We start from the raw sequence: 144179 nt of genomic DNA, 5'->3' as shown, positions 1-144179 counted from the left end.
CGCGGAGCTCGAACAATCAAATCCCTTCAGTTCACTCCACTAACTGGATTGCTTATGACAAAATCACAGCTTTTTCTCCAACCCTTTTTAATCTCCATTTTGAAAAAAATTGGAAATGACATGGTAAAGTAAGACCAATTAACATTAACAATTGCAGTTTATTTGCTTCCACTGTTTTACAGCGTGCAGTCTGGTAGAGCAACATGCATTGCTATTTTGGAGACATCAAAATAAATAAGTAAATAAGTACATAACCCCGTGGGCTTACAGATTGAGTCAAAGAGCAGGAGATTATTCCTGGCACTGCACTCAGAAAAAATTGTTGCCTTTGAAAACACCAGACATTGACAGTTTTGCATCAGGACAAAATTAGGATGAGGTGGAATCTCTCCATTCACATTGTGCCAATTCAGCAGATGTTTCAGGCAATTCTGGAAGGTGAAAAGAAATGAATAGAGACTAGAAACCAGAAGCAACCCCAGGTCCCTTGAGACAAAGGCTACTATTTCTCCCCTGACCGACTCTCCTCTACATGTAGTGAGATAGTGTTATCTAAGTATTTACATTTGTATTTTGGTGCTGTGTAGCACTTTTATATAGAAGAGATGCCAAAGTTTGGAACAAAGAGGGCATGTGTCATTATCTCAATTTTACAGGTAAGGAAACAGAAGCACACAAAGGTGCTAAGATTTGCTGGCAAAGCACTCAGTAAACCACAGCAGAGCCAAGCACCTGACAGATGATCCTGTGTGTTTGCCTTTGGGCCTTGTCATCTGTCATCTTAATGGTAGAAACATTTTGGACTTGGTCACACTGGAAAAGCAGAGGACCTAGGGAAAAAAAATAATCCAGAAATTTGCCAACTAAAATCAAAACATCCAATTTAAAAACTTCCAAGAAATAAATGTTGTGTTATTGTTCTCTGTGAGGGAAATGCTCTCAATTAGAGCTTTGTAAATGTGAAGCTATGCCCACCCTCGTTCCACAAATTAAAACCAGCTACACTTGAGAGAAGCTCCTAAGAAGAGCTACTCAGTTAAAATACCAGTAATTATTCTAACATCTCATATTCTTTTACCAAAACAAAATAACATAAGCTTGGAGACTGACTGACTTCTATCATAAACATTAACATGCTGTGCTTGGACCTCTGGAGATCTGTCAAAAACCGAAATGTTTTGTCTCCACGTAGGTTTCTGCTAATGGATTTTCCATGCATCCCTTGTTTCAGTCTCTCTTACCACGTGTGGGACTCAGAAACTCATTGCTGCTCTGGGCAGTATCAGTTCCTGCTACTACCTTAAAAGCATCAAGGGCTGATTGCACATTACATTTTTTATTATGCTCTGTGTATTTTTAGAGGAGAAAGGAGCACTGTTTTCCACCAATTTAACTTAGTGTTCTGAGTGAAAAAGATATCAGGCAGGGGAAACAGCAAGTATATCTTTTAATCTGTTACAATGTGTTTTAAGTACGTTCCTAGTGGTGGATTTCATATTCTATTTTAATTGTATTTAACACTTTGATCCCCAATCCTTGAAGAGTACTCCACTGCACAGACTTCTGTGCAGTGAGGGATGGGTAAAAACAAAAGAAAAAGGAAAAAAAAAAGGGAATCACTGCCAGGGGAACTTGGCATGTTATTATGAGCATTAGTCTGGCAGGAGAGCTCATGGGCAGAGCAATTTGAACATAGAATCATAGAATGTCCTGAATTGGAAGGGACCCACAAGAATCATCAAATCCAACTCCTGGCCCTACACAGGACAATCCCAAGGATCCCACCATGCACTTCCTGAACTCTGTCAGGCTTGGTGCCATGACCACTTCCCTGGGGAGCCTGTTCCAGTGCCCAACCACCCTCGGGGTGAAAAACCCAGTATGTTTTCTTGCTGATCCTGTGCATTTCAGCTGAGCAGTTTTCAAATGCTGCCCTTCCCATTCTTCGTGTGTTTGTATTTAAAGTATTGCTTGTGTTTAAGAAGCTGCAAAGATTAAGCAAAACATCTGCTTACTCATATCCCATCTGTACAGCACAAGGAACTGGACAAGAAGGTAACACGGTAATTGTGAAACATGGGATAAAAATTCTCTTAAAAGGAGGAAAAATCCTGTTGCTCCATCCTTGCCTTCTTTCCAGCCTTGCTGATTGTATTGCAATTGCCTCTGATTTTCACTGAGGCAGCACTTTGACGGCTTCAACACTGTGTTTCGTTAAAGTTTCAGAGAGAGAGGTAGGAACTAATTTTTAAAGATTTCTTTATTGTTCCTTCTATTTGAATTTAATGTTTGCCTACCTCCAACACACAAAAAATATAACGGATAATGATTCTGAGATTTTTTAAAACATCGTTTGTTCGTTTTGCATAATAGCACTCACCTACCATTTTCTAGTTTTCCTTTACATCCATATGGACTAGAAATTCAACCTTAAGCAAAAACCAACATGAAAATCACCCAAGCTTGAGTTCTTGTGCGGTCTCTTGATTTAAGCAACACTTTAAAAAACATTAGCTGTTGCAAGGCTCCATAAAAGAGGTTGCAACATAGAGTGGGGGCAGTGGCTCAACCTCTATGAATTTGCCTGCTTTCCTGAAGTCAGTAGAGGTAGGACTCTGCACCAGCTGACATGTCTGTCCCAATACATTTTGACTTGCAATTGGGGTTTTTTTGTTATTTTTAATTTTTTTTTTTTTTTAATTTCAGGGAAATGGTTAAAGTGTGGCCATCTGGCTGCCACTGAAACTGGAGAGGGAGTCTCTTTGGCTCTGTTTCCTGTACAAATAAGTCAGCCTCTGAAGCTTATTAAAAATATTTAAAAAACAACACACAGATGAATACAATGAAATAAGAAACAAATGCAGAATGAGACCCTATAAATGTTGCATGATGAAGTGCTTGTACACAAGCTACAGTCATAATTATGTGTGTTAGAGCAATGTGTCTTCTTCCTAGAAAGATGAGTACTGGTGAAAATCATCCTTGAATCCAGGGTGGGTCTTGAGAATGATCCGGAAGAGATTGAGCTGATGCTCTGGGTGCCCTGGTGCAGGTAAGAAAATATCTCACCTGTAAGTGAGCCAGTTTTCACAGTGACCACATTGTGGAACATAGAGCCCCCACATAAAGGAGGGATTCCTTATGGGATTAAAAGCGTGATCTCCACAGTCAGAGGCTCACAGACCACTCTGTGTGATTAGATCAATCTCTCACTTGCCTATGGCTGCTTCCAAATACACATAAAAAGCCCCAAACTTCACCTAAGCAGTGAAATGCAGTGACACAGAAAGGTGTTTTGGTAGAAGGTTCAGGTGGAAGAAGTGTGAGTTGTCATAGTTACTGTTTGGTAAACGCATAAACTTTACTTCTTTTTTTCTGTTTGGGTTTTGACTCTTTGGTGTAGTTCTTATTACTTGGTATAGTTTCGTGATGACTGTTGCTTGCTCTGAGTTTCTGTTTGTGCCAGCATTCACTGTACTCTGCTTCAGAATGCACAAAGTATTTGCAGTATGCAGAATGCTGTATATTCTTGAAAAATTACATGGCCCTCTGTTTTCCTGTGAAGTCTGAGTTTTTCACCTACCACAAGTGGAGAATAATACCAAGATAAACCCTAGTTAGTTACTGCCACATAATCAAGTATCACAGGTATGTTTGTCCTATAATTAAGGGTAGATTTTGCCAATCATATTTTTATCTGGATTTCCTTACCCTGTGAGAGATCTCATTACAAGAATTAAAGCTTCTACTGGCACGTGTGCTAATCTATGTAAACAGGAATGCAAGAATGTGACCTTTACTACTGATACTTTCATGTATTTTTACTGATGTAGAAAAAGGTCTTAATCTGTGAACATAGCAGCAGTTCCAAGAGAATTGTAGGCAGTACCAGAAAGGTAATTTGAATCTATTCCTAAATATTATTACTTGGATGAAGTTGAAAATACCTCCAGTTTGTCATCATTGTCAGCAGTGATGCACCTGGTTTCTGGTGCTCCAAGAGGAAAGCTGCTCTACTTCTTTTTCTTTTACTATTTTTTTTTGTTTGTTTTGCTATTTTTAATGCCTTTTTGCAGTAACAACCAACGAGCTTCTCCTCAGCAGTCCAAGCACAGTGCTGTGGCACCCCACTCACTGCTGCCTGGTGATGTGGAAAGAACAAAAGCCAATAAGCAGTGATGACAACCATGTAATCCAGTGTTTCACCGCTCTCTATCTCAGGGAAAAAGCTGCATTCCAGTGCCACTCCGACACAGGTGAATGTCTGCTCCTGTCTCAGACCCAGCAGGAGGCAGAGATACTGCCAGGATGACTCTTTTACTCTGCTCTTTACCTATAGTTGTGTTCAGACCCTGCAGCACACTGATATGCTGAAGAGTGTTAGTATCCACATCAGAATATTAGTCCTTTTCCTGATATTCCTCAGTCAGAGGGGGAAAAGAAGCATTGAGATCACTTTCTGGAGAGCACATGCAAAGCAGATGTGCCACATTGCTACTTAGAGTAGTGGGAACCTGTTTTTTTGTGGTTGTTGTGCAATCATTTGCTCTTCAGGGCAGAGCATAAGCCTGCCTAGCACCCATTACCAGTTGTGAAAATTCAGATATAGGAAGAACAGATGTCAAAGGGAGTCAAGGGAATGGACCAGAGTTCAATGCAGAGACTTTCTTGTTTGTTTGGGATGCATGAATTGCTTCTTCATACATTGCTCCCTAAAATACTGAGCTTCTCAGGACAGCTGACAGCTTTGAGTTTATCAAGGGATGCTGTGGAGAGATGAAGCAGATATCAGACATGATCCTATACAGCCCGTGCTACACAATGGGATTTCAAAAGCCAAATTTCAGTGAGATTTCAAATTTAAAAAAAAAAAAAAAAAGGATATCAGCATCCTTTTTGGCCAGCCCAGAAGCACTTGTCCTCGTTTATATGAGAAACCACAAGACCCCTGAGAACAGCATAGCTCAAAACCTCAGTAGCAGCAAGGTTAGCTGCAACTGTGTCTGAAGGGTGATACTAAGAGATCTCTCATTCTTGGTACAAGCAGCACTGAGGTGGTTGTATTCCCATCGATTCATAACAAGGTAACTATCCTGCAAATGGTTTTCTTTAGGGTAGAGGTAGCTCATAATCTGCTGTCACAAAGGTACTGTCCATGATTATTCCCAAATGTGTTTCTTGCCTTTCCCTAGAGCGACAAAGTTGATTCACTTGGAGAAAATAAGGAGAGGGTTTCATAACTAGCGTGTCTCCATTGTTTTTGTTTCCCCCCAGAGACTGAAGTTACAGGTTTCTTCCTGCTGCAGAAAACTGGCAGCAGCAATTCTCCTTTTCTTGGGTGATACTAAAGCCTCATTTCCACTTATTTCAGTGGCTCTGCTGCTGGGGAGGTGTTTCATTGTGTATGTTTCTATGCAGCCATTCTAGAAAGCAATGCCTTCCTCTCTGTTAATCCTTCTTACTGTTTCCAAATTTTTTTTGTTCTCATTATCAGTGCAGACCATTGAAGTGCAGCCCTCAACCAACATCTTAAAATGACCTAAGTAGTGGTGTAGACACCTTAGTCTTTGAAAGAACCATTCTGTTTTCTCCTGTGAGTCTAATTGCAGTTGCTAATGCATTGATCCATAAGAAAAAGGGTACCACATAGTAACTGTATGGTCAAAGCTGCAGAAAGGAGTAGCTGAGAGGAAGATGTTCTCCCTTAGATCAAGACTTGTACTACAAAGAGATCTCAAGCTCCTCTCTGTTCTCCGTGTTGATGAATTGCTGTTGGGTCTAACAGTTCTTCTTTGTATCAGCCCATAAGTACAGCTGTGTCTACTGGATTTTGCCCAAGGGCTTATACATCATAGTTTGCTAAATTTTAATCATGCTTATGTTTGCATTTGAGTGGAGTTCACATGTCCTGTAAAGCCCTTAATCCTCAGTTTGCCATCCCAGGCAAAATGCCCAGTCTCAGCTGAGCCCTTCCTAGCAAACTGCTCTGACTCCATTGACTCCTCGCTGTGTCCTCTAATGCATTTATGGATCTGGTGAGAGCTGTGCTAGAGATCTGCACTCCTCAGACCAGCAATACAAGGTGCTGTTGATACCCTTTGTTTAGAAATAACATACAAGGGTTTTGTCAAGCAACTGAAATTCATCCATCTCTCCTGGTGATTTAAAAAGAAAGAAAAAAAAGTATCTTTGTATCAGTGTGCAGGCACACTGACAGCTGGAAAATATTTTAGCACAACTGCATGGAAACACCGAGTATGTTCTAAAAGGTTTGAAGAGCATGTTGTAATTATTGGTTGACTCCTCTGTATACAGTGTTGCAAGATTACTCCCTTTTTAAAAACCAAATTAACTGTGCAGTTTGCATCCAATTTCTGCATGCAATTGCCATGATTACGTGTGCAGTTCACATAACTGCACATAGAAACTGTCAGAGTTGTCTGTTCGGATATGTGAAGTGGAAAGGCTGTTGTCTTTTGCATGCATTGGTTTGGCAGCTGATTTGCAAATCTGCCCCTGCTCGTGGTCTGCTTTCCAGAGGAAAGTACTTGTTTCAATTTAAATAAGTGGCATCTCTCAGTCATTCCTTAAAAGTGACAATTATAGGCTGAGGTGTGTTGGTCTGACAAGGACAGATCTTCTCCTAGAACAAATTGTTCAGAGGAATTTCATTTGTTGTTTCTTTTTTCCCCCTCTTTGATGTATGGTAGTACAAATGAATCCAGGACGTGGCTCTTCAGAAAAGAAAGACTTCTAAAATATCCTATGGGCAGCACTTTATTCCTGTGTAGTTCTACCCACAGAAAACTTCTTGAAACAGTTGCAGACATGCTTGTTAAGATTTAAGTGCAGTGCATGGAAACTCTCGTGTTTTCAAGTTAAAATACAGGTTCCTTGTGCACAGTGCTCTAAAGAAAATACATGCAAAAATTATGATGTGCACAAGGCCAGGATCTGTCTCTGAAAGCAGAGCAATTATGAGGACTGTCACTGTTGAAGCCGTTAAAGAATCAAACCAAACCAACCAAGAATATTTTATAGTTTCCATTCCATTTTGCCTTTATTTTTATATTATGACTTAACAGCTTCAGGCCACAGCAAAAACTGCAACCTCTCCAAATATGAAACATAAGTAAGAAGAGAGAGCTTTCAGCTTGCTGACATCTGAAACACACCCTTCACAGGTGTGAAGCTTCACCACCATCATGAACCCAGGACATTGTACACCAAGGCAGTGGCAAAGTCAGTGCAGGAAATGAGATCTTCTGGCTCTCTGTCTTTTGCTTTTAATGGGGGGCCAATACAATAATATATTTTTTCCCGTTTGTTATTATTTATTTACTTATTTCTGTATTCCTCTCCTTCTTTTCCAAGTTCTTGTAAAAACTTTGGAAACTATTGGCTTTTTCTTGAGTTTCCTAGGAAGCCTTCTCACATCCATTTAAATACCAGCACCTTTCATACTCACATCCTTTGACCTATGCAAAGCCTCTTTATTGTCATCTTCAGAGGGAAATGCTATTCAACTTTGTTTCCTTAATTTGTCTTCCTCTTAGAAGCTGAACAAATTCTTCAGGTCTCCTTTATTCTAAGCCAGAATTGGATCGTTCTGAAGCTTCAGAGCTCAAGGATTTGGGTAGTGCAGTTAGAGCAAGCAGAATTTGAATTCCTCAGTAGAGGTAGCACTGGATGAGGCTCCATCACTGAATGTGATGAAGAATGTACAGAACTTCAGAATTGCCCTGTGTCTGCTGATGCTGCTGAACAGCACTGGAAAAATGGTGTATCTGTTGACTCTGAGCAAAAATGGAAGGAATTATCTTGGATCCTTTGAGTCATTGATCAATTAGGGGGGACCTCATTACTCTCTACAACTACCTGAAAGGAGGTTGTAGTGAGGTGGGATTGGTGTCTGCTGCCATGTCTCAAGTGAAAGGATGAGGGAAAATGGCCTTAAGTTTCACCAGAGGAGGTTCAGATTAGATACTAGAAAAGAATTTTCAATGGAAGAGTGGTTAGGCATTGGAATAAATTGTCCAAGGAGGTGTCAGAGTAACTGTCTCTGGAAGTGTTGAAGAGGCACCTGGATGTGGTGTTTGGAGATACAGGTTTGGGGTGATTATGGTGGTGCTGGGTTGATGATTGAACTCAATGATCTTGAAGGTCTCTTCCAACCTTGATGATTCTGTGGTATACCAAAATTTTCACACTATCATCTCTAAGTCACATTCCTCAGAATGAGGATGTAAGAGGTTGACATCAGAGATGGGAATTGCTCCTCAGAGGTCCCTCTGCTTTGCTGTGAGGCCATGATGATTTTGAGTCTACTGGACACTCAAATGGACCTGGCAATATTGCTCTTTGAACATCTTTTAACAGTTCTCTCCCAAAGACGGGGTTCAAAGTGCACGGACACCCTTGATATAACACAGCCTTGCTGGGTCACACCATGAAGCCCAGAAGCTGCATTTCAGCTGCTTCACAGAGCAGAGCTACCACAGGTTGTCCACTTGCAAAATGAGCTGTTGAGGAAAGACAAAAAGGAGCTCCTGGTAATGCCATGTCTCAGAAATTACTGTATGACTATTTTCTTGGTTGCTAAAACAAGGCACAAAGCCTCCGAAGAAAATATTTATTAAGCCACAGATGGCAAAGCTGAGCCTCTGATTTCCCTAAATCCTTAAGAGGATTGTGATACAGCTTATAGGAGCATCTTAGTGGCTGGATGCTCAGCTTCTTATTAGATATGTCATACATCTATACACCCATGGTGACTTGAGGAGAGAGACAGTGTTTGCCTTCCAGCTTTGCTAATTGCACACCTTAAATTAGGGTAACAGATAACTATTTTTTCTTTTTTTTATGTTTGTGCAATGCCAGGCTTTTGAGGACAATGCAGCAATCCTATTTTGTATGTCTGATTTTAGATATTCAGTATCTATCTTCTTGATTTTAGTTACAAAATTGAGAGCAAGCTGAAGTAGAAGGGTGAGTGATCAGGGTAGTCATACCTTTGTTTTGAAAAAAGCATAGAAAAGCAGAGGATCGTACCAGATAAGTACAGAAAAATAAAAGAAAAGATGTAATTACTTTTATTGATATGTCTTTTTGTTTCCTGAGATGCTGTTTTACTTGCACTCCTTTGTTGTTCCCTACATTTCCTGAAATGCCTGTCTCTTGTTCTCCTGCTCTTATTCATCTTTATTTCTTCATCTTTTACAGTTGTAGAGGGATGAGGGCTGAAAATGTATTTGGAAGAGATCATAGTAATCCGTGTCCAGTCTTGGCACAGACTGTGTACAAGTCCTGTCTCAGCTGTCTTCATTACACTGTCCTACACACTGCTGAAATTCTCCTGGTTTCTAATGCTGTTGGTAATAGTGGTTTTTCAGCACAGTATACTCAGTCCAGACAGCTGACAATACACCATAATTTTGTTGAAAGTCCCCTCACTCAGACTATGACTTTTCTAGAAAATCCAGAGCAGCTTTTCTGGTGAAGAATGTGGGGAAACAGTGGTAAACGTGATTTTTAAAGGAAAAGCCAGTGGAACAGATTTTCAGTTTTCAATTGCCACGATACTAAACCGAACAGTAACAATGGCTGTGAAATGTTATTATAAATACCTGAAATAAAGTCAGCCAGTATAAAATTAAGGCACACTGTAAAGTGCACAGAGCCATGATTTTTCCACTCCATAACGGAGACACACCTACCAAATTCATAACTATGACAAAGGAAACTTTAGTGCATAGAACAAATAATATTTTCTCCTTACTGAAATACCAGACTTCCTAGTTCATGCAAGACACAGAAATACAAAGGGGAGTTTTTTCCATGTTGACTTTAAGAATACATCCATTTTTTTTTAATCTCTGAAAATCCACTGGAAAGTGGGCCTAACTGTCCTGCCCCAGGTATCAGCTGTAATGCATTGACTGTCTGGAGAAAAAAGGAAGTGCTGCTTATTTTGGAATGGTGAAGGAATGTTGTGGTTTCTGGGTAGCTCTGAGCGAGCCATCGAGGATGAGTCGTTCCTTAATAACACAAGGGATTATGTCATGAGAAAATACTCTATGCAGGGCAGAGATGATCTGTGATATAAAGGAACCCTGCAATTGCCTCACTGACTTGTGCTGCCAATCTGGGCCACTGGTCCAGCTGAAGGGCAGAACTGGTAAAGTTGTCATGGAATTTAAAGGCTGACTTGTGAAAGGCTGGAGCCTGATTGCAGACCTGTTCTGCTGGGTAATTTGCACTGTAAAAAAACCTTTGAATATTTATTGGTGGTTACAAGTGTTCTGGAATTTTGTAGGAGGATTCCTAGTTTAGCTGCTTTTCAGCTTCATTCCATTTTTTTTGTCGGGTAGTTTCGAGCAATTGTGTTCCAGAACAGCTGGGTGAAACTGGAGAGCACACAGGAAAGGTTTTGTGCCTGGCAAGGGAGCCTTGAGATTTGCTCAAGACTTTCCTCCCTAATTAAATGGGTGTCTTCCTTGACTTTGATCTTATGAGTCATTCATCTAGAAACTACTTATGTTCTGCAAGACATCCCTGAATAAGTCTCTCAATTTATTTATATCTGTAAGATGATTTAATACTAAGTTAATGGTTTAGGGACCTATCTGATTCCCAGAAAATCCAGTCAGAGACTCTCACTGTCCCATCTAACCAACTGGGTATAATATCTACTTACATTTAAATACCGTTTACATTTCCACAAAAGAATTTATATTGCTTTCTAATGCCTTGGATGCAGAGCTTTTTATAGATTACTACCCCATAAATCGTTAATCCTTACTTTTTAAGTTATCTTTCCTTAGAAATGGAACCAAAAACAAAGGTGCAAGTACAGACCTAAACTCTTCACATTTTGAGAGGTTCCAGATTCAGGTACCTTGAATATAAACTTCGTTCTGTGGCTTTGAATTCAGACTAAACAGAAAATAAGCCTATTTTCAGGTTCCAATTTGAACATATGGTAAATTCTTAGGAGATTATTTGACCTGATGGGTTTGTGACACTGGAAGAAGGTTGAAATCAGAAAAGGTAATTTCCTTGCTCTTTACTGAAAAGCAGTAAAATCGATTTGTTGCTGATATTTTAGGGAGATTTGTTTCTAGAGACAGCAGAGAAAAGCTAATTCAGCCACAAAGTCTTCCTGTTTTCCAAGACAAATCTGTCTGTTATTCTGCTACGTCGCCATTGCCTTCAGCAGATGGGGAATTAGTAGCCAAGGAGTACAGGAGCTGCTAAGAAATTCTGTCCTTGACTTTAGAAATCTAATCCATGGAAATGGAAACCATTTTTGACTTGGGAACTGCTGGTTTATGCAATCACTGGTGGCACATGCCGGCTTCACGAGGGAATCTGGAGAGAAACTTTGGGAAGTGCAGGAGAGCAGGCTGTGTTGGCTCGCCTTGGCTGTCGGTGTCACTGGGGAATCCAGTTGCAGGGTGCTGAGCACCTGCCTCAGGACCTCCTGGGGTGGGAGCTGAGCTGGGGTGGTGAGAGCACAGCTTCTTGATGAACACATCGGACAACAAGATAATAACTGGTGCAAAGGCGTGCGGAGGAGCGTCTGACTCGCGCTGAGGACAGCGCGGAGCCGCACCACCCACGAGGGATCACTGGGCTGATAGCTTAATTGAAAAGAGTTGCTCAAGCATGTACCACGCCTGGCACAGAGTCAGTAACTTCAGCTTCAGGTAATGTTTTAACAAGCTGTTTTCTTTTTTCTGTTGTCACCTGAACCAGAAGATTCTGCCGCCTGCTTATTGCGTAGATACACCTCCGGTCACGCACCAAACCTGTTCTTTTATTTTTTTTTTTTTTCTTTGTTTTGTTTTTTAAACTGGTTACATTCCTGTGCTCAGGCCTCTTCAGCACTTCAGGTCCCAAGTGAAACAGTAAATGGGAGGATGCAGCAGAAAGCCACCATGAGTACACAGGTGAGAGGTGGAGTGTTTTCCTTCATTCCAAAGAACAGGAATAGTATCTGGTCAGTCAAGCTTTTATTCCAGCTCCAATTTTTATAGAAATTATTTGCAGGAAAAAATAAGCATTCAAAGCTAGACTCCTAAATCTAAATTATGTGGGCTGATTTGTAACAAGAATTGAAAGCTCAACACTTCCTTGATTTGATTGTACTTTAAGGTTAAATGCAAAAAAGTAGCAGTCGTATCAATAATACACACCAAAGTCAAAAGGAAAAATGCCCTACCCTACCTGACAGCTCCTCCTCCTTTGAAGACACCCCTGTCTCTTTTTCTTTCCTCCAGAGAAGCAAATTGCAGCATATCTTGAAGAATAACTAATTTCAGCTATTTTGGATAAAGAGGAGAGAACCAATTTCTATGTCGAGCTTTGTCAAACACCGAAGTTTCTAAGTTTCTAATAATTGAATGGGCTGGAGGTTGAATGTTTTGGATGCTGTGGCTCTCTCTGTGGTGATCTGAGAACTTACAGACAGGCAAAAATTTACTCCACTGCAGCTGCTCCATTGCTGATCTGGTCTGTTCTGGCTCTGCACAGAGACCTGTGACTGAGGAGAGGGTTGGGGCCTTTTGCACCACCTTCAGTGTCTGGGTGACTTCAGGATGGGACTGTTGACAGGTCATTGTGTGGATCTTGCTATGATGGCCAACAGGAGAGAAGAGTATTTTATGTCATTGTTGGTGGAGACAGGTGAATAAAAACTGTGAGAAGTTGGTTGCCCAAAAGATACTGGGAATCTTATCAGGTTCTGTGAGTTGCAAAACTAGTGGCAACCAGCTTCCAACATCTCAGGTTGCTGTTCACAATCTGTACCACATCCAGACTTGATCTTACCCTGCCAGGTCAATAAAAGACACACTCTTGTCATCCTGACGTCATCAGAATTGATGCTGTCTCACTCCTGATAGCCTCGTGTGTGCATTTAATGAAAGCAAGCATAAATTAGGACTACTTTGTAAAAACACCACTTAGAGCAGAGTTAATAATGATGACAGATAGGTACAAGTGACCTGCTAGTGTTTGGATTTTAGAGAGTGAACATCTGGCCTTTTTTTAACACTGCCCTGAGAGACCCTCAACCAGCACAGTCAGCACAGCCTGTACCATGCCCATGCTGGTGCTCAGATTGACAGAGATCAAGCTGATCCAAGACCCTGGAATGTTTCTATGTTTTCCATATGGGGAAAGAGAAGAAAAAGGTTTAAAGCAAACATCCTATCGTCCCTTATCTGCTGCTTGCCCAAAATGAAATCACAGGCTTGTTTCTTTATGAAAGCACCCGCGGTTTCATTTCAGTGACCCGGCAGCCTCCTGACCACCAAGCCTAACCCCCCGAGCCTTAACCACTTTTGGGAAAGCTGAGCACTGCTGAAAGCTTCTGGTGTTGAGTAGGGAGCCTATAGCCATCCAATAAAAACCACTAAGCACAGAGACCTCGGGGGTCTGGTTGCAGCCCCTTGTGTGCTAAAGCTGCAAAGTCCCTGAGGACTGTCCAGTTGGATGTAAACAGCATTCCTCTGCTGGGGTGGCAAACGATACCTTCCTCCCTGCTGGGCCTCAGGATGTAGCCAAAACTTGTTTACTCTGTAATTTAGAGTTCATTGTAATCTAAATAGGGATTTTTGCAATGCAAATAGGGCTGTGCAGAATGTAATACATTTTATTTATCGCTCCTGTTAATTATGACTATATTGCTTATCACTCATCACATAGACTGGATTGCAAAACACAATGTTTCAAACACACTTTAGCTCTCAGATCATGATCAGTAGAGAGAATATATTATACTTTTATATGCACTTTCCCCTACAGTGTTTTACAATAGCCTGCATAAACCCCATTTTGCAGAAAAGGTTTCCAAGAAATTAAAAAAAAAAAATAAAGAAAGAAAGTCTTGATTCGTGTGCAAAGGTAGTTTCTGATTGCATAGAGTGGGCAGATGTCTAAGGGGTCCTTTGATTTCCTGAAGTGCCTGATTGTCCTGGCTGGTACACATATATGAGGAAGCCTGCTATTAACTCCAAAATTCCAAGTGTTAGAAGATCATTCCATAATGATCTAATGCAAACATAAATAATTGCAGTTCAGCATGGCTAGAACAGTCTGATGGACTCAGTGCTCTTTAAAGGAACTGGAAATGCACTGCAGAAATTCAGGAACAGCAATGTTCACGTGAAGGAAAAGTCTCCTCTCTCCTTGGCCTGTAGGAGGTGATCTAGGTTTGCTTCTTCTATCATTTACACCCGTCGTAAACTAATAATCAGGCTCAATAAAAAATGAATTTAAAATACTGCCCAGTGCAGAGGGATGAAGTGGTTAATGTTTGTTACATTCCCTGATGCTGGACCTTGATCTTCTGACAACACCCACCATTCTCCAGGTGACACTGCAGATAAATGATTCTCTTCAGCACGGAAAGCAAGTGATAAAAGTGCTAAATGCTTCACTCCCTGCCAGTGGAATACCATCCTCTAACCCAGAGGTTAGAAAACTTTTTATTAGCTGATTACTCTTCCAAGTAAGTGTATTTACACCAGGTCTAAGAACCCTGACTCTGTGAGTGCTACTAAACCATCCAGCTCTTCCTATACCCTACTGCATTTAAGAGGGTAGTGTAGCTGGGAACAGGTAACCCCGAGAGACCTGGAACTCCATCCATCCAAGGGGGCTTTAGGACCTGACCAGGCAGAACCAAGTTTGATCTACAGCTGGCAGTATCCCTGTGCTGGAAGGAAGGTGGAACTAGATGGCAGGTATAGATTTCATCCAATCTGTCCGTATCCTTTCAAGTTCCCCGCTCCAATAATGCTGTGATAAATGCTGATGTGTTCCAGCTCTTGCACAGCACTCATTGCCCTCACATCTGAGAAGATGGTCTGTCCTGCAAGGACTGCAAAAGCAAGAGCGTGCCAGGAGATCCCGGTGCCTCAGGCATCCATCTGAATTCCCTTCCAGCACATGCACCTGGGCTCCTTCCCATATTAAATGAGCAAAAGAATTAGGTTGTGATGCGCTTCTGGATTTTGGCCTAAAATGGAATTGAGAGCATGGCTGAAGAATTTGAGTAGATTGAGGAGATGCTGCATCTTCTACAGATCAGACACAGCCCCAAGTGCCTAAAAGCACTGCTCATTTTATCTGAATGTTGCCACAGTAAGTTCTTTTTCAGCAATAAAATTAGTGATGAGAGTGGCCACCATAAGTGAGGGTAATGCTGGATGGAGACACTCAGAAATCAATGCAGGTATTTGGCAAAGTGGAATATCTGGCAGTGTTGGAATTAACAAAGCTGGTTTAGCCTGGCAGTTTCCCCTGCCAGTATCCACTTTTGTAAATAAGAATTTCGTTTTTGTTGATATAATTGCAATTAGCAAAATGTTTTGTAGAGAGAGAAGTTCTGTGAATTGGACATTTCTGCAGTATTTTCTGTGATACCTGAAGTTCAGAGTGGACATTCTACTTTGACTGTCATTTAATTTGAGCATTATGATAACACTGAAATCACGGCTAACTGGTAGCAAGTAGTGTGCATTTGAATGTATTGTCTTAGGTCTCACCAGCAGCAGAAGTTGCATTTAGATAGACAGATGGTAGTGTAAGAGCCACCATTACTGACTGTTCCATAACATTAAGGAGTTTTTCAGTCTGTGCAAGTGCTTATTATGTTAGAAGTACTAGCAGCAGCCTGAGTTTTCTTCTTAAATAATCAAAAACCCCAACAACTCCAAAAATAGTAGTCACCATGGAGTAGCTGGTGTAAAGATGGAGGCAGTAAAGTTGTCATTTTTGAAAATGCTGTGTGGGAGCTTCCACAATTTATTTTCTGAATGATTAGGGAGACTGTCACAATGTAAAAGACTTGGAGGTAAACTGTCCAACGTTCAAAGGTACAGGGCTTGTCACAAGAGCAGTTACACTGCAGCTAAATCCTTGGTGATGTAAACAGCTGTCAGCTCTCAATTACAGAGACATCACTCTATGGCAGGGTTTTTCCCCACCTTTGGGATAAGTGAGCCTGCTTGTCTCAGTGACAGAACATCTACCTGTGCGTGGTGCTGCTCAGAGCCATGGCTGGTACCAGTTTTCAATGCACAGAGTAGTGAATATTAAGAGGAAAGAAAAACCCTGATACCTCTTCCTCTGTCTGGGGTGCATTGGTGTACAAGGGTGAGGACAAATCCTCCTGGCTGAAGTGCAGGCAGGGACCAGCCCAGCTCACTGTGGCCACTGACACAGGGTGGGTGTGTCTGGCACTGATGGTTCTGTGACCTCTGTCTCCAGTTTACTGTCAGTCATAGAAGCAGCAAGTAGCACTTTCATGATCTTGGTTGAAAAGAGGCAGATTTACCTTGTCTTGCTGCTCTGTCCTTTGCTCTCTCCCTGTGTAGTGTGTCTGATGTAGTCACGAACATCATTAAATATTTGCAACCACGTCCATGGGCATGGGGCATTCTGGATTAAAGCATAAACTGAATGAGCTTTACAGTATTTTCTCCAAGAACCCAATTAAAAAAATGTGCTTTCCATCACAAAGATGCTATCAGCCCCAAAATCATACTTTATATTCCCAGGACAGATCATTAATAGTATTTCAATCAAAATTTGATTATAATAATCCTAACCTGTTTAGTACAAGCCCTGCAGAGCCTTTTATTTTTTTAACTGGATGAAAATAATAACAATGCCATCATCAAAAAAGTTAAAAAAAAAGATATATTTGATACTGAGGTAATTTAAACTCATTTCAGCAGAGACTGTAGACCAGGGTCAAATGTTTTCTATAAAGCTGCTCTTTCTGAACACCAGCATTTATGAAAGTCACATCCACTAAATCAAAGGGTCTTTCTTGTGAATGTTTTATCTAATTCCAGTGTTACTAGCACGTCAGAGGGTTGTGCTTTTTGGGAGGTTTCCAGTTGTCTGGTAGAAATCCAGTTGCTTATTCATGGAAGAAATCTGATCAAGATGGAAGATACTGCAATGAGTGGAATTACCTTTTGGCTTTGATGAGCTGGTCTGAAACTGGAGAGAGAAGCATAATTCTATTATATATAATTTTCCCTCCCTAGTTTTATTTATTTCCTTTCCCTCCCCTCCATCCTTGCACTTTTCTCTGGGCACTTGGCAAATCCACAAGTGCTGTTAACGTTGCTCTTTGGCTGAAAATTAAATACGTATTTTTGCACACAACTGCTGACTCCTCCCTGTCTTGCACCTCACTGACATGCCTGGATCCCGTTGGCTCAGTGCCTGGGATTGTGCTGGTTCTTGGAATATCCCAAGGGAAATCCCATCAAATTTCTCCTCTTCACATGACCTAATGATTGTTTGAAAGCGCCTGATTTTGCAGCTTCTCTCTTTTAAAATCTGAGTTTTGAAGTTTATGTATTATATTGGACCTTGGAGAACTTAACTTTGAGCCAGGTCACTTCTTTTCACCAGGGCATGAAAAACGTTACTGGAAATTATGTGATATCCATGTAAATACTGAGATATAGTTGGGCACTGGACATTTGCCTTAAAGACACAATACAAACAATGAAAATACACCAACCTTTAGCCCACAGTCATTACCTGTGGTACCTTCATAACAGATGTAATGCCTTGTGCAGAGTTCAAGGCTCTCGTATTTAAAGACTGCGGGATTTTCCTCCCCCAGAGCTAAAAAGAAAATGTTACTGTTGCAGCTGAAGACAATGTTATTTTATCAGTTTAAAATGTGTTGTGAATAACATAAACAAGTACAAAAAAGCTCACATGCATACCAGTCAATATAGGATATTTTTATCTACCATTGTAGTCTGTACCACTTGTGGATTAACCATTTTAAGCAAAAATACACCAGGCCATTTGGGCCTTAGCATAATGATGTTGTGATTTATTGCACTCTGCTTTCCATCCTGCAGCAATTACCAGAAGAGCTGATAATAGTCTGCCATTAGTTTTCCAGAACTGGGAGTAGCTGCCAGCAAGAGCTGCTCTCAGGGAAAGGCAGTGCCTGTTTACCTGCCCTGCTCAGCCAGTCCAGGGAGGACAGGTCAGAGAAATCCTCTGGGAATATATAACAGAGGACCAGCCTGTTGGACTGAGAACAGCTGGTTCTTCCAAGGTGATGCAGTGGGACCCAACAGTATAAAAATGGACTTGTTATTAAATTTCTATTAAAAAATATGGGACCTGACTAAAATAGTGGGTAATGCATCAGTTTTTCTACCCTTCAGTTCACTCACATCAATTTAAGACATGTCCTTTATTCCAAGAAAAAAGTGACACCACCCTGTTTTTTAAGAGCTTGCAGCTCTAGATACTGGTGCAGGTTCCTTATACTGGAATTTACTGTAAGCACTTGTGATAGTTATAAGGAATCTTTATAATCCATGGGGTTAGAGATATTTCCTGTTTTGAACTGGTTTCTTGATGACCTTAGTGTCAGTGTATTGAAGCTCAACACACATTTTTTGGAACTTTATCCTGCCCAGCTGTGACAACTGTTTGTCAGCTGCCAAGAGATGAGACCCTGTGGATCTCCCTGCAAAGGAGATCCGTCTTCAGATATAAGAAAATTTCATATTTATGGAAAGCTTTTGGGTTTCCATAGCTATTAGCAAGGTTAGTTTAGTTCTCTTTTATAGGAAAGAGATTGTAGGCTGCAGAAAAGTAGTTTGACAGAAGGTGTCATAGCCTAGATCTTGCTAAACATGCAGAGTTGGATTTCAGCAGTTAATGAACTGAAAACATCAGGTGATACACAAATATCTTGCAAACTGGGAAAAAGCCTTTTTGTCTTCTCTAAGAAAAGGAAAAAGTTGGTCTATGTGTGTCACTGGAGAATGAAAAAGCTGCCTTTTACTTACTCTGTATCTGTCTCCTCTTCTGCTGGTTTTCTCCTTGTGTGTTTTGACTCTGCTCTGCCTGTGCTCAGTCCCTGGTATTTTTCATGAGCAGTTATATGAGTAACTATCTGTTACTAGAGCATAATAAGTACAGATTCTATGATTCTAACTTCTTTAGGTTCAGTGTCCAAAGTTTTAGAGTGGTAAAATGGACTTATAATGTGCTTTATTTAAAGGAGAGCAGTTAAATGGTTTGCCTTCCTCAAAATATACCATTTTCCTGTAGCATGTCTGGAAAGAGAGAAGGGAATCCTATTGTCATTCCCATTGGTGAAAGTCAAATGTAAGGATCTGGATGACATCCAGTAACAGAACTAAAACCAGTCCTGTGTCAAGACAGTGTAACCACCAGGGGATTGCAGGTGCCAAGCACAGGTAAGTAAGAATTCTGCATTATTGCTGCTTTCTCCTCTCTGCTTTCTTTCACACATACATTCATGTTTGGGAGTGCTCTCTCTCCTGCAATCTCCAGAGTCAGTGGGATTCCCAATGAGTTTTCAGCAAGAACACGAATAGCAATGACTGTAGGCACTTTAATGCACTTTCACTTTGGCAAGGAGACATAAGTATTTTCCCACCATCCTTCTCCCTATTAGCAGCTGCACTTTTTTTTTCTCCTCATTTCATTTTACTCCTAAACACTTCTGAAGGGTTATCCTGAAGTCAGTCATCAGTGAGTAGCAAAATAATCAGGTATTAATTATGGCTAAGAACAAGGTCCAAAGTGTGATTCATAGTTCTTCAGTTCATCTAGAGTAAATAGGACCTTATCTGTGGGGCTGCTTAGGTTTTTTACTTTGGTGATATGTGGAAACTATAGCTCAAGATCTTAGAGGGAACTTTGAACCCACTATACCAGTTTAAACAGGTTTGTGGCCTTTGGCTTTTTAATCTTGGTTCACTGTTAGATTTGAATGATTGCCAAACAGTGTAAAAGCCTGGAAATTGGATATTAATCTTGAAACTCTTCTTCAGCTTCTTTTCCCAGGGAGGATGTTACACATTAAACATTGCCCATCCATCTGGACACGGAAGAGTGTTTTACACTTTGTTTCAACTCTTATTCTCAATGAGAATAGAGGAAACTCAGTATTTTGCAAGAGTAGACACTGGAGCCACAAAGCAATATGAAGATGTTGTTGCTTAAATGTCTGTATGGTTATTCTCATTAATAATATGACTTTGCACTCACATTAAACCTTTCCAGTAAAGGTAGCAAAGTATTTTGCAATTTATAATTCACAAAGAAAGCTCAAACTTGTATCTTATTTTTGTGGCTTCACGGAATAAGCCGTGCCAGGGGTGGGAAGAGTTTATGATATTGAAGTGCCCCAACTAGCCTAACAGAAAATATTAACCATTTGTATACTATATTATTTTAGTCATTATTACATTTCCACCACCCTTTTGAGGAAATAGGGATTTGAATAATGGTTTTGTTTTAATTTGGAATAAATGTTAGTACTTCTGTGGAAGAATATTGGAATTAAGAGTACTTTGTAAAAAAAACCAAAACTTTTTTATATTGAAAGTTCAGCTCATAATTCACATAATGTTTATGAAAACTCTACCTTGCATGGCAGCCTTTCAGTCTTTTGCCCACATAATTCCTGTTGGTTTAAGAACTCCAGCCCGTGCTCAGTTGGTATGAAACCCAGACAAATAGAAAAAATGTATAATACAAGTTGTTCTTCCCACGTATATATGTATATATACATAGTACTTAAGATTTATGCCTGGTAGTGGTTTTGCTACAGTATGTGGAGAAAGTGTGTGGTATAACCATACCCTGGTTCTTTAGCTAAATTTCCTATTTGTACATTTATTTAAGTGACAAAAATTGGTGCTTCCATTCATCTGCAGAAGAATCCAGTATCAAGGGCCTCTCAAGGACTTCATAGGCCTTGAACTTAGTCCTGTTCTTAGGATAGTAACATAATTTTTCTTTCTGAAAGATCTTAAGATCTGAAGTGAGCTGTCCCTGATTCCAATATATTGAGTTTGTGCCCAACTCAGACCATGATCATCTCTGTGAGAAGGTCATGCAGAAAAGCCCAACAGAAATCCTAACTTCAGCAGACCAAAAGGAAAGAATTCAGCAAGGAAACCTGTATATGTCTTAAAGGCAGTGTCTTCATCCAGTGCAAATCAGAGTAGGTCCAGTTAGGGTTTGCCACTTGATTTCTTCAATCTGTGCTTATTTACCCTGGTTTTGGTCTGACTCTTTGCCCCTGACAGGCTTGTAAGGAACAAACTGTATTTGCAAGTCTAATAATGTGGCTGAAACTGGTAATTACTGTACATACTTCCAGAAGATCTATAATATAATTAGCAGCTGCTTTGAGTTGCAAAATGACAATAAGAGAAGATTTATGTGCTTCCCTTTAACTTAAGCATGGTTTACTTCGATAAATACAATTCCGAGATAAGAATAAATGCGTATTGCATTGGGCAATCTTCCCTGTGACACTGAGATATGTATTACCTCTTTGCTCCAATTATCCCAAATGATGTTGCTTTCCCTTTTTCTCTGCTTTGATTACTTTTCTAAGTGTTCTGTACCACCCTTGCCAAAGGGATGCAATTATCCCTACAGGTTAAACCTCTTGACTTTGGGTGGAGAAGTTGTGTAAACGTGTTGCCGGTGTGGCGGCTCTGTGAATCAAACTCTCTGCCCTTACATAACTTCTTTTATTAAGAGTTCCACCTGAGAGCCTGTGGAAGCCTTGGCTGTTTGGGTAAGAAAATGACTGAAGCCAGGGAGCAAGAGAGCTCCTCCTGTCCTGGTCTGCCTGGTCCCTCACCATCCCTGTACTGCCAAAGCTTGTTGCTACTCTGCCTCTTTCCATCGTGGATGTTCCAGTGCAGAGACAGTGTCCACCACTGCAGCCTTTAGACAATCATTTACCACTTCTCTAGACTTCAGTAAGCAGAAACTGGCCTGAACTACTAGTGAATGCACTGTGAGCAGGGCCTTCCTAGACTTTGAAGCTTGAGGAAGGAGCCCAGCTGACAAGAAGTCCAGTTTTTTATATCTCAAGAGCCCAGAGAATTCTCAGTTTTTAAAGGCCAGTTCCACCACAGGTGTTTCCTGACACAACCTTAACAAAAAGACATGTGAGAAGGCCCTCACCAGAATTTCATCCCTTTCAGGCATGGTTTCTCCAGCAGGACCAATGACTTAAGTTCTTCTGCTGAGGGTTAAGATTGCAGAGCTCATTACAGGGGTATAAACCCTATTGAGGGTCTTCCTTGCTTTCCACCCATGTCTAGCATGGTGAAGACAGTTTTATTCTGTGGCCTTTCCAGCCCTCTGTGCTCAGAAGGGATTAAGATTTAAATCTTTTACTGCCCCCTCAAAGAAGGTGGAGTGAACATCAAAACAGCTTGACTGAAGCTCATAAAAACCTGTTTTCCTGAAACATCCTTGTTGCTGAGCTCGCTGCATGAGGAATCCTTCTGTAGCCTGCCAGCCTTCAGCTGCATGGCACTGGTGTTGTGCAGCTCACTGATGAGGAGCAATACTAGATGCATTTATGATAAACTCTTTGTTGGACCTCTAATCTCTGCATGGCTGTGCTCATTTGAAATGGGGAAGCAGACTACGTGCTGTGCAGCACTGTACACCCCGCTTAGGTAAGAGCTAAAATGCCAAAGAAAAGATCATGACAATAATAATAATAATAATAATAATAATCATGATGATGATGGTGATAATGATAAAAATAAAATGACGTAATTGGAAAATCTCTTGTGTTACCTTTGCTTAGTCTGAGCAATTCAGAGGAAAAACTCCCCAGTTCCCAAATCTTGGATGGGGAAAGAAACTCCCAGACAGCAAAATTAGAGGCGTAGTTATAATTTGTTTAATAACGGAGTGGCTTTTTGGAGGAAAAAGAGGAGATGCTTGAGATTTAAAACAGTAAAGTTGCCTAAAGCACAGAGTGAATGAATTGATGGTAACGTGGAACTCTGGGTTTGACTCTTCAGAGATGTAGGGGGAGCAAATGTTTGCTGCTTCAGCTGTTTATAAAATAATCCCTGGTTTCTTCTTGAATGTTTACCCATTGCCACAATTTCAATCCCAATTCAGAAAGATTTTAACTATTTTTCAGAAAGGCATTAGATCTAATGAAAGCTTTTCTGCTGATTTTGACAGGATTTTGAAACAAAACCCAAAAGATAACAAGCTTTAACATCTGTATTTTCTGGTTCACTCTTGTAGTAGTAGTGCTGCTCTCCCTAAAAACTGCAGGATGATCTGGGACCTCATCCAACTCATGCTGAAGTCTTTCCACTCAAATAGAATCCTTGGTGAAAAAAATTAGAGGTGATTCCTAACTAAATGCAACGCATTGTCTGTGATGGGTCTTGCAGTTACTCTTGCATTTGTTCCAAAGCCTGGTACAGGACATGTAGGAGAACTGCACAGTATGTCAGGCCTTTGTTTGAATTCTTTCCTTTTTATTTTGCAGGGTTTTGTTTGGGTTTTTTTTAATATAAAAAAAGGAGCAGGAAATTTATGAAAATACAGGCCGTGTCAACATAGTTCAATTTCTCAACTTGTCATCTTGTCTCAGTTCTAACTGGAAGAGCCTGAAGAAGGCCCTATGGCCAGCTTGTCAGCTCTAATCTCCCCTTCTACTCTTAGCGGATATTTTATTAACACTTTTTAAGACTGTTTTTTATTTATTTTGTGGCCTACGTGCTGAGGCAGCAGCCAGTTTGGTTTTCTTCATCTTACTCTCTCTTGCTCTCTGCTGCCTGAGAGAGAGGTTGGCTCTTCTGCCACGAGAGTCCACAAATCACAGCAAAAGGGGTTGTTGCAGTTTTCATAAATGTGGTGTTGCTTGAAAATTATAGACTGCAACTGCTTATTGCAGTTCTGTGCAATGGCTGTAAATTGGGCCCTGTGTCTTTCTGGTGACAGTCATTCCCGCAACAGGCCTTTTAGGAAATTGGAAGGGAAATTAAACAAGAGCCAGGGGTAGCTTTCCTTTTATCTTTGACATGCCTTCCTGAAATCCTTATCTATCATATTCAGGCAGAGATGTTGCTGAAATGGTGGTGGATTTAGATGTTGTCTGCTCCTGAAGCTGCAGGCTGCCGATCCTGCGCACTCTTTGAGGCACATCTGTGTGCGGGGTCTGGATGCACGTGAAATGTTATGAATGGTGGACCAGGATGACAAGGCACCAATGGAATATATTATTTCTCCATTTTCACTGTTCATTCATTTAAAAAACCAGCTTTCTCAAGGCCATTTATAAAAGGTTTGAGGCGAACACGCTCTGCCCATACGTAGGGAACGGTTTGCAGAGAAGATTGAGTGGTCAGTAAAGGAAGGCTACATGGTGACTTCATTTCTCTTGCCCAGGACATAAAGATGAATGAACTGAATACTCCGACATCTCCTTTGTTGCCTGTCTGGGCTGTGGATTCAGGCATGCAGGAGAAAACAAGTCTACCCGTTTGGTTGCTTGTTCCTTGCAGGATGTCCATGCAGGCAAGGAAAACTATGATTGTCTATTCATCTTATCCACTGGCCTATCTGCTTGAGCCAGTGCTTGAGCCAGTGCAAAGGGTGGTAGGTAGTGCATAGAAAACTAATATAATCTCCTATAATATAAAATATTATTTTTTTATATATATACACATATGAATATGTATGTTATATACAATCTATAATGGAATAACTATATGATCCCACCCTCCCATCCTGAATAAGGAAGAAAGTGCAAATGCAAGGTGCATTTCTGAGACTCAATACCTTCTTGAGTCTCTTGATGCATCTTACTCACCACCCTATGTGCTGGGATGTGCCCAGTCCTAATCCAGCCCTGAAGTCCTGGCCTTCCTTCAAGTTTGGTTTGATGGGAAGGGCTCCTCACCTAACCTTACCTTTCTCCTCACCACAGGGCTTGCCTGAAATGAACTTTGTGTTGACACTTGTGCAGGCAAAAAGCCTCTGTATGGAAAGGAAAGGCCTTTTTGTATCTGTTTAACAGAAGAAGAACACATGTTAATTCTGGCTATGGCAGGTCCTCCAGGCTCACACCTCCGACACACCCAATATAAAGGGAGTTTAAACAAGCACTTACCCTTAAGGGTGGGAGGGATGCTCAGTTTTATCACCTCACCACACCCCAGCCCTGGTTCCTCCAGGCCCTGTTAGAACAACCTGTGTGTGTTAACTGCCTTCCATGCTGAGTTTTGTGTCCCTTAGCAGTCACTTGCTCCATGATACTGCAAGGAAATGGTCAGGTACAAAAGCACCTTTTTTTGCCCAGGTTGGAGAGAATCAGTCTAGGAAATGATGGGTTTAACACCTTCAGCCATCTCAAACCAAACCAGAAACCTGACCTTGAAACACCTGTGCCTCTGCAGCGCTGCTGGTGTTGGTGCCAGTGGAACAATGCCTTGCCTAAATCCTCAGGCACACCTGGTGGGAACTGGCACAGGTCTGTGTTGGACTCCCCACTCTGCCAGGGCAAAGCCTTGCTCGCTCTCTATGCCCTGTGTAAAGGAGCAGGGGCAAATGAACAGGCACAGTTAAATGCAGTGATTGTCTTATCTTTACTCTTAGTATTGCTTCTGATTATTCTGAGTGATAGATCCCGAGAAACCAGATTTGCTTTTGATCTTTTATACCACATATTTGCTTTTCACTAAGCCCAAACAAGGAATAACTATAACTCAATTTCACTTTTCCCTGTCCCCTATTTGTTTTCATGTATGAGCACAGTGCTTCAATGTTCAGGCTGTAGATGATGCCAAGGAAAATTGAAGTCCAGACCAAGAAGCTGCTTTCACTGGAATTTAGAAAAACAAATACAGAAAGCTTTCTGTTGCTCGTTTTATTTCATTTTCAATAAATCTAAATTTTGGGTCAACTCAACCTGACAGTGTTTATCTAAATAAAATGCAATGGTTATGGGAATGAGAGCTGAACCTTAAATCAGAGGAGGAGGAGATTTTTATTAGTATTTGGCTAGGAAGAAGGCAAGTGTCTAAAGAAGAGGATTTGAAGGCCTTGCCATGTTCCACTGAAGTGGGTATAAATTTTATCAGTACCTTTGAAGCAAGTAGAATCAGAATCTAAATTAGTGATTCTGCATTACTTTATAACTCTTACTCAAATATAGTGCTTCTGGCTAACTTCACTTTTTAGCTGGAGAGCTAACTGGAGGGGTTATTTGGAGTTGCCTTAAACCTATATGCTGCTAAATGATTTACTGGATATTTAGATACCTATAATCCTGGAATTAGACCTACTGGGATATAAATCCCTGAAGCTCACAAGCAGTTAAATAAGGACTAAAAGGAAAAAGAAAAACCCATCTAATCCTTTCCATGCTAAGGTACATAATAGCACAAAATTGGAAAAATCCATCTTCCACACCGAATAAAGAGTGATTACAAATGAAGGCAAGAACATTATCCAAAAATATTAGAAGCTGTAGAAGTGCTATGATCAAATAGAACAACAAACAATTCCTGAAAGAAATGGAAACTGCATAAATGTTTGTGTATGTGTTTTAGAAGGTCTGCACTGATGCTAAGTAGAGTTCCTTCTGCACACACTTTTATCAAAATTTTAGTGAACCAAATTCCATACTTTTATTGCAAAGTTTTCCTTTTTCTCTGCCAGGATAGCATATCCAAAGCTCTTATAAGGAGATGAAAACCATGGGCTGGATTTGCTGAGGTCTTCTGCCTTCTTGGGAACACACACAGACTGAATTGGCCAAGATGGAAGTTTAGCTGCCTGCCTTCGAAGTGGGTGTCCTTCTTGCTCTGTGAGTATCCTTCTTGCTCTGTGTTTTCCACTCCTGATGAGTTGGTAATACAGTTTCATTGTAGACAGGCAAGATCCACAGTTTTGTTTGCATCGTGCCAGAAAAACTGGTTTTGAAGGACTTCCATGGGATTCAGTGCTGATCCAAAATACTGCACAGTGCTGAGGTGGCTTACATGTGAGCAATGACAAATACTTCAGGATCTGGCCCTGCACCACTACTGTATAAATGTAATTTTGTACAAATAGTCACATTCATGTGCAACCAGTGGATGTGTTACTTTGATCATTTAACAAAACGAGCAGAGGCAGGTAATTAATTGTGGCTGGTGAGTGTTTGCCCAGTATTCAGAAGCAGGAGCTGACCATGGTTACTCTGGGGCTATCTTTGCATAATTTCCTTTGTTTTGTAACACAATGTGCATTCCAGACATCAGGGAAGAGTCATATAGTCCCTTTTTGGTGGAATCTGTATGTTTACCAGTACCCATGTACAGTTTGTGTGAATGTATTTGTGGCCTGTCTCTGCCCACTGACCTGGGTTGTGGATCCATTCGGGAGGACCAGTGGGCACCTGCTCATTTCAGGAGGCAGCAATAAGCCTTGGCCAAATGTGGTGTGCTACAGTCATGTGTTTCCCAGACTGCTCCAAATCTCAGGGCAATTTTATGTGTTTTGCCCTTCAACATATGATTTATAGTGGTGAGTCGTGGAGTCGGTGTTTCCCTTGATGGATTTTATTCCACAATAGGCATTATTGAAATGAAGAAGTGTCAGAGTTCACAGAGCAGAGTTTCTCATGTGCAGCACTGCAAGGTGCCTGTTCTCCTTCCCTGGCTCCTCAGCATTAGTCATTAGAGACTGGCTGTTTGATGAGCCTGGAGGATACGTAGCAAAGCAAAACTCGCTGCTGGGGCAAAAGAGCTTCCTCAGAGTTGTTTTTTTTTCTTGGATATGCACATTTTAAGAGCTCCTCCAACAAATACCAACAAGGGCAGAAGCAGATAAATGCTAAGCTTCCTTTGCATTCCACAAGAGGTCCCAGCTGGTCTTTCTCTTCCAGCAGTAACCCTGGGGCAGAAGGCAATGCATTTTATTTCCTCTCACAGTATGCAACCCAAAACCTTAGTAAGGCTTGACACAGCCGTTCTTCTCCCTGTGTAATTCAGGGGGGGTTCCCTAAAAATTGTACTGGGTGCAGGGTGGCCTAAGACTTTCTTAACACTTTGGCTGAAATTCTATTCAGTTTTATGACTGGGCTTTGCATGTGGATGAATTTCAACCACAGTTTCTACTTCACCTGTGTTACTGACTTTTAAGGCCAGCAGGAACCATTATAATCATCTTGGCTGAATCCCATAAGCCAGAGGATTTTGCCTGGTGATTCTTGCATGGAGCTTGTGGTAGAGCTTGAGCACATAGTTTAGAAAGGCATTCAATCCTGATTTAAAAACTCAAATGACAGGGACTTTGCCCTGGATAGTTTACTATCCATTCTGGCTTGTTCTTGTGGATCAGAGAGTTCATTGCCTCTGGAAATGTTCTCTGCTGGCAACAGATATCCTCAGGTTCCACAACAGAAGTCCCATTGATATTACTGGGAATGTGGTTCTTCCCAGTGTGAGATACACACTGAGCCCTTCTGCAGGTGTGATTCTCTCTGACCCATTCAGAGGACAATGAGTGAGATCTTTCTCAAGGCTCCAATTATTTCCATCTGGTAAAGGAAGGATGCACTTGACACAGGTGTCTGCTGGCCTTTTCAACTCTAAATGGCCAATCTCCAGCTGGCTCAATGGTGGGACAGTTCACAGAGGAAGGGGAAACATCCCTGTGTGCACACTTCCTTTCAAAGCAAATCTTCAGACCATGAAGAACCTGTTCGAGGTATTTCAACATGCTTTGGATTGAATTATTTATCTAGAGAAAAAGTTTGATGCAGATATTTGCTGCCCATTTTTTCCTCATACAGCCTGGAAGAGCTGTTTGTCGTGTGCTCTAGACTCTGAAATCAGTAGTCCCAGAGCAATGCCCTCTGTTTTTTAATTTTAAACTGAAAAGACCCCAGCATGCTTTAGCTTTGCTTCTCGGGTTTTGCCTTTTCATTTATTTTTTTCCTAACAGGGACAAGCCTTAAGCACAGGTGGCTGCTGTGGTTCTTTATTTCTGCTGATAGCTATTGACCTGCCAACTGGCTATTCTCTTGGTAATTGTAAACAGGTTCCTAATGGTTAAACTTCCTTCCATTTAAATTCTGTAGTCCAAAAATAATCTAGTATTTTATTAACCAGGGAACATATTATTAAACACATACATCATTCTTACCAGACTTTACCTCTGTAAACCTAAGTAGTTTCAGGACCATGTTTTAGGGTTTTTTGGTGGTTTTTTATTGTTTGCTTTTTTTTTTCTCTTTTAAAATTTTTGGGATAGGTCTCCAAGCAATTGAAATTAAAAAGTGAATTGAGTGAGTGGTATGTAAGTAGAAAGCCTGGGAGCCAGAAGCTATACACAATTTTGACAGTGTGTTTGAAACTCCATGAGAAAGAGTATCTGACAAGTAGCAGACTCCTCGCTGGTTATGATAGACTCAGAAGTCAATAGTTGATTTCAAGGAGTATATTTCTCTCAATTGTCTTGGTTTAAATGAGTTATGACACCTAGATTTTTTTATTTTATGCTATTTACATAACTTGTTTGAATTGCAAAAATCCATTATACTTTCTCAGCTATCAAAAGAAAGGCAAGACCTTCTTGGCATCAGCTGGGTGACCCCTTGAGTTAGCTGATTATGAAAATATCAGAGCTTTCATGTGTTAATGTGATCCGGGCGAGAGCCCTTCCGGAGCGGCCAAACCATATGGAGTTTATATCTCAGTCTGTACGTGGGGAAACGAATCCAGAGTTATTTACTGCAGGACATGGTGACTTGCTCCTTGACTCTCTGAATCTTTGTGAATGAGTGTTAGTGCTGGGGGAGCTGACAGGCTGCTATCACAGGCTGGGCTGCGCTACAGCGCAGCAGGCTCTGCTCAGGCTCTTGCACACGCCGCTCTGCCAAAGGACTTCAGCCTTCACCTACAACATCCTTGTTTTTCCATTACTAAGACTTTCCTGGACGTAGGGAGCCAAAGAGACACATTAACACGGGCCTGCACGCCAGAAGGCACAGCGTGTCTCTGGGACCAGGAAACGCGCTCGTGGTTTAACAATGGACGGAGTTACCCGCGTTTGTTTTTCACCTGAGTTCATCTTAACCGCCTCGGGTAACATCATTTAGGTCACCTAATGGGTTATATAAGTGAACTGTGGCCGGCCAGCGTGTCTAAATTTCCTTTTCCCACAATAATTGGAATAGACAGCTTTACTTTTCCTCTCGTTGCCTCAGCTGGATGTCACTTGGGTACGATCCTGTCCTATTGTGCTCTTCTAGGAAGGTCTGTGGGTTCAGCATTGGTGGTGCAACTCATCTGGACATCGCTTTGCATGGCTAAAAATCAGTGTGTTACTACAATCAGCAGCTTTACTGTTGGCATGGCTGCTGCTTCACTTCATTGAAAGTGTAATTTCCTTTTCTTTTTCCAAATATGTCCCTACTCTGCCTTGAAGGATGTGTATTTTTCTACCTTTCTACCTAACCAACCAAAAAAAAAGTAATATGGGATTTTCTGGATTTCTCAGTTCTTGAAACAATCCATGGCCACAAATGAGTAGTCTCAGTGAGAAGAAAGCAGAAGGCTAAAGAGGAGATAGTGAACTAAATGGCATTGAAGGTCCTGGGGTCTGGGCCAAATTGTGATTGTGTCTTCTTTTAATATATTTGGTAATTTTTAATGACAAAAGACTGCTTATTCTAAAATATTTCCTTATTTTTCTGAATAATTTTAATGTGTTTGAACATTTTCTTTTATTCTAAAATGCTTCTTTATTTTTCTGAATAATTTTAATGTGTTTGAACGTTTTCTTTGTTTTTCTTCAGGGGGTGTTTTTGAAAATTCAAAATCTTGAGTAATTTCTGATATATATCCACCTCTCAATCCATATAAAACATTAAAAGTGCATTTCTGGGTTTTTTTAGTATAAATACAAACTTTTCAGGCCGCATAAACTTTCCTTGTGAATCATGAAAACCAAACCCAATGGGAAGAAGTAGAAAAGAGAGAATACCTGGGCATAATTGGTTCAGGGCTGGGAGAGCAGTGCCAGAGAAGGGACTTACTCCAGAAACCTTCCCCTTGCCACGTGCCCCTGTAGCAGGGCTCTTCCTCCCGCAGCCATCCATCACAGAACACTGTTTTTGCACTGCTTCTCTTGCAGGGGTCGTGCTGGGAGGGTCCCTCACAGCTGACTTGAGCAAAGTAAACGCGGTGTTGAGTTGCTTGGCTTCCACCTTAGAACTCAGTGTGGGATCTGGGAGCTCTGTGGGGCCCCCAGTGCTGCTCGTTAGCCCGTCCTCACATCTCAGCAGCAGCCTGGGCAAACCTCTGCTCTTCGTGCCTCTGCTGTGCCCCGGCACCGCAGGCACAAATAATTTTGGATAAGACTGCACTGAAGTTTGATTTAATAAATCCCTCTAATAAGTGCAACAAAGGAACAGAAAAGATCCCTTTGGTGGCTGAGCCAGCTTAAATGAGCAGAATGCTTCCTAATTAACAATCCAGTGGTTCACTTCGCATGCTCGGCTTTATAAAGAGCAAAGTGAAAAATACTTTAAAAGCGTTCAAAGACATCTTTGTTTTAAAGGAGTAAGGAAATGCTGCTCTGTCCACTGACCACCACCATGGACTATAAGGCCATGCAGCTCTAGGTCACTCTCACAAAATGGTTGCCAATATTTCCTCAGCAGACCCTCTATTGATTGCATAAATACAGTACAGTACCCATGAGGTAGTGTTGACCTGTCACATAGTAAAGATGTGGCAAGCCCCATAATTCATTACCAGTTGGAAATAGAACATCATTGGAGAGATAAGGATAACAATGACTTTCCATCCAATGATAAATTACTAGCAGCTGCATTATTTTCCCTCACTTATATATGGCTCTCTTTATTGAATTTAGCTTGAGATAAATAAATGATCTGCCAGGAGCCTGGTTAATATTACTTCTCTGGGACCCATTTCAGGCCCAACTAGGCTTTTGCTGATAATATCTTTAAGCTTTTCAGTAGGGAGAGACATAACATTTGTTTCTGACAAGAACCCTATGTCGCCTTATCTGTTTCATTTGAGAGGCCGTCGACCTCAGCTTCTTTAGTTAAAATGAGAGCTTTACTGTAGAGACTAAGTTCTTGAACTTGACTCTCTTCTTACAATGAGATTATATGTCCTGGTTGTAAATTCGAAGCCACACATGATATACAGTTATTCTTAGCATTTCCTGTTGATCACAGGGTGGTATTGATTGCCCCTGCTTTTGAATCTTTCTCTGATTTGTTTGAAAAGGAATTCCATCTTTTTTTGTGTTATTATTTTTCACGCCACAGTAATCTGTGAGCTTGTTGATGCACACTCATATTTAACTTCATACATTTGTTCCACTTGAAAATGACTGGTTTTTTTACAACCTCTCCCTCCTCCTTAGAAAAGAAGGCTTAACAAACATATCCACTTGATTAAAAATAAAAGTCAGTTGAAGAACAAAAGATTAACTCTTTCTGTGAACTAAGGTGCCAGCGAAGGCACTTGAACTCACAAAATTCTTTTCCTTACCATTAATAATTGATGTACTGCTTCAGTGATCCAGGCTTTGCAGGTACCATTGGAAGAGAGAGAGCAGGGAGGGAGATAGAGTGAAGGTGTGAGGCAACAGGCATGTTCAGCCTGTGCTGCACTCCTACAGTAACTGTTTGGATACCTCCATTGTGGTATTTTTGTTATTTCTGGGAAGCCCTCTCATCAGGTTTTAGATTAAAATCAGACAGTTGCCATTTTTCATACAGCGTGAATTAGAGGAAATTAAACCCAACCACTTCTGATAAATCCTCTCATAAATAAACTGGCTGGTGGTGTTAAATAAAAGTCCAGCCACAGTTTGATTCACATTGCAGAGAACAAAGAAAGAGTTCTGCCTATTTTAACACTCCATCATTATTATTGTTATTTATACTATAGGAATGCCTAAAGGCTCCAGCTGAGTTTGGAGCCCCCATCTGCTAAGTGCATAATCAGGCTTGCCTGGAAGAGTTTGCAATAGGAATAAGATAGAAAAAAAAGGGGAAAGAACTATTATATCTTTCTATACCTTTTTCTTTGCAGTTGGGAAACTGAGGCACAAAGAAGGAAAGGAATCTGCTCAAGGCAGTGAGGAAAATCTTTGGCAAGGTTTACAACTTCCAAAAGATCATCTGAGTTTCTGCCAACTCTCTTGATGTAAGATCCTTTCCTACAGTCTTTTTGGGGGGTCACCTGTCTCCTTTATGCTTTCCTGTCTCCTTTATGCTTTCCCACTAGGCAAAAGTTAGAAGATAAAATGGGAATATGACAATAAATCTCTTTTATCTGATGTTAGAAGAATTTGCGGTTAGGAGAAGAGGCACACCCTGAATGGCATCTTGCATAGATTTGTGTAAAAGGAGATATAATCTGTGTGCATTTTAATTTTAATTTGAACAATGTCTTGTCTTGAAATGAAATAACGAAAATTTGCCTTTTTGTGTAATAGGAGTAGTTTTGGCATGTACTGGCTATTTGCCTTTTCACATCAGAAGATAAAAAAAGTCTTGCACAATGCTACTAAAAGGCAGAAAGGTTAATATTTATTAAATCAGAAAAATAGGATAGTCATGTGACACTCAATCTGTGTCAGCCAGAACCAGTTCTTATTTACCTTGAGAGGCTGACAGAATCTTCTCACCAATAAATATTAGCTAAACTCTTCAGAAATTAATTTCCCTTACAATCACAAACACAGGCAGCAGGGGAAGGGAAGAAAAAAAAAAGGATGGTGGATATGAAGTAAATTATTCGCTGCCAAAGAATGAGAATGCATTTTCCATTTCTGCTGTGCTGCCATTCTAATGTTTCCCTGAGAACCCGGAAAGTATCAGGATGAGATTCACACACACCCACAAAGCCAAATTAAAGTGGCTTCATGCAGAGCTTTCCACAGCAGAATGAATTGACTCCTGTGCCCTCTTGTACACACAAGATGTGTGAGCAGAGGGAGGGGAGGAGGACTGCAGCAGGACACTGATGTTGTAGTAGTCCCCAGAGCAAGCTGGGACAACAGTTCCGGGGGGTTCTGACCACAGATTCCTGTAGCTTTTTCACCAGGTTACTTATCTCACCAGATATTCTGTGTGGTGATCTGTTTGGGCCTGGGGATGTATGGATTGCTTCTTGGAGGGGTGAAGTCATCAGACCCCCCCCACCTTCTATCCAGACCATGTCATTGCAGCAGGAAAGGGCAATATATATCACTGGAAAAGTTACTCTAGTGAATCATTCTTACTAAGATCCCTGTGCAGTGCTGAGTAAATGCAGTGACTCTTTTCTGTGAGCCTCGGAAAGTGACTTGACCGACATGTGGGGAGGCTCAACTGGGAATAAAACCCTTTTGGATTTGATTATTAAAGCACCCTTCCTTGTTAAGAAGTGACTGCTTTTTCCTACAGTATGGGCAGTGCCTCTGTATTACCAGCTATGTGGTGTTCATCTGTTGCATTGCTGTTTCCACAAAATTAGTTTTTCTTCTTTTTTTTTTTTTTCTACACGAGCCATGTCTATAACAGTTTCCTTGTCTACTGTGAAGCTACCGTAGAGTTTAATCTTCAGCGAGGTGCTGAGAGGTTTTACAGCATCACTGTCAGTACATCTTTGACAAGAATCTTTTGCAAACTTTGGCAGAGGAAGTTTAGCTTCTGTATCTACCTCCAAATCTAGTTGGGTTCAGCTGAACCACAGACTCCTTGTCTTTTGATGCTTAGTCAGCCTCCACTCCGACCACCTGTGTGCAGGAACACTGCAGTGACTTCCCTGCTAGTTGTCAGATGCCATCTTTGCAGGCAATCAGACCCACCTTTGGTGATGATTATTATCCCTCCCTCTGGATCACCACCTTTACAGACAATTTACAGTAACAGATCACACCACTGCTCTGTGGTTCACATCAGTGAACCATCAGTGTGCAGATTTAACCTGCCTTCTTCAGTGATGGTTCAGGAGTGGTGTGGTGTTAGTCACTTGGAGTGTTATGCACAGGGAGCTGGGCCAAGGCCAACAACTCAATTCACGTTATTGGCTGAGCAAGAAAAATGCCACTGGTGCTGACCTTGTCATAAATCCCCAGCCCCTGTCCCCATGCCACCAGCTCTCCAGACCAACCTTTTAAAGACTGATTGTATCTGCGTTCTGGTTGCCAAAATTGTTTGGGATTTTTGTTATTTCAACTCTGTGGTCTCAGAGGAGCAAATTCCTCAATAATTTTGCTTTCTCATCAGCCAAAGGCGCCACTCTGTGCAATGTGCCAGCAAGGCTGGAGAACAAGGCTGTCTTTAAATGAAAAAGCCTTGCCTTTTCCTCCTTGCATTTGTACAAGTTAAACATGACTTCTTACTTCTGTCATTCATCCTATTAAGAAAACCCCAGACTGCCAAGTGTAACCTCATTTGCCAGTTTCCAGGGGATGGCAAGCATTTATGCCTGAATCATAAACCCTGAAGGAAGGGCCTTATCTGATGTGGTTCACCAGGCTTAATGGACTGGTCCATGCAGCTGCATCACCTTGGGTAAGAACTTCAACAGAGCCTCTTAAAAATAGCCTGCTTGATGTTACATGCATTGTGCCCAAGGATACAGGTGTTTATATTTACAGACTTTGTACTTGAGTGCTTTAAGTGGTTCTCTGGTGGTAGGATCTAATTGAGCAATATTCTAAACTGGGTTTGATTCAGTTTGAAATTCCAGCTCTGCAGCAAGATTTTGGATCAAATGTGGTTTGACCAGTTATCATCCTCTCTCGGCCTCACTCGTAGGATGGAGATGCATTAATGTTGTGATTATTGCATTAATGCATTAGTGTTGATGATGTAAGACTGAAGGAAGACTTTCTTTCCTTGTAGCCATTACTGCTGAACCAGTTGTTCTGATGATTTACCCAGAAAGCCCTAACTGTCTTTATGAATGTAAAATTTCTTTTTTTTTTTTCTATTCTTGAGCAGATGGAAGACTTAGATGGAAAGGAATAAAAACATAATTTGCCAAAGCCCTCAATTAATCATAATCAAGTTTGTGCATGTTATACTCTACAAGGGTAACAACAATGAAACACAAGGAGAAAAGGATGCTTTCCTCAGGCAATTCTGGAGACATAAGAGCAATAAAGAAGCATACTTCAGAATAATGTGGAGATATATGACTGCACTAAATAAAAATGCTTCTTTAACGTACTGTAAAAATAAAGATGTTTAGTTAGATTTATCATTCATGTTATAAGCACAAATTGATCCCCTGGACTACACCACTGACTCTGAAAGTATCCAAGGGATGGTTGCGACCCACTCTTTTCTGTAATTACTTAAACATTGTCTCATTTGTTAAAGAGACAACTAGATTATTCCTTTTTACTCTGAGGTAATAAATATGGGGCACCTTGATCACACAGATACAGATTTTTGACTTTTATACCATATTTAAGCCATCTTTTAATTGGGTATGGTGAGAGGGATGGCTTGCTTATTAGTTTCCACGAGTCACATCCAAACCTGTGAAAAGGCATTTTTTTTAAACTAGTTTTACAAATAGCAACATGTTAATTGAAAGCAACCCCACTCCCCCAATCCGCTCTTGATTGACTTGAGAACATTCAAACCCAGCGAGATTCATTTCTGCAGCCTCATTCAACCCTTGCAATGAGCAAATGAAACAATTGTTTTATTTGTAAGAGGAGATTATCCCTTGAAGGCAGATAGGAGGATACTGCCTACAGAACCCCATTTGCAGGCACAAAGAGCGCTTAGTCAAGTTTTGGCAGTGATACTGAAGCTATTAGTTTTGGATATGAGTTCACTGATGTTCAGTGCTGTAGATTTCCAGTTAGTTCATGAAGGGCCTTTAAAATTACACACAGAGCTTCATTAATTGCCTCAGAAAAGAAGCAACAAATATCAGGCCCTTAAAGTGCGTGTGCACAGAATGGCCATTGATTGCAATGAATATTCCCCACTGGAGAACTGGTCCTACGTCCTGGGAAGGCAATCACAGTTTTTACAGTGGTTGCATCAGTCACTGCCCCAAAGTACAAGGGCTTTGGAGGATCAGGCCCTAGTAGCTGCTATCTGCTATCTATCTACCTATCTATCTATTTATCTAATTTATCTGCATATGTGGTTTATATACGCATCCACACACATGCATATATATAATCCTGATTCATTGTGTTAAAAGTGTAACAGTGATTGTTTTAACTCAAGTTGGAGACTTGAGACAAGATGCCAAACTCAGGGTCTTTCAAAAGAAAGGAATAGAAATCCAGCTTTGTGGTGTTGAAGGGTTTTTTTGTGTCCGTTATTCCATTTGATAGAGAAGTGCCTGAACATTTGTTCTGCAACCAGCTGTCCATAAAGGAGGATTTCCTATGCCTGCCTTGCAAATGGCACAACCTCATGTGATCCCTGATCACAACAAATTGATTTATTTAAATAAAAATAATGATCTTCTTTGCTTTCTCCAGCCCTAGCAGCAAAATCCCATGTAACCCTGATCAGCAAATTGATAGTTATCTTCTTTTGCCCTCCTTTCTCAAACCCAAACAATACCACCCTGATCCCCAAGTAATAAGAAAATGATTTATGCAAACAAAAATAATTATCTTTCTTTGCTCTCCACCCTCTGACTGTATAATCTCAGCAGCTCCTTGTTTAACAAATTGATTTATTTAAATTAAACAAATGGTGATCTCCTTTTGACCTCTGTGGAGCACTTCTGTGGCAAACTCCTACCACTGCTACCACCTTACCCATATGCTTAGAAGGATGTATTTTAAAATATAGCAGCACTTGAAACTAACCTTGATACTTTGTGATGCCTTTAATCAAAACTCATGGAAGCTCTGCTTCCGTGCAATGGAATTAGGATGTGTGTCGTCTGAAAAATAAGAAAAGTAACTTAAATGTACTTTCCTCCATATTTTTGATGGCAGAGATGATTATTAATTGAATTTCCCAGGTGAAACTGTACAAAGGGTGGCTGTGTGTGGTTTGTCTACACCCACCTCTCCCTCAGGGTTCTTTGCAGACAGACTTTAAAGCACTGACAAACTCAGTGCACAAATATGTGTGGGGCCACCTCCCCTAAAACATTGACAGAGCCATCTAGTGCCAGCCTGTTCTGTGACAGACACCAGCACCAGCTGATGGGTGAAAACAGGAGCTCCAAGGGTTTCATCCATTATGTTTTATGGTTCTGTCCAGCCACAGTTTGTGTTGTAGGACTCAGCCTCTCACTGGCAAAACTTCCACAGGCACGAGGAGAGGCAGAGTCCTGCTTGTCCATGGTTCCAGTGACATGATCTTTTTGTTCCACGTTCAACAGTCCCAAAGGTATATAAATACATATAGATGTATATGTATCTGTGCTTTTTTTACTGTGCTGGTTTAAGTTTGCATTTTCTGTGCTGTCCAGCCAGTATCTCTGTTTTGTGCAGCTGCTGCTTAAACCGTCATTTTGGCATTATACAGAATTACATAATTATATGTGCCATAAGCAAAAGTGCAAATAGTCCCACTTAACACCTAATCATGTGATATCTGTTGTGAAATGCTGGCGAAGTAGCCAATAGATGTGACTGTTACTTTGCTGTTAGCTCTGGTTCTTTGGAGGCGAGTACGGACTGCAGCTGGAATTTGGCACAGATGGAAGAGGGATTAAGTGATAGTGGGAGCCTGAGTGTGTTGTATATAGAAACATTCTTTCCTCGACCAGTTTCTGTGGTGTGTAATACTCTGAGCAGGACATTGGTGTTAACCAGTCTCCCAGATTTGGAAATACTTTGCTTTTTTAGCAGTTTGTTCACACCATGTGTCTGCTTTGGTTTCAGACCCACGGTGCTCTCTGACAGAAGACAGTGACATGACAGGAATGGTGACACAAGGCTCTTACTGTTACATTCAATAATTGATTCTTCTGGATGGATTGTGACTCCCTAAAGGTTGCAAAGAGAGGTAAGAATGATTGGACAGCTTCAAAAACATTGGTTCCTTCCAAAGTCAGGAAGTTTTCACTCCCTTGAATCCTTCCCCTTCACAGTCCAGCACTCTTTGTGACTCTTTGGAAATACACGGGAAAATCATTAGGAGAGATTGTTTTTATCAACCAATCATTTTCTTCTTTCTTATCCCAGTAATTTTAAGTGGGTTTTGTAATGTTGAATGCTGAATTGGGAATCACCATGTGAAAAACGTGTTTGTGTCCATTTTTATGGTTGCCACAAACTCTCCATAGGAAATCCAGATAAAAGGGAAAACATTGCAAAAACTGGTCAAGAAATTACAAAGTGAAAATATGGACACCTCTGAAGTTTTTCAAATCCCACTTTTTTTTTAATTTTAAATGTATTTTTTATTCTTCCAAATGCCGAATAAGTGAGGGTTTTGCATCTGAATACTTTTGGCGATATAGTCTCAAAATATACTTGGGTATTTGTTTCAGAATATTCAATTTCAAAATTCAGTCCTTCCCTTGCATTTGCATTACCTTTACTCCTGACTTGCACAAGTAAAATGAGGTGAGACTCAGACTAGAAGATTATGCAAAAATGTTCCTATAAAAAAAATAATAACCTTGTTCTGAAATTATACCTGGAAGAGCTGCAGCCTTTTAAAAAATTCGGCCACTCTGTATTGACTTGCCAAGAGAGGCAAGTATTTCTGCAGATGGCTTGGAATTAGTAGAACATGAAATAATGTCAATGGTACTGGTAAGAGGATTAACCAGCAGTTCTGATGTTATTGAACGGTTTGCAGAGACCATATTAAACAGCCACATCAGTCCACAGGGCAGCCCTGCAGTTCTTCTGCTAAGCAAACACAGATGTAGAGTTCCCTTTTTCATGGCCATCATTTCATGCCTTTGACATATGTTAGGCTCTTGGGACTCAGTGGCATATTTACAGCCTGGGCATTAAAGATTTCTTTTTTTCAGATGATTAGTGGACACCGACATCTAAATCAGTAGTAAAAAGAAAAGCAGGAACCCAGGACAGTGGGGAAGGACTCCAGCAATGCAAATATGTAAGTGAAAGATTAGGCTGCTAGAAAGTTCCCTGACGAAACACCGGGGGCTTTTTCAGTTGATGACAAAAATTCTCCTTAAGAATCCAGTCAGTTTTAAATCTCTTTTTCTTTTGGGTTGATCTTCTCTTTATTTGACCAATGCTGCCTATGAAGTTGCAGTGGTTGAATTTCACAAGGCAAGAGGAGTTCAGCTCGTGTCAGCGCTGCCAGGCCTCTGTGCTTGTTCAAAGTTTGTGCAGATCTCCTGGGGCTACAAATTGGCCAGAAGAAATTGAGGGAACAGTCTGTCTTACAATATTCCCGTTCCTTTTCTATTCCAACAGAAACTTTGGCAGTTCTTTAACATTTTCCTCAGCTTTTTGTTTTTCTGAAACTGGGAGTCAGAAATTAAGAAAATGAATAACACAACTATGTGATAAACAGGGTTTTTTTAATGCACACAAAATACAGACTTACCTGTGTGTAGCGAGGACATGGTGGGACAGGTTCTTCTTTTATCTGGATGGTGTCTCAATCCTGAAAAGTTGTGCAGTATCCAAATAAAGATATAGGTACAGACAAGCTGTATGTCAAGGCAGAGCTCCTGAATATAAAGGTTGTTGACAAAGAATTCGTTTGGAAAGAAGAAGATAAACCAACTGATAAATTACGGAGCCTTTGGTCAGTAATTGTTTAATATGATGCAAATTTTAAGTGAAATTTCCAGCATACAACTGCTCCACGTGTAGCCACTTCTTCCTGTGAGAGGAAATAAATATGCAACTGGAGAGTGTAACAATGAATTACATTCAACCTCAGAAGTGCTTTAGCATGTCTTCAAGAGCTGCTGCTGTCTTCAGTGATGGATTATAAGTTAGCATGAGATCCCACAGGCATGGCAAGGTATTTATGTAGTGTTCTGATTGCTCAGACACCTCCAACAAATGTACAGTCAGTGCAAACAGAAATCAGAGTATCACTATCTCCCACTTTATTTCATTTGTTTATATTTAGCACGTGCTGGAATATTACAAACCACCGAGCACAACTACAGTTGGAATATAGTTTCCAAAGCTTATTTACAGTAGCTTTCAATCACAGTGAGTGATGGTGTATTAATCCATAAGTAGTTCCATTGATTTCGGGGGGTCCATTCCTTGTACAGCTGAGTATATCTCGATTTGGTCCCATGTTTGAAATGTAGAAAGAGCTCATTTCCTGCCATGTTCTTAAGTGCATGAACAGTTTGAAAAAAGCTCTACCCTGAGCTCTCCCCAAAAAACTCGTAATAGTGCAAAATACTGACAAGGCTGGTGGGATGCAGGTTTTGCAATATTTTATTGTGTTGCAGAAATGGTGATAGAATGTTCCTCAGTTATACACAGATGGATGTGCATTCCATGTGCTGTTTTCAGCTGTGTACTTACACCACTCCAAAATCCCAAGGAGAAAAGGAAAAGCTGAGATTCACATCAGTAGCAAAGAACATCAGGTGATGTTGATTTAAAGAAAACATTAATCAATCCAGATTTGCTTGGAACCGGGCCCAGGTTCACTCAACAGGTTGGTGAACCTTAGCAAATGTTTCTGTGAATCTGTTCTGTGTTTTGACTTTGTAACGTGATCTGAAATCATCTGAGTTTCATGTGGTTTTGTTGTGCATGTTTTGGAACGCTCCTGGGGTGAATCCAGGGAAAGACAGGGGTGCTAAATTTTGCATGACGCGTAAGGTAAGCAGTGTTTCACTCTTCCTGACACCCCCTGATACCAAAGTGAACAACAGTTGATGCTGTCAGCAGAGTTTTGAAAGAGGAGACAATCACTGTCTGTCAGGCTTCTTGTGTCTCCAGCAGTCTTTATTGTGGAGCCAAGAGACAGTCTTCAAATCATATCATGAAAAACGTTATCGTGAGTTTTGGACTGTTATTTTCTTTTTCTCTGTTTCTGGTAAATGTCAAAAGTTTTACTGTGTAGGCAGGTACTGGAGTTGTGAACAGTGTGTTAGGCTTCTTGATGTATATTGGTTTGAAGAAGTTATACAGTGCTAGAAAAAATTAGGTTTTTATACTGAGTCTGCGGATGAACAACTTGTGTTTTAACTTCATTCAGTTTGGATGTGAATTCATAAATAGGTGTACTCAGCCTCTATATAGCTGAATATAAAGTATTTAAGATCCATCTACACCAATCAGGTAAAAAATATGATGAGGTGACAGTTTCTATTAATTTTATTTTTAGTCCAAACTAGAGCCCAGAGCAATAGAGATGTGAGACACTCTGCACAAGAAACAAAATCTAATTCATCAGAGGATGCCAAATTTTTCATTCTGTTTCAGAGTGAGCAACAGAATTTTGCTGGAGTTGGGATTTTGGAGAGAAAGGCGGGTGGGAGGAGCTGTTTATTTTTTTTTACACTGATTTACTACCTCATAATTGAGCCCCATTTGTGGATCAGTGTTATGACAGGGAGCTTAGAGAAAAGGAGGTCAGTGAGTTTAGCTTAGTGGCCTGGCATATATACAAGGTCAGACTAGATAATTTAACTGTCACTTCTGGCCTTAAACTTGAGGAAACTGAAGACGGAAAAATCAAAGTCTGCAGACGTAATAAGTAAGAAAAAAAAAATGTAACAGGCTGGAGTGTCCTTTAATGCCCCTGAGGTTCAGCATTCCCTAACCCACCAGGTGCACTGGGGGACAGCCACAAATGGAGTGGCCCTGTTGGTCCATTTGGAAGCACAGCAGGAAGGAAGAACAGCTTGCCCATAATATTCAGCTTGAAGCTGATATCTTCATTCCCCTCTAGAATAGTTGTGTTTGCACCCCCTTGTACTGTTGCATTTTTCCACTAAGGTTGTCTCACTTATTTAACTCGACATACAGAGCACCCCTCCGAGGTCTTTGAGACCCAAACCAGCACTGGAAGTGACAGCCCAGATAACACAGGTAATCATATCAGACCTTGTGGGACTGCACTGACTACTTTTTAATTGATAATTCCAAGATTCTGCAATAAATTTATTTCTTAATTGAATACATCATGTCATACATGGTAGCTAATGTTTACCACTAGTTAGAGTTTGCAACCTTCAAGACATCCTCCTCCCTTCCATATAACCGTAATTTTCCTTCCAAATTAAGATTTTCTCAGAAAAAAAATGGACAAAACCTGCACGTTAAATCCAATTCCATCCAAATAAAAGAAGGTAAATTTAAGGTACTAAATTAAGTAAGTGATTTTAATTAGCGGATCGTTTCAGGAAGATCATAAAACATTTAAATAACACTGAAGTTATGTATATTTAAGAAGTTTTATGGAGAATTAAAGTCTTAAATGGTAAATTTCAAATGTAAATAAGAAAGTCGATGGAGGAATGTTAATTGCTTTTCCTAAGTTTCTCACATGGCCTAGATGTTAGGAGAGGTATCAAGAATTACATTCACAGTAATAATGTGCCCAATCCAAAGCTTATTAAAGGCCTTGGAATTTTTCCACGGATTTTAGAAGCCATTGTATGAAAACAAGAAATGCTTTTAAATGTCTAACCCCCAGTACTGTGGAAGTCACTTACATGCCAAAAATCATATATGTGATGTCAATTGTCTAAAATATTGGTTAATTTATAGTTTAAGATTCCTGTTCATAGCCAAGAAATTTAAACTGACCTTAAGAACTTATCCAGTTACCCTTTTGAACAAATAAAATTACGTTTGCAGCAACAGACATTTTACACCAACAGATTAGTTTACATAAAAGGAAAACTTACACACCAGGAGAAGCTGCTATGATTGGACAACAAAACGTGCCAACAAATTGGACTACCAAGAATGTGAATTCTCAAATGCCTGTCCATAGCTCAGCGATACTGTTACATTATTTTTGATTCAACTAGATCAAATTAAAACTTAATTTTTACAGTTTGATAATAATGAAATGCATAATGTTTGAAACTAGTGAAATTCAAATCGGGGTAGTAAGGCTGAAAAGTCACGATGTGTACATTTGTCCAAATTCCCTATTGTAAACCACTTGGAAATGAATATCCCATTGGAAGAGGGAACACAGAAAGTGGGCCTCAGCAGAAGGTTTCCTTGATTCCCTTACACCATTTGGTCTTCTGGGAGAGCCTGGAAGAACTATGGCCACATCTCTTCCCATGTTGGTGTCAGGATGCAGATGGAAGTGGTAGCATTCCATGCAATCATTTTATTCCATGTAGACATAGGAATCACATTGCAAGGACAGCTGTTCCACCAAAAAAAGTGGGAGTCCCACCATCAGAGTCTGCTTGTGACTAAATTGTTGCAAGTGTATGTGCAAGGAACAGATTCTTTAAGGGACTGATAGTTCCCAGTGCCCAAAAAATCAAGAAACAATTTTTTTCTCTTCAAGATTCACCCCAAATTGCTGGAATGGCTTATTTCAGAATTATGTAGTACCTTAGGAGAGTGTGATGTTTGTTTTCATTTGGTTTGTAGTGAGACAAGTCCCTTTGCTTTTAACAGTGAATTCTGTGCTGGTACAGAGGGATGTGCTGCTCCAGCGGTGCCTCCTCTCCCGTGTTTCAGTGTCTACAGAACCTCTGTGAGCATTTCTGGGAGAGGGACATGCATGTGTGCTGATAGTTCAGCCTCGTGGAGAAACCACCCCGCCAGTGTGCATGACAGAAGGGCTGAAGGCAGCATAAACCTGCTCTTTTCTTTTTCTTCAAAGCATTTTTAACACCCACCTTACACACAGTCCGAGGCCCGCGATCCAGGACGTGGCTGTGCCTCTGTTTCTTCAGCTGTTGGATGGGGATATTATGCTCTTGTCTCAGATGCTGAGAGAGTTAATTAATTATGTTTATGAAACCCTTTGAGATTCTCAGATGAAAGGTGGCTTTGGAATTGTTAGGTGTTATTATAAGAAAAAAGAATGATTTTATTGCTTCATGTTAATGGTTAACATCTGCACCACAAAACCTGCTTGATCACATAAAGATTCTGCTAAGCATTTAATCCTAATTTGCAGGCTGATGCATATTCATTTTATTTAGAAGATTAATTTAGTCATCAAAGGTTAATCTGCCTCGGGTTTGTAATTAGACAGAGCAGTGACTTGGCGTCTCTGGGCTCACCCAGGTTGCACTGGGTTTTCTGAGTGGGCAGGGCTTTAACTATCACCAGTTTTCACTTCCAGCTAGTGCTTGGAGAAGGCTTAATTTTTGGAGAAATGGTGAGTGGTAAAAGCTTTGGCCAGTTCGAAGATTAAAAGTAAAAGGAGAAGCATGAGCCAATGAACAGTCAGCGTAGTGAATCTCAGAATGCTACTTTAATTCATCCCTGGCAATGTCAGGGCAATAAGCAAGGGATTTTTTTTTTTTTTAATATGTATTTGTAAAAATGATTAAACAGATTTCACAATCTTTGATGTATGAATCCTACCCCTCTTTCAAAATTACTGATTAGCAGTTTACAGAAAGTATCTGAAATGAAGAACTATGAGGCTTTCTGCTGGAAATACCAGATTTTAACTTTTAGCTGCTATTAGGCACTGTTAGAAGGTTGTACAATATGACCTGTAGTTGCTTGTGCCCCTGGAAATTAAGCCTTTAGTGCTCAATGTCGGATCCTTTAATCAGAAGTCACTAAAGAAAGTGTGGTCCTTGTGGAGAACAAAAACCATGTTTCCTATGCAGGTACACCAGAAGGCATCTTTAATTACTGTTTATAAAGCTGGCTGTTAGTAAGTGTGAGGGATTATTAATGCCGTGGTATTGTCTTTTGAAGTGAGGAAGACCAGTGGCTGCTTCTCTGTCATGTCCTCATCTTTTCCCTGTTGCAAAGCAGTCAGGAGGGTGATATCAGAGGGCGTGTGCTGCACAGTGCTGTGCTTCAGCACCCTGGTAGGCAGTGAGGTGGCCTTCAGACACAAATTGGGTGATGGGAGTCCAGGGTGGCATGGGACGTGCTCACCCTCCCTGTCAGTGGGGATGGGATTGTCAAAGGGCAACTGTGTGACTCGGGGATCCAGCTCAAACTGGCTCGGGTGGGGGAAGTTCGCTGCGGGACGTAGGGCTGGGAAATGGCAGATGAAAACCTTGCAAATGGAAAATTTGTCTTAAAAATAGTGGCTTGCCCAATGTGAAATCAATATGGGCTGCAAAATAAGTACTGTAAATGAAAATCATGATACTAGAATTTAGGAATTTGGCCAAAGTTTTACATTTCATTGCAGCTTGGCTTTGGTTTAGTTCAGAATCCAGATTCTGGGGAGGGGGGGGATGTTGCTTTTTTTTCCCCAATACAGTTCTCACATCTCTGTTGTGATTTGCCAGTTTTCCCCTCCTCTTTCTGGTGCAGAACCTCAGAAGCATCCAAGAAGGGATTTTGGAGACCATAAATAGTTCTAATTGAGAACAGCCGCAAATCAAGTTAAGTGCCAGCCTGACTATCAGAATATAAATGAAACTCTTTTATTAAAACATTGTATTTTAATTATTGTGAAGAACAAGTGGCCTAACGTGAAAAAGCTTTTAACATAGCAGTTATTTGCTTGATAGCTGATAACTTAATTTTGGAGGGATGATTACAGGTATGGCTTTTTGTCTTCTTCACTCTCATTTTTACTTGATCTAATGACTGTTCACTGATTTTCATTTGGACTTGAGGTCATCTTCTAATTAAGTTGCTAATAAACCTGTTATTGAAATCAGGTTTTCTATTTCCAGTTTAAAAGGCCAGGGAAGTTTTGTTGGTGTTTTGAAAGAAGTTTAGAGTGTTTTGGACTGATGATTTGCAAACGAAGGAGCTCTTTGCAGAGTGACCCTTCGCTAGTCAACTGTAAGGGCTTGTCAATTTGTTCTCTACCATGAAGATAACCTGGCATGCAATGAGAGCATGGGATGGCAATTCACTACAACTAAGGGGAACCCCCCCCCCAAACAGCAAGAATACTTGTCACTCTAAGCAGATACCATAACTATAAAGCAGTTACTGTTGCATCATTCAAGCCCTTCCTTTCTAGCCAAGAGACTGAGAGTGGAATTTTACACACACATTTGCCACAGATTTTAGGCTATTTATGCTATTTTAGTCGTCTCCTCAACCTGCACATTTAGTGTCTTCACTTGCATCTTAATCCTGAGCTGATTTGTGTGAATGGTGGATAGGTACCACTAAAATGGGGATTGTGAGCTTCATCTGTCATCCCTGCTGCTGTACCATTGACTTCAGTGAGCTTCCAGAGGAATGAGTCTGGCCCACAGGAGGATGTGAACTGTCAAGAAGACAAACCTCTTTCTCATCTATTTGAAATGTTTGTGGGAAAGAATGCCCTAAATATTTAGCAGGTTTTGTAATTTGAGAGGCAATGCAGTTTTTTTTTTTTTTTAATTTTAGTTTTCTCCCTACCTTTCCATTTTCTGTATTAAGTAGAGGAAAACCTTGCCTTAGGCCCAGTGTGCTTATGACAGGGAAAAAATATCTGCCAGAATCTCCATTATTGCTCGGGCCTGTATATATTGTTATTGCTCTTGTATTTGTAATAGCAAAAGGTGACTGTGCCTCTTATGAAAAATTCTGTTTGCAGAAAATACCTTCTTCCCCCCACCTTTTCCAAACCCAGCATGGTGCATAAAGAATCCAGGGGTGTTTATGTTGGTTATGTTAATGCAGCAGAGCTCAAAGCAGCATATATGTAAGGACTGGACATGTGTGCCATAGCTGGGCATTGTGGTGATGTACCTGAGTGATGCAGCTCACGGAATCAGGAGGAAGCAGAGATGCTTAAAGCCAGTTTAACTTCCTCTCCCTTGCATGTTTGGGAGTCAATGAAGCTGCACAGAGAGCATCAGTGAAATCTGCTGCAGCCCACCCTGGTTTCTGGTGGACAGAAGACCCGAAGTGGAACTTAACCTCAGATGTCCCCAGTAAGGTCACCTGTTTCAGCGCTTCCTAAAGGCAGCCAAACTGATTGCTTGTATCAACCACCATCAAAGATCTTGCCCCTTCATATTTCAGCTGCAGGGAGCTGCAGTGAGTCAGGCTTGGGTGGAGGGGGGAGATCCTCCACCCAGATTGCCAGCTCAAGCTTGCCACTGCTTTATCGTGTGGTCTTAGGCAATGTGTTGAGTTTTGCTTCTGGAAGACCTCAGGGTTAAACTCTCAGAGTGAAAGCACAGCCCATCACCATTATGTGCAGTGGCTGACTGCTGCCTCTTCAGCCATGTACGTACTAGGACCCCAGAGACACCCGTGCCTGCATGTTAGCTGAGCTGTTTTACATTTGATACACAAAAAGACATGGCACAACACTCTTGAACAGTGCTGAGTATGGGAATATCCTCCCTGGGAGCGGGGCCATCCGTGTGTGTGCGTAATTACAAGTTCCCAGTCTAAGTGCATATGTAAAAGTTCACGTTTATACACCATTGGATTTGCATAACACTGTCCACAAAATCAACGTTTTAGAGCTTTCAGAGCGTTGTTACAATCCTTCCCTTGTGCAGAATGATTCTGGAGCAGATTCTTGTTGACCAGGATATCTAGGCAGTAGGTCCCTGGCAGTGCTGTCTTTCTCTCAAATAGGTGTGCCAGCTCCAAGACTGGTTGCTGGTACCTTCAAAGGGTGAGAAGTCGGCACCTCCTTTGGCTGCCAAGGCTTCCGTGCAACCGAGTGCTCCTCTTTCCCAGCAGAAGGGACTCTGCTTTCTGCCTTTGCTCTTGCCTAAGGGTGAGTTGTCTTCATCACGCTTACCCTGTAGGCACAGGAAGTGATATTATATAAGAAATAATTTTGCAACCCTATTTCTACTAATCATTGCCACTCCTACCATAATAACAGACAGATGCAACATACACGATTCATGTTTCTATTATTTTTCTGCTACGGTTTGCATGTGTTTTCCATTTAATTACAGTATATGAATTTCATATCTCTCATTTTTTTCCCCCTTCTTGGATTTAAAATTGAATTTGATATCTGTGATATATAGATAGGCCTGTGATGAATCGTTTGATGCACTTTACACTGATAGGTCTGAGTCTCTGCAAATCTCTTAAGTGCTCTGAATATCTTCCAGTTTTGTTGGTGATGCAATAGTATCTGGGATACTACTGTAGTAGTTTCTGCACAAGACAGAAGAGTAGCTCGAGCATTTAAAGAAACTTTGCTTAACAACAGTGACAACACCAAAACCAGTTGTAACCATTTTTAGGCATTAGAGAACTCTTTGCACCCATATGTCTCAAAACAAATTGCAAAGGGCTTTGCAGAGGGAGAAAACTGAGGTGTGTTGTTCAGAGATGAACAGGATACCGTGAACAGAGTAGTGACAGCACTGAAATGGAAACCAGGTTTTTGTGACTGACCTACTCAATGGGAACTATGTCTTAAAATAATTCAGGCTTGTGGTGTGTTACTCGTTGGATTCTTTCTTTCCCACCCTGTGTTACCATGTTTGAATTGAGCATGTTACAATACTTGAGAAAAGAGATTTCAGTTTAAGTTCTACATGAAAGAGGCCAGCTGAAGTAGAGAGGAACATTACTAAATGTTGGTTCCTACTGTATTTTAACATGAATTAGTGGAAATCTTACTAACAGTGGGCTCTGCCTCCTCTGTAACTTTCCATGTGTTTCAGAAGGAGTTGAATTATCCTGCTACTTATCAAGAAGAAAAGAAGAGCAAAAGATCATTGGTTTAATGGACATGCTTTGGATTTACAACTGGCATCCTAGGAACAGAATTGTCCCTGTGGATGTAGAAATATCATGGTAACACTGCCCAGGTAATATTCAAGCCTTATTTTTTTCTGAGTGCAGGTTCTGATTGTAGTAGATGACACGTTTTTAGAACAGTGGTTGAATGCCTACTTAGTTCACACATGGCCCACAAAGATTTTGAAGTCTTGATGTACTCTATTAAGTAAATAACTATAAATAAAACAGACTTAAAAAATCTTTAAATGTGCATTATGCCATCAAACTATGCTGTTTGGAAAGAGCTGTGGTGTTTGGGAAAAATTAGACATGTTTTCAACAACTGTCCAAGTACATATTTACACATAGTTTATGGTGTACACAAAGCTATGACCGTGGAAACTCTTGGGCCCCAGGAAGCTTTATTAATTATTCTTTGAATACAGTGTTTTCAGTCACTTAAACACTACAAATGGACAGGAGACAGCTAATCATGGGGAAACATGCTGATTTCAAGGGAACTTAAAACTTGCTTCTCCCAGAACCATCAGTAGAAAATGGCAAAATATTGATATGGGACGTATGGAATACACTGTGTGGGGAGGAAACAGAGATTTGTAGTTTATATAGGTACATTTTAGTACCTGTTTGTTCAACCAGGTGAATAAAGAGACTTTTCACTTGCTCAGAACTCTCCTGGTCAGGTCCAGCTGAACATGACCAGCACTGAGGCTCTTCACACTGAAGGTGTTTTTCATTACTTATATGCCATCTATGACCTGCAGATATTTTGGTATTCTGGATTCCCCAGACACAGAATATTAGATGCTTTCAGTATCCTAATTCCTGTTCAGTTCATGAGGAACATAGTCTGTGGGCTTCTGGCTTCGTTGTTTAACAGGGGTATAGTGTGATACTTGAAAGACAAAATTTCTTTAGATAAGAAAGTTCAGAGTAGGGACCTTACTTTCCTGCTTGCCTGTGATGTTATCAAACAATAATCCTTGTTAAGTAAGGATTAATGTTCAAACATGATCAGGCTGGTGAAACATCTTTTTGGCTGCAGAGGAGACCTGGCAGAGTCTCCCTTTGCCTGCCTTTGGATCATTTTGTAGACCTCGTTCACACAAGCCACTTTACCTGTGAGTGGGGTGGGTGCATGGGATCATCAGCTTCTCCCACTACATCTTGGACTGAGGTCTCACCTGCATCTAAGAATAATGCTCTACCAAAGCATCTTCTAGCTGTAAAGCTCTGGGACCAAGTTCTCTGACTCTGTATCAGCTGGAAGGTTGTTTTGGATTTTGCCAGGTTGTTTTATCACATGCTGGAGAGCGCCTGTCTTAAGCAGGCTTGTCCTAAGCAATCCTCTTAGTGTTCCTGTGAGAGGTGGTTATATTTTAAATACTGTAAGTCAATCTGTTGTCCACCTCTCATGGACAACTCGATCAGACCCCATGTGACAAAGTTAATAGAGTCTTGTAATACCTAAAAAGCCCCTTTACAAGCAGCACCGTTTACTTTTCAGTTGTACTGCTTATTTGCTAATTCCCATCTCCTCACAAAACTTTCTAGGTACTCTGATTTCTTTATCTGACTTGTTAGCAGTGAGCATGGCCCTTAAGGACTCCTTTATTTTTGGATAGTTGTCAATTTTACCAATTAAAAGAACGCCTTTGGATAGTTATCAGAAGCTGGAGCTGAAAACATGTTTGCGATTACTGATGACATAGCTGTTTCTATTTGCTGCTCTCTCTTTTAATTCCAAAAAGTGATATTTTTTTTGGCAGTAGATATGAGAAAATATGTCACTGTGTATAATTACAAAATGCTGTTCATTTCTATCTTGTAACCATGGGGGGTTAGTTGGTACAATACATTTGGTTCATTCTTGGCTCACTCAACTGCATGACACACGTTTAAGTGTATTATTAATTGTCATGTTAATATTCATTACCATGTTAATTTCCATGGAATCATATAATTCTGCATGCCTCCAAATTGATGTTCAAGGGTATATGCAAGCATGAAAAAAACCACTGAATGATTTCCTAGGACACTCTAATAAACCTTAAATAAAATCACGTTCTGAACATTTTCCTCCAGGAGACCTGGGCTTTTTCAACAGGCTTTACCCCACCATGATAATTGCTACAAAACCAAGATTCATCCCTGGGAATGGGCTTTGTATAAAGCTGCTTTAAATGTTACTTGTGCTTTCAACCAGATTCAAAATACAAATCCACAGTGCTGGCTTTACTTTAATTTCCTAGGTTGCATCTGCCATCTCATCAGAGCAATCTGACTGTACAGTGCACTGAAGAAGCTGCATAATATTTCTAGTGGCTTGGATTTTTCACTTTATATATAGCAAATATATGGATAATGGCTCAATAAGTATCTGTGAATTTTTCAGTAGTGTTTTGCAAGAGAAAGTTCTACTAGAAACAGCAGCTTGGGAACTGCAAATTCGGGGGATAAGAGGTGAACCTCATTCTGAACAAAAATGTCTGTGGCCTGGGGATTTAAAAGAAAAGGATTGATACAAATATTTTGGGCTTAACCTCCTGTTAGCACAGACCATCTTACCTGAAGCCTGGTGAAATCAGTGGGAATATTTGATTGTTTTTGAATATGAATCAGACTTCCAATGCATGTGTTTGTAAAGGAGAGAGGGCACATAGCACCTGAAATGCTCTATTTTTCCAGGAAATAGGCCCATCCAACTCAAACTTACCCATTTCTGAGAACACCTTTGGTCACAAGGCACTGCACCTGCTGCAGTTTGTAGATGGGTGGGTTCTTTTCTCTAATCCTGGTGAAGTTTTAAGAGCTTGCAGATACATTCATTATCCACTTTTACTTGTCTTAGAGAACATATAGGCTTAGGCAAGAGAGAGAAGTTGCCTTTAGCCTCTTGCCTTGGCTGGTGTTACTCTGGAGGAGGTGTAAGGGCAATGACATGAAACCAGGGTGGGGTCACAGCACTGAACATTTTATTGTAGTATGAGAATAGCTCCCTGCCAAAGTCCTTGTAGAGCAATGTATTTCAAGGTCATGTGTTTCACTCCACAGTCATCTCAAAACATGCTTGTAAATAAATTGTATGGGCTTAGCTCTGCTGTCATGACACTTTCCCCTAAGTAAATGCCAAGGCTACTGTGGATAGAATTGCACTAAGAAGGCTCACACCTGAGCAGCCTTACAGCTGCTCTTCTCAGCTGGGATTTAGTAGTCTTGGTTCTAGGTGGCAGCAAAGCCCTTCTCAAGCCCTCTGAGTCGTGTGGGGCACACCTGCCCTCGGAAATGAAGTGCAGAGATATCTGAGCTGCTTGTGGACAGGCCAGCTCTGGAAGCAGAGCTGGAAAAGCAGGGCACTGCTGCACTGACAGGTCCCTGCTGCTGCTGGGACTGAGCTGCTGGCTCTGCAGGGCTGTGGAGACACAGCTGCTTCTCAGAGATAGCCTGTTTATTTGGGCAGGAGTTGCATGTTTTTCTGTGCTGCAGCTTCACTTCCTAGGGTAGGACTCTGCTGCACTGTGGCTTTCTGTCTAGTGAGAGTATGAGCAGTTTCAGGCATAGAGGAACTTTTACCAAGCATTTGTGTATTGCCTGCAACAATTAGAGACACCAGCACACTGTTACATCATCATCATTATTGTAATCAACAGGTTGTATTCAGAAGTCATGTCTTGTTTTAAAATACCAGACCTGTTTGAACACAGACATTTAATCTAAATTAATATATTGATAATATGTTAGGAAAGATGTTATGAACTTCTTTTTAAGCAAAAACTGACATTTTATCTGAAAATAGTAATGGAAAGAAAATTGTATAGTCCAGCATCATTTAGACCTGATGATAGAATAATTGTTTTCCATCAAGCAAACCAAAGAAGAATCCATAATAAAATTTTACAAGTTAGCTGCCATCAAGAATAAACTCAAGAGCACTATATGAAATGAATTGTGTGTTTTAACTGAATCTTCTCTCAGGACAATAACTCTAATGTAGAGCCAAGGTCTGAGGAGGTCACCTGCAGAAAACCCTCCTGGGGCATTTCAGAGGAGAAAGGAAATATTCTTCTCCCTGTCAGGTTCACTTCGTGTCCTAATATGTCTGAGGATGTGCATTGAAAACATAATACACAGCCACCATTTCGAGTTGGGGTTTAGATAACAAGGGTCATTAAGAAATCTCTAAGGATGACAAACTTAACCCTGTATGAACTTAAGGATCATATCCTGCTACTAATACTAAGAGTAAGTCTGGTTGATTGTAATTGTGACTGAACTAAAATGTCATTTACCATTAGGATCAATTTCTCTTTTTTTTTCAATAGCATTTCTCTAAAAATAAAAGTGTAAGATCATAACAGGCATCTATTGAGCATAGTCTGTAGTGATCTTTTCCAGTACGATGTGAGAGAACATCTGGATTTCCATATGTTTCCAAATATTTGCCATATCTCAGATTATGTTTGCAGGACCGGGATGTGGTAATTCAGTGCAGGATCCCAAATTAAAATACCTATTGAGAAACCTCAACATTTGTCATCACAGGGATCTAACTCCACAACTTCTGCTGAGGCCCTTGGGGTAAACCAGGGTGTATCGCGACTCCTCCTGAGTTCAAAGGCTGAGGTGTGCTCTCCAAAGAATGTGCAACACTCCTGCTCTGACTAACCACAGGTACTGCTGGGCTCTCAGCACACTGGCTGTTCCAGGGTGAGGTGCTCCAGAGGTGTTTTCAGGGATTCCCATGTTAGCTGTGTGGGAATGTTTGGATGTTGGCTCGTTTAGGGTGGTTGGGCACTGAACAAGCTCCCCAGGGCAGTGGTCATGGCACCAAGCTTGGCGGAGTTCAAGAAGCGTTTGGACAACACTCTTGGGTGCATGGTGGAATTTTTGGGGTGTCCTGTGCAGGGCCAGAAGTTGTACTTGATGATCCTTATGGATCAGGATATTCTGTGGTCCTGTGTGCCGTAGACAGTGGAGAGAGTTTGAAGTTGCCCTGCCAGTGACAGTGCAAAAAATTCCTCACTGCTGGCACCATAAAAATAATTCCCTGAGCGTTGTCAGACCTTTATCACAGTGGCCCAATTTATACCTGTGTGAAGCATGGAGGCCACTTTAAATCCTCTTGCCCAAATCCCCACGCTCCATCCTTACAGGCATGCCTTTGAGCCTTGAGCCTCATGTAATTTTTTATGGCTCCATTAACTAGGATGTCATCAATTTGAACAATTACAAATTACAGTGATATTAAAGTATCCAAGCAGTACTAGCCACAAGTCAGCAAGGATGGGAATTATCACATTCCTTGCTCTCCAGTCATGCTGGGGCTCCTCACTTGGTTCCTGTGCCCCTTGCATCAGGGAGTCCGGGTGTCAAAGATCTCATTTGCATTTTAGCTTCCTTGAACTCCAAAAAGTGAAGGAACTCGTCTAAGCACAGAGTTTCAGTATATTGTGTTTACTTCAAGGGATTTAGGCACTTACAGAAAACGCTGGGTAGATAGAGGCTAACTACAAGGATTATGGGTGAATTTTTCTTAGCTCTACTCCTAACTCAGTCCCATTCCGTGAGGCTTTCTAAGCTCTGCAAATCTTTTGTTCTTAATAAAAAAAAATAAATAAAGAAAGAAAAAAAAAAGATAGATCCCTTGGGTATCTTTTCTGGGCAAGAAGGACAGAAGGAGCCTCCTTTACTTTACAGGAGACTCAACTTTTTGTGCCCATGTGTCAGTAGTGTCCATCTCTGCATTGCTGAGCTGGTGCTGTGTACAACAGAGCCATCCCCTTTCTCCTGGGATCAGGATGAAGTTTTGTCTAATCAGATTTTTTTTCTCAGAAGCCTTTTTTGATTCTTGGTGATTGGATGTACTGGCTTTATAACCTTTTTTCCTCCACTTCCTTTTATGTTGGTTTGGTCACAGGACACAGTTATATTAATTTTTGGAGTGGTCCAATCTGTAGTATCTAGCTGAAGGCACCATGCAGCATAGTTTCTTTGGGATGTTAATAGACACATAGTCACCAGGGAGGGACAAATTTGAGTCCCTGGGAGACAGGAAGCCCTGCTTTATGGAGGACTTGTGATCTTGCAATGAGACAGACTCAGACTAACCCTCCTCTCAGTACGATAAATCAGGAGTGATTTCCTTCAGCTGAAAAGGGGTCGCAAAGAGATAAAAGTAGTGACAGGAGAATCATTGCTCTTCTCTCTTAAGAGCAGGCAGTTGGTTAAATTCCTTTGCTCCTCAGATAGCGTTGAATGTCATGCAAGTGATCATTCAGCCTGTGGGGAGTGGGATACAATCAGGATGCTAATGTGCTGGGAGTGCAGCTGTTTCTTCCTCAGTGTCCTCTGTGCTTTGACTCACCTTTGCTGCCAAAGTACTTGCTCACTGCTCTTCATTTGTAACTCAAATCTGTACCTACACACATTTGTGACTGAGATTTGTAAGAGACAATTTTATGCTTGAAAAGGGAGAATTACTTTACAGCTATACCTGTTGTCTGTGCAACTGCTTGACAACCTCGCAAGAATTCCTTTCACTCTGTGCCTTTGGTTCTCTTTGTCAGTAAGAAACAGAACATGTATAGTTTTAAGTGCTGAAAATCAAATACTGACGTGATATATTAACTTCTTTCCCCTCCCCCCCCTTGGTGTTCTAAATATGGCTCTACTTTGAAATTAAGTGTACTACAGAATATTCGGTTGCAGCACATTGCTGGCATACAGTTTATAAATTGTTAGTGTTTGGCAGCCCTTGGTTTTTAAATTCCTACTGATCACAAGTAGCTGGCACTAATCAGCTCCAATAGAGTTACGGTACTGTGTACCTTCTTAAATGGCTGGAGTGGAGATATACATCTAAAACCCCATATATAATAGCCACATGTCAGAAACACTTTACTCTGAGCAGGGGTTTTATTTTACTTTTTTACATCTCTCACATTTTACATCTGGTTCAACAGTTCTGAAGGAAACTACATCTGATGTGATAGCAGGAGATCTATATCACACATCTCAAAACCTGCCAGAAATGCAATTTAAATATAGTTTTGGACAGAGTAAAAGAAGTATTATTGGTATCAGATGTTTGGGCAGTGAGAAGTTGAGCTCCAGCTCTCTGCTTGATTTTTTTTTTTGTACAGAAGGAAATCATAATGTGAAATCCTAGTTCTGCTAAAAGTTGTGAGAGCTTTGCCATTGATTTCAGTCACCAGTTTCACCTTGCAGCTGTGAAGTACCTGCCAAGTTCAAGCAAAACTGTATAGCTGGAGCAGCAAAGGCAGACCTGGATGTGGCCTTTTGCAGAGATGAGCACGGTTTGCACTGGTTTCGATGGGGATAACAATCACCTGTACCATGTCACAAACTTGAGAGATCTTCTCCAGTATTTGAATTCACAAAAAGTTTGGGCAGGGAAGGCTGGTTCTAGTGGTACACGGTCACTTTATTCTGGTTTATTTTCACGGTGCAAGTTTAGAAATATCTGAAGTTTCAGATAATCTAATTCAAATCAGTAGGAATTTTATGCCTTTGTCATCTGAGAGTGCACATACCACCTGAACTCCTGAAGTTTGTGGGAGTCATCCATCAGTAATGGAGGGAGAGCACAACCTGCGTCTGTCACAAATTAGCACCTCCCATGGCTTGCGTCTGAAGGGGCTGCCTGCACGTCCTCTGCACATGGCAGTGGGCTTAGTTGCTTGGAAATAAGATAGCCTGTGCCTTAAAGAGATGTAATTTTAAGGCTGTTGATGCTTAGGGTTTGCTGAAAAACAGACCTCAGTGATCCAGGGCACTGAAACCTGTTAATAACAGCTGTCAGTCACAGGCTGGGGAATGCATTCAGCCACTCGTGTGTCAGCAAGAGGCCCAAGCACCTCTGCACGTAGCACAAATGCGTTTTGTTCTTGTGCTGGGTGTGTGGGATATGTCATTGTGCAGAATCTGGGACTGTCTGAGCAGGCAAACCAGGATTCACTTTGTTATTAGGATCCTAATTGTTATTATTTCATCACTCCGGAGCCCAAACGAGGGACGGGGGCCCCGGCGTGATGGACTCGGTGAGAAGATGAGCTTCAGCTCTTGCTTTGAAGCATACTAGTTTTTGTCTCATTACTCCTGATCATAATCCAGCACCGAAAGAAATCAAAAACTGTCTCTGAATTCGGAGAGAGCTGAGGGCACACGAAAGCTCTCAGGAAATGCTCAGTGTGTTGTCAGGATCAGGCCTGTAATGTGTAACTCCAGCCTAGAAAACTCATTTCCTTTGAAGCTCAGTTGAGTGTTACTACTACACATCAGCATGTTGCACCACACAGAGTATATCAAATTTGATGTCATTTTTTTTTTCTTCCTTTTTCCCTGGGAACCTGTAAATATCCTTTGGTAGCAAAACCAGAGAGGAATAAATTCTCCTCGATGTATTTACAAATGTGAGAAGCTTTTCAAGTTGTATTTGCAATTCTCTTTCTTGCAATGACCTCTATTTTCATAATCCTTCATGGAATATCATGGTTTAAAGAGCTTTCTCTCCCTGCTGTTTTTGTTAAAAGGTTTTTGGTGTGATATTTGGAAAGTCAAATTCTGCATTTAAATGTTGTGTTTTCACAGATATAAATGAAAGAGGCCATATTTATCTTTTTTCCCCTCTTTTCCCCTTTTTTGAGAACACCAAGCAATTCCATTTTTCTGCATGTATTGTTAACTAAACCGTGAGAGCATACAGCAGCTTTAATAGTAAAGCAATTGTGATTACATCTTGCTTGTAATTACATTTATTTCCTCACATATGTCCAAAAAAGCAAGCATTAGTTTGGCCTGTATAGGCATGTGCTAATGGTAGAGAAAATCATCTGGCAGCTTGACAGCAAGGAAAATAGCTTACAGTCACTTAAAGTCTCTCATGTCATGGACACTTGCAAAGACTGAGAACTCAGGCTTTCACTCGCATGCTTTTAAAATCGATTGCATTTTGAGAGAGGGGGAATTTGCTGTGTGCCATGGATTTGCATCTAAATAATCAAAATAGGAAGAGATACAGTTGGCAGGGTATAGGGATGTGATCACAGATTTGAAAAACCCAGTCATGGCACTCTACAGGACTGATGTGCAAATACCCGTGGGCCCCGCGCTCTGCTGTGGGTTATCCTGGCAGGAATGCCTGCAGCTGTCCACGGAAAAAAGGTGGGCAAATAAAGAGTCCCTTGTTACAGGAAGGACTCTGGGGCTCACTTGTATCCCACATAGCATCTCAGTGATTTATTTGACTCTGTATGTACAGGACAGTGCAGCTCAGAGTGACCCAGAGGGTCACGACTTGTTCCTGTTCGAGCAGGGCTTTGCCAGCCCTGGGATTCCTGGCACAAGGTGAGCACACTGGTGAGCATTCTTCTCCCTTTTTAACAAAAACCTGGCTAGAAACTTTTTTCAGACGGATTTATGATGAAACTGAAATCACATGCATATTCTCAGTGAAGAAAAGTTTCTTACTGGAAATGATACATGTTGCAAAGTTCTTCGGAAGCTGAGTATGACATTAAACTGAGCAGCGTCCCAAATGCTGTCCAGGAAGAGTGAGAATTTTTGAAGGTTCATATAAGCCACAAACTAAGGCAACTTGCAGCAAGGTTTTCTGAAACTGGAGGTAGATTTGTATCTTCAGTCTGGTCTACTTTTCTACTATGGTGGCTACTAATAATCTTAAAAAATTCACTGTTTTCTCTGTTGGAATAAGTGAATGCCTGCTAGAACAAGAACACTCTCAGAAGGCATTCCTTGATCCCATGTTAGATCTTTCCCAGGTTTGTGGGCACACACAGGACATTTGATTACCAATATTCATGGTCCATGAGTACACAAATTATGGCCACAGCTGTAGAGGTCATTACTGAAAATTGGGTCAAGAGTAGGCAAATACATGAACAAATGTTAATCTGCACACTGAGCTCAGCAACTAACTGCACAGTCTTGCGAATATGTCCAATTTGATATTTTTTTTGCTCAGCTAGAGAGGAACCACTGCATAAATCCTGTAGCCCTGTGCCAGGGGATGAGACAGGAAGACAGACAGACAGACAGAGCTCGACTGGTATAAATGCACCCAGTTTCACTGATGGGGGCCGGCGGTCGCTGAGTTCCAGTTACCAGATGAGGCATCAGCCCACTGGTTTTCGCTGAGTAATTAGGCTGGGCAACCAGGGGAGCCAAGCTAATACTCCTACAAAGCTGGCTCTGCCCTCCAGGCAGCACGGACAAAGAAACAGCAAAATAATAATACAGAGTTGTTTACTGGGTCTGTTGCTGCTGTCTGCAAGGGTCAGGCATGTTCTGGTTTTCTTGGGGCAATAAAGCTCCCAGCGAATGCTGGGCATACTCCTGGCATAGTCCTGGTGGTCTTTGCAGACATCTCTCATCCTTTAGGTGCTCACAGTATGGGCAGTCATTAAAGCTTTTAAAATGGAATTTTTCAGGGTAGGTAAGAGCCGCTGTAGGACTAAAACTTGGGGCTTTTTTTTTGTTTAGTTTAGTTTTTGGCTACTTTGTAGCTTTATTGTGTTTATTGTTCCCTGTCTCTCAAACCTCCCATTGAGCTAAAATCTTTCAACAGCAAGGGTACAGAGCAACTATAGTTAGTAAATATAATTTACCTCCTACAAAAAGAGCATAAGCTTTCTCCTCCAAGCATTGTAAGCAAGGTAGGATTATTATTTGCCATGGAAATGGGAGAACAGAGGAATTAGTATGGATACAATGATAAAATAAAGGTGCACAATCTGTGTTATGCTACAGAAATGAGGCTTGTCTTCTGGCTAGAATTGAGGTCAAATTACAGCATCTGAACACTGGCTGAGGAAAAGCAGAAGGTTGGACTGGAGTTTTGGTCTGTTCCCTGTGCCAGAATTTAGGGAGTGCTGAGAAATCTGCCTTTAGATCTATTTCTGGATTTGTATGCTGTGTCTCTAAGAGTTATATTAGCTTTTTCCATTCTGCCATCTGAAAATGTTAATATTTAGGGGATTTTTTTTCATAAAAACAACAACAACATGGAAAATATTAACAGGAAACATTTTAGATGCTACAGGAAATTACAGCTGTGAAGAGTGTTTCATATTGTATTAGCAGGAGATTGAATGAGACTTCTCCCCATCTAGACTTCTGAATCTGTGAAGAGGAATATCTCTGACTCCATGTACCTGCTCCCAGGTAGTATGAAATCTATGAAGAACAGGTATTATTGTTTGCTGTGCTTTCACTGGCCAGGGAATCTGCAGGGAATACCTCTTAAGACAGCTGAGTTGCATAGTTCTGGGAATTGTGGATGGAGTGAATGACATGTCACAGCTGACAGTCCCCTGTCCCAGTTTGGGCACTGCATGGCAAGGGGTGCTGTGAGCAGGACACACACGTTGGGTCCTGCCTAAGATCCTGCTTTCCAAGGTGGAAGCTGGTCTGTCCTCTGTCCCTCACATCAGGAAGGGCAGTTGGTGTTTCAGAACTGCTCTCATGGGACAAAGGGACTGTGGAGCCACCTGAGACATCAGCTCACCAGCAGCAGAGACCTGGTAAGGTCAGAGTGAGGAGTGAAGCTCCCTGAGCTGCCGGTGAATGAAGCAATGCTGAACTTTGTTTTGTTAGCTAGCATAAGTCTAGTCTGGTTATTTCAATATTAAATTTGCAGTTTCATAGTTTATATCCCTCAAGCATAATGTGACTCACATTGGGTGACTGGTTTACTCTCAGATCCTGCCCGTGTTCCTACATATGTGGTTTATTTTCTGACTTGGTTGACCTAGAGAGAACATTGCTGCTGGATGAGCCTTTCCATGAGAAGACGATGTGCTCGCTTCATCCTATTCAGAAGTCTCCCTAGACTTGATGCACAGAAATAGCAACAACAACAAAAAACAGTTCAGGTTATCTCAAGAGACATCCTCTGCTTTGGAAAGTGCATAAAATCAGAGATAACCTCTGCTGTTGGTGTGTCTGTCCTCAGTCCCGTGTGTCTGTAGGGAATCACCAGATTCCCAGTGAGCTTTGCTCAGTTTTTAGTCTCAGCCCAGCCACTGCCCTGGCAATGTGGGAGTGTGTAGTGTTCTCCCCAGGACTGCCTGCCCTCCCTGTATATCCACTTTGCACACCCACAGGATGGCATCCATTCTACGTGTACTCATATCCACAGAACTGCTGTGCTCTGCAGTCTGCGAGGGGCGGATATGCCTGATCTGCCTCAAACTAACAAATCCCCCTGTGCTTGGAAATAAAACAAACCTCAGAAGGGGGAAAAGTTCCCTCTTCTGAGATGATCAGATGCTATAATATGGTTTCTTTTGAGCCGTATTCTGTTGGGCAGACAGCTATTGATGTGGTCCCCATTGTCACTTAGGTATTTGGTCTATTCATTATTTTCGTTTATATTGTTTATGTAGAGCACCTAGAGGCCTGTGATAAGCAAATTTCACCAAATAAAATAAGCCAACTTTAGTAGGTCAATTAGCATTCTCCAAAGATCATGCATTTTAGCAGGGAGTTTTGCAGTTTACTCTGTTGTCTAAGGAGAAAATGGAAAGTAGACCCCTCCCCTCATATACAGTGTCAAATATCAACTCTAAATTAGAATGTTACTTATTCTTACTGAAACTGGGAATTCATTGTATGAGCTGAGTAATCACAATGCCGTGCTCTGATTTCATTTCTGGAGATCATCCAATGAAAACAGCCTGTTGTTACCTACTGGGAAGAAATAGGCAAATACAGTCATGTCTCTAATATGTGTACACAGTATATCAGTGCTTTCCAGGTTGCTTGCTAAATGCAGCTTAAGAATGTTCTAAGATACAGACAGGGAGATTTGTAATGAGACCTATCCAATGTATTTCTAGAGTCTGCTGTTTGCTTTATAGTTCTAAAATCAATAAAACTTAGGTGTACCAAAGAATATAGCTCAGTAATACAGCAATGCAGGCCGATGGAAGTTGTTCTGATGGGGAATTTATTTTAGATTTGAAGATTATAAGCTTCCTGCTTTCCTTACTTATACAACTTCTGACTGTTTTATTGCCCCCTTCCCTTCACTTGGTTGTCCCCTTTAAGGAGTCCTTTGAGATGCTTTTTCTTCTGCTCAAGTTTTCGTTGTGCTTTCATGATGCCTCTCTGTTTGAAACTCCTTCCTCATTCTGGAGTATATTTGACTGTGTTTTTTTTTCAATACTGAGAGTCCTAACATAAAAACAACTAATTGGTAATACTGCTGCAGCAAGACAATATAACATTTATATTTTGTGTGCCATGCTACATTTGTGTCTTTCACCTCCATTTACTAAGGTCAACCTGCCTAGAGTTGGGTATTTTTACCTTTGCCACTCTTCATCTGAGTAAGTGATGTAATTTTTTTCTCACGGTTTTACTGACTTCTAGTTCTTGACTTGAGACTGTTGAAGTGTTTCTGGTTTGCTAATTTGTGCTTAAACTTCCTGCCAGACTCAGCCAGGCCGGGCCATTTGAGCTGTCTGCCTTCATAGTCTGCCTCGTGTCTGCTCTTCCTGTCAGCTGTGTTTGGGAAGCTGACTTTCCTAGGAATCAGCCTCAGGAACTGAATTTTTTTCTTTTTCTTTTTTTTTGGCTAAGCTTCTTCTAACCAAAGGAGCCACTGAAGAGGTGTATGAGTGGGCAAAACAGTTGAAAGAGAAGTACAGGGAATAGTAGGATTGCTACTGTCTAGACTCCTGGGTTCAGGCTTCATGTTCCTGGGTAAATTCCACAAGCACACAGAAATGGAGTGTGGGAGAGTATCATCAAATTCATGTGCTGGAATTCAGAGATTTAGAGTCTCGAGTTCTGGAGATTTCCCTCAGAGGTCTTGGGGTACGTGGTCAGCAGGTCTGTGATCAAGGAGACCTTGTTCTTCACTCTGGCACTGAAAGGATGGCCGGTGATTCTGGGGCCTTCAGCCCAGGTCTGAAAGGTATTTTGGTTTCTCGCTGCAATTGATTTTGGTGTGTTCAGTGATGATGAAAAATTAATGATTAATGAACCCATGAAAGTAACACAGCTCTTGTTGGTCAGAGTAGGAAAACAAACTGCAGAAAGGAAAGGCGCTCTTTTAAAGATGTCAAGAATGACTATGTTAATGCAAAATGTGAAATATTAGTTTTTCCAAGAAATACAGGGCATAAGTACCTAAAGCAGTTCTCACCTCAGAAAATAATTTAATTTTTTTTTCCCCTTGGTTGCTGGTGTTGTTCATCATCCTAGTCATACAATGACTGTCTCACTAAACCAGAACTTCTTCATTACAGTCATAGATATTTCTGCTTCCTACCTTATTGCTTCACCCGTCATGCAAAAGTCATCATATTCTATATTGCAGTCCAAATATTCCATCTCTAATGAGAATACGTAAATTATTTTGATTTGTGGTTGTGTTAGATTCTGAAAGCTTGTCCTTTACTCCTGCCACAGAAATCATCCTTACAGATACTGCATGCTACATACGGGTTAGAAGGTCAAATTTGGCAGTGCCTTCAGAACTTAATGATTCTCATCAGTGCTGAGAACCAAACCAAGAAAATCAGATACACAACAACCAACTCCAGCCTAAGAAGATCAGCTACATCCAGCTGCTAATACTGTATTGATAGACTTTTAATCCTAGAATATAAAATACCCAACCCAAGTCAAAACAAAACTGAGAACCAACTACCACCCTAAATCTAGTGAACTTTTATATAATTTTTTTTCCTGGGATATAATGAATTAAACATAGTATGAAATGCAAAAAGGTTACATTGAGACATATAATATTTGAAGGTTTAATTCATTTTTCTAGTGTATAAGACACAAGGCTATTAAATTTTTAAAGCAGTGATCTCCTGAAGTCCCTACTTTATGAGGGCTTTCTTCATAAAGATAAATGGTTTCCTTGCCAAATCAAATGCAGATTTGAAACAAATTAAGTTAATGTTCAACGGTACAAGGTAGAATGGATGGGGGAACTGTTTTATTTTGCATTGTAATAACCATATACACCTAAATCAATAGCTGTGGAAAAAAAGGCAATAATATCGCGTAACTGCAGGAAATGAAATATAGTGAGATGAAGGGGGGAGTGGGTTGTGGAATGAAAGGATTTGTATTGGAATAATGACATTTCATTAAAAAGGGAAGGAGTGCTATTGAATATAAGTCCATACCAGTAAATTCTATTTCTTATAATAACACTTGAGATGAGTTAAAGTTGCCCAAGTATTGTGATAAAGTATCTTGCTGGATTCCTTTCTTATATTATGCTGTAATTTTACGTTAAAAGAAAAATTTGAAATGTTAAAGAGGCAGTGCGTGTTTTGTAAAGTGCTTTCTATTTCTCCTAATGTTTCATTTAACTTGTTATATTATCCTGGGCTCCTGCAATCTGAGCAGGAGGAAGTTTATCAGTTTCGTTCTTCGGTAAGCTCGTATTAAAGAAACAAAACAAAATGAGAATCTGGCAGTGGTGAAAGGCACTGGATTGAGAGTCCTGGGGATTAAAGCCTCCTATTTATCTGCAGCACAGGCTCAGGCTGGTGAGTAACAATGAGGACTGAGAGCGGATGAGTCTGTCCTCCCTGCACTACAGGGGATCAGATTCTCTGCTGGTGTAAATCAGCAGCAGCCAGTGCTGATACACTGATACACTGGGTAGCTGAACAAGCTGCAGTCTTCTTCAAAGCATCTTACAAAGAAATCCTGGTTTCTCTGAAGTCAGTGGCAAAGATCCCACAGATTTCAAGGAGGTGGGGATTTTAACTTTGTTTTTTCTGTGTTTCGCCCCTGAAGTCTCACTGAAAGACTCTCCAGGTGGAAAGGAAAATATTCCATGTGCTTCACTTCAGTCATTTCCCTCAGTTTCTTCGTTCTTTTGAGGTTGTCCACAAAGGGACCAGTCCCACTGACTGGGCAACTGAGAGACTTGTGGCTGATAGAAATTAAAGTGGTGCCCTACCATTTGTGTCCCTTGTGTCAGATCAAGAGGAGTTCATTAGAGGGACAAATCCATTTTTGTTCGTTTGCAGAAAGAGCATCTGATGAGATGGGAACTTGGGTGTCGGTGTGTGGGCACCTCTGTGGAACCTCTGCCAGGAGATCATCTGGAAAATCACTTGTATTGTTAAGAGTGTATAGGATTGTAAAGAAACTAAGATTGACAGTGTCATAATACTTTTGTATACAAACATTGTGGAACATGAATGTCATCTGTCTCAGAGCTTCTCTCTACTGTTCTCATACACTGTGTGCAGACTACATGAAACTGTTGTTACCCTTCTCAGCAGTTTTTGAATGGTGTCTTTCACCAAAAACATAAAAATTGTGTGGCAGCAGGGTCTGTGTGAGATAGCAATAGAGTTAGACCTGTGTTTCTGTATTAATAAGGAGAGGTTTGGAACTTAACTGTAGTTTGTAGAGTTACTCACTGTCGGGTACAGATCAAAGAGGAGCCCGTCATCGTGAGAACATGACACCTCCTTGTATCATTCTTATGTCATAATATCAAGGCTCCTGTTTCTTGTGGTGTATTTCTGGCAATTACAGAAAACAAGCAATGCTTTGCTTATATTTCCTGGGTTAATTATGCAAGATTACTGTGGGCAGAAATGCATGATAATTCAGAGGACACTTGGATAAGACTTGGCTTTTCATTTAGGGCCTTAGAAATTGTTGCATCTTATCTCCCCATTTTTGTGCAGAGCTTGTGACTAAAATTCCTTTGAGCAGACATCTGAACGTTCCCCTGTGCACAGTTAAAGGATGAAACTTGTCCATGTGCACACAGCTCAGCATCCTCATGTCCCCAGTACCATTTACATCTGTCCTCGTTCCTCCTCGTACCCTGCACAGCCAATGAGCCATCCCTTTGTGGTGAGCCAGTGGGGGAGCTTACTTTGAATTATTTTTGTAGTCATAATGAGCTATGTGCTTGACTTGTTGGTTCATTTGTTTTAATAAGGATGGGTAAAGCCTTCTCAAGCAAATTTCAAACCTCATTCCTATGAGCATTCTAAAGATGTGCATAACTGTACTTGGGGTTGTCTCAGTTCCTTAGCCTGCTTTAAAAGAAGATCCAAAGAGGAGCTTGCTGTATATTTTAAAATCTGTACCCACCTCTACTAGCAGGAATTGATGCTGTATTGCTGAATGATGCAGGGTTCATAAGGGTTCATCATAAGGTAGGTACCTCACCTGAGCACCTCACAGGCTGCACTTTTTGTGCAAAAAGTGTCTGTTTCAGGAACATTATTTATAGTCTCTCCTTTTGTACATTCATCAGCTAAGGTGTCACTAGACTTTTGCCAAGGGGCCAGGAGTAACTGGTAACATCTGAGGGTTTGGCTGTGTCCCATTCAGGAAATGAGTGAAATGGGTGCTCAGTGGAATGAAATATTTTTTGAAAAATAAAAAAAGGCAATCAAATATATCCAGGCTCCCATAGAAAATGCCAAAGGGAGTTTCATTTTAGAATATGTGCAGCTAACCTACCTCTGATTTGTGCATTGCTATCACATTTTCTGGTCTCTGTTTTTTCTGGATAGGACACTTGGGATGTGATCCTTTCAAATTGCCTTTTAATTTTACTCCCCATGAAATTAATTATTGACAAGTCCTAGAATCTGAGCCTCTCTAACCAACTGTTCATGGATTTGTCATGTACACTTACCAGTAAAATTCACAAGTCACATTGTACTATGAATTGTATAAGTCGGTTGGAGAACAGAAAAAGTGCTGCTTGGTTTATCTAAATAATAAACACAGTTGTAATGGTAAACATTCACTCTGAACTTTCCAAGAACATCTTGTAGCATAAAAAAATTTACTGCAGAAATTCTCAGATAGTGTTTTTAGATAATGGTTAAATGTAAGAATTTCACTGTGTTGCAGGAACAGTAAAAAAAGATGAAATATATTGAATAAAGATTTTATTGTGAGTTATTTGCTCAGCTCTGTAGCACCATCAATTTTTTCTCCCTATATAAAAATAATGAAGTCAATAAATGTGTTTAGGTGACCTCTGAGACTTACAAAAAGGATGTTATGAGATGGGTGAATACTGGATGCAGTATTTCATTCAGATGCCGAACAGCTGTTGTGGTAGACAGTGCTGGCATCCTATTTTTCACCCTTGATGCTGATGCAAATTGTATTTTGATTGTATATATAGTCTATCATATTGTAGGAATGTGAAAAAGACTACTGACCTGTCAACCCTTCTGTCCCACCTGGCTGTGCCATTTTCTGACGTGTGATTGCACACAGGAAATCCAGGAACTTGGTGACCAGTGTGGGAGTCTGCACACAGATTGCCCAGCCATTCCTGACAGCCAACCTGGTGGCTGCATTGGGCTGCAGCCTCTTCCCCAAACCCCCTGGGCCATATTGTTGTCCTGATGATTTCAACAGGCATGTGACAGAGGTAAGAAGGGTTACCTGTTTGTTTTTTTTCCCCTGGAAAAGTAAATTTTATTCCGATTCATTTATGAACATCTGGACTCTGTCCTGACCCTGTCACTGTGGGCTGTTAATTGTTCCATCTCCTTTCCAAATGAGTGGTCCCAGCTTGCTGCACATCACGTCAGAGAGTAGCAGAGATTTGTTGTGGATCTGGATTGCTTGTGTATGTTACAGAATGTCTCCCATGAATAACAAAATGGGAGGGGATGGCACTGCATGCTTCCCTCCCATGTGTGGTGCTCCTGGGAAGTTGTCTGCCTTAGTACCTGTCTTTTCATCAGTCCTAAGTGTTCACAGAAACTGTAGGAATATTTTTCAAGGAAATATACAAATTAGCACTTTAGGACTATTCCTTATGCAGATTTAATATTTATACCTGTTGTACCTTTTTCCTTTGCAGGATGATGAAAAAGAGAGGAGATATGCATTAATGTTAGCAATTAACATCATGAGGATTCTGTGTTAGCTTAACCACATTTTCTATGTATGTTTTCTGAGTTCAGTATTTATTTTCTTTTCAGTCTGACAGCTATTCAAAAGGAGGTGCACACTTTGTCACTTACAGAATGACCTCTGTTGTAAATTGACTGAGTGTGTGTGATTTGCCCTGGAGCATCTTTTTTAAATCATTAGTATAAATCAGTCAATAGATTCGTTTTAGCGACATCTGAAAAATTGCAGTAGTTTGGAAAATGTTGCATGCTGTTATATGTTATTCCCTTTGAGTTCCAATGGTCTAAAACATGAGAAAATTATCCATTTTAAAAAGTAGATTACTAGCACTTTGATTAAGCAGCTTTTGTTTTAGAGGGCTGTATGCATTTATTCAAGAGACAGTTGACAATACCTGAATTTTTCTGCTTATTTAAAAAGTACTTCCAAAGTATTGCTCCATAACTGCTCACGCTGAAAATAAGGCTAGAAAAGGATCCTTTTGACTTGCATATGTGTGACATCTTCCAAAACAAAGTTCCCACACTCTGGGATGTTCCAGCAGCTCTGTATGACATTTTCTCTGTATGCTGATCCTCCGCAGTTGCTGAACTACCCTGGTGGTGACCTAAGACTCTTAATGTGGGAAGCAAAGGAAGGATGCTGGTTGTAGGCAAGGGATGGAGCTGAGGGTGGTGTTGGCTACAGAGGGAGCTTGCTTGGGAGTGAGGGATTTGTTAGTCAAAAGACAAGTTCCAGTGTCCATTTTAGCCTGTTAATGAGTCACTCATTAACAGCCCTGTCGGGCTCCAGGGGCTGTTCAGCTTCTTGGGTGCAGTTAATCCATGGATGCTTCTTTGCACCAACCAGTTCTTTGCCACTTGCTGAATTCTTGCTCGTGGAGTCCAGCATTTTTTTAAGGGAGTAGGATATCATTTCAGCCTCTGCCTTTGTCAGATTTTGTGGTTGTGCAACTCTGTGTTTCTGTTTTCTTTTCAGAGTAAGTCTGCCCTTCATAACCACAGGGAGACTGACTCCAGTGAGGCTGACTGCCATGAGAAATGCTCTCAGAAGGACATCTAAGAGCCTTCATATTCATTTACTAGAGTTCTCTTGTTTGTTACTTGTGTGAATAATTAAAAATAGGGGTTTTTAGTAGTTTAGAAAATTTAATCAAATCTGAAAATACTCTTAGATCCTGAATTGGTACCAGCTTTGAAAATGCTGACCACAATACTTCCATCATCCCAAGATGAACCTTGCCTGCCTTTCTAGCTGCACACAGAAAACAAGCTGTTTAGAGGAAAAAGCCAGGCATTTTATTTTTTTTTTTTTAAAAAGTCCTATAATTAAGCAATCATAATATCCCTTTAGATAAATACGTCTTGCATTTCCATTTTAACGGGCACTTCTGGCATTTGTTTAACTTTATTTCTTTTTCACTCCATTTTAACGTAACAGAAGACCTACAGCAGGCTTTCTGAGTGCCTCCACTGCTCCAGCCTGTCACAGCCTGTGAGCCTTTCATCAGAGCCCTCCAGACTCAGGCTGGCACTTCTCACTTAGAAGTGGGTTTGAACCAAAAAAAGCCAACCATTTAGAAAGATGCGTTGTTTTGCCCATCTCCAGACCAGAATCTATTAAAGCAATTAAAACTTAATTGTGATCAGGAATCATGTATGTTCATCTCAGACCTGGGCTGTATAAAGTTCAGTGTTCCCCTGGGGTCAGAGCTCTGGGCTGGTTTTTTAACAAGAGCTCAGCCTGCACCGCCTCTTGTTGAGAACAACAGGGGTGCTTCTCGAGATTGAAAATGCCTTTGAAAATCCCATCATGTCACTTTATTTATTTATGTAGATTTGTGTGTGCACAAATATATACAACATGCCCAGAAACAAGCACGCACACATACATGACAGCTCTAGGGTCTGGATTTTCAAAGGAGCCTAGGAGAATTCAGTGAGAGATGGGTGCCTAATTAAAATTCATATCCTTCCTACCTTTGGCATAACTTAAGCCTACAGCTAAGTTAATACCAAAACATGACTAAAGGGCAGCGGGATAATTCAGTAAAACCCACAAGAAGGAAGCCAGGCAAATTAGCCTTCCTTTCACCAGCCTTACATTTTCACATTCTGATTTTCAAAGATGGAAGGAAAATTACGAATGAATGCCAAATCTCTTTAAAAGAGATTAGATACCCTTAGGTGGGTTGCTTTAGATTGTCTGGGGTCAGGACCTCTCTCTGGTTGTGCGTTTGTATAGACAGCAAAAGCAGTCTGATTTTTGTTGGGACTCCACTGTATGGTTGCACCAGTGTATGAAAACCAGAGCCAGGCAATTGAGCACTTTTAGGTATCTGTAAAATCAGAGCAGAAACAGTGCATCTTCTCCCTTCAATATACTGAAAAACAAACAATCAAACAAACAGAACCCCTGCTTTAGGATTCTTCAGAATGTTGTTCCTTATCTACACATACAAAAAGAAAGTCCTGCATCTCAGATGATTCACCAAGCCAACAGTTTTTATGATACTGCACAATATAGTTTACATTCCAGCCTTGGTCCCAGGAGGGAGGAGGGCACCGAGTTCAGTGCCAAACATCTCTGCTTTCTCTATGCATATACTCCAGATAGCCCACCAGAGTAGAAAATGGAATGCATTCATGAGAAAGCATTTTACATCACCACAGATCTTGAAATCTTTGCTGCCCAGGACATATCCTCAACAGGTAGTTTGGCAAAACAATATAGAAGGTGATAATTTTTGTTCTCTGGAGACCACTGTGGGGAGGGAGGAATTTGAATGCCCCTCTTTCCCAGCCTGAGTGAGAGACAGGTTTGCAAATCTAGAACAGAACTGTTTCTTCAGCTGCTGAATTTTAAAAGAAAGTGGCTGCGGATACATTTTGCAAGAGATGCAATCTTTCTGTTTTCCTTAGGAAAGGTTTACAGAACTGGGAAAAATGTTTAGTTCACTTGTCCTACCCTGCAACTGTTGTTGCAGTTGTCTCACTTGTGGTCTCAGACGGTACTGACAGTGGAGAACAGATTTTTAATTAAAGGGGAAAACGTATTAACAAATACCTTACATCAAAGAAACTGGTCTCTAACCTGACTAGCCCGGGATGCTTGCCCCTGCTAGGCTCCTGGACAAACACACTTCACCACTGTGATCTTAAGAGGCTGAAGTATCTTTCAGACAAGCTCATTCCTTAGACTTAATTAAAACCTAGTTCGCTCCTTTATTCAATTTATGAGGCCTAGCCAGTAGGATTAAGCGATTACAGGCAAAAAGCCCCATTTGTGAAACACTCATAAGCTCAAGCTGCTAGACTGCTCAGTTGTACTCCATTAAATTAATAAGGAATGAATAGACTGATCCATTATGAATAAAGCTGTGGGGAGCCTCAGCATTGCCTCAGACTCTCTGCACACTCCTTAGAGAACATTTGTGCAAAATGATTATGTTCATATTCATTCAATTGGAATTCTATAAAAGTGGAATGCATAAATTACTCTAAAGATGGGGAGTTTATCTTAAACATTAACTATGTGTGTGAATTAATAAGACTATTATAAAACCATTAGCATTCAGTGTATTTACCTACGTATGCTGCATACCTAAACTAAATTCAACAATTGTTCCTAATTGCTATTCTTGTTGTGTGATCAAGCTGTGGTTCATTTTCCCTTGTAGTCATAATATTTATGAATTGCAGTTTTTTCTGTTAAAACTTCTCGATCCCCCTTTTCTCCCACCCTGCTTTACACTTGCTCCTGTAGTTTTTCAGAATATTGTAAAATACTGGGCCATTAATGCATTGGGAAGTGAGGGATGCTTACAAATGTGTTAAAATAAAACATTGGATATCATCTACAAGTATGCATGTTATCAACCAAACTTTTATCTTTTAGAGAGTATTAGTTGAAGAAGGATAGCAGTGACTCCTGGGTGAGTGTCCCCTGAATCTGCTGCTGTTCTGCAGGACCCAGCAGTATCCCAGTTTCAAAATAGAGAGAGTGCAAAATTCATCCACCAGCCTTTGCCATGTTGTGAACATCCCCAGTCTGTTTCCTCTGGAAGAACTCCAAGTGACTTGAAAGGTAAAAAACAAACCCAAAAAAACAAAAAGAGGGGGTGGGTTGTGAAAAAAAAAATAGATCCCGTTTTTTAGAGGATTTGGCAAACAAGGGGTTAAAATGAATGAACATGGGTTGCTAAGGTTATAAAAGCAAGTGCTCAAGTAGTGAGTGGTAGGGGAATGCTGCAGGATGAGAGAAGGGCTCAGGGCTGAGCTGCTGGGACAGACACTTTGAGCAGGCAACCTTCCCTTTCTGTCCTTTGACACTTTCTGACAGGGCGAGCAGAGCAGCAAACCCTGTGGGGTTATTGGGTTGATTCACCAGGGACTGGGCTGCAGCAAAAAGACTGCATTATTAGGGCTGATTCGGTGTGATCTCAGTGAAGTGGCAAGGAGGGGGATCTCAGCATGGTGTTATTTGCAGAGCTGTTCCTGAGCAGAGCGAGGAAGTTCCGTGTTAACACAGGTTAGCTGGCACGTCTGACCTTCATTGTTCCCAGTGGAAACAGTGACAGTCTATTAGTCCTCCACAAGGGATATCACTGTCTCACAGCAGCTCTGAAAATCCCCCAGGACACTCCTGGAACAACAATAATTCTGCAAAAGTTCACACGACGTTAGAGCTCTGTGAAATGTTTGCAACAAATCTTGCTTGGATTGGAGAGGGGGATGTGGTAGGAAGGGGGAGAGGGATGGCTTTGAACTCAGCTGCATTTGAGAGGAGACACTAACCTTGCAGGCAAGTTAGACCAGGTGGGAGTTTTGCAACAGGAAAATTGTGCTAATTCTCTTGAAATGAAATAGCCAAATAGATAAAAGAAGGTGGAAATTAGTTTTTTAGCTTAATCTTGCTTCTGAAGTAGAATATCAACCTTCAAATCTGAATTTTAAAGAGAAAGACAAAGAATTTAAACTATGAAACTCATAGGGGCTAAAAGCCAAAGAAACCAATTTTCAGCTGAACTCTTAGGAAATGGAGTGACAGAGTTTTAATACAGCTTATAGGAAGCAGTAGCTGAATCAAAGTACTATTGCCTTTGATACAAAAATAATGCTATGTATGGGTAAGTATGTCTGTAGATTTTTACACAGAGTGGTTGCTGAAATCTTTTCATGGCTGTACTTTCAGAATAAAAGGGTAGGAGTAAAGAGAGTCTTAGGTTGACTACTGGATTTCTTACAGCTGATCTTCTCCTCTCTGGTTACACTGTCCTTTCCAACACTTTGTACCCTTCAAATATTCCTGCACCCCTTGGCCTTTGGCACAACTGTGTGGTGTGTCCTGGCCTCAAATGAAACATTTGAACCTGTTTGTGCTTGCAAGGGGACAAATGATGCCTGTACACAGATGATCTGACACAGATGTCCAGGAGGACTCCAGGAAATCAGTAAAGGTGCAGCATGGGCTGTGTTCAGGAGTAACCTCTACTTGCTTGCTGTTATGGAGGTTTTTGACTGCAAGGTGGATCTCAAAGCACAGAGTTACTTGATGTCATTAGGGCCCCTGGATGGCTTAATCCAGGCTTGATCGAAAGGATTAATAAATGAATTCTTGACAGAGCCTGCATGTGAAGTCTGTACTGGAGAAAGGCTTATTCTTTGGCCCAACTCCAAGAGAAACTAATCATCATGAACTTCATGCAGATTTACAATTATTCTTCCCATAGAAAGGGTTAGGCCAGAGCTCTCTGGCAGGGGTGAAGAGCCTGCAGAAAAGGAGAAAGTCAAACATACACAGAACAAACATTGTATGTAGGCTTGTTTCCTTGATATCCTTCCCTTAGATTTTCTACATTTCCACTGAAAACTGATGTAGGAGTACTATCATGTATTAAACCTGATAGAATCGTTACGCTCCTCTCAACTCCAGGAGACAGAAATATCATACAGTCTTATTTTTCCAAGGGAGATGATATCACAAAATAAAGTGATAAGAAAGAAAGCTACTGTGATAGTATGAAATATGTCCACTGGCTGCCTTCAGCACAGTAATCTTTTATGTTCAAACTATTACTCAAAGTAGAGATTATTGAAATGCTGTTCTTCTGTGGCACTCTCTTGGGTGATCTATGGAACCCTGTAGAGTGAAAAGAATCTTATAATTTCTTCTTGTTCCTTAAAAAATGGCAATAAAATAATCTATCTATTACATTCCAGAACATATATATGCATGTGTTGGAAATACAGGATGATAGCAAGGGGTTTAAAAAGTGCTGTTTAATTATCAGATTTCTAATAAACTTTTAGAATATGAAGAAAAAAAGAAAAACTGCAACCTGTTTATTCAGGATTTTGGACTTTCTTTCTTTTTTTTATTAAAAGCTACTTGAAAACATTTTGTGATCTATTTCCAACACTGCATTTGAAGATGTGCTTGAATTTGTTAGGTTATCTCCTACACGTAGGATTTTGTTAAACAAGGTTGTGGAACAGTCATTAAAATGAAGACCAAAGCCCTGTCCCAGAGCTTTTCCTTGGTCTTGAAATTGCTTTTTGCTTTTTCTTTTTAATGCTAAATTTTTCACATTAAACATTACTTTCCTGCCTCTTACTCATGAAAAAAAGGACATAATGAGGGTACAGAGATAATACAGAGGCTGTAGAATTCTTTCATTTTGTAAGGCAACAGACAAATGGTCTGTAAGATCCAGTATCTATCCCAAAAGAAAATTAAAATCACTTGGTCAGCCAGGCAGTGCAAGATGACCACAATTCTTCTGTGATCACTGCACATGATTAGTGTATTCCTAGAACCATGGGGACTGTTAATCCTTGTGACTTAAGCTAAATAGTCTAGCTACAGATGTTACTGCTTTGTAGATTCTGTGTTATTTGGATCTCTTCGTGTGTGACATGGTTTATGAGCTGCATGATGTGTGGTGTGTGAATGGGTGTACAAGGACAGGGGAATGCCTCCCACTTGTGGGGCTGTGTAAAGTCAGAGTTCATTTTTGTGCCTGTGTGCTAAGGGTGAGCGTAAATCTCCTTAAGTCAGGAGAATTAGGAATCTACTTGCTTATGTCCCTGCTTGGAGGCAAAACAACGTGTGTGGTTAAAGCACAGAGGCAGCTGATTTTGTATTACTGCAAGTGGGACTCCAGGTTATTGGAAGATGCCTTGGTTCATGCCTGTGTGCCCATTCTGAGGGCTCTTTCTCCTGCAAAAGCCTTTGCCCCAATGGTGATGTCTGCCACAGCATTCTGTAGCATCCAGAGTATCTGCAGGAGTGTGGAGGAATAACCAGTGAAGGAGTTATTATTCAAGGAGATATTATTCAAGGTAATAACTTGTCTGCTCAGTAATTGCCGGAGGAGGAGAGTGGACACCTCTCAAGGCAAGACTACCAGGACTCTCAGCCTGGTGTTCAGTGGGATACCATAGTGATGTATCTGTGCCTTTACACTGCTTGAGTCTCCTCATCCCTACACTGACAACTGTGGCAGGTCTTCAGGTCTTGGGTGTGTTTAATTGAAAGGGAAAATGGCAATTTAATTCCTGTTCCTATGTCATAGGCAGCAAATACTTCATGCTAGTGTTGGTGATCCCAGCCTGGGTATCATTTCTCTAATGCAATCTAGTCTCAACTTTTTGGAAGACAGATTTGATAGATGATAACAGCAGATATTGTGGACAATACCCTCACTAGTATAAAAGTTCTGGGATTTTCCTGTGTTATACTAATATGTATGGATTTTGTATGCTCAGACCCTTTGTTTCTGCCATGCCATGGAAACAGAGGAGCCACTGTATGTGGAACTGAGGAGTCATTTCCTCCTATACTCAGCACAGGTATTTATTTGACAGTTTGTCATAGAAAATGGAGCAAGGTGATGTTTCTATTGTTGAGATAAAAGATAGAGACCTGTTTATTCTGTCACCTTCTGTAACCTTTTTGGGCAGTATGGATCACTTGCCTTTCTTAAGATGCTTTGATAATACATTGCTTTCCACTTCCTCAAAGAGATTCCTTCCTCGTCTCAGTGTAGCAACAGGTAATGATATGGACACACTTATTAGACTTGTCTTTAGATGTTTTGCATTCCAGTGTTCACATATCATATAGAGATCTTCCCCCTTGAAAACAAGTGAAACTCCAAGGAATAGCACCACCCACACTTAAACATCACAGGAGTCCCGAGGAGGAGACTTCAGTAATAATGTTTGCTTTCTTGGATGTATACATTTAACTGTATTATTAGTCTGGGAAACTATGGGATGCACAGAGACTCAAACCTGGAGGAATGAGCAGCCCTCCTCAATTACAGTCCTCATGAGTGCAGGCTGGAGCTGAGGTAGAAGAAGAGGTATTAAATGTGTGAGGAGCCAGTATGTTCCAGGAGCTGGCACCCTTTTTCTCTGTCATGTTCACTGTGGTGGTTGCTGAGATACAAATCAGTGGGAATCCTTCTAAAGTGGGGCTTGAGTGGGTCTTCTAATAAATTGACTACTCTCTTCCAAAATAATTCCCATTAAAGCATAATGCTGCCAAGAGGGGGATAAAGGTCACCTTGGTAATAAATGATAGCTATGTAACAGTCCAGGAAGAAGTTCTAAGGTTTTCCAAAGTTTGAATAGGGATAAGTGACCTGTTAGGTAATTTTCCATTTCTTGTAATATCTGGCCTTTTTTTGGCCAATTTGCCTGCTCCTTACATGCTCTATTTTGGCCAGTTTCCCTAGAAGTCTGCTAGACACCCAGCATGTAGTAAAGGCCTGCAAACCAGATGACCATATAGCAATGACTTTCCAGTTTCCATTTCATCTGGTTCTGACTTCCCCTGGTACAAGCAGGATTGTACTGGGTACCCAGCATGTCACACCAGTCCCAGTGTGCTGATGTTCTGTTGTCCTGTGGCTGTATCATGAATTAAGGGCTGAAGCCACACTGTCTCTGCTGGTCTGCAAGCATGTAATTCCAATGAGCAGTATCCCCCACAGGGTAATAAACTCTTTAATAACAGTAATGTAGCAACCACAATAATGAAAAAAGTGATTACATTCTACATAAAAATATAAAAGCTCATTTGATCCTGAGGTCCCCAGTGGCACATTACCTGGACTTTTATTTAAAATATAACATTTCTTACATCTCATTCAGGTCCTTTGTTAACACTAATATAAAACACCAGTAAAATTGTCATTGGAGAAATTTAATAAGGAGTGGGTATGGCTCAGTGATGCACACTGCTAATTCTGAGTCCTAACATGAATTTAATGTAGAAAAGCACAAGATGCTCTGCTTGAGTGTTTCAGTGCTGAACCCCACTTTGCATATGCAAGGCAGATCAGAAGATCCCTTCTTTAGAAGCAGGGCTCTTTCCTCTCCTAAAATAGGAATGCTTCTACAAGCACATAAGTTTCATGAAATGTGAGAGTCCCTTCTTGTACTTTTGCTTGCTCTTCATTCATGATGGTTTCCCTGCAAATCCAGGCTAACTCCAGAGATCTAGAATGACACCAGGGGATTTTCTTCCGTGCGTGTGTCAGGGGATCTGAAAGCAGAAGCCAGACAAACCCTAGTCTATAATCCACCTTGCTGTATTTCTATTATATCTAGTACTAGGGGGAAAACAACCCTGCTAAACATTGCTTTCCTCCCAGTATAGATAGTATAGACATTACTGAGCCTGTGGGCAGACTTCAAAAGAATCTGAATTCCAGCAGCAATATTTTTGCGCTGTCCCTTCTTGTAATCTGTACAGTTGAGCAGAAATACATTCAGACTTTTTCCATTTCCTTTATTTTTCTGTCAGTACCACATTATTTCCTACTGAAGACTAGCCTTCCCATCATGTCACTGAGGAATTAATTCCCTGTGCTGTAAGTAAGAACATATGGCAAACCATTAGTCATCAGCCAGTGTCTGGACACAGTTTTGTTCTAGAAAGTGTGCGGGCCGAGATGGTGAGTGGAAGGATGGGGTTTTTAATGGGAGTTTTTATCAGGGTTTTAAATGTTCTCAAATCAGAGACAGGTCTGAAGATTTAGAAAGTTTGTGAGCAGGTAAAGTGCATTAGAAAATCCCCCTGTGAGGTTTAACCAGGGTGTTGTTGTGGACTTTGAGGTTATGATGTAAAGTAAGGTTCTACCTCTCTTTGTATGGAAGCTTCCCATGTTCTCAGAAGCCAAGGGCCTGCCTTCATTTCTAAGTGAGCAAATTGCTTTCTATCAAGTGGAAGCAAACTAATTTAGATAAAGAAAGACATTTCTTCTCATTTTTCAAGTATATGAATGTATTGACTGTCATCCCAGGAGCACTCTCAGAAATTTGTGGCCATTTAACATCATCTCTACCTCCTCCTTGCCTGACATAGTCCCTCCAGCAGCTGGTGAACATACAGGATATGTCATGTGTGTTGTAACCCTCTCTGACCCTGCTCTTCCTCTCATTCTTTGATCATATCCACTGCTTGTCTCAGTAGATGTGTATGGTCAGTCACAGCTCTAGGGCAAGGATTGCCTCTGTTTTAATATGCATGTAATGCAACAGGACTAGTGTTTCTGGGTGTTAATGCAAAACAAATGCATAATGGTAATCAAGGCAATAAACTGCCTGAAATGGAGGTGATAAAGGGTGACACCTTTTCAAAACAGTACCTACCAAATATCCTCTTACCTGAACAGAAAGGTGTGAAGTCCCCACACAAAGAGAGAAGTCCTTTTACAAAGCTTTCTTGTGTTCCTTTCCATGGAGATGACTGCAGCACCAACCAAGATTTTTAAACATCTTTGTTTTTGAAGTGATGAGCCTTTTAAAAATAATATTGCATGGGCAGCCTTAGTGAATAGAAATTGAGGGAGATGTGCTACCATGCTTGTTCTCTTACTAGTCATTGACTGGAAATGCTCACAAAAGGAATAAAAAGTACATTTGCCTTGTTAATACAATTTGTATTACATATTCATAAACCATTTTATAAAGCTCCCAAGGAAAAATTCAATTGTACTGAAAGCACATAATGGTAGAGCGGCCATACAGAAAACAGGCAGCATGTTGCAGAATTAACTGCACAATGAATGAAATGCAATGTCTATAATAAACCCATTCAGATATAAATTATGGGCGAGTAGATGAAATGTTTGTTAAGCAATAAAGCTTGCAACCGTACATATGAAATTGAATGGGATTTATCATAAAATATTGTGGAGGATACAGGCTGAATATGTGTTACAAATTGACTGAATTAAAAGTAATCCAAGGAAAGCAAGCTTTTGGGAGACTGAAAATTTTAGGAAATGAGTTCATAAGCTGTTTAGCTCTGACCCAAAGTCCCCTGGTGCCAAGAAAAAGAGAGGCAAGAAAATAAGAACAGAATAATTTCTTAGAGGACTGCAGTTATGTTGTCTTAATTTTAACCTCCCTAAATTTTGTCAAATAATCAGAGTCCCTGTTGAACTAACAGCATCTCACTGGAGTGGAGGATAGAGAATTTGGCCCAGCAGTGTTTGGTTAGTATGATTTACAGTGGCAGACTTTTTTTTGTCCCCTGAACTATTTATTGCAGTAAGGCTGTTGTACTGAGGGCAGGATAGATGATATTTTGGTTGGACCTTAAAGAGATATGTGGTATGTTTTCCCTAAAGACTTTACCAGATATCTCAACACAAACAACAGAGTTGCTGAAGAACACATTCTGTGGGATTCCATACCAAACTTGACTGAAGTCCACTTCTCAAAATTAACAGAGCCTACGCTTTTGGTCTTGTTACTTCCAAAAACTGAAAATACAGTTTTTACAACATGACGGAAATACTGTGCTTGCAGACAGCAACCAACAGAATCACCAAACCCTTAGAATTATGCTAAAAATTTAAATAGATGTTTATGGGATAGGGGGATAAAAAGAGAGTGGCATAATTTCCAACCACAAATAGCATTTGTATCTATGGAAATGTAGGACAACCTAAGAAAAAGAGAGAAATCAGAGCTGTAGAATCTATGCCTGAGAGGACTATGAGCATTATCCCTTTTCTTGATCTTACCCAAATGCTTTTCAGGTAGTTTCTCTCCTTTTAAAGCAGTGAATAATGACCATTTCTCATAGTAGTTAAATTTATGCAAAGGAGTATGGAAGCCAGAATACAAACTGGTGTTTCTGTAGGGGCTTTAAGATGGTTGTTCTGATTTACAGACGGGGATCCAGCCCCTGGATGAGTGCAGCCAATTGCCACAGACTTGGCTGACATGGTCTTTATATGTCTGCTGACCCTAAGATCCCTGGTTCTGTGGGTGTGTTTCACTGTGGTAACATTCTGATAGAGTCTGTCAGACTGAAGGAGTAAATACATAACTTCCCCCTGACTAACACACCTGACTCACCAATAGACCTCCTTTAATCTCTTTGCCCATGCAGCCCAAGAGAATCCTTTCTGGTTTGCCTCTGCTGCTGTTTAATAAATAGAGGAGTTCCCTGTCTCAGAGCCACATGCAGAAAGCACTTCCAGTGGTTATCCAGCAGCATTTTAATTTCAAGAGATAATGCTGAGCTGTTTCAACGGAATGGGAGCTGCTGGACCATTATTGCAGAGCTAAATATAAATAAATGAGGAGAAATTAACTCAAGTAGACTCCATTTTGCTTCTCTGCCGAATGGATGTGTTTTCCCATGTGTAAGAGATTCCGTGGATTTTTTTGTTCCCTTTTTTCACTGGAAAACCCACACTGACTGCAAACATACATCGGCATCCCGCAGTGTATCAAGAGGCGCTGGTAATCTTACCCTTTTAAGAAACATGGCATGTGCCCAGCACTTTTGGATTGCTTTTTATTTGTAGGAATATAGGCTATGAAAACCCTCTTCCCTACTGAGGAAGAAAAGCCTGTTAACTTGTCAGCCTGCATCTGAAAGGCCAAGGGTTCAAAGCTGCTCATCAGCGTTGGTTGACATTCCCCCTTAGTGCCTTTGGAAGTATCAAGTTTGCCAGTTATTGACTGCATTGCTGAGTTATCTGTTGTATAAGCACAATTTCCATAAAGGACATAAGGCCAGGGACATGTTCACCAGGCGTTTTAAGACATGGTTGATTTGATTTTCTCATTTCTTGTTTTCTCTAAACATATTTCTCTCAAATATTAAATTGTAACAATATTATTGATTGTGTTCTGCTCGTGAAGCAATAGCATCTATTTGGCTTTTTACATTTATTTTTTTTTTCTTAATGATTTGCTCAGAGGGTGGAAAGAAGTAGAGGAGATGAAATACCTTTGTCCCTTGGAGCTGAGGGCATTCCATTGGAGATCAACAACTTGACAGTACAGGATCTGTTAGCACCATGACAGACCAGGCAGAGCTCCTGGACATGAAATCTTTCTCTGCATTTCATTAAGAGATTCAGGGCTCCACATCTAGGCCTTAAGAGTGAAACACCATGTTTTTCTTCAATTAACAACTAAATTCCCACATGATTTGAAGAAATCTGGAGGACAATTCTCTAGGAGCACAAGAATTGTAGAGTCAGCTGAGAGGAAAAACATGCCATGTATAATCTGCCCTGGGCAAAAAAAAAAAACCCATCAGGTTTTGAAAGGCTGAATGCAGGCAATTCAGCAGAGAGTGAGTTCTGGCAGGACCATGGCATTCAGCTGGTAGGACAACAGTGAGGATGGCTCAGTGGATTCTTTTTAGTCTTTCCTATGTTATTGCAAGTGAGGAGGTAATGCCACTCAGCGAGGCAAATTTCATTCTTAGATTCATGCGCATAATTATCAGTGACCTTTTGTATCTGAGAGAGAATTGATTTTGATGGGAGCTCTACCTCCTGCTCTTCGTGCAGGGTCTTGCCCAATTTGTTTTACATGCTCAACAGTCATTATTTGGATGAACCAATCATGGAGATTGGCCATTATTGATAGATCTTCCAGGAAATATTGTCAAAGTTAAGTAAAAATAAATAAAACATTAAATTAACATGAACATGGGTTTTTCCTAATCAGATACATGTTTCGGTAGCTCTTGCTAAAGTGGCCCAGTTTAACCAGGAGGATGCAATTGATATGAAAGGTTTATTAACAAAAGCAATTCAACATATTCGTCATACACAGGGTAATATTGCACAGGATAAACTAATCTGGAAAAATTAAAATTTTCCTCCAACAAACTTTTGGTGAAAGATGCACAGACCCGAGTCAAACTTTCTTCTGAGGTTCGTCAAAATGTTATAGTAAATTTTGCTATTCTGAAACAGATCTCATCCTGAGGAACTGCCAGGTTTTGTGACACACCAGAATAGGAGGTCAAAGGACTCTTATGACTTATATGTAATTCCCATTTAGCAGGTGGGAGAAACAGGGAAGTGCTCAAACTCTTGGATGCCATAATTTTTGGTGTCATAATTAAACGCCACCTCCTGCATCTTCTAGAAGACTCTTTCTTGGGCACAGGAGGAGCTCTCAGCTTTCTGACTCAGATAGAAAAATGTTTTGTGTCTTCCAAGATGAAGGTCCGGATCATGGTCTGGAAGGTTGACAGTGGTGCAGTGAGTGCCAGAATCTCCCTCTGGCTTTATGGGAAGCGGTAGGTGCTCAGCGCCTGCATGTCTCTGCTAAAAAAATTGGGCTCCCAAAATTAACGAATGCTTTTCAAGAATTTTGTGCAAACAGCTTGCCTCAGTGAGTCAGTAGCAGAGGTATGAGTAGAGCCCAGGGCTCCTCACTCCTGGCCCCGTGCACCAACCACCAAGGCCGTTTGCTTTTCTAGCCAGCGCCAGCGTGAAGATGTGAGAATACCACAGGCAAAATCTTTTACTTTTTTTTTTTTTTTTTATAAGTTTTCCACTCAGTTTTGCAGACTCAGAAGGTTTGGTTAGCTCTCCACATTGAGCAAGAGATTAATATTGGCTCGGCTGTGGAGTTTTGCACTTCTGGGTGTATGAAAGATGAGTCTTTCCTCTTGCCTTCCCCGCTGACCTCTGCTTGAAGGTGAGTGGAGATGTGTGTTTAGTTATTTTTGCTTTGAAGAAACAGGTACAGAAGGAGAGGTGAGCAAGGAGAACTCAGCCTGTTGGGGTACCAGCCCCAACCTCTCATTGGCAAAGAGCAAAGAGGATGGGGAGAATGGGAGGCCAGGAATAGCAAATGGTCGATGGTCCTGGTCCGTGCTGTTGATTACATCCTCTGGTGATCCAGCCAGGGGATCAACAGGCCAGTTGTGCCCAGTCATTAAGGAAAGGCATGTCTGTAATTAATGGCAAAGGGCCTGATACAATAAAAGGCATGTCTGCCTTCTGCATTGCAAAGCCCGCATAGGGCTGCAAGAGACGCCAAAGAAAATCAATGTTAAGCAGCTTGTATGGATTTGTGCAGACCTTTACAGTGCCAAAGTCCAGACATATTTCTCATTGAGCTGAGTCCTCATATGTTTTATTTATAATTTAATGCTAAAATTTATGAAGGAGGTGCATGGCAGAGGGAGAACCCGTAACCTTGTCATTTCTTTTCTTAAAGCAGCAGCTACTAGATCTAGGAAAGAATTATGTCCTCCTCCTTCTCCCTGACTCTCCAGCGTAAAATGTAACATGATAGAAATTTTATTCACTCTGAGTTTGTTTGCACTGAATTGGTTGTACAGCTGGGGTGCCCGTTGCATATCACACAAGTTTTTATCAAAATCACTAACTGCCAATCACTTGCTCTAAACTAAATCACCTCAGCTGTTATTCATCAAGCCTGCCATGTTGCATTATAGACTTTCATAACTCAGACACTAAAGGTATGAAAGAAATTAATTACCTGTATTATTTTCCATAAAAGCAAATAAACAGCACTAGATGCCTTTTTTAAACTCAATCAGAGGATTGATTTTAAATCAAATTGTATTTCATGATAGTTCAAGCACTCACCACTAGAAGCTGTAATCTTGGAACTTTAAATATGGATACTGTAATTCCAGATACTGTAATTCCAGCAATGTCACATGCTTCAAACATTTGTATTGAAATTTAAACCGTTGCCGTAAGAAAATGTTGTGGTTTAACCCCAGCTGGCAAATAAGGCTCGCACAACTTTTCTCCCTCTCTCCCGCCAGTGGAATGGGGGAGAGAATTGGAAGAGTAAAAGTGAGAAACTTCATGGATTGAGACAAAGACACTTTAATATGTAAAGCAAAAGCCACACATGCAAGCAAAGCAAAACAAGGAATTTGTTCACCACTTCTCCTGGCAGGCAGGTGTTCAGCCATTCCCAGGAAAGCAGGGCTCCATCATGTGTAACGGTGACTTGGGAAGACAAGCAACATAGTGCCAAACATCCCCCCTTCCTGCTTCTTCCCTCAGTTTTACATGCTGAGCGTGACACCATATGGTCTGGGATATCCCTTGGGTCAGCTTTCTCAGCTCTGTCCCCTCCCAGCTCCTTGTGCCCCCACAGCCTCCTTGCTGGTGGGGTGGGGTGAGGAGCAGAAAAGGCTTTGTGCAAGTGCTGTTCAGCACTAACAAAAACATCCCTGAATTATCAACACTGTTTTCAGCACAAATCCAAAACACAGCCCATACCAGCTACTATGAAGAAAACTAACTCTACCCCAGGCAAAACCAGCGCGGAAAATAAAAGGAGTATACATAAAAATGTATTAAACATGACAGCAACATTAACAGCCTTGTTTGGAGAGAGGAAGGATTTTAACAGAATACATTATTTACTAGTCTCTGTTGTGTTGTTTGCACCATGATGTCAGGATTACATTTTCCCTGAAAACGTGGATCAGGCTTTTCCCCTTCTGACATCAGCCACATTTGTGTTACGACGCTCAGATGAGGCACCAAGGTGCAGGATTTCAGCTGGCAGGCATCCAACCAGATCAGCACTGCAGAGCCAGCTCAGCTTAATTGAATTGTACTGGAAACCTAAAAGAGAAGAGGCTGCCAGGGGAAGAACACGGGTTCCTGCAATGGAGAAGACCTCAGGACAGGAGACCCTCAAAATGTTTTGTTCCGTTTAATTGCCTCTTACAGGTAAGAGTCCAAAACTCACACAGACTCATGGGTAAGGATCCAAAAGTTGCATATATTTTTGTGTTCATTTAAGTTACCCAAATGGCCTGGTTCAGCAGAATCTGAGCTGGAAGTCTCAGGGAAATGGCTGTCACATGAGATGTTCAGTTAAATTTAGTTAAACAGTTAAATATTACCACTTTTATAAGCAAAAGAACAGAAACTCCACCTAATCCAAAACATCTCACATTTTCTGTAACAAAAACATGTTTCTTCTTTTATCCCTCCCCCCTTTTGGGGGGCCTTAAATATGTCAGTTGTTTAAAAGATGTGACTGCCCTTATAAATGTATCGAAGATAAGCTAGGTTGTAAAGGATTCAGGTTCATGAACTGTGTTTATACAGTCTATTGTTTAGTACTCATGAATAATTGATTCTTGTCCTTCCTGCAGAAATATTCAATCAGATACCATTCAAATTGATAGCAGGTGTCTGATCTAGGAAAAAATGGCAATGTTCTTTGACTGGAGATGTGATTGTAATGCAACTCAACTCCAGCCATGGACTACAGAGGAGTGTCACACATTTCAAGGGGGACCTGTTGAGAGAGAGAGTTTCTAATTAAAACAGCATACCGTGTAATTGTCTGGTGTGTTTTGGGTAAGCAACCATCCCGAAGAATGTTTATTGCATTTTATTTTTATGTGTGTTTATGTGAAATGGAGAATGGATCATAATTTTTAAAAATTGCTTGTTCTGGTGAGAGGTTAGGTTATGCAGAGAGAAGAATACAGTTCTGTGTAATTCTGCAGGATCCTTACATACCCAATATTAAAAAACTGACTCTGATTTCCCCAAGACCATGTGATGACCAGGAGACATAGAATAATTGCATTATGTGATACATTATTTAAGATCCAGTAAGAAGGTGCCTGCTCCTTAAAGCACAGAGTTTTTTCAAATGAATTACAACTTTCCACTACTGGAAGGTTCCTGCAAGTCACTTTATATAGTGCAGGAAAACAAAATGTGCATGGAAACAGAGCAGGGAGCAGGACCTGCTTGTGTATCCTCGAACCTTGGAGCACTGCTCATTTCTTGCTCAGGGTGGTTTGTGGACGTGAGCAAAGTTATGCCAGATATGGAAAGAGTAGCTGCAGAGTGAATATAGATATATAACTGGAATTTTGCTCCCAGGCACATGAAAATAAGTCTGAGGAGTCAGAGGTCCAATATGTTCCAACTAAAGTGAATACAAGTTTGATCATTGAATTAACCAAGATGAAAATCAATTCCAAGTTGGTATGAGGAAATACAGGGTATATTCCACCTGTAATTAACTGATATTAGCAGGAACTCTGGAAGAGCCATTGAGTAAATATGTAAATAGTTTTTATTTTTTGGTCACTGTCATGCTAAAAATGTTCCTGTGGGAGGCCTCAGCCTTTGGAAGGGTGTGGAAGAGCAGGGAAGTAATGCTCGTGTGTTTTGCATCAGGGGTCCAAATCACTCTGCATTCTACAAGGGTATTTTTAGGGTTACTGTTTTTATTTGTTGAGTTTCTTCCCCTGTGTCATCCCACCCCTAGATTTTAATGCTTAAAGACATAATTGGAAGCTCTGAAAATTGCTAGGTTGGTAGTGATGACAGTTATTCATATTTCTTTATTTACAGAACTTGATATTTTCATCCTCTTTTCTATCAAAATGACTCTGTAGGTGTAGAAAAAGGGTTCTGTTGTGTAGGATTCATTTCCATTCAGTCTTCCATACACATTTGACTACCAACATGGAAAGATAGTGTTGTTTATGGGTGTGGCATCCTCAGGCCACAAACATTGGTTCAATAAATGGTCAGTCATGAGAGGATAAGAGTTTTGTGTAGTCCTGTAAGATTTACATGTTTGAACGAGGCAGCTCTTGGCACTGAATAGTTCTCCCACATTCTTCAGCTCAGTAGCTCTCATGTATTTCCAAAAAATTAATTCAGCTGTGGAGTGTTAACTCTCATTGTTTATTTGCATCTTAATGATGTCTGGCAATTCTTCAGTGGTACCAAGTACCTTCCCCCATGTCTCTCTCAAACCTTCAGACCCCTCTTACAACCCTCTGTGCACTTGATCCATCCTTTAGATCTGTCTTAGAGCTCTGCACTTGTTCCATGCAGTCCCACAACACAGAAACATTTTCTGTTATGAAGTGGGGAGAGGGAGTTGGGTCCTGCATCTGCCACACAAGCTGCCAACACCAAGGTGTGTTTCAGAGGGCTTTGCTCTTGTTGATTCAAAAGCCCTTTTTGGGTTGCTTATTTGGGTAAAATGTTTCTGCTCTAGAGCAGCATAAAATGTAAAAGTTCCTTTTCTTTTTCTTTTTTTTTTTTTTGAATACTGTCTGTTTGTGAAGGTTCAAACAAATGCTTTACTTATACTCTGTCTGCTCAGCACTCCAGTGCACAAAACCCAGTATTTTTAGGGAGCACAGACCCTGAAGCCAGTAGCACACTAAAAATGCTCAATCTTCCATAAATATTACCCTTCCCCTGACCTTCCTTCATTTTCCATGCTGGATTCCACTTCTGAATCTATTCATTTTGAATAGGCAGCAAAATCCTTCCCTGGAATAGACAACACAGATACACCTTGCCAGCTGTAGCAGTTCGTAATGTATATATTATTGAAATATTGGCAGTGGTCTCTGAAACCACAAACAGAATTAGTTGTACCCAGAGAAACATACTTTCTTTCAGTGGCTTGAGTAGCCAACAATTACTAAAAATATCCTCCTCCTTTCCATAATTTCAGAAGATAACATAGTATTTAGTGTATAAATGACATAACACATGAATCAGCTCTTCATAAAGACTTCTTTTTCCCGTGGTACATTACAAGTATTCCGATGGGGCAGCTCACAAAGACACCAATTTCTTTCTGTTCTTTATTAAGGGCGTTTAGTGCTTGCTAAGTTTCGAGTTGCCTGCCTTCCACCACTAAAGTTTCTCTTCAACTAAGCACAAATGTGGAACCCATCCTGCAGCCACTCCACTTTCGTGTGGAACCTCGAGCGTGGCAGCAACTGCAGCGATGTTTGCAGCCCAGAAACACAGCAGGGGAGTGGTGGCAAGGCTGGGACCAGGTCCCTGCCTCTGGTTCTCACTTCCCTCTCCTATTCCTTGGGACACAGAAGGAGTGACAGCTGTGTTGACTGAGGTGTGTCCTTGCTGTGGTGCCCATGAGGGGCTGCCAGCCGGGTGACACCGTGGGAGGAGAACAGAGAAGGGTAATTCCCTTGCAACTCAGAAAATGGCATTGGCATTATTTGCTCTGGCAGTCTCTGCTCTCCACCTTGGGAGTGATCTATGGCTTGTAAACTGATGCTTGTATCAATGTGCTTACGAGTTTGAGGGCTCTGAAGAGCTGTCACACATACCAGTTTTTGAGTGTTTATGAGGTTGTTTAGAAGTGATGTGTATTTGCAATAATCCAGTGACAGAGTGATATGCTGTGTACTCTAGGAGCAACTGGGCTGGGAAACTGGTGGAAGAGACATTTTAGATATAAGAAAACATCTTGAATTGATGCAGTAATGAGCCTAAAACCCACCACTCAAAAGTTTTGGAGATCTGGACTCTGCTGGTATGCCTTGGCTTTGAATTCTTCCTTTTTTTCTTGCTAATAAGCCAGGATTATGGTTGTGTGTTCCTTGCACTGAGAATTCTGAGAATTTTAGAGGGTGAGGGAAGCCCCAAAGCATGAGGAAAGTATAAGTATTGTACATACCTTTTTAAAAGGAGGAAAACAAGGGTTTATGAATTCATAAACCAGTCAGCCCAATCAATATGTCTGGAAATATGCTGGAACAAATCTAAAAAAAACCCAACTTTCTAACTATTCAGATGATAAGAAGGTTGTAAAAGATAGCATAACATTGAAGTGATTTGTTCTTAGCCAATCCATCTGATTTCTTTCTCTGAAAGAATAACTGGCCTGGGGAAAGGGGTAAGATGTTGATGAATTATCCTGATTTCAGCTTTTGGGTTTGTCACATGTAATGTCCTTGTGGAAAAAAAAAATCCAGCGGAGTGTGCACAGCTAAGGAACTTCACTGGGCACCATATTTTACATATCAAGAAGACATATTAAATTGAGTGGAGTGTGACAGGAAAATCTGAAATTTATAGAACATGATCTATGAGGAAAAGTTGTGGGAACTGATAAACCTACAGAGAAATCATCGTGATAGTCTTTCCAATATGAGAAAGTTACGCAAAGGCTGGTGCTTATTGTTCTCTCTCCACTTGGGGGAATTCAAAAGAAACCAATTTAATTTTCAGCCAAGATGCATTAGGATGACTGGAAGGAAAACTTTGTAACCACAAAGGGAATTGAGTAATGATGCAGACTTCATCAGAGCGTTTCCAGAACAGGGCAGACAGATGTTAAGGGGGGTCTGGCACTACTAACAATTCCAAGGCTGGGGAGGTCCTACTCTGGCCTAGGTTATTACCTGGGAAGAGCAACCCAAGAGGAAAGAGTAAAAGCTACTGCCAAGAGACTAAGAATGAACAGTGGTTTTATCAGATGGTGATAAATAGCTCTTTCTTAGAGAGGGAGATGATATTACTTCCTAAAAAAAAAATGAAGTTCAAAAATAAAGTTCTTTCATCGTGAATTGATGGTGATATATACACTTTAATATATATATGTAGGGAAACACAATGTAAAATGTTATAAAGACACAGCATACTTGTGATAGTCTATCACAGTCTGTTTATGTATTGTGATAATAACCCTGGCTTCTTATTTTAAACATCAGTTACACTGTGATCTAATAAAAGATTAGGGTTTTCTGAAGTAACTTTTACTGGATTTGCACACAGTTTTAGTTCACATACAAATTTTTGAAGGCCTCCTGAGAACTTATAATAATAGGACAGGAGAGAATGATGCAGAATTCATTTTAATTTGCTTGTCTTGGAATGCCCTTTGCTGTTTATATTGCAGATTTCAATATACATCTCAGAGGATCAGAGCAAGTATAAATATCTATACCAATTTAAAAATGTACCATTTTTAGAACCTGTCATATATTTTCTGGTAAGGCATGCTATTCATCATCTTCTGAGGACCATTTTTCTTAGAAATATGTAAAAGCATATATACAGCTAATGTACAGGATCCCAAAAGCTGTAGCTGGAAACATAAATTAAGCCCAAAGTGCTCAATTTTAAATGTACCTTGCTTTTCTGCAGCACTTGGCTGTCTGGATCTCAGAGTGCTTTCACATCTGAATGAGATGAGTTTCACAAAGTTCCAAAGAAGGTTATAGCTATTATTTGGTTTATGTCTATTATTTCATAACATCATCCTCCAGAGAAAATACTGGTATTAAGATTATTATCCACCTTGCTTCTGAAGCCCAAACAGAAAATCTGGTTATGTTAAACAGTTAAATATTGCCACTTCCATAAGCTAAAAAAAATAGGAAACCTCACCTAGTCCAAAACATCTCACTTTTTCTTTCATAAAAGCATTTGTTTACTTTTTTTATCCCCCATTTTGTGTGCCATAAAGGTCATCCGTGTTAAGTCTGTTGAGATCCTCAGCAGCCAAAATGTATTAGAGCTGCCACTAAGTTGATTAAATTGACTAAAAACATGTCAGAAATGGCTGGTAGGCCACTACCTCTGGGTTATTTTCTGCTATGCTACGGTTTTTAAATAGTTAAGAAAAGCAATTAGCATCAAGCAAGCATACGATACCATTTTGTTCTGTAATTCTACCTGTCACTTTTTTATTTCCCATTTCATTCTCATCTTTCTTCATAATTGGATGCAAAAATACTAAGCTGTAACTACTTGTGCAAAGAAAGATGAGAGGCAGACCCTGAACAGATCAGCGTGTGCGTTAGAAGCTGTGCATTATGAAAATCCAAAACCAGTTGGAAAGTGATGATTCAACCAATAATATTCAGTGTGATAAATGTCACAAACTGAGGAGCCAGAAAGCTGAGTTGTGTGGCTGAACTGCTCTGATAGTCACTGTTTTTCACAGACCAGTGCTTGCACATCTGTACTGGGAAGTGTCTGCTGAGGAAACAGCACCAGCCATGAAATACCCAGCAATGTCCCATCTATAACAATGAAGATTTGAAGACAAGGACACCTGACTGTGCATTTCATTCTTTTGCTTTATTAAGAACTTGAACAGAAACAAAAAGCAGGTGGACAGGGCAACTGATGTAACATCTCCTTTGGCAGAGATGGTGCTTCTGCTCAGCCCTCCCCTGCACTCACTGAGATGTCACTGTAGCTGGTGGTATTCAGGGATGGAGGCCAACAGGGAAGTCATTATTGCATCCAGAGAAAATAAATGTATGTGTCCTGTTACACAAGTTAGAGTCTCAGTTCCACCACTGCTTGGCAGTAGGTGCTATGTTTGGCACCACAAAGTCCATTGATTTTGGTGGAATAGCTGCTCTGAAAAATCTAACAAAATTAGAAGTGTTTGAGTTGAATCAATGGGATTTTGCACCCTCTCCCCCTTGTTCAGTGTGGCACTTGGGAGTTTCTTTCTGCATTTTCCATGACACCAGACTTGATGTTGCTTTTTCTTTCTGACTTGCAGTATCTCTGGATCATTTCTGCTTTACTTAGAGCACTGCATTTATTCTTTCCCATTTATCCCTAAACTTCACCTCTGCCAGAGAACTTCATGGGACTGAAGGAGGAGATGCTTTCCCACCATCAGGGTGGAAAGTGGTTTATCCCAAATCCATCTTTACCTTATCACAAACCTCTCTTCTGGGGTTTAAAGCAGTATCCACATGATAAGTCTGCACTTTGGGTGATAAGATTTCCTTCACTGTCTTTTCTTGCATTTTGAAATGTTTAAAGGAATAAAAAAAAAAATAATAAAAATAGCCAGTAATTTATGCCTACATCCAGATAGTCTGACCCTACAATTGCTCATGTATTTTTTGGAGGTGACTCACTTCTAGAATTTCTTTGACCCCTTAGCCAGAAGTCTAATAAAGGAGGGACAGACTGACATAGCCATAGGCACAGCTCAAGGTCAGTGTAATTAATATTATTTCATATGCAGCTTTTAATTTGAAGAACTTGAGGGGTAGAATCCCAGTTTATCCAAAGCACTCAAGTGTACGAAATCAGGAGGCAGCTGCCAGAGCTAAGGTTAAGAATGCACTTTAGTGTTTTTCTGAACTGGGGAACACTCTTTTCCCCTATTAATATAATGTTTTGCACAACCCAAACATGTAGGTCAAGAGGCCAGAAAATTAGCACCAGTTATAACACTCTTGTAAAGGTGGGGGGCGGGTGAAAACAAAACCTAAAACCATTCATAGGTTTTAAATGGTTTCCCTTCCCTCCATTCATGCAGTGATACAGAACAGCTGGTCATGAAACCTGGCTGCGTATTTGTTAAACGGGAACAGATTACTAAATCAAATTTGTTGACCAATTTTCAAGTATGTGGCCTTGAGATATTAAAAAAAAAAAAAAAAAAAAAAGGTTTGCATTGCCCCAAAAAGAGAAGGGGGTAACAGGCCAGTGATATGAACATTTCATGCTGGTGGGATTTGGCAGGGGGGGAGGGAATCTAATCGCTAACTTTCGCGTGAGTACCCAGCTAAAACCTCGGGGAATTTTATACAGTGCATGTTGTCAGTATTTTAATCATCCACAGCTGTCAAAACTCTTGTAACCCGCCTCTTCTATTTAAAATGTGTCTTCTAGGCATAAAATAATTAAAGGTGCAGGACCATAAGGTAGGCTCAGAGCCGCTGCAATGTGACAAAACTCCACATATGAAAGGCATTATTTCAGGAAGTTTTAAATATAAATTTTGTTTTGTCAGAAGGCTGCAGGGCACACATTTTCTATACTGTCAAGCTTGATAGTAACAATATTTATATTTCAAATAAAAAGATTAAATTGCAGTCTTATGTGTTTCTGGTTTTCACATAGTTTTTACCAGTGTATCATAGTGTTCCATATCAGTGTGTCATCGAAACTTTTTTTTTTGCTGACACCAGTTTTGCTTTATTGTAATATTAAGTCTTGTACTGTCAGTCCCTGAATTGAAATAATGAGGGCAGACAGTAGTTTAGTTGACTAGCCTGTATCTTCCCTTTCCTCACCCACCCTAAAAAAACCTGAAAACAACACAAATTAAAAATTAATTCATTGAAAAAGGCAATAGTAAAGAGGGAGGTTTGGAGCCTAGCAATATAAAATGGCTTTGTGTGTGTGTATGCTTGTGCAAGCTTGTGTTTGCTGTGTGTCTTCCTGATGTCCAAGAGCCCACCTTGCAGACTGGCCTTCATGTGCCCACCAAATGCCTGTGTGCTTCACAAAAGGATTAAAGCTTCGTGGGAGAATACAGATGGGAGAGGAGGGGAGGGCAGCGTAATTTCTGAATATTTTTATCTTTATTTGTTTGTTTTTAATATTAAAAGGACTAACTAATTAAAAGAATGAGTGTCTTGGCCGTTTTGAGCTGTCTGGTTGGCAAGGCTTTTGTGCCACTGCTTGTTAGCTGTTAGTTTTGAACTTTCAGCCAGTGCCCATGGGCCCCTCGTTCTTCATTGTTCAGAGCTTGCAGTCCCATGAGCTTGAGTCCCAGGGTTGGGCTGGTGCTGTCTGTGCAGCATCAGGGCTTGACAGAACAATGGGGAGAAATCTGAAGAGGGCTCATGTTGGAACTGCCAGTTGGAGTCACTGACCCAGCCAGCTGGGTCTGGGTCTGCTCCTTTTGGGTTGAAATGTGAATATTTCATCACAATCCTTCTGTGGCAGTTTGGAACTGTCAGAGACTTTCCTTGCTGATTCCCTGGGTTCTACCTCTGTGTGATGGTGAGGATTTTTCTCCCAGTGTCAGACAGCGCTGGTTGGTGTGTAACAGCTTCTCTGACCGTGGTGTGTTTGATGAACTGGGTTAGTCAGAAAAATTACTCAAAATTTGAGTGTTACAGAAACTCCTCCAGAATTGCTATCAGCTTAGGTGTGATATGGGCTTGATTCTTCTCTTTTTCTTGCTGCTCACTGGCACTTCTGTCACTTTAAGCCTTTAGTCTACCATTTGGCCAGTCATGATTTTATAATAATAAGATTTTTTACAATAGGAAGGTTTTTGAGTTTGGGTTTCTTTTAATCGCTACTGGTGTACCTTGACAAATATATCTTGTTTCCTTCCATAACCAGCCAAGAACTTTCTAGTCCATTGTAGAAATTAGTTAGAAAGATTCATGGATTGTATAAAGTATATGAGGTTAAAATGTCAGTGGAAAGATTGTGTTCACTAAAGAACAGACTTGCCTTTTCCATGCATACATCCATGTCTCTGCACACCAAGCTCCTAAATGCTTTGCAAAAGAGCCTGCAGGGTTAATCAAAATGGGAACAATTGGGGGAGATATTTAAAAGTAAAGTTGTGTACAAATGGAAGACTTTTGCACGTAACAGGGGACAACAGGTGGCATTACCCGTTCTGTACTCACAGTCTGATCTCGGTTAACATCCCCAACTCCTTTTTTTTTCCAGTTGGAACTGATGGATATACAAATCAGGCTATAGCAGCACACACATCTCAGATGAGGGAACCCTATTCCGATGGAAACATCTGGTTTCATTACACCAGGTAACACCTGCATAAAATTACATCTGTGTGGAAAGTCCTTTAACAGAATTTAGTAATTAAAGTGAGGCAATCTAATCAAAGAAAGGCATGGAGAAGGTGATACATGAAGTTTTGTTCTCTGCCATGTAAATAAACTGCATTAGTATATTGGGTCTCGAAAGAAACAGTTAACATCAACAGCTTGCAATTGAACAGATTTCATGTTAAAAACAGCCTTCCATACTATATCCCCAATATATATTCTGATCTTCCAAACAGATCTCCAGGGTGCTGTTTGGATTTATTGCACTTAATAGCATATTGTTTGGATGTACAATGTGTGGGTCCGGCTGAGTTTTACTAGGGTATTCTGTGGCTCAATTTCCTTTCAGTATGTGACTGTGTCCTTTTCAAATTTTGCTTTAAAGCCTTGTGCAGTCTTTTTTCTATGCCTTATCAACTGTTTGACCTTTTTTAAAAGGTCAAGGCTAACCTTGACCTGAGCATCAGCAAGGAGCTCCCTCAGTGCAGGGCCACAGAGCCTGAGGGCTCTGTGCTGGGGGATTTCTCTGTGTTTTGTCTCTGTGCACTGTGCTGTGTCTGAGCCTGGAACCAGCTCAAAGTGGAGTTTCTGGAATTGATTCTTGGTTCTCTTGTTGATTCTCAGGAAAGGAGATGGTTTCTCTGGCTTGGAGTAGGTTCTGTGTTAGCCCTACATAGTGTACAGGCACTTCTGGCTTTGTTTGCATGAGATTTTACCATCTGGCAGTGTCACCTGGAAGGCATAAATAAAGCCATTGTTTCACAGGTTCTATCAGGGGCTGCATATATTTTTCTTGTCAGAAAGTATAGGATAACAGATCCAGCAGAAATCACAAAAAAAATTGCTGCTACCGTTAGAAACCAATAACAGACAGCAAGGTTAACACTCCCAGCTTTAGGATGAGTTCCAGCAATTCTTCATGGAGCTGACTGACATTTTTTCCCATACTGTTTTTTCTCTGAAAGCTGACTTTTTGGCCAGAGTAAAAAAAAAAATAAAAAAATTACATGCAAAATTTTCATCTTGATAATAAATGCCCTTGCCAAAATTAATAAGTTTTCCAGACCTTCCCTGGAGAAAGAATAGTCCTTGGAGCAAAGCTGGAAGTCAAGGACTCGTCTTGGAAACTGGCCTTTTGGTAGAGTGTTTCCCTGCCTGCTTTTGAAACAGCACACTGCTAATCACCTGACCTTTGAACAAATGCAGCTGATTTGCTCGGGCTCTTTCATCCACCTTAATCCAGATGTGCCTTTTAAAGCCATGTTCCTCCTGTTGATCGATTGGTGTTCTCAGAATCCCTTTCTGTGCACGTGCCCTCGAGAGTGGGCCACAGAGCAGTGCAGGATTTGGGTGAGCTGGGAGGGAGAAACTCGGGAGCCGAAAGGTCACCTTGTCAGAAGAAGTCTCCTGTTTGAAAGGGGAATGTTTTAAACTGGTTGCCTGTGCTGGTTGCTGCTGCTGCTCCCTTTTGCTGCAAGCTGAGGACCAAACACATCTTTTCCTGTAAGCTGGGCTTAGAGGTGGGGACTAGAGCCAGGAGCAATGTATGATGTCTCTCTTGCACAAGTGCTTTCAACGTGAGGCCATTTAATGCTTCAGTCCCAGAGTCAAGTGAGTGCATGGAATTGTGGCCCCACAAAAATACCCCACAAAAATCTTTCCCTCCTTCTCCAGCATCTCTAAATACAGTTGAGATATTGTTTGCTTGCTGTTTACAAAGGCCAAAAAAAAAAAAAAAAGATAAGAAAAACAAAGGAGGCAGTAGCAGTAAACTTTCTGCAGAGCTTTAGCCTACCAAAGATTTAAAGGATTGACATTTGCATTACATTTTTCCCCCACCCAGTCCTCCTCATTAGCTGGATATCTTTATTCTCTAAATATTTACCACCTAAACCAAATTTACAGTTTAATTTGGTGCATAAAATCATTTATTGACTGATAAAGCTCATTACTAAGGCCTAGCCCAAGCTGTAGCCTGCCATGACAGTTTTAATTCTTGTAGCAGCAGGCTACTGCAAGAGAAAAACAATCCTGTCACGTTGACGGCAGGGGTCTAAATTATTCAAATACACTAAATCCTCCCAGAACAGTTCCCCTGCTCATAATTTGTCTTTTCTTGCCCACAATTAACTAGCAATATTCAAAGTTAACAATGCCAACTCTTTTGAAATCTCCAGGAAAATGGAAATATATACATACAGCAAATGTTTTTAGAGAGGAATACATTAAAAGACCAATGCTGGGAGACTTCTAGGGAATGTAATCAGTTAAATGGACCCACTGCTTTCTCTGGTTAGAGAAGAAATTTGATGGATATTTGTGTGTGTACAGATGGATTTGATGCTGAGTTCTGGTGGCAGGTGGTATAGATTCATGGCTACTTACTCCTGCCAATGGCCTCTTCCATGGCACTCCTGATAGCAGATGTTTGTCAGTTCTGTTGAACTCAGAGCATGAGTTTCCTCTTCCATCTCCTCTCTTCTAACAGAGTTTTTGCTGTCTTCATGATTATGAGTTATTGTAAATGATTGCAGTAGTAACTGTAACGTGCTGGGGCAAAACCATGTAATTTGCTATGAGAACAGTGAAGACTGAGAGATGCAAGTGGAGATTGCTGGGGTGGGTCATCTTGCAGAAGCTGAAGGTCTGAATCTGTCCCAGGTGAGACCCTCAGAGCTTCCTTCCCGAGTGAGCCCACTGAACTTAGACTGGCAGGTGGTCTTTATACAAATCTCCAGTTAGAGCAATTTACAAATTCAAGACAAACTGAGACTGTTCTGATCTGCTTTTATTGTTGACTCCCTGTCCATTTTGGTTTCAGTCCTCTGCGTATTGCAGAATAGGGACTTGATGTTTTCATAATTTGTGCTTTTTTACCAACTCTGTTAGGTGATGGACCCTCTCCTGCATCCACAAATAGCCACTGAACAAAGAGGGGTGTGAGATCACTCCAGTGATGATGATGAGGAACTATAATTGCCTGTAAGGGACAAACAGTTTCATTCCACAGAGGGCAATCCAATTCAGGTTTGTCCTTCCATGTGTGTGACAACCACAGCCCATATATCACAGTCAGTGATGGGCAATAATAAAGTCTTTAGCATTCAGGTGTCTCATATAAATATTGCTTCTACATAGCACTTTACACTCTTTCAGACCTGTAAGTCCATATTTCCCTTGTCCCATTCATTTTTCTCCCTTCAGTTTCTGTGGCAGTTCCAGGGCAGAATAGCTTCTTGTGCAGGCCTTCAAAGTGAAAATGATGGCTCCAATTTGTGACCAAATAGCTTTGACATTGTCTGTACGTTTGCTTGAGTTTATAAAAGACTTTGGTTTTCTTATTTAATCCTTTGATGTCAGAGCAGTCTGAAAAATCAGTAATTCTTTCTGGTGTGCCCTTAGTGACAATTTTAACTCTCCCATGAAATTCTCAGTTTTTAAACTCATAATGTGTCTTTTTATCCCTTCCGGTAGCACACAGAGCGCTTTAATGCTGTGAAATCTTAGATCTCTGAAAAAGTGCAGAAAGATAGGATGAAGTTAAAATATATGAAAAGAATATGGGAGACTGTGCGTTATTTGCTACTCATCTCTATCAGCATTTCACAAGATGTGGGCCATAGTTCCTCTGGTGATAATCTGCAAAATGACTGAAATTCCCCTTTATTTCCATTTCCTTCTAAAGGTATCTGTGTTTCTAGTCCAGTCCCTGGGTGGTGGTTGAGTGGGCAGTAGCAGCTGCTGGATTGATATGTCTTTATTTGATCTGATATCTATAGATATCAGCCTGTACGTGCTGCAGGAACAGAGGGTACTATAGAAGGTTATGTATATGCTTTCTGAGTAGCCACAATCTTTCCTATTCATACACCCATAACAGTGGAACTGGACTTTGGCTCTAAAAGCATGTGCTCTACTGCTGAAGATAAAAGGGAATTATCAGTAGGAGTGAGGCTCCTACCCAGCTGGGATTGGCAATGCTAGGACTGATCTCTGTGATATGTTCTTGTGTGTGTGCTCTGCCTACGTGCTGGGATTCAGCCTGGTGCCTGAGAGCAGTGAAGGTGACTGCTCATGGTGCTGCTTTGCCTCTGAAACCATAGGCAGAGTTAGATGTGCATTTGTACTACACGTTTCTTCCACACTTCCAGTGTCCTCTTCTGTTCTGCTGACATGCAGCCATTGCAGCTAAAGCCCTCCTTTGTTGTTCGAACACAACTGTTATGGATAATCCACAGCAAACTGGTTTTTTTCTTTTATAATGAAGATAATTTTAAAGCACCACCTTTCTCTCATAGGAGTTATCCATGTTCTTGGAATATTACTTAACACCCTCATCTGTTTACATTATTTATGTGCCATCTTTTTGATGGGTTTCCCATTTCATCTTTCTGGAATACACGTGGTGGCATCTATTTGCTCTTTAATAGTTTTATGGTAAAGAATGAGTAGACGTTAGGCATCTCTGAAACCAGGTACCCTGTTCCAAGTTTTATCAGAGGCCATTGTATGCAGGATTTCTGAGGTAGCCTTCTGGCTGAGAGTACTCCGGGATGGCTTGCAGGTAGAGCCTACTTTGAATTTCCCACCTCCTTAATTCCTCTTTCTGTAGAATCTCAGTCATTGCATTTCTTTCTGCTTCTACTATGTCAGACCCCAGGGCAGTCACCAGAGTGTTTAGTTTGTCTGCATGAAGAGAAGCATCTGTATCACTGCATCTGAGCACTTCACCTGTGCTGTGTCACCGGCCTCCACCGTGTTTGGAATCGATGGATCGGATGCTCCCTGGCGCGGATCAATGGGACCGCAGCAGGTTCAGTAGAGCTGTGCTGATTTGCACTGCCTTGAGACCTGGTGATGCAATCCCAGATCAGTCATTCTGAGCTCCCTTTGACCATCTGCCCCTGGTTGTTGTAGGCTGGAACGAAGCCGTGGGGAACTTGACCTGGGCTTGTTTATTCCAAACGTGCCCACAACTGCAATAAAACCTCGCTGCTCCGAACACGCTGTTCCAGCTCCTCTGTGTGTCTGAGGCTTGGAGACTGAAGCTGGTTAATTGTGGCAAATGTGGTTTTCTGGGACATCTAAGGGTTATGTCACTTTTCTAAAAATCTCTTTGATCTTGAATCAAAAGAAGGGGGTGGGTTTGTAACGTCATCTTAACTGTGTGGCTTTTACAAATTAAAAACCTACTTGAAATTGGTTATACAATATGTGCTTGTGTTTCTCTAAGACTGATGAGACCACCTTTGACTCTAAGCTGCTTTTTCTAGCAGATCATCAGGAAAACTCTGGTAATGAACAGTTAGGAGAAGCTAGAGGGAGCTTTTGAAATAAGAACTGTGCGTTTCTCTGTATTTTGCGAGCCAAGGCTTTAATTTACAATGAGCACAATAAGGGCAGAAATGAAACTGCTAGTGTGCCATCTCATGTCAGTAAGCAAAGTAGTAGAAAGAAATACATATTTATTCTGTCCTTGTCACTAAAATCATCACAGTTGTAAGTAATTAGTATCTAGAGTCTGAATCATATCCCACTGATTTGGCCAGAATCTTGGAAATTACTGACTTTTGATTAAACTGCCTGTGTCTTATTACCTTGCAGCTCTATAAGCATTTATAGAATCTCAGGACTTTTTTCTCAGTTGTTTGCACCTTACACACCCATTTCTCTGTGCTGTGAGCTGGGACTGTATGTTTGAGAAGGGCTTTAAATTAATGGAGCCTTTCTTATAGATCTGACAGACTTAACTACAGCAAATCCAAGCCTACTGAATACTGCTCTTGCCATATTTCTGTGTATATTCTTTTGTAGTAGTCCGTGGACTTCAAAATATCTCTGAAATAAAAGTGGAAAACTACTTGTCTAATTTATGCAATGGATTTTGCATTTTGTTTACTAATGGGTGAAATGTCTAAAATGGTTTTGTCTTTATCCAGTTTGAAAATCGGCTTTTTGTCATAATTTTGTGGTAGAAAAGACATTGATGAATTCCTGTTTTCTAGAAAGAAGTGTTGGATGTTTCAAGTACTTGGCTAAATCTATCAGAGTTTTGAAAAAGAAGAAAAATAAGCTTTCCTTGAACAGTAATACTTATCACTGCCCCCATTGTCTGGATTAAACCAAAGCAAAAACATTGGTGGTACCCAGATTTGTTTAATACTTTTTTTTTTTTTGTGAAAGAAATGAGATGTCTAATTGTATTTATTCAAATGATAGTATGCTAGTCTGTTCTAGGCATAACTGATCATCATCGTTTGTGGGTAAGCTACTTGCCAAAATACCTGCAAGACATTAAAATATAACCTTATTTTATTTGGTTTCCTTGTAGGTGCTCTATCCACAACCACTGTATATATTTAATTTATCTTAGTACATATACATGACAGAAAGATTGCCATTTTTCAAAGCAACCAGTTCTTTGGTACAACCAGTTTTTTGAGGGATAACTAAAAACAGTTCTAAGGGACTCTATTTTCCATGAGACAAACTCCTCCAACTTCTGAAAAAAAATCCATCTTTTCATCAGGACTCTGGATTAGCCACCCAGAATGACTAGTTGGTAATGGCAGATTTAAGCAGCTGGATTAAAAAAACAAAGTTCAGAAACCAATGGCAACCAGTATTCTTCTGGGCTCTTTGGCAAATGTGTTTGTTTTAATAGCTAAGCAGGAACCGTTTTGAACATCTGCCTGGTACTTTACTCCATTTGCTAATGTGGGAAAGTAGAAGACCTGGCTCTGCACCACTCCTAATGCCAAAAACCTCCTGATCTTCCACTGCTTGGGAGCTGTAGGCACAAAGTGGTGTTGAGATAAATGCCCCAGAGCAACTGCCATGATCTCATTTTGTCTCTATTCGTATGACATACACTTGTTGGCTCCTGAAACCCTATTTGACTCAAGGCTACTGTATACATCTCATTTCTTTTATCTGAGCTTTTAAAAGGCTCATCTGATAAGGTCTGAGTAGCTTATGTGCACAGCTACTTTACTAGACCTAAAGCTTAATTCTCTCTGTCCTAAATGGAACTTTTCTGCCGTTTCGTTCAAAAGCTACTTTGTGAGGAAGTTGGTCTTCTGTTCCTATTATTAAATACATGTGATTCTTTGGGGGCACATCACAGAGATTTGAGTTTTTCTTGTGTTGAATTCTGCTCTTGGATACAAATGTACAATTCCCAGAGTGATCTGCAGAGAATTAATCTGTCATTAGCAATATTGGGTGTAGTGCGTCTAATTCCCATGCACCACCCTGAAAATTTCCACCACCCCCACAAATGGAAAAGAAAAAGAGGACTATTCCACTTATTCTTTTTTATATGTAAATGAGACTTAAAATAATTGTTTGATAATGACATGGGGTTTTTTGTTGTTGTTTGGAAATATCTCTTGACAATAATTTATCCTGCAATTATTGTTGCTTAGTCCTATCCTTATAATTAAGGCCAAGAAAGTGTTGTTCATCACCTCATTAAATGCTTTCTCTTTCAGGATGCCTGACTCCCTTTAACACAGCCAAGAGCTGATAAAGCCACTTGTATGCAGAGCTGGCTGCCTGCAGATCTTTGATCTTTTTTCCCCCCTTCTTCAAGAATATGACTTTGTGAAGTAGTTGGTGCTGCAGTTTCAGTTTGTTGTTTTAAACAGTTCAGTTGCTATAAATACTCATTCACTTTGATTTTCAATTGCCCTTGTAAGACAATTGTTTTTTTGTTGCATTCCCACTGAATAGATAGCCTGCCTGCAGTTTCCTTTTTTTAAGTGTGATTAAAATATAACCCTCTTTTTAAGCTTTTCCACAGCTCACTTCTTCCTGAAAAGGGGAAATTTCAGCCCCAACCACTGCTAATGACTGAAGAATTCTTTGCACTTGTGTTACACATTTCCTTTGGTTTTAATGATGAGAAAAGGGGTGAGGGAAATGTCCTGACTGAGGCCGTGCAGGAAATCAGAAACATCTCCTGGACCTTTGTTAGTATTATTTGATGGAAATATCACTTCATTCTGCTGTACTTTTCCTCTTTTTTGCATTTTTTTTTGCATTGAAAGTACAGTGGTTCCACAAAATCTATTTCTAGAACCTTTTCTGTTTTCTGAGATATCAATGGCCATGCTCCTGTAGGGATTCATCCCCCTGTGAATACCTTTGTGCACCTTGAATCCTCTGTCATCACTGAGGTGCGGGGTTGTGAAAACCTTAGCCAAGGGTTGAAGAAGAGAAATTTTAGATATTTTTAAAACTTAAGTACCTTAAAGGTCCTTATGACCTTCCATCCCCAAAGGAAGCTCTCAGTTGTGTATCTCATATTGTAATTCACATCTTTCCAAGCTCTATCAGTTATATTTTCAATAGTATTATGCTTTGTGATAAAGGAGTTCTTTGCTCTTTCAGGGATAAAGATGAGGAACAAAACAACAACCTTCCTGAAACTCTGGAAGAAGGAGAGAATGGTGCATCCTCTTGCTGTTTCCTGCCATGCCTTGCTATTCCAGGTGTGTTCAGATTTCTTTTGTTTCATTCCTTGCATGGTGATTTTCATTCTGGAGCTCCTTTTTGTCTGTTTCTCCACAGCTTCTCCCAGATGGAGCAAAGACCTTTAGAAGTTTGAGGGACACACAAATGACAGAACCTGAATTAGGAAGAGGCTGCACCTTCCCAGTTGTGCCAACATGCCACTTGTGAACAGAGGCTTTGAACACATGCCACATAAGGTGTGTGTATATATAAATGGGTGTGGGGAACCAAGTGCCCTCCTCTGGGACATTTCCACTTCCAGACAGTTTAATAACAGAAGCTGAGATTCCTTCTTACACCTCTGCTCCAGCTTATCCCATGGTAAGATAAAGTAACAGCCAGTGAATTAATAAGCCCCTGGTGCTTCAAATACATTTTTTTATTTAGGAAATTCCTCTGTAGTACACTGGCAATCATTTATTGAGTACTATTCAATGCTTTGTATAACTTTCATCTGCATCATTAAAATTGCCTATCAATGACAAAGAATACAAAGCCAGCAGCACAGGTTTGGGATCATGAGTCATCCTTCAGTTTCCAAGGGGATTGTCACCCACTAAAGTTCACTTTCTGGTTCAGGGATTTTGACAAATTAGGGCCTAATAGCTGGGTGGAGCAGAGGGATTATTTTGGTAGCGATGAGTGCAGGTAGGGAAACTCCTGAAACCAAAAGGAACGGCAGACATTCCTGTGCTAGGCCACTTAACTGATTAAAATGACCCAATGATTCATTTAAATAAGAGTTTACTTGCTCAGGCTTGAAGTGCCTAGTAGTAGTTGATGTTGACTATTTGTTTAATCTAAGTGACTTTCAGTGTTAGCATGGGCATCTGTGTTTATACCTGAAAGACTGTTGTTTAAAATAAGAGTTTAAATTAAACACCATAACTTTCCTTCTTATGCAGAGGAGTCTCTGTGTAAAGAAGGCTTGAATGTTTCTTCTGCTTTAATAAAATGCAGACTTGGTGGCAGGGAATAAAATGAGATAGGGGTGAAGAGAAGAGAGGCCACTTTTTCTGTGCTGAACTGCCCTGCCATCAGCTGCCATTAATCCCAGGAGAGGTTTGTGTTCACAACCTCTCATGATGGTCCTGGTGTGTACTCTGCTGTACAATTAAGAGCAACAACTTCTGCATTCATGCAGCAGTTGAAGGTGTTCAAGGAGGAAAAGTCTACTGGGAATTATTGTTAAATGTGAAGTCCCCACTTGGACCAGGTGACTTCAGCAGTGTTGGTCCGGTCTTGTAGATGTCAGTGATCCACATGATGCCACTGTGCCTATTACAGTATCCTGTGTCCCAGATATTCCCTGAATAATGCCTTAGATTCTCAGGTTATCAGTTATGGGAAATTTCAAAATCTCTCTTAATCAGGATTAGTGCAGCTAAGGGCATATTTGCCAAGGTTCTGTTTTGAAGCGAGTTTACAAATATGGCTGAAGGCAAGATTAAGTCTCCATGGCAATCTGTGACTTCCATGGAAAATGCTATGGTGTAAAATGCATATGGTGTGTACAGACACTGATCTCTTATGAATCAATAGTTTCCCACCAACTTATTTTATTTAAACCATTGAAGATTAATTAAAGAGGTGAGGCTTTTAGTGTGATCACTGTGGACTGCACTGGAGCTAAAATTCTAGTGGCAAAATTCCTGAGCTAACTGGTTTGCACTTGCAAGTTAAATTTTAAAAAAACATTATGATGATTAATCCTGGCTAATTATTGTTGTCATGAACACTAAACCAAATGTGGGGCCTCCAGACTGTCTCATGTCAGGCTGCCTCATTGATTGTTTTGTTCCCTCCTTGAAATATGTTGTTCTGGGAACAGTAGCAGACTATAGCCTTCATGGCATGTCCTCAAGTGCTCCTGGAGTTAAACATCAATTTCTACTTAAATTTAGCAAAAAAAAAAAAGAAACAAAAGATCCAAAAAGAGAATAAACATAACCATGTAGGATTCCAAAGTCTGGATCCCATGGTGCTTGTGGCTTATGTAGTTTATGGCTTGTAGCATGCATGGGGGAGGAAGACAGATCATGGTGGAGGAAAACAGGTGAAATACTTCTTCCACCTCTCAGTGCTCAACCATTATTATCCACGTTCATCCTTCTGCTCTCAGAGCCATATACCTTAATTATATTTCTTCTGTGCAAAGAGAGCTGGGTAAGGCTCAGGCTGAAATCTGAGTTTGCTGTTCCTGCCTTGGTCAAAGGAGCTGATTCTGCAGTGGAGAACAAACCATTCCTTGAGCTGCAGAGATGTGACCCAAGAGCTCCAGAAAGAACAAATAAGCTTTCCTGTAATGCACAGACATTATCCTAGTGGACTAATTCTCTGTGATGACTTGAGACAATATTCCTTTATCATTTCCCTCTTTACCTGTCTCCTCCTCTTCCTCCTTCCTTTCTGGATGCCTTCTGACTCTCCCTCTGTAATTATGATGTCCTTACATGCATTTGGGGTCAGACATTTCTTCTGCTCAAACTCAGGTCCCTTCCATTTCACTTGTGTCACCAGTGCTGTGTATAGTTGGCCCAGGAACATGATCCTCTACACCTTCACAGCACTGCTGACACATATGCGTGAGAGTTTTGCTGTGATTAAAGTCAATTTAAAATTCAGGGAGAGAAGGAGGTGATGCACTATTCCCCCAGCTGTGTCTGGAGCAGGTAGTTCATTCTTGAGAGAGCCTTATGGCTGCAGGAGAGCTGTGTCTCCTGCGGGTGTTGGGTGTTGGTGTAATCAGGAGGGCGAAAATTGTATGTTAGGTGGTGGAATTTGATCTGCAACATGTAGGGGCAGATTGTAAATGTGGCACACCAAGGAGTAGGCCTGTCAGATTTGCATGTCAATATTCCATTGCTTGGGAAATGTGTAGGACATGGATTGAAATACAGCCTTGGGGAAACAGCAGTTTTGTCCAAAGAAAGGAAGAGATATTAATTTCATATAATTGCACAGATCTTTAGGAGGTGCAGCTCTGGAACAGGAACCAGTGTTTTCTTTGTCAGGTCCTGTCAGTGATGGCAAATCAGTCACAGTGCACAAACTTGAATTTCAGCTGGTAGATCCAGTCTCCATTGCACCTGTGCTGTTCCTTCAGTTCTCTAAATAGAACATGGCACGTTAGGTTTCTGTTTTTAAAGGCAAGCATAAAAGATGGGACACAAGTAAAAAGTAAAATTCAAGTATGAAACCCCAGTTTATAATAATAACTTATATGCATATGCTCTCCAAATTAAACATCTATATGTCCTCTGGGACACCAGCAAAGTAGGTAAACAGCAGAGGTATATGCCTGCTAGTTTTCCATTAGAAAAAACAGGTGGAAATTCAACCCTGTTACTTAACAGAGTGGCTGGTGCAGCAGGACATCTTTATTAGTCTGCTACAAATGGGAGCAGTGATGGGAACGGGGCAGAAAAATGCATTTCTTTGGCTAAGTGAAGGATGTAACCTCAACTTTCATATATGGATTATTATAGTGAAGCTGTTAGCTATTTGTCATTATCCAAATAGCTATTTAGCTGATCAGGGAAAAATAATTAAATCATCATGGTGTGAAAACATCTGAAAAAAATTATGCCTAAAACCTAAAATGTTTTTCTCTAGACAGCAGATGCTAGGCAGGTACTCTTTGGGAAAAGTAAATTTTTTTCTACATGGCTTTCATGAGAAAGTTGTTGTTACCAATTCCTGCTACTCAGCTCTTTCATGGTTAGGACACTTTCCTCCAGACTGAGCAGGGCATCCTTGGAGTGAAGTCTGTGGCTAAATGCCTGGCATTTCCCCTCAGCCCTCTCTGCAATACTGATGGCCACTTGCAGAGGTTTGGATCTGCAAATTACCCTCCCTGGGCCCAGGATCTCGACTAGTCAGCGTTAAACCACATTATTTCACCCAAGGGTGGTACTGGGCAGCCCTGAGTGGCCGTGCAGAATGCTCCTGAATTCCCTACCTTACTCCTCTCATTCCCATGAGCAGCACAGTTGATGCACTGTGAGATACAGGTTGTGTGAGCAGGAGGAAGCACTGGGATATGGCTTTAAGAGAGTCGGTTGCCTTGCAGGGTGTTACCTGTTGCTGCTTAGTAAGTGTTTGTTTCTTTTCGAGGCTAATCTCTCACAAAATATTTAACTTGAAAACCTTTGAGGCTTACAGAACAGGGAGAAACTGGCAGAGCCAGCTCAGGGCAGGCTTTGCAGCTGCCCTTTCCTGGGGAGGGGGTGCATGGGAAAAGCCTGCTTTTGGGAAGATGTGCAATATCACATCACTTCTCTCTGGAACGACTCCTCTTGAATTCAGAGTCTATTCCAGCTCCATGTGCTAGAGCCTAAAGAGGAGGAGGAAGTCCTATATTTGCTCTTTAACTTCCTTTGCAGTGGGTTTTTTTTGCGTACCCGGCCGGGGTTATGTGACCTTCTTTTAGGTTTGCAGTTGAGTAGGTACATCTTGTCAAACTCAAAGTGGAAGCAGGAACAGAGGATCTGTCCAGCTCCCAGGCTGACCCTGCCCATGCCTCATGTCCTCTGCTGTGGCTTCTGCACAGTTCAGCCTCCTCCACCACCAGCTTCATCTTCTCTCCTGTTGCCCTCCTACGTCTTCTCATGTAACGACTTCAAAACCCTCTGCTTGCCTGATTCCTGCCTCTGGCTGTCTTCTCACTGCCTCCTCCACATCCTTACGTATGATTCAACTATATTTCAGTCCCATGGTCTGGAAAAATGGACAGATGGGGGCACAGAAGAGCCCGTGACGTGGCTCCTTCCCTGTCTTTGCTCCTTTGTTTGTGGTTACCCCTTCCTGTGCTCCTGCGATTTCTAACGCAGATGATAAATTAGGACAGTGGGGACTGTTAAAGATAAGGTAATAACAGAAATGAAATACCAGGCCAGAATTTTAGCTGGAGTAAATCAGCTGCTGATCTAAACCAGCTGGGGATTTGGCCCACTCTAAAGTGAAACTGTAGGATACGAAGAATCCATATAATTATTCCCCAAAGAACACTTTTGTCATGATGCCAGACTGATGTTTCTATTCTTGTTTCTAAAATGATGTATTTTAGAAAGGGATTGTCTCACTATTGCCCACCTGTGGTCGCAGTATTGGTTCTTCCAAAAGTGAACATGCCAAGTCCTTCAGGCACTCAGTGGTGCCTCTTAAAATGGCTCCCTTCAGCACCTGGAGTTTCTTTTAAAAACTGCTAATCCAAAAAGAAACAAGGCCCACATTAGTTTCACTGCCTGGGTCTCGGCAGCAGCTGCACCTCAGGGTCTCACTGTCAAATTCTGCCTTGAATTCCAGATAGTGCTTTTGGGTTATTTACCTTCCTGCAAAGTCACTTCAGTATCAGTTTTGAACTGTTACACCCAGCCCTCTGCTAGCAAGGGAACATTGCAGAGATCAAGGAATGTTTTACATTGTGGGGTCCAAGCTGTATGAAAGTGTCATCTGTTCCGTGCCGGGCTCAGGGCTGAGGTTCTGTGCTGGGAAGATGTGTGGATTTTGTTCACATGATGTGTCTGTGTACCCCTAACACATAACATTCAAGATGGGACTCCTCTGTTTCTTTTAAATTTGGTGGAAGGCAGGAAATCACCCAATTCTCTCACCCAGTTCTTTCTCATCTCCAGGTTATTTCTGTGCTTGCAACGTGGTGTGACCAGGTGAGGAATGAACCTGGGAGCTTGTCTTCAGAGTGCTGTGAGAGCTGAGCTTTCTAGATGGCAGTCTGAAGTTTCCTGTGGCTCCTGATCTCTATCAAAGTGTAAACCAAGGAGATGGTCTTTACCAATCATTAACAATAAGGCTGGCACAAAGTCTAGTAATCATACTAAAAAAAAATAAATTAACAACACTCACTGTAGGCTTGGTTCAGCCTCACCAGCCGTGACATGTCCTTTCTTGCACACAGCAACAAAAATAGACCCAAGTACTGAAGAAGAAAAAAAAAAAGAAATAAAAGAAAACCCAATTTGTTCCCTATTAAGCTGCTGAAAAGCTTAAACCCATTTCTATTCCAGTTAGTGGCTAAGTGAAAATGTAACTGCTTTATATATTTCACAAGAATTAAACTTAAACCTACAGAATTAGGTTTATTAATTTCTGTCAGTGCTCAATGGGGAAATAAGAGTGCCCATTCATTAAGGATACACAATTACTGCAGACAAAATGAAGCACAGTGCTATTAACCATAATAAAAATGTTGAACACTGTGGAAATTTTCATTAAATAGAATCTATTCCTTATATGACTCTACTTAATCCTTTCTGTCTTTTTTCCTCCCTTTGTGTTCTCCAACTCATTTTATTTTATTACTTAGCTTTTATGTATGTTTCTTAATGTAATTATGATTAAATATTTTCAGTAGTAAACAGTATTATTTCATTAAAAAAAAAAAAATCTGTCCCCACACTTACTTCAGCGAAAAGTAGTCTTTGGAAAACAATACAAGCATTAAGTAGAGTTTCATTATTATTTTAGCTCATGAGGATAGAAAAAAAACCCTACAGCAAATAAGAAAGAAAACTGTATCAGCCCAGCCACTAAAATGCAAGTGACTGTGTGGAGCAGATCCATAGGTGGAGCATACTGGTGAACCAGGATAAATCCACTGAAAATCAAGATGGTGATTATTACTGAAAACAAACTGAAAAAATGCTGAATGAGTTTAGGCTTTGCATAAAACATTTAAACCAAAATAATTATTCATGGAGAAAATATTCTCAGATTTTCATTATCTTCACATAATGCTTTGAGGAACCTCTGATCCCCCGTGTAAACTCTGAATTCTTTATAGGAAACCATATGTCAGCTGAGGGACACGGCTTTAATTGCTTGAGAAAGATCATCAGTTAGTAACTATGATATGGATTAGCTGATGACTTCAGCTCATGAAACTCTATTGAAGCCAATGGGATTATGATCATTTCCAATAAATAAGGACTTATCTCCAGATGAGTTAAAAACGAATGTGACAGTGCCTGGTTGAGCAGTGACCTGTATTTCTTGCGTAGAAGTAAATGAATAATAAATAACTATGCCCTGTTGATCAAAGATATTTATTTAACCTGAGGGCTACATTATTAAAGACCTCCTTAGGAATTCCTTAAGAATGTCAGAGAGGATTTTGATCATGTTCTTGTACTCCAGGGTCTTGGGCAGTTCTCAGACTGTCAGTGCTGGACCCACAACTCCAGGATGTCGATGAGAACTGTCTGTTGGTTTGGGGAGTATGACTTGGTCTGGTGGGCCTGGGGGAGAAGGGATGGGGTGATCCTTAGTGTTCATATTAGGCAAAGGAGATGGCGGATTTGAGAACTCAGATTGAATTTTTGGGTTGGATGACAGGGCTCATTACAAGAACTCACTGAAAGCAAACTCGGCGTTGTCATTATTTTGGCTTAGCACTGTGCTTCAGAGCCATGCTCCAGACATTGAGGGGCTGCTCCCTGGAGCATTTGGGCCTTCCTTTATTCTGGGATCATTTAAATGATAAGTCCTCATATAGCAAATTAAGGGGATAAACAGAAAACTATGTGACTGTACTTTATTTGAGCTACATGGGACAAGTTACCTCGCTCCAGCCAGGAGAATGGACCTTCTGGGGCAAGACTTGTGCTCTTCTGCTGGTGCTCACAGGTCTTGGTGAGGGATTGCAGCTGGCTCACTGTGGTTTGTTGTTTGTGCTGTTCAGTGGATGCAATCAAATGTGAGCATGAAAGATTTTTGACCAACCAGCTGCTTTGTAGGGACAAATGACTCTTGTGCTCACAAGTAAGGTGGTCTGAATGTGGCCATTTGCACTTATGAAGGGTTGTATCAAAAGCCTTTTCAGAATTGGTCAGATAGGTTATTTATAGATCTTTTTCTTGGATGACCTGATTGATGATATGCAGATGGTCAAGGGGGCATTAGCTTGTTCTAAAGCCTTATTGTGTCCAGAGCTGTTTGAAGTCTAGTTGCTTATTTCTCTCTATTAATAACACCTTTCAGTTTGGGCCTTGGTTGTAGGCTTGGATGTTCTGACAGCTTCTGTTTCTTTATCCCATCTCATCAGGGAGCTGAATGGGACACTTGTTAGTCTTTCTGGCATTTAAATACTGGAAAAGAAGGAACCCTGACATAGAAAAGATGGGAAACCACCGTGTCTGTCCACCTTCATATCCAACAATAATAGAAACAAAACTCTATTTCCATGGTTTGGTTCTGTATTGCTGCTGTAGGACTCCTTTGCACATTGGGTTGTCCTCTGCAGTTGCAGCTCTGAATCAGAGAAAAATGATCATGACCTCTCTAGTTCTTGGACTTAATAATGGAAGAAGTGAGGTGTGGAAACATGTAGGTGGATTACAGCCAAAATAGGCTGTTTTCTGAACAGACCTCAACTACTTAGCATTCAGTAAACAGCTTTAATACAGGACAGTAAAGACTGCCTATGCACTTATTACCTTGATATGGTTAACGAGTCAGAGTATAACCACAGAAATATGAGTGCATTTCAATAAACACACAAAACGTCTTCATTTTCAAAGTACAGTAGTTCCCCTAGGTATTCTAAAACCTATTCTTCTGTAGACAAATATTCATTTTCTTTCAGCATTAATTGTAGCATTGTTGCTGATAATGTTTCCTGCATTATACTCAGCTGCCTCATACTGTGGATAAGAGAAATCAGATTGAGAGCAAGAACAGAAAATACTAAGATTGCAGCTGCATCTCCTGGGGAAATTATTGCCATTTCAAATGTCATTCAGCCTGATTCATTATTAAGGGGGGAGTACAAGACACCTCCTGCTTGAAAACTGGTCTGCACAGAAATGGCAAGCTGCTTTTATTGTTGTCCTGATGATGTAACCTTATCAAAATACATGCAGGTTCTATTTTGTCTCCACTATGAGCATAACCTTTGGTATCCTGGGTAGTGGCTAAATTAGTCTGCTCCCTCAGAACAATGCGATTTCAAACACAACAAAACCCTCCTGTTGTTAAAGAACATTTATCTGCTTTACTTTCATTTGCATTTTCCATAAATTGAGTAGCAGGAAGTGTGAAACACCTGAAGTTCAAAGTCTCTGGAATGCACAGATGTTGATTTTCATTATAGACTCCAAAGATTGGCTCCTAAGCAACACTGCAGAGATTTTTGTGTAACTTAACCACCTTCCATTGGTGTGCTGGGACTCTGAGAACTCTCAGAAGAGCAATACAGCAGATTCCTGGAGGACTGGGAATGACTAGTGTGCCAGAGTGAGAATTGAAGTTATTGTCGAGTAACCTTTTGGTTATCTGGTGGGATATTTCCTTAGTATGATTGGGTTTCTTTTTAAAGAAAAAGTTGAAAAATACCAAAATGCTTTTGTTCTTTTACTACACCTCTGCCCAAAGATGTACAAGTGTGTTGGCAAATTGCACTTTGGTTGACCTTCTCTTACGTTGGTATCTCCAGTGCAGGCAGTGTTTCTGCTCTGTGCTCCCACACACCTTTTTGCTTGTGCCACCTGCTTATATTTTCTCTTCTGACAAAAACTGAAGAATGAAGAATGCACCTGCCTTCACACACATTTACTGCAGTGAGTGCTGGGGTTGGATCCCTGGGGATTTCGTGAGTATTGCCCTCCTGAAATGTTCACACGGCATCTGGTGGCATCTCTGTCTGCAGATGTGTTTGTGGAGCAGACCTGGGCCTGGCTGAGGCATTTTATACTTTGTGTTATGTAGGGCAGTCTTGGTACTGGGATTTAAAAGACTGTAGCTTTTTTTTTTTACTCAATGGGGGAAGATGCATGTTTGACCTATGACTTCACGTCCAAATAATAACACATGGTGCTTCCTGTGAGTACCATCCAACACAGTTTTGGCACAAAATTTGCTTCCCTTCAGCAAAGGGAAGTCTGTGGTTCAAAATTCCAGCCCTCCCTTTGCCATCTACACCAGTGCAACCAGAGAACTCCATCTTGCCTAAATGCATATAAGGGATATATTATTGTTTATTGTTTACTGAGTGGGAAGATTGTCTTGTCGTCCCGCAGTTTTGCCTCTTCTCTTTTCCCCTGTGGAAGCAGACATTTAAATTGAAACTTTTGGATTGCAGTTACAGAGGAAATAAAACAAGTCACCAGTGACAAATATTTGTGCACCTCCCTCTAAAGCTTAAGCTCTTTCTGATTGCCCAGCACCTCACGTGTAGATCTAATGTCAATACTATGTTTGAATTGACCAGTACATTTGTAGAAGAGGGGGAAGAAGACAGAACTAAAATCCCACTGTGTTACCATCAGTATATATTTCCCAATTTTCCATTCTTCTCTTTATTGGAGACTTCCAAAGGCGGATTTCAAGCAAGGTGGATACAGAGTTGCTTTGTCAGTAACATCAGTGTAAAATTGTCTGCTTCACACCTCTTATCAAACTCATGTCTTCACCTGGAAAAATCCCTGCAAGTGGTTCTGAAGGATTAACGGAGGTGTGAAATCTCACCTTGTGTAAGAAATATGTTTTGCTCACTTTGTCACTTCTGTGTGATTTCATGATCGTGAGTATTGACTTTTCCTGTCAGGCATTTAGGCCGGAGATGCTGACAGATGTCTGTATCAATCATCAGAGCAGCCTTGAGGATATGACCCGTGCACTAAGAGGAGATAGAGTCTTGTGTTGAATTGTAGCCAAGAAGCACTCAACACAATTGTGGCCAGGTCAGCTTTGCACTTCACTGATCCTCAGCAGGTCGTTCAGGCTGGTTTAAGTCTACCCAGACAGCCAGCAGTCCCTGGGAACCATCATAGCACAGTTTATTCTTTAACTCACAAAGGAAGGACATTATTTCCTTTATTTAGTGTAGCCAGAGTGGAGCTCTGTTTAAATTCACAAACATTGGTGGATAAATTTCTTTAGTTTGAAAAGGTGATAAAAATGGTAAGTGCAATCAACTTTGGGTACTTGTCCTTTTCTTTCAAAACCTTGTCGTGATGATCTTGGTTACCTTGCAATGCTGTGCTGTTAAATCATCCAACAGGGAGTGATGCAACACCAGACATGTGCAGAACCTGCTTGAGTGGCACACAAAATTGCTGTGCTAGTTCGTGGGGATGAGTCAGAGGAGGAAGTCACTGGAAGAGTATTGCACCAAGCATAAAGAATCTGAGGTAAAAAATGTGAAGAAGAGTTTTAGGGGTGAGGATGGATCTTTATATACAGATAAAATAGTGCTGAAATGCTGATGAAGTGAACATCATTTCAGAGCACATGAAACCTACAATTTACATCAACTAAATGTGAAGAGGGAAGAGAACAAACACAAACCATTATGGAAACAAGTTCAGCCATATTTGTAAAGAAGCAAATCTTGTGATGGCGCGTGCACATATTTTAGTGCGTGCTCTGCAGTATGAGAACATTTACTTCTACTTGAAATTCTGCAATTTGCGTATTTGTTCCAAATAATAATCAAAAAAGAGCTAGCTTACGAAGTATTTGGCCATCTAGTTTTTCTGTCTTGATGATGAACTGGAACTGGAGGAGCTTCCTGCAGTAAAGGTGTAAGTGTCGAGGGTATCTAAGGCCAACTATTGCTGCAGCCAAATCTCTCAGTTTGGGTCTTTTTGGTAAATGGTGTTCTGAAAGGATTCAGTTGTGCTGAGGAAACTGTTTCAACCCAGTGAAGCGATGCTTTGCATGCAGCTGGCTGCCAGGGATCCAGTTCAAGCACCTGTTGAGATTCCTGTTGTTTCTTGTCTCAGGCACATATCAGTTGGTTTTGCACAAATCTCTAGAGATTGTGCTGACCTGAGCAGAAGTATCATTTGTTTCTCTTCTATCACTTTCTGCAGGGCAAAATCGCTTCCTCTTTGATTTTTGTTCAGTATTGTTAATGAAGTTTGCAACTCCTTCTTTTTCTGATTATAGGAAACTGAATCTTCCAGTGTCTTCCATGTGACATCAAATTGGAAGTAATCAGTTATGTCTTTGGAGTGTTGGAGATAAATATTGAAATGATCAGAATTATAAAAACCTCCTGAGAAGTTTTTCTGTAAAACAGGTCTATTTTATCAATGCAAAACAGGGTAACAGATTCTGCCAGACAGGATATTTAATTAGCCCTACAAAATGTTAATTTTTTTTAATGTGACTGTGAGAAAACTGAGGCTGGGTTTAATTTCTCCCTGAGAAGGAGGAGATCACAAAGTGAAGAGATTGCTGCATTTCTGGGAAAATGAACAGCAATAATTTTCAGAGCCTACTACCAGGTGTTGTGAGAACTATCCGGGTCTGAAATGTATGTGAATATTGAATTTATGTACACTCAGTTTTCTTTGAAAAGTCGAAGACAGAAGGCAAACTAAATTTTTTTTACAAGTACCTCAGACAGCTGGATGTGCTTTATTTCTACAAAGACATTACCAGCAACCAGAACAATTGCAAGAACAGTGATTGTAAAAGAAAGGGTCTTGATCTGATTGTTTTCACATCAGGCAAAATAAGGCAAATAGCAAACAATTAACAAAATATTTTCAGAAAACTGAAATAAAAATAATAAAACTTCCTCACTTTAGGTTGTTTTTTTCAGGCAAGTAGAAGAATACAATGAAGATTTTTTTGTTTGCTGGCTGAAAAATCTTAACTGGACACAAGAAGTGGGGTAATACACCTGAAAACAATCTGCTTTTGGGAACTAGGGTGTTTGTAGTATATCAAATAGAATAGCTCTCTTGGATTTTTTTTTTTTTTAATCTGTGGTCACATTGTTAAAAAGCTTTTAAATTTATGTTGTTGTTTTGGCAAAAAAATATGAAATTGATGAAAAATTATGGCTGACAATGCAAGTTGGATTGAATAACTACACATATATGTTGATTTTAGCCGTTGATTTTGAATAGCAATAAATCTAGAATTCTACCAGCTCAACTTATGGGAGGCTTTCAGCACAGTCAACCACAAAATGCAGTTGAACCACTCACATAGCATAATTAGAGCAGATGCTGGTATAACATCCAACTGCTGTTCACGCTTTATTATGTTAAATCCTGCCTTTCCTGTTTATTTGGGTTGTTGTTTTTTTTTTTTCTTCCTTCCCTAACACTTACCAAGGCAGCTTTTAGAAATGTCCCACTAAAAGCCCGGAAGGACCTTGCTGTTTTATTCCAGGAGCAGCCCAGAGCAGTTTTGTGTGTGAGATCTGCTCTGTGCAGTGTACTTTGAAAAGAAAACCAACATTTTTCCTAGCTATGAGGGACATGTAACTGAGTAGCATCAGGAACACCTAGAAACATCATGATTTAATTCAGATCACACTGAGAAATTCATGTTTTATTCCCAGCTTCTTATCTATGAGTGGGCCTGCCATATTGCTACTTTTCTGCTATTCCCTGTCCCAAACTTCTCTTTTTGGACTGTACTTTCAGCTGTGCAGGGGGAGGAACTTCCTCTCCAGTATCTTGTGAAGCAAAATGGGGTCCTAATCTTGGCTGAGACATCATGTCAGTATTGTGATTATAAATAAAAAAAAAACAGAATGAACATAAGTCGGGGAGTGTCATAAATTCATCTCACTGTATACAAAGTAGGGTGTTTTTTGCCTTTTTTTTTTTCTTCTTCTTCTGGATTTGTTGCAAATGGTTTGAAATGAAGCTCTTTGGCTGACAGATCATTTAGCATTAGCTATTTAAAAACCTTCACTGAAATGGAGTGAAATTTGTTTGTTATTTATGAAGTTCATCTCACAAGTTCCCAATTTGGGGAAAACTGGGGTTTTTTTGCTTCACATTTGAAACCTGCAAATAGCTGAGTTAATTTAACTAAAATGAGCATTCTCAAGATGACCTGTAAAGGGGGAAAAAAATCCAACCCAACTGTACTTTAATCTAGAAATCATCAAAGCCTTCTTGACACATGTATTATTGTAGGGCTCAGAAAAAATAAACAGTTTATGTAGAAGATTAAGAGACAGTTTGGATTTTGCTTTTGACATATCTTGTCTCCAAATCTTAGCTGAGGATTTATTAGAACACTATCATGTCAAAGCTACCTCATTTATATGATAACACATCTGTAATGTTTTACAAGTGCAGCAGTCCTCGTTCAGAATGTTGCTTTTTAAGTCCTAAATTACAGTACCTGGAGAGGTATGCATAATTATGGTGCATGTTAGCAAATGATAGGATGCATTTTCCCCTAGGCTCTCTGCATTAATCATCAGCAGAGTGGGTGCAATAAAATCATAATTGCTTCTTCAAAAGTTATAATCTAACTTATACAACTTTAAGTTAGTTGTATGGCAAATATGATATCGACTGTCACGGAGCAAGCCCGTTTCCTTCATTTCCTTAAAATTAAGGTAGTGCTGCTCGGTGGTGAACTGTAATTAGCATCATTTTCATTTACAGATTTGGGTTTTAGATCCTGAACGAGTGCATGATGGTGTAAGCTCCAAGCTTGATGAAACGATGCTGATTTACATGCGCCGAGGGCCTCTGGGCTGATCTCTGCTTATTTGTTAGGCTGCTTGCAGTCAGTTGGGTGGATGATTAACCTCTTCCATCTCCTTAACTGGCAATTGTATCTGAAAAAAGCACCGTGTTAAGGAAAGAAGTTATTTTACATAAGAATCCTTGTTTGTATCCTTTAGCTGAAGTATTTGTTTCGACAGGGGAAGATTTTGCTGCAGAGGGGTGACCCAGAGCAGCTCGACACAGCGAGGACTGCGGGAGGTCTGGTGCTCATCCCTGCTCCCCACCTGCCTGCTCAGGTAGCTTCCCTGGCATCAGCACTGAGGATGGTTTGACCTCACAGTGATTCAATTCAGAGATTTAAAACTGGCAGGAACCTGAATCCCGCCCCTCTCCTCAGTGGAATAGTTTCCTGCTAGATTTGCTTCCTGAATTCACCCATTTTCTTGTCAGATGAACGGCAGTGACCCTGTGTTAGGCTGTATAATAGGTAAGTGTAGGATGGAATCAGTTAAAGATACTTACATTAGCTGTCATAAAGCCAAGCCTACAATCAAAGATCAAAGCAAACCTTCAATTATTTAGGAAACATCACTGATGTAATCAATGCACCTTACAAAAACAATTGTTTAACTCTAGTTCATTGCCTCTTAAGTTCATACATATGCACGCACACATGCATGTCATGCATATGTACACACACACACACGTGTGTGTATATATATATTTATACACACACACATAAAATCAAGTTTTTGTTCTTTGAAGTTTGGCCAACTTTTCAGTGTGGTTGCAGCAGCCTTGTATAAAGGCATGTCCACAGGGCCTATCTGAGACCCAAGGGACTCAGAAGGGTAATGGATGTGATAACAAAGCAAGTTTTTTCAGTTTTGCACAATCTTATTCCTTAAGATCAGGCCTTAGTAAATTAAGATCTAAGCCTACATATTGGAAGCTGGATCCTGCAAGCAAGGCGTTCTGGCCTCAATCCAGTAAAGCACTTAAATATGTGTTTTAACATTAGGTGCATGTCTTGTTATGGTATGACTTCAAAGGGACTTCTTTTGCTTAGATTTAAGCACATGCTTAAACACTAGGTTATATATTTGAATGAGCCATATACAAATGGCTGAGCTACTGCTGGAAAGCTCAGCACCTTGTTTCTTTACTGAGTAAATATCATCACAAAGAAAAGAAAAAACAAAACAAAACAGAAGCCTCCACCTTTTCTAAATAGTGCTTCCATTGTTGGTTTGTAACTAATTTGCACAGAAGCAGAGGAGCTCACACTTCTTTGCAGAGCTTTAAACACATGGAGGAACGTGCTCACCGTGAAGGGAGTTGTAGGATCGAGGTCAGTGGAGGGACTCTGCTCATCGCTGCTCCAACGCCAGCGGTCTCCTCTGGAATGCTTCACTTACAGCCTGACCCTTGCTGGGAACAGAGAAAATCGAGGCTGTGGCCATTCTTCCCAATATCCAGAGAGCAGCTGGTATGCAAAGGTGTATCCCCAAGTCGTAAGTCACATGCAAGCCATGCTCAGCCACTGCTGACATCCAGTTTTGCCCTTCTGTGATTCTGGTTTTATTGGCGTGGCAGTTACACACTTTAATACTTGATTTGCATGAGATTAAGCTGCACGGTTGTGAAATGCATACTGGTGCTAAACAACATCATACCTTAAAAGGGCTTAGGAGCATCCCAAAATAATGTGTTTCACACCAATTGAAGTATTTGCTGAAAGGCAGAAAATTGGAAAAGTTCTCTCTACAGTTCACTGTCTTGTTCAGTTTTTGAAGGAAACTGTCCTTAAAGATACTTTCTACCTTTTGTGCCAGAAATACAAAGTGCAGTAAATAGAAAGGATAGTAATATCCTATCAAAAGGCATCTTCACTTAATTTTCTAAGGCTTTTAACTCTCCTGCAGATCTGAATTTTTCTTTACTCTCTGACTTGCTGGTGTTAATAACCAGTGCTGTAAAGCAACAAAATTTCTGAGCATTAAAAATAGTCTTTCATTAGCTAAAATGTACCATGCAGTTGTGCATTTAAATGCCATGTGCAATCTGGGGGAAACTAATCTTAAAAAAAAAAAAAAAAGTTTACTTCATTTTTGTAGACTGAAAAATTGGTGTGAAATTATTTTAAAATGCACCCCAAGTCACAGCAAGCTGCTGTGTATCAGGTCACACTGCCTCCTCCAAAATCATGCTTATCTTTAATTTTTCCTTTCATAAACAGTTGGCAAATATAGCATCAATTTAAGCTGTAATGACCACATTTAATTTTCATTTTAAATTTATTCTGTTACTATATATTGGTATCCTAGTTGATGCCAAGTCAGCCAGCCACAGGTCTGTTTTTCATTTATGCATTGAACTTCTTTAGGTTAGACATGCTCAAGAGTCCTGGTTTAATGCATAACCCTAATTATAACTTAGAATTAAGCTACTGCTGACTGCAGCATTTTAGGCAGGGGAATCAAAGAATGTATCTAATGAAAAAAACACAGCTCCACCCCTCACTAGTGCTTTATCTTTATACATTTTTTTATGTTCCTTTTTTTTTTTTTTTTTTAGATTGAGTGCATAATACAGCTATAAAACAGCAGTTTAGATAATATAGTCAGCTTGTCAGTTTATATATGTCTACTCTGAGCTTAAGGGTTTTCTCTTTACTTTGAATTGGGTCTCACTTCTTATTAAAATGCTACAAGCTTTTAAGAGATTGTAGTATCACAGACCAGTGATAGCTCAACATTCTAATATATCATTATGTTGGACCTATATCTGTGCACTCTAAAATTGCATTACTGTTTAAGCTGGTTGAAATATTTTTGCAAAATGTTTGGGTTTGGATGAGAAATGCCTTTTCAACCCTGTAGAACTTTGACATGGAAATTCTTAGAATCTTCTGATAAAAATGGCGCTTTTTTTAATGGAAAAACTTTAAAAATGTAATTCGGAACACTGTTCAATTACAATAAAAATGTTGGGGTTTCCCCACATTTTTACAGAAAGCAAAATATTTTTTTAAGGACAAGCTTTTGTGGCCATTTCAAACTTGTCTGAATTTCATACATTGGATTGAATAATTGGAAACTCAGTGAGCAGGAAAGGTGGGATGGTCTCATCTGGGTCTTTACTCCCAGGACGAATCTGTTCTTATTAATAGAAGCAGGTTTTTAGAGGGGGAGATGATTAATGATGAGCCACGTTGCTTGGGTCAGAAGGAAAGGAGGCCTGGGGAGATGCCACAGTCATGAAAAATAAGATCACAAAGAAGACTGACGAGCCAGGAGGAGCATCACGCTCCTGTGGGACTCCCGGGCAGTGCTGCTGAAGCTTGAGTGAAGAGCTGAGATCAGAGCAGCACCACACAGGGACACCCTGTGTTCATTGCATGAAGCCAAGGCTTTCAGTGTGAGATGGAGAGCAAATGAAAATCATGGCAAGGTCCCTTTGTGCACCAGCCTTTCTGCTCTCCCTTTTCTTACAGTGCCTGTGTGCTGCCATGGGGCCAGGGAGTCGCTCTCCTGCTCTCCAGGAACGCTTGCAGATACTGCACCTAATTCTGCTCATTATCACTGGCTTTGCCTGAGGGTAACACCTCCATTTCCTTAGAATTAGTCCAGATGTAAGCTGGGCTTTGTGGTTGCAGATGACAATCCTTTGCCACCGAAACATGAGACTGTGTGTTTTCGTTCCTATACCGGTTCTTATGCCTGACTTCTCTCCGTGGGAGGCTCGTCAGTAAGAGTTATACCCTGCGTGATAAAATACTAATGTTTTTCTTCTTTGGGAACAGAGAAATGAAAAAATTCTGGGTTTGTACTAACATTCCACTTGTTCTGCGTGGGCATTCAGCTGTACTGCCAGGAACTGGGAGCATTTACTGTCCTGGTGTAAATGAAAGCAGACAGAAGCAATGGAGAAACAGGCTGCGTGAGCCTGGGGGCTTGTCCATGCACAATAGCAGCATCAGTTCAGCTGCAAAATCCATTTAGCTGAACCAGTGTATGTCTCTGATTGGACACACTTAAATTGGTTTATAACCAGCTTACATCAAATTAGTTTAAATCAGGAGGTTGCCATAATAGCTGCATCAACCCGTAATTGTCTGATTTTTGTATAAGATGGTCACAAACCAGTAGCCCTTCCTCTGTGCAGGCTTTTGCACTGCTTTAGATATTCTAAAAAACTGTTAGGCCAGCAAAACTTTTGTTTGTAGGCAAGCCCTAAAGCCCCAAGTTTGTGTGAGCTGGGACAGGGAGTGCGTGGGGGCTCCGTGCTGGCTCTGTGCTGCAGCACATGCGCTCAAAGCTCACGGAAAAGGAGACGACAGACTCTTTAGAGCAAGAATGGGACACAAGACGCTAATTTTCCAAAACAGTTTATTGCTCTGTATGATGGAAAAGTATGAGGTAAAGAAGTTCAGAGCTCCTTGCTGTGACCCAGGGGTTTTTATGAGCCGTGTTCACAAGCACGGGGAGGTCAAAGGGAAGCTGGCTGAGGGCTCCCCGAGCTGCGTGGCTCACATTTCATCCTGTGAGCTGGAGCAGCCTTGAGCCTTCTCTTGGTTTAGTCAAAGGATAACAACACCCAGCAGGCAGCGAGGCTGGTGAGACATGTTCCATCTCCTGAGCTGCTTAGGATGGAGCTGGAACAGGAAATGTTGCTTTTACTATATGTTAATGGCAGTTCAGATGTGTTTTGGAAAGACGAGACCCTCTGGACAGCAAAGGCAGGCGGCTTGGAAGTGTGACATTGTGGAAACACAGGCGACAGGAGAATGGCACCGCGGGCAGGGTTATCTCAACATTTCTGCGACTAAAAATGGCCTAAATTGTTTTCTAAAATGAGCTTTTGCAGAGCAGAGAGAAAGCCTCTGATTTCAAGGGTTCCTAAAATACTTTTGGAATGAAACTCTGAGTGTTCTGTGGGTGTTGATCGCTGGAGTGCTCAGTAGTACTCAAGCTCTGAGTTCACACCATTAAAGCTTTGTCGACAGTACTGAAAGCGTCCTCTAACACACTGAAGCAAGCTCAAGAGGCTGTATTTATGTTCTCAGGCTGACTTTAGGGCTGTTGCTGGCAAGCTGTCAATAAAAGAACTTATTAGGCAGGGAGACAGCTTGGAATGGAGAGTTGTTTAAGCAGCTCACTTATGAATGGGACACAAAGGTGAACAGAATGAACTTTCTGCATGTTTAGCAAACGGCAAAACAACAGAGCAGTTTCATCAAGGTAACTCTGCTCTGGATGCCCAGCAGTAAATGTGCCATATAACTTTTTCCTAAGAAAAACTCCTCCGGTTCTGCAAGTGTATCTGGTAGAAGCTGTTTTATCCTTTAAGAAATAGAAAGGAAAATTGGTTTGATGTTCTTCCCTCTCACTTTTTTTTGAATGTGTGGAAGAGCAAGGCAGAGCTGTTTTCTCAGCAGCAGAAAATGTAACGATGCATTTCCCCTGAGTGAGGCTTCTAGATGTTTTCATACTTCATTAAAGTGAATTGAGATGCCATAGTATTGTACCCACCAGATAACCCTGTAGGACTTGAGAGCAGTGCATTTTGGAATAATACTTCTGGTAAAGGGTAATTTGCAGAGGAGTAGAAATAGCTTTGAGAAATAGTACAAATCTGATGTCCAAAGGAAGAGCAGTGCTTGGAGAAAGGAGCAGGCTACTTTTGTAAGAAATGTACTTCTTGCATTTTGCAAACCATCTTTAAAGACTGAAGTGATCCAAGTGGAAACCATGGGAAAGAGAAAATGAGTAGACCCCTAAAGGGACTCATTGTAAGTTAAATCACAGTTTGTGGGAATCATTCCTTTGCTCCAGGTGGTTGGTTATGTGTTGTGTGGGCTAAGAGGAACTTGTGATAAAACAAAGATCAGAACCCAGCTCATTGTGGCTCAAACCCAAGCTATAGCTACAGCACCTAATTATAAGTGGTACCCTGTTTACAAGACATGGATAGCTTTCCAAAAGCCCATTCCATGTAAGTTTTTGTCTACCCACAGCTCTGAGAAGGACAGCAGATCTCATTTTGTTTTCGAATCACCAGGTTTTGCAAACACTGGCGGGGAGTCAACCCTCCTTGGTCCATCCTAGGAACAGTCTTGGCCCTTTTCATTTGCAGGGGGAAGGCTCTTTGCCAATGTGCAGTTCTAAAGTCACAGTTTCACTTGCATTCTGGGCAATACCTCCCACATTTTGGGCTCTGCAGCGCTCAGTGTAAATGGTTCCTTAGAGCTCCTTTGGCAGCCAAAAAAAGCGATCCTGTATTTAATTTCTGGCACTGCCACTTGCTGAATTGCCGACACAGCTGTAGCAGACCTCCAGCTCGGGATATATCTGGCTAAAGCAGAGAAGATCCCTACGTTTCCTGACTGGACTCTATGTAATCCATGCCACTCAAGATCTGATCTGGGGCAGCCAAGCAGAAATGTGACTCCCTTCTGCCAAAAGGCATTTCAGCAATAGTTTCAATGTTGTTCTGGAAGAAGGAGGGGACAGAGGTGAAATCTTTGAGAAATTAGCCTTAGTAAAGCTAATTGATGCCTTCTTCCTGTAGGGTCTACCAGGAAGGTCTGCTGCGTACAAGACAAAGCTTAGCTTTTTTACACCACAGCTTTTGAAGGGAAAAAAACATCCCTGCCCCCAGCAACACATTTCTGCTTCCCCTTGGGTCAGACAGCAGTGTTCATGTGGCTGGGTAATGTGATGTATCAGGAGACTGATGTGGTTGAGATCTAATTGTGGAATTTTTAATTATTTTTTTTTTTACTGTGTACAAAGGTAGTGGTGTGAACATGTTGGAGGCCTGGGAACTGCTTATTTCATCAGCAGTAACCCTTATTCACCTTGACTTGGATCATATCCCTACCACAACATTAATAACCTCACACACTCAGAGAAAGAGAAGAATAAAGTAGTATGAAAAATACAGGGCATGTTTGCTATCAAGCTTCAACTTTTGCTTTCCTGGTGGTGCCACCATGGTAGTAGATCTGATTTGTGTCCAAAATGAGCATTTGAGAATTCATCTTATAGACAAAAAGGGCCGCTGCTTTCAAGAGCGTTTGCTGCCCCTAGAAGCCATCCAGGATAATTTATGCTGGCTCTCAGTGTCATGCTGACACTGACAAAAGATCCTTAGAAGCCTTCTTTAAACTACAGCACAGTGCATGCAAGGAAATTGCTGCTGGTTTAAAAAGTACTGCACTGTTGGCAGTGGAAAAAATTGGGTCCAAGTGAGTTAAGCTCCATCATCTTACTGAGATAAAGGAAATAGATGGAGCTTCTCTACGAGCTGGGCTCCATGTCATACAACAACCAAATACCTCTAGTTTCCCATAGCAAACTCTTTTGCAGGGTAAATTACCCTTCAAGATCAAGGCAAGCTGTCACAGGAGGGTGTTGGTGGGGTTGCAAATGCACAGTCACCAGGCCACGGTGATTTGGGGCAGCCACTTGAGCTGAGGTGTGCTGGAAATGCATCAGTGACCTACATGGAGTCACCCATCTGACCTCTTGGAGGAACAAGCAGGCTGACAGAGTCCAGCCAACCAGTGTGCTGTTACTGGAGATGATTTTTTTCCTCTGGACCCAACCATGATGTTTTAAAGTTTCTCTTTACTGTGTTGAGAAGTGACACCGACACCGTAAATTGCACTGCAGGGCACCCTCAGCCTCGTGAATCATCTGCTGTAATGCTTCAGGAATGGGCAAGCAAGAGAGGTACTGCAAGAAACGGGCATTTCTTGTGTTGTTCCCAGCATACTCTGCCATGTGAATCTGCCCTCCTGAAATCCATAAAACCCGCAAGCAGGCTCTCAAACATTTAATTTGAAAGATCTCTGTTTAAATCGTTTTTGACTTGTGCCAGGGCAAGCCTGTCCTCCAGTTAATTATGTTCTAAGCACACAAAGAGAGCTAGTGAAAACAGTCACTTCATAACCATTTTCTTTCTGTAAACTCAGAGTACTTAGATCTGCATCATTTAATCATAATAGAGCCATATGCATGCAGCTTAACTTTTCTGGAAACCAAAATTAGCTAGAAGACATTTTGGCCTATTTCTGAAGTGCTTGTGTATGGGGAAAAGAGCTTTGAGCTCTCCAAATGGCTGTGAGCTCCCAGACCTGCAGGACTGGAGAAAAGTTCATGTCAGGAATTCTCTCACCTCTGCACTGGTCTCACAGCAACAAATATATCCTCCATGTAATTTTTAGAGTAAAGTTTACTGGTGGGGTTATTAACTAGCACAAAGAAACTAAAACAGGGACTAAGCTGGTGAATGTAGAGCAAAGATTAATCTGGGGTAGTTTTTCTGGGTATGAATACCTGGTGCACAGAAAGCTATTTTAGTTGTTGCAACATGACACTAAAATGGAGGAGAGGAATATTTCTTTATTAGATATTTACATATTTTGCAGATGTTTGGAAAAAAAAAATGTAATAGCCTCAGTGAAATTCAAACCTATTTGTGTAACTAGGCAGTGCGTGTCGGTTTAGATGTATGTCTGGGTACCTTGAAAGCTCTGAAGAAGGCCCATGCTCGAGTCATTGTCTTAAAAATGATTGTGAGCAGCCAGGGCAGTGATTACATCTGGAGGAGATGGCTGTTGTGTTTTGCCAGCAGGACTTTGCAGCAGTCGCAGCAGCTTTGTTCCAGTGGGAATAGTGCCTGGGTCAATCCAGCATCTCCTGGTGCTCTTTGATACCCAGCTGTGCTTCTCTGCCAAAAGCCCAACTGATGTAGAGAGATGGTGGTGAAACCATAGGGCATTCTAAAAAGTTCCTAAAAAACTTTGGATGAGCTTAAGGAAACAGTGTAATGATATCTTGATAGATATCTTGCTGTCACCTCACTTCCCCGTATTAAAGCTGTCAAAACTTGCTGGGAAAACTTTTAAGAGAATTTACCAATATGGCTTTAGTTTCAAATTAGTAGTTACTAACAGGGCAGATACTCTGAGTGTTGCATGGATGAAACTATTAATTACAGGTCGCTTACAGAACTCTCTGTGGCTGCAGAATTGCAACACAAATTTGCAGAGGAAATAAACATTAAAGGTTGCAGCCCATCTTGCAGCCAGCTGTTGGCCACCAGCTGAATAGTCCCTCGTAGGGATAGCATGGAGCATACCTTGGTAAGATTAAAAGGCATATTTTTGAGATCCCCTCATTTGGGTGGGAGTCTACGAATTTTTACAGTAATTCTTTGCCCAGCTCTCAGTTCAAGAGACTTAATAAATTTTCCTCTGGCCACTGTGGTTCTTTGTCATCCAAACAGCCTCCAGCCAGCTATGCTGAGCTGGTCCTGCCAGCAGCAGGGATTCCTGTGTGGTGCTGGTCACACACAGCTGAGGCTCTTTGAAATGCAGAAGGGAGAATATTGAATGAAGAACAGGAGGATGATGAAGGAGCAGAAGACAGCAAGAGAGGAAAAGAGAGTAAAGCTGGGGAAATGAGGCAGATTGCAGATGCATTTATCCTTTCTCAGGAAGTTCATCCTCGGAGCAGCCCCCAAAGGTAGTGCTGGTAACTGATGCTACCTGGTCTAGGTCTAACTTGCTGTCGTGCTGACATGTATCAGGAAATTAAACCCACTCTCTCTTGCCAGTGCTCCTGAATATTGATTCCTAATTCCACAACCTGGCCATTATTTGAAACTAAAGCTTGCCGCAAAGGAGAGCGTTAAAACACAGGTCAAGGACAAGCTTGCCCTCCATGCCTGCAGCAACTTCCCAAGCGCTTTGTGAGAGCTGTTGTGCCATGAATGGATGGGGGAAAAAATAGAGCATATTCAGCATGAATAAAACATGACAGTGATGTGCTAGCAAACCCTGATCTGTTTTGACTGTGATAACAGTGTAAACCTCAATGGGTGAGGACAAGATCACAGTGTGCTGAAACCATGAAGTCAGCTTAACGTGACCACGGTCCACTCGAACTTCCCTGTCACTGCTGCCAGTTCCCTGCGATGTGCTGTGACTGTGATGTGCATCCAGCGAGAGCGAAGTGACACACGAGCGTGGCGTGACAGCAATGCCAGAAAAGATTTGGTGCTTGCTGTTTGTGGCCAGTTAGCCATGTGAATGCAACATGTATGGGGCAGTTTGTAAAGAGCTGGTACTAATCGTTTGTGTGAATGGTTTTGACCGAAGAGCATTTGGGTTTGAATATATGATCCGGATTCCTCCTGTAGCTGGGCTCGACAAACATTCGGTTACCACAGCTGTTGGCTGGAAGATTCACCTTATTTAAAGTGCTTTCTGAGATTTGATGCTGTCCTTTTTTTGCCTTCACTTAATACCATCCCACAGCGGCAGATTATTAGCTGAGATACGTATGGCGATCGATATAATATAAAGATCAACATGTCCTTGAGTTTAGTGCACATAATTTTATAGGGAAGTGTTTTTTTCCCCCCCTCTCCATTTGGCTTGATTATTCAAGAGTTCTTTAACCACTACAACAGAATCCTTTTCAGAAGAAGAGCGTTTTTCTTTCACCCTAGTTGCTATGAGAACATGAATCATCTCTTTAGCACAATAGCAACAACTGTAGTGCTTAAGTGCATCCACTGATTTTTTACTGTTTGTTCTTTGCTCTCAACAAGATAAGCTGTTGTTATTTCTTTCTTCTTGAACAAGCATAACATGATTGCTGAAGTAGTCAGAATAATTGGACCAAATAGTGAGGCGGTTAATGTAAACAGAAAGAATTTATCTCTTTCAAGTACAGTAAATTGTCCTCCAAAAATATGGAAATCTTGTCTATTTCTTGTTGTGCCCTAGAGCAAATTTTGTTGAGTTTGTTGTCACATCATTATTTTCGGACTCTGTGAAATTGCTAATGAGGAACAGGCTGCTTTCAGTGGGATAGTTGTGTGTGTTTAAGGCTGTGATGAGACGTGTATAGTCCGGGGGTAAATCACTAGCACAGGAAAGGTCAATGTTCTCCTTGAACTCCACATCTACCACAGGTGTCAGTTATCACCAAAACTGTTGGCAGGGAGTGGGAGGATGGTGCTGGCTTCAGCTGCAGTGAATTAGCTTCTACAGAGAGAGGATATATACCAGATAATCTGATGTGCAGGCTCTTTTGGTAGCTGTGATGGGAATGAGTTCTGTGGTGGAAGAGGATGACATCAAGAATTATTTTGCCTGATCATTAACACCCTGAGCTGTTGCTGTAGATGACCTGCTTTTGGAATTTGTAAGCATGTTTTTAAATTTCTTAAACAAGCAGTAAAATGAGTTGTTCTCATTGAGAGAGGAACGATTTTTCTGTGTCCTTTGTATGTTCATTTTCGGGCTGCTCCTGGTTTCTCTGTGCCCACTGCTAAAGGCAGTATCTTCACAACATTAAGTTTACCTATATAAAATGGCTTCTCTGGAGGAGTATCCTTGAAAAGCAAAGGCTGGTGGATGTCTTTTGACAGTCTCTTGGTGTCTGCTAACCACTGCCTTTCTAAAGCCTTCCTTCAAATCTCCTAATCTTAAACTCCAGAGATGGAGTTTGGAAATCAATGTTGTTTGTAGATGAGAAAGATGGGTGCCTGTGTCAAGTGGAAATGAAATGTGTTCCAGATGAGATGAGACAAGAGGTTGTGAGGAGCTTGTGGAAGCACTTAAATGATTTGAGGCTAGTGGCTCTTGTTGGGACTTATGCGTCTGATTTGAGAAAGGAGCTGCTATTCCATCCTCATTTGGTACCTGTGATTCATATAATCTATAGCCCCTTTTAAAGAAGGGAATAAATGCTATGCAAATATGTCTAGACAGGTGAGATATGGCTAATGATCAGTTGAGACAATTTTCCCAACAAGCCTCTTAGATTTTAATTATTTATAGATCTATAATACATACTGTGCACTTCTGTAGCACAGGTGAATTAGAGTGGAAAAAAAAATGAAAGCTTATATACAACCAGTGTTTTCAATAGTATCAAATTATTATGCCAATAAAACATGTAAAATCTCTGCAAGATCAAACAGGCATTTGATGTGCTGATTCTGTTTTGGAACAGAAAAAAAAAAATCCCTGAGTGATTGTTATCTGGTACTTGTAGCTTTGAATAGATAAAAGCAGTGGCCCAGACCTTGACTCGAGTAAATTAATACAACTCCATTGACTTCAGGGAAACAATGTGGATTTATACCAAGTGATGGATCTGCTCTTGCTGCTTGATAAAAATCTAGAGGTTAGGCTTTTTCATCAATTTTCATCTAAGAACTAAGGAAGGAAAAGATAATGGGGCTGCAAGTAGGGATATGATTCAGTATTCTGATCTTAAACTTCTAACCTCAGGGAAAAGAGGTCTGAATACTTGGCATGGATCTTCCTTAAGTTTGATGAACTGCTTTACCATTGTATTTAATTGTTTGCAGTTAGTATTATACTGAACTAAACTAAGATTATATGCAATTAAGCAAAAGAAGAGCGTTGTTTTGAGTGCCTCATTAATTTGTATTAGGTTGTTAATGTGGGAAAATCCACCAACATGATTTAAACATAAAAATACCAGGGTAATCTGCCAGACCATGCTAAGCTTCTAATCACTTTTTGGATACTTCCTGAAAATAACCAGGACCTGATTAAACTATTTTTATGTGTCATGTTTTCTTATTGGGGAAAAAAAGAAATCTTGAGATTACTGTTGCCTCCACAGCAAGAGGGCAGAAGAAGCTCTAATGCAGAAGCAAGCAGTGATAGTAAGAGAAATAAAACTAAAATATATATATATATTAAGAAATAATCCAGTTTCTTGGAGTGAAGCAGATTGTCATGGCTTAACAGTAATTTGTGAAAGTTGACCTCAAATAAACGTAGAATAATAATGAAATTTATAGATAATCTAGTGAAATCTAACACTGATTATGAATCACAGTTCTCTGTCAGGGATATATGTATTTTGTTCTTGGATTTGGTGAAAACTAGGTTTTGACAACTAAATATATTGCTTTGAGTGTGGGCCTCACATTGTGTCTCACCAAAATGAGTAGTAAAACTCCAGCTACTTTCCAAGGAAGGGGAATCTTGATTGTCCTGTCTACATACAAATTCCCTGGGATAGCCACATTATTTGTGGTTATATGGAAATTTATATTGGTAACTTGGTAGGCAAAGATTGTTTCACAAAGCTGTGATAACCTTTCATGTGGCAAAGGAAGATCTCTGAGTGACTGTTACAAAACATATTTTCAAAAAATTCTGAAATCCTGCAACCACTTTGTTTTATGAAAACATAGTGTCTCCCATAATTTAAGGTCTGTTTAGCCATTAAGAATGTTGTTTCAGGCCTAAACCTTATTTGGGAGAACATTAACTGCCATTGTTGACCGAATTTTTCAAGAACTATAAGTTATGGACATATTATGGCTTATCTAATGTGTAGTTTATATGTCTGGATCATTAGTAAAACATATTTTAATGCTTGCTTGAAATTCAATCTAGAAATGTTGTTGTTTAATCTACTTTTCAGTTTATATTGTCTCCTTATACTTGAATGTGATTACCCATTATAGTTTTCCTGAGGTCTGATGCAAAGACCTTCAATTCAGGGACTGGCTTTGTGGGACTTGGACTGAGACATGGTTGGTTTTGGGTCCCTGGTGGCTCTTGTGCAAATGGATGGGAATTTCCCAATGACACGAGAACAGGCTCCTGAGGCTGTTGGAGCTCTGAGGACACAGCTTTGAGTTCCAAGATATGTGGTTTGAAGCTGCTTTTCCCTGTGTTTGTTTGGTTGTTTGTTGTTTTTTTTTAATAGTTTGCATGAAAGCAAAAGGTGCAAAGTGGTGTCTCTGTGCTTCCAGACTCCGCAGTGCTTTTGCCAGGAGTGGAACATTTGATTCCCAGAGCACAGCACTCTGACCATGTGAGGCTGCAGGAGCATCCTCTCAGTCCTTCAGGTGCCTCCACTCACTGAGTTCACTGCACATGGCTCTCATGTGGTGTCACTGAGCAAAAGAGATATAAAATGTCTTAAAGGCTCCAACTGTTACAAAAATAAACCTTGCTGATTCTGACTCAAGTGAAACATATGGATTAACATAAACTGACTATCAGCAGGATCTTAATTTGATTTTTTTTTCCCCTTCAAACTTTTTAAAGATGTGTTCATATTTTAAAATCTGTACAGAACAGAGACCTGATTTTCCCACCCCTTGTACACAGCATCATCAAGACATAAATTGTTTCTGGCCATCTGAGTGTAATAATGAGGCAGCTGTACAGCTCACTTTGGTTGTTTATACCTATTTGGGCTCAGACCTGTTGCAGTGTCCTCTGGATGAACCTTTCTCATCTCAGACCCTGCAATTTGATGTCTGCTCCAAGCATTGGTTAAAGACCAAGTTTCAGCAGTTCATTTACTCTGTGTGAAATTTAGTGGGTTTAAATCATCACCTTTCTGGTGAAATATGCCAGTTTGAGGCTTGGAGATCTTGTGGCTTTGTTTTAAATAATGTCTGGGGCTGAGCTTCAGCCTTTGGCTTTGAAACCTGTCAGTATGTTGCATGGACTTGCAAAATAAATCAGTACAGTTTATGTTATCATAAACCATTGCATGGGGGATTTTTTGAAAGAGCTAAGAGAATTACAGGGATGTATAGTGTATGTATAGATGTACAAACACAATGAGGTGAAGTCTCTCTAGTTGTTTGAATTGGTACCAGCTTATTTCAATGGCTTTTGTGTACACTTCAACTAGGGTTTTGTTGTGTTTTTTTTTTTTAGTTTAGTTTAGCTGTCAATCCTTCCAATTCCAGAACCAGGAAGGGGATTTTGTCCTGCCCCAGGTCTCATGCTAATGTGTTTCTGATGAGTGTGCATCCTGTGCTGTACTTTCAACTGTAATTAATTAATGGATGTTCATGTAGCAATTCTTTTCTCTGTGAAACCAATCCCTACCAAACTGTCTTTAAATCTTATGTGAGGCTCCTTTTCCTTGTAAAACTGAAAGTCACCTTCATCCCATGTGGAAACCAATCTAGTATTCAGCTCTTTTATTTTATTTCTTTTTTTTTGTCCTAGTGTTTCTGTTTTGAGACTTGTCCCTCTCCAGGATTGCTGTCAGCCAGCACGACAACCAGGGAGTTCTGCTGGAGAAGTATTTTGAGGTATGTGAAATTACTATTACTATTAGCTACTGACCATGTCACTTTGTATGCAGCATGTCCAGCAAAAACGTTCATATGCCAAAATAACTGTGAACTTACAGGATGCAGCTTTACAGTCTAGCTTGTAAATTTTTATCCTGCATACAAGCCCCCCTATACATGCATAACACATAACTTAAACCATGTTATCACTACTACACAAGCCAGTGCTGTAAAAATGCAACCAAAGCTAAATTCAAATACACGTGTAAGTGCAAAGCACTCAGCTTCTGTAACAAAGGTAAAATTGGGCTCCTGTGATAAAGATATATGTCCTTAATTTAGGCTGAGAAATCACCAAACTCATTGTGTTGATGGTATGGCCTAAACTAATCTTCTGTCCAGATTTTCAAAGATGAAAAAAAATTCAGAAAACTAATCTAGTGCAATGCTGATAGCGTATGATGGTTGAGAGGTTGTAACATTATTTTAAAATATTATAATAAAGCTGATGTGTGATTTTTCTGTAATGCAACATCAGTTGTCTGTTATTTGCTTCAGACTATATTTACATGGGAGAATAAGGCTGAAAAAAACTCAGCAGGTCTGTTAATACTCATGGTACAGGTTATCATAAAAGCTGGTAATGTTTTTCTATTCCTGCTTTTTTCCTGTTATTATGGGTTTTTATGAAATATATAAGATATATGGCAACATGAAACATAATGTAACCTGGTATTTTCCTTGTTTGATGCTGCTTTTTATTTCTCTGAGTCAAATGGGAATGCTACAAGGTACCCAGGCCCTTTAATATTTTGTTATACGCAGTAGTCTACATAAACAGAGTAAACTCTAGAGCACACTATACCTTCCATCTACACCAGTAGGTGGTTTTATTCATAAAGAAAATTTAACACATCAAAACCAGCAATTTGGGGTGAAGATCACTGGAATGGAAGCCTGGTATGTTGGTGGAGATGCTGCACTTGGTTTAAATTGGTTGAAGTCTCATTTCATTAATGTTCTAAGAACAGTAATTTTTCTTGGAGGGTTTTTGGGTCTGAAGCCTGTCCTATACTCAAGAGCTGCCCCTGGCTGGTGGTCTTATGGCTGAGGAAGGGTTTTGTTACTGAGGAACAGTCTGAGAAACTCCTGCCTGGAGGGGCTGAAACCATTCTGATTTGAAGCAGAAAAGTCCTTGAGGTGTTGTTTGTATGGACAAGAGGATTTGTTTCCTTTAATATAATTTTTTTGTGCTTTGAGAACCTGGGCTGCAACTCCTATGTGCAAAAGATTTTAAAGGCTGCTTTTTATTTTTGTGTAAAAGACTTTTTTTTTTTTTTTTTGTACTATCTACTTAATGATTCTACCAGATATTTTCATCTCCCTGTGCATGTGCTACTTAGAGAAATTTCAAAGAAAGTTGTTCCAGACCTGGGAACCTTATGATACAGATAGAACACTTAAATGAGCCAGATAAGTGTGATGGTGGTAGAATGAAAGCACGAAATGGCAGTAGCAGTGATAGAGTGTCAGAGTGGAAATACAAGTTTCATTCTCAGTCCCTGCCTATAGGGTATCTTGGACAAATTTCCAGTACTGAAATCTCTACTATCATCCAAAACTTGGCCACAATTGATTGCTGTAGTTTCCAGTCTCGTCCTGAATGCATCATGAGACACCAAACTACCAAGTTATTTTAAAGTAATAGTATAGCATTTGCAAGATTCCAGATTTTCCCAAATAGCATCTTGGGTGAACCACAAGAGATGCATCTTACAGGACCACAGTCTGCTCCACCAAACCTTGGGACACTCCACTGTCTCAGATGGAAAATTAAAAGGATCCAGAAACTTTGACTCTTTTTTTTTTTTTTTTTACCCTTTCAAACTTTTGGACTGATTTATTAAAATGATGAAGAATTAGAAAAATGTTTCTAGTTAATGTGTAGACTGGGCATATGTTAGGGAGATGGAAGACTGAAAAACAAGTCATTGCCTACTTGGCAGGCAGATTATTTTGTACAGCTTAAGTATCTGCCATTAAAATGTTGTCATCCAGCAATGGTTACCACAATATCAACAACTGAAATACCACAGCTGGTATAGAAAATATAATAACTGGTTGTCACAGGAGATTCAGGGCAGGAAATAAGTGTTCCATCTCCAAGGATAGTCTTTTTAATGCCTATTTTTATAGGCAAGGTTCATCTTTGTACTGTTCCTAGCTCCAGATGTTGCTTCCAGCAGGGCATAACAGAGCAGAATCCAGTGGGGAAAGTAGGGAAATGAATTATGACACAGAGCACTTCTATTCAAACAGACTTATTCTGCAGCAGAATAGGCATGTGATGGAGTCTCTGTTGCATCTTTAACTCAAGCTTGGATACCTTTAAAAAAGTTGTATTCCCGTGTTTTTAGGCCTTAGTCATCCTAATTCAATATTCATAGTGATCCTTCTGACCTTGGATGGCTACTCCCTCTTGTTGGGGTGATTTTTGTTAGTGACTGTGTACATACAAGAGTTCCTTAATTAATCAGTAAGAAGGAGCTTGATCTAGTCACTTTTTTAATAAGTCCACATGCTCAGTGAATTAAATCTCAGTCCACCAGGACAGTGAAGTGGTCTGAAAATGTTCTGAATCTTTCTATTAAATTAGCATGCTTCCTGTAATGAACCCTTACACAGATCAAATTAGTAGGATACTTACTGAAATTTTGCTCCAAACAGATGAAAGGTTAATTTCCTTTCTCTTGTCCCACAAGTTTTTCTTCTAGTAACAAAAAACCCCGCCCAAAAACCACAAACACACCCCCACCCCACTAGTTTGAACCTATCAAAATTTCAAACCTTGAGAGTGGAGTAGGGATATGCTGCACACAAAAGCCTGCCCAAGCTGAGAAGAAAAGTTTTTCCTATTCTCTGCCAAATTTCCAAGATCCTTGTAGTTTGTTTCCTTCTGAGAAGGCAGAAGTTCAATTGCATGAACCCCAGACTTTGTTCCAAGATATTGGCAGTCCGAGTGAGTTTAATATAAAATCACAAATGGAGCATTGCAGCTAGGATTTAACCACCTATGTTACACCATACTAAAATCTAATACAGACCAATTGTGGTCTAGTGTCTAATTTCCACAGCTGTAAAGAGAAAGATTCAAAAGAGTCATTCCTGGATTGCACCAATGAGAGGTCAAAATCCCATTCTCAGGATTACTACGATAATTAGATCCAGATTCTTTCTTGTGTCTGAAAGAAGACTTCAGGCTATCTAACTTCACATTCTGCTGTAAGGCTTCTAACAAAATGTTTTACCCTAAAAGTGTGTTGGATGTTAAAATTCCCAACAATGCTCACAAAATACGGCCCCTATGCTGAGCTTAATTGAATCTGGTTATTTATTATGCAACATAAAACATTTATTATATGGAATGTGTTCAAGAACGTCTCCATTTACCATATGTTTTCAAAAATGCTTTACACCGTGCAAATTGGAAAGATAAATCTGGGGAGTGGAACCACCAAGGGTCAGGTAGTCCAACCTGAGGCTTCAGAGCCAACTGGGGACTAATCCCTCTCGAGATGCCTTGGACATGTCCTGCTTACACTGGCCTGTCCTTTTTCTTTCTCCAACCATATCTGTGTCCTTTTTGCAGTTCCTGTTTATCTGGTTGTTTTTTTTCACACAGTTTGTCAAGAATAACCACCCAGATTTTGTTTAGTTGCACATGATTTTCCATTTCTCCCCTCTCCTCTTCTCTTAGTTGCCTGTTATGAAATGTTATGGTCAGTGCTGTCCTGGCATAGTCCAGCTGTGAAAAAGGCACTATCCTATCACTCTCCATTTATTTTGTTGACAGCATGTGAACTGCAGGAAAACTTGTGTGTGTGGCATAGTGTTGGCTGAAACCAGTGCCTAGGAAGCAAAGGAAAATGGTTTTACTGTTGTTTCAGATTCTGCAAAGCTATTTACTGCTCAGTGCAATTTTGCAATTCCTGGCAAGTCACCCTTAATGTATGGCCTCACTCTGTTATGAATCCAAGACCATAAGTATTAACATTTTTTTAAATACTCTTTCTGCTTTTCCTTTATCTTTCTTAACACTAGTTAAAATGCATTTTTGAGTGAAGGGAGAGGAGGTGGTAACTGCATTTCACTCTTTTGCAATAAACTGTGCATATAAAATAATACCAGTTAGATCCTAGGGCTTCTTTTAAATCTCTCTGGCCTTGTATGTCATCTTGTGATGGGTAACAGAATTCAAACTTCTCAGAGGCATTCTCTTTAAAGGACATTGTACACTTTTCTGGATATACTTGCACTTAGATGTAAAACAGTGACTCCTGTATTTATTCAGCAAATCCTTTCCTGTAAACACAAATAATTTGCCTTGTTAATTATCTGATCTGATATAAATGGACACATGACCTGCTTTTTTCTAACATTCTTGAAAGGAGACTGCCTGGGTAGGGGGGAAATCATATGCAAGGATTGTTTTCTGCCTCAGATTAAGGCCAGTCAGTTCCTAGTGAAGTAAATAAGAATGGGAAGATGCACATTCCTGAGCAAAATATGACACATGATAGAATCCTTCCCAGACATTGGCACATCTTCTGTTTAGATTAGCATAGTTACACTTGAGGACTAAACCTTGCTCAAAGTTTTCCAGTAAGTTTTTATTTATGTCTGTACTACAACAGTGTTTTGGGTCAAAAGATGTTGCTATAATGCTATATAATTAAAAAATGTCTTTGGATATTAGAGACGAATCCCGATAAAAATAAATTCAAGTGACCTCTAACTGAAAATGACCCATTTCTCTGACCTGAAGAATCTTTTATCTTTTAGCTGCAATAGCTACAATCTGGTTGATAATTACTGTGATCATGGTGAACTTGTGCTTCTGAAACCAAAGACCCAAATGTTGGTGCCTGAAGTGTGATTCTCTTATTTCCTTCTGTAATATTAATGAAATGACTGCTCAGTACAACTTCAGTTGATCTGCTGACCTTGTGCAAGTTGTCAGATGAACTTCAGATGGTGGAATCTATGTTTAGTTTTTGTTTATTTCTCAGCCTCATGGTAACATCTCATTGACATGGTGACAGTTGTTGACTCACAGCTACCGTGGTTTTGAGCAGTGGGGTTCTGGCCTCTGCTCACTGTGAGGAGCCTCTTCCAGTTGTTGCTCAGAAAATAATTGTGCATCGAGGCAAAAGGTCAGTTTTGGCTCCATGACCCACGTGGGAAGACATATGGCCTTGTGCTGTGCTACTAACCAGACATTTATTCAACTTTGCCATGAGACTCCTAATGTCAGGAGAGTCCCTTGCTGTGCAGAGTATTCACGCATTCAATTTATAGAGAATTTATAGGAAACTTAAAAACTCTATTCAGTAATATACTTGTTCCCATAAAGCTTACATTGGATCAAGCCAAAACTGAAATATACTGCTGTTTAAACAGAAACAGGAATAAGTATCCCACGCTAGGTTAATTTAATATTACATTCAGATGTTCTGGAATTAAGTGATGGAGCAGATGGAACAGAGATGACCAATTCTTAATAAAATAAAAAGACAGATGATACTTTTTAGTTTATTTATTTTTAAGAGCCATCAGGAATGGCTATGGATAATAGGAAAGTCTATTTTTAATCTGATTCTTTTAAGAGTTAAGATTGTACTTGTCCATATGTCAATCCCCCTTCCCCATTATAACATCTCTGCTTATATTCTAGACTATCCACATTAATTTAACTCATTGCTAATAAAATTAATACTCCTTAGTTTCTGATGGGGTTAGGGGAGTAGCATAGCTCTAGTTTACAGTAAAATCCTGTAAACTGTGCTTTTCCAGTACACGGAGGATGAAACTGTTTGGCAACAAGGCTCCATCAGTTATTAGGTAATCTTGGTAAATACTCCACTATTTATTGATCAAACAAGTAAGTTGTCATTTAAAATGGCTTTTTTTCTTGAAGATGACATTAGCCATATGTCAGGTGTCCCTAAAGCCTTCTCTTCCTAGATTTCCATTTGTTATAGACTCTAAATGACCAGACATGCTCTTTATGTTTCTCGAATTTCCCAGACTAACTTCACATCCTGAGGCAGCCATGTCTGCAGCCCTATCTAATCATGGAATTGAGGGCGAGAATAAAAGAACCAAATTAACAAAAAGCCATCATTAGGAAAGCCACTGGTGGTCAACCATGATTTAAACAGGCCAAATTTTCAGGCATGTGCTGGTGTTTTGGGATCCCCATACCCAGGACTAGTTCTCTTGCTGAAGACTGGCTTTAAATTTAAAAGCGTGGAGACACTTTGTCATAAAAACCAGAATAAGACAGATAGGGGCAAAGCCAATTTAGTGAAGCTTAAAGTGAAGAGATGATTAACAGAGGACAAAACAGCACCAGAGAAAGTTAGATTACAAGGGAAAAAAGCCCTTGTGTGGAAGTAGGGGAAACAAAGCAGGAGCTTTTCTGTATAAAGTGACAATGAAGAATAAAGATCAGAAAGTAAAGGTAAATCTGGTTTACTGTTCCTCTGGGGAAAGGATGAAAAGCAAGTAAATGCTGTTGACATGAATAATGCCTTAAACACTGGAGTAACTGATAAATGTTCAAGTTCTGTGAACTCAAACAGAATGCAACTGTACAGGATGTTTCTTTTCTAACCTGAAACCAAAATATCAAAGGAAGAATAGATGTTCATAGTGCAGTGCATTGGTGTGGGGGTTTGGGAATGTTACAGATGGTCTTATTAGAGACCAAAGCATTTATAAAACAAGGTTCTTACTGATTCTTGGTGAAGAGCTGCAGCTAGGGAGGAACTGTGGCAGGTACAGAAGCTCTCAGTGTGTTTCCACCAGAGAAGGTTGGTGATTGGATTGCTGGTTTTGTACTGTGCCATTAGTTCACTAATGGACTGGTTTCCAATGGGCTGTAGGGCCAGGACCACCTCACCTGAACAATGCTGACAGACTGAAAAAATACAAGCAAGTGTTATGTCATCCTGTGCCCACTGACTGCTTGATTAAGGACTGTCAGCAAAGAAATCTGAATCGAGAAATAGTGTTACTTGGGTCATGTCTAGATGGGAGGCTGAACTACCACTGCTGTGCAACCAGAAAAATCCTGGTGCTCCTAATATAATGACATTAAAGTAAAGGTTAAAATATCAGAGCATGTTTTTGAAATATTGACATTTCAAGGAGACGAGGTGTTTAATTAAGACGTGTACACTGTGCTTGACTTTCTGTATGCCAGAGGTGCTTCTGTGTTTTCTGGGTAGAGAACATGAGCTGTAACCAGACAGTCAAGTTAAACACTTAAAATTAGGCAGATATGCACTTGGGAAATGGTTTTGTGTTTGAAGGTCTGCGCAGTAGAATGAGGTGACCACCTATGATGATTTTACTTAAAATTCTCTTCTGCTGAGCATGGGTCAGGTGAAGCTAAAAAGAGATCTCAGGCACTGGATGGCCTGTGAAGGTTTCCAGCCCTCCCATAAGACTTGTCTGCAGTGCTTGGTTGCCTTGAACTATAACATCTTTGACATTAGTCCACCAACTGTCCATATATTGTAGCTGTATGAAATTTTTTCAGAGATAGGGTGAAGTAACTTGAACCAGCAGGGAGGAGCAGAGGAGAGGAGCTGCAAGAGGTGGTGGAATGTAAATCCTGGTGCTGGAAGGGTGGCCACTTTGGAGGCATCTGTGTTAACAGCACTGTTAATAGACAGTCTGTTAGCCATGGAGACACAACATTGCTTTGTGTTATTACACTACAGAGACTAAATGGAATTGGTTTTTAGTCTGGATTTTGAAGGATAGCCATGTATTCTGCTTGAAACAATTCCTAATTTGGAAGAAATTAAGATTATGTAGTTCTTCCTAATCCGAATTCCCTTTAAAGAAATAGCTTCCCTGTTGCTTTTTGCTTCTATCCTCATAACTAAGTGAAAGAAGTTAAAACGTTAGTACACTCTGCTGGTCTTCAATATTCTTTGTACAGAATTGTGGGGAAAGTAATCAATAAACATTTTTGTTTCTTTTAGTCTCTTGGTTGTTGTGTGATTGCAGTGGAACTTAGAGCAGAGATCCATCTTTAATGCTACTTTTTTTCCCAGCAGAGCTTATGAGCCAATACACATTGTTTACTCAAGGGGCCATATGCAGCTAATCTTTATGGAAATAAAGGACAAAAATATTCATATCTAGTAACATTTAGCTAACTTGTTTTTTTCCCATCTAAGTAGGGCAGGTAAACACATTCCTGATTTAGAGTAAATCACTTGTTTGAAGGATTTTATTATTTTCCCTATTCTTTTCTGTATGTCTTGAACTAAGAAAAATAAATCCATAAAAAGAATACATTAACCTAATATAGGTGCATTGAATATCTGCTGCTACTTTCTGCATGGTATAATTCTCATCTGATTTACTTCAAAACATTGTGATCCCAGCTGTAGAATAGCAACAACTGCAAACTAAAAATACTTAGAATTACTGAGTCAAAAAGCTGGGCTTTTTAATAGCATAAAATCGACTGGGACCAGATGGTATAGCAGGAGAGCAATTGATGGGTTTTAAATTCACCTTTTCAAAAGTGAGATCATTAAAAGCCAGGTAAAGGCTGGAGCTCTAGGTAAGATTCAGAAGTACAGACAGGGAACAGAAAAGCTCAGTCACCAAACAGAACAGCCAGTGATGTGCAACTTTGAGGTGTGGAATCCTGTATAATTTCTCTCACCACCAGCACCATCCCAAAAGGGAAAGATGAATACAGTTTTGTAACACTGAGCATCTTCCTGCATGTAAGCTGAAAATAATGCTATTTCTGGAAGGAATGACCAAATATTTACTGAGTCAATAGCATGTGACACTCTTCAGTCTTGCTGTCAAGAAATAGCTGAGGATGTTCTGAAGGAGCTACTTATTTGAGAGGGGAAAAAAAAGGCTTGGACTGAATGATCAGAAAGGTGGTTTACTTGAATTTAAAAGGAAAGATAAGTAAGGGCAAGTCTCTCTAAATAAAGTACTAGATTTCCAAAAGATAGGCCCTGATAAACTAGTGAAACCAGTGAAGTCTGCTGAACTGAAGAGCTGTTGAAACTGGATGTGGAGGAGACAAGGAATTTGTCACAAAATGTGCCTGGAGCTTTTGTCCCAAAACCACAGGAGGATGGGCTGCAGCTCTCCCTGGAGCTATGACCCTTGCCTTATGGGCTGCCCTGCTCTCCTCACTTTAAGTCAACGTGCTTTTTTGTAGGCAAGGCAAACATTTTTAAAAAGCCTTATTAGAGCAAGCCAGATGCCTGCAAGGAAAATTTAAAATCAAACTGAAAAAAAATAAAGCCTCAAAACAAATGGCTGAAAAGACAACTATGCATCAAAATTAAAGTTGTAAGTAAGCCAGAAACAGGTGGACTTTACTCTCCTTACTGGTGACCTCTAGACAGGCCTGTCTTTGCCCAACTGACTGCTGCTTCACCATCATATTCAGACAACACAACTACCCAGTGGGATGCTTTGTTTCCCTCTTGCTCCTCTTTTTATGCCTCTCTGCCTGCTCCTGCCACCCCTGCCAGGCCAACACTAGCAACTCACTGATCTGTTGGCCCAGTAGTTGTAGTAAAAGATGAGCCTGCAGCTGAATCTGTCCCTCAGCCTGCAGCCATCGAGTGTTAATGCCCATGGGAGTGAAGAGAGGAAACCTGGGCTTGAGTGAAGGCTTATCTCTTCCAAAGGGGGCATGTGCTGGTGGAAAGTGTTCACTGACCCATCCCTTAGGTGAGCAGGGTAGTTCAAGTGTTCTGTAGGTGTGTGCTCCCAAAGGGTGGTGAGAAAATAACCTCTCTGCCAAGCTAACTGGGGAGGCAGTGAGGGTGAGATGTGCAGCTCCATTCATTCCAGCCTGGCACAATTACTCTGCATCTGATCCAGCCTCTTCAGAGAGTGGAGTTATTCACTTGCAAATCACTGTACGAACAGAAAATAACGAAAGGAACAAAACTGAGTTTAGCTGAGTAATGAGAAGGGTGGAGAGAATCCTGCCTGTAACACCACAGAGGACAGTCTTGCTTTTTTTTTTTGCCTTTATCAGATGGATGAATATGAAATGCATACTAATCTATCAGAAGGGTAGGAAATAGGTAAAGGGTTTTAAGACCTCATTTGGTTAATGAATTAAAATGCAGAAGAAAAAGAATCCATGTAGATATAACCACTTGGTCATTTATCACTGCAGGCACTCCTAACAACCATGCCAAACTCAGGCTTCAGGTTATTCACTAATAGCCACAGGCAAATGAAATTAGCATACTGGTGAATAAATTAATCCTGGTTCAGGAGGAAACTTCTGTATCCATATGAAGCACTGAAGTGCAGTGCAAAAGTGTTGCTTTGGGTTTTTTCCCCACAGGGTGTGGATAATACACCAGAGATAAACTGACCATGTAGAACGAGCAGAATGCCATTCAAGTGACACCTGTAGACTGAGAAACGGGAACCTGGATGGAGAGTACTGGGTTGGAAAGGACAAGGAAGTTGCTCAACAGCATTCCTTTAAGGTGCTGAGCAACTGTTTGGACCTAACATGTAGAAAAGTAAATTATTTTACCAAAACAACCTACCCCAAACCCTTGAAAGCCCAACAAAAAAAGAATCATTTCACTTTACGGTAAAGAAACCAGGGAAGTAAGGAGAGAATTCCATAAGTTGCATGTTTTTTTCATTTGTGTCCTGTTGGTAACATTTGAGATCTTATTTTCAGCTGTAGATAAAAAGTAGCTCCCAGTGTTTCAGGACATTGTGTCTGGGCAAGGAAGGACTCTAATTAATGCTGAGGTTTTTTACTTGGATTTTTGAGAAGCAGTCCCCAAAAAAGAATACTGTGTA

General features: G+C 40.5%; 1 long non-coding RNA gene across 1 annotated transcript; it reads left to right on the top strand.

Moving 5' to 3' along the window:
- The first annotated feature begins 32951 nt into the window (after positions 1-32951).
- On the top strand, positions 32952-116324 carry LOC108642138. Its single transcript, XR_003916401.1, has 8 exons — positions 32952-33059; positions 38725-38848; positions 39828-39916; positions 49527-49670; positions 72430-72618; positions 103594-103694; positions 103774-103913; positions 116285-116324. It is a non-coding gene; the product is annotated as an uncharacterized LOC108642138 (long non-coding RNA).
- Positions 116325-144179: the final 27855 nt, after the last annotated feature.

This window comes from Manacus vitellinus, unplaced genomic scaffold (genome assembly GCF_001715985.3).
Source record: "Manacus vitellinus isolate BGI_N305 unplaced genomic scaffold, ASM171598v3 scaffold_10_pilon, whole genome shotgun sequence".
NCBI classification, from domain to species: Eukaryota; Metazoa; Chordata; class Aves; order Passeriformes; family Pipridae; genus Manacus; species Manacus vitellinus.
Note: the sequence above shows the minus strand (reverse complement) of the source record. Positions and strands in the feature narration are given on the sequence as shown.